Source organism: Vanessa cardui, chromosome 19, assembly GCF_905220365.1.
Source record: "Vanessa cardui chromosome 19, ilVanCard2.1, whole genome shotgun sequence".
NCBI classification, from domain to species: Eukaryota; Metazoa; Arthropoda; class Insecta; order Lepidoptera; family Nymphalidae; genus Vanessa; species Vanessa cardui.
In genome coordinates this window covers 6,222,640-6,346,597 of record NC_061141.1, presented here as the reverse complement: position 1 = coordinate 6,346,597, position 123,958 = coordinate 6,222,640, and the positions used below count along the sequence as shown (strand labels likewise).

General features: G+C 32.0%; 8 protein-coding genes across 11 annotated transcripts; 6 read left to right on the top strand and 2 right to left on the bottom strand.

Moving 5' to 3' along the window:
* Positions 1-3,271: 3,271 nt before the first annotated feature.
* Positions 3,272-16,236, top strand: LOC124537799 (SWI/SNF-related matrix-associated actin-dependent regulator of chromatin subfamily E member 1-like). The gene is made up of 15 exons (XM_047114708.1): positions 3,272-3,414; positions 4,306-4,385; positions 4,777-4,821; positions 5,075-5,325; positions 5,849-6,052; positions 8,173-8,260; positions 8,691-8,795; positions 9,151-9,284; positions 9,908-10,048; positions 11,071-11,181; positions 12,607-12,781; positions 13,766-13,873; positions 14,516-14,593; positions 15,077-15,211; positions 16,095-16,236. Exons 2-15 carry the CDS (start codon positions 4,319-4,321, stop codon positions 16,127-16,129), a joined length of 1,677 nt encoding a protein of 558 aa, XP_046970664.1. The 5' UTR covers positions 3,272-3,414; positions 4,306-4,318; the 3' UTR covers positions 16,130-16,236.
* A 267-nt stretch (positions 16,237-16,503) lies between these two features.
* On the bottom strand, positions 16,504-19,412 carry LOC124537798 (RNA-binding protein 41-like). 2 transcript variants are annotated; one of them, XM_047114706.1, is made up of 5 exons: positions 19,210-19,412; positions 18,851-19,126; positions 18,058-18,637; positions 17,613-17,760; positions 16,504-16,995 (listed from the first exon to the last, which is right to left on the bottom strand). In XM_047114706.1, the coding sequence occupies exons 1-5, from the start codon at positions 19,212-19,214 to the stop codon at positions 16,877-16,879; spliced, it is 1,128 nt and encodes a 375-aa protein (XP_046970662.1). In that variant the 5' UTR covers positions 19,215-19,412; the 3' UTR covers positions 16,504-16,876. The 2 variants fall into 2 exon arrangements, with proteins under 2 accessions (XP_046970662.1, XP_046970663.1); XM_047114707.1 differs by having other exon boundaries at positions 18,058-18,634.
* Positions 19,413-19,959: 547 nt separating this feature from the next.
* On the top strand, positions 19,960-29,324 carry LOC124537822 (ecto-NOX disulfide-thiol exchanger 2-like). The gene is made up of 11 exons (XM_047114744.1): positions 19,960-20,233; positions 20,399-20,646; positions 20,959-21,168; positions 21,693-21,890; positions 22,733-23,229; positions 23,574-23,717; positions 23,997-24,180; positions 25,542-25,648; positions 27,544-27,648; positions 28,211-28,345; positions 28,908-29,324. Exons 1-11 carry the CDS (start codon positions 20,127-20,129, stop codon positions 29,271-29,273), a joined length of 2,301 nt encoding a protein of 766 aa, XP_046970700.1. The 5' UTR covers positions 19,960-20,126; the 3' UTR covers positions 29,274-29,324.
* A 548-nt stretch (positions 29,325-29,872) lies between these two features.
* Positions 29,873-52,515, top strand: LOC124537823 (cathepsin O-like). The gene is made up of 6 exons (XM_047114745.1): positions 29,873-30,149; positions 30,344-30,645; positions 42,681-42,813; positions 47,267-47,460; positions 48,849-48,968; positions 50,819-52,515. Exons 1-6 carry the CDS (start codon positions 29,958-29,960, stop codon positions 51,006-51,008), a joined length of 1,131 nt encoding a protein of 376 aa, XP_046970701.1. The 5' UTR covers positions 29,873-29,957; the 3' UTR covers positions 51,009-52,515.
* Positions 52,516-52,983: 468 nt separating this feature from the next.
* LOC124537995 (galactose mutarotase-like) lies at positions 52,984-57,837 on the top strand. Its single transcript, XM_047114997.1, has 6 exons — positions 52,984-53,107; positions 53,569-53,700; positions 54,765-54,980; positions 55,757-56,019; positions 56,840-56,999; positions 57,439-57,837. The coding sequence occupies exons 2-6, from the start codon at positions 53,572-53,574 to the stop codon at positions 57,751-57,753; spliced, it is 1,083 nt and encodes a 360-aa protein (XP_046970953.1). The 5' UTR covers positions 52,984-53,107; positions 53,569-53,571; the 3' UTR covers positions 57,754-57,837.
* Positions 57,838-58,882: 1,045 nt separating this feature from the next.
* On the bottom strand, positions 58,883-73,618 carry LOC124538008 (tryptophan 2,3-dioxygenase). The gene is made up of 10 exons (XM_047115011.1): positions 73,467-73,618; positions 69,474-69,643; positions 67,756-67,889; positions 64,960-65,082; positions 63,816-63,907; positions 63,170-63,314; positions 62,509-62,630; positions 60,818-60,945; positions 59,961-60,054; positions 58,883-59,121 (listed from the first exon to the last, which is right to left on the bottom strand). The coding sequence occupies exons 1-10, from the start codon at positions 73,481-73,483 to the stop codon at positions 58,914-58,916; spliced, it is 1,233 nt and encodes a 410-aa protein (XP_046970967.1). The 5' UTR covers positions 73,484-73,618; the 3' UTR covers positions 58,883-58,913.
* Positions 73,619-81,551: 7,933 nt separating this feature from the next.
* Positions 81,552-89,288, top strand: LOC124537955 (probable protein phosphatase 2C T23F11.1). Of its 3 annotated transcripts, none has more exons than XM_047114949.1 (8): positions 81,552-81,683; positions 82,466-82,656; positions 82,931-83,028; positions 83,670-83,819; positions 84,300-84,480; positions 85,199-85,290; positions 85,962-86,135; positions 88,881-89,287. In XM_047114949.1, the coding sequence occupies exons 2-8, from the start codon at positions 82,470-82,472 to the stop codon at positions 88,971-88,973; spliced, it is 975 nt and encodes a 324-aa protein (XP_046970905.1). In that variant the 5' UTR covers positions 81,552-81,683; positions 82,466-82,469; the 3' UTR covers positions 88,974-89,287. The 3 variants fall into 3 exon arrangements, with proteins under 3 accessions (XP_046970905.1, XP_046970906.1, XP_046970904.1); XM_047114950.1 differs by lacking the exons at positions 81,552-81,683; positions 88,881-89,287 and adding exons at positions 81,831-82,104; positions 86,496-87,552; XM_047114948.1 differs by lacking the exon at positions 81,552-81,683 and adding an exon at positions 81,834-82,104 and having other exon boundaries at positions 88,881-89,288.
* A 5,100-nt stretch (positions 89,289-94,388) lies between these two features.
* Positions 94,389-118,958, top strand: LOC124538056 (transient-receptor-potential-like protein). Its single transcript, XM_047115065.1, has 24 exons — positions 94,389-94,414; positions 96,942-97,026; positions 99,457-99,578; positions 103,048-103,285; positions 103,514-103,656; positions 104,493-104,673; positions 105,075-105,266; positions 105,660-105,894; positions 106,466-106,618; positions 106,817-107,072; positions 107,853-107,986; positions 108,274-108,397; positions 110,674-110,869; positions 111,386-111,547; positions 112,406-112,622; positions 113,387-113,582; positions 114,024-114,130; positions 114,346-114,489; positions 114,704-114,807; positions 114,888-114,975; positions 115,063-115,163; positions 115,811-115,936; positions 116,732-116,824; positions 118,600-118,958. Exons 2-24 carry the CDS (start codon positions 97,000-97,002, stop codon positions 118,738-118,740), a joined length of 3,480 nt encoding a protein of 1,159 aa, XP_046971021.1. The 5' UTR covers positions 94,389-94,414; positions 96,942-96,999; the 3' UTR covers positions 118,741-118,958.
* Positions 118,959-123,958: the final 5,000 nt, after the last annotated feature.

The window sequence follows — 123,958 nt, the reverse complement described above, 5'->3', positions numbered from 1 at the left end:
TGAGAAAAGCCAAATAAGCAATATTCGACAACAGAGTGACGTGATCCATGATATTTACGGGATTTGCTAGAAAAAGGCGTTTTGAACATCGTCGAAATATCGGTATTTTGCAAGTAAAATTAAAGTATAATTACTTCACTAGTTAAACTTAAATGTATTGTAATATAAATACAGATATATTCATCATAAACTCTTAATAGTGCTCGATGTAACTGAGTTGTAAGTAAATCACATGAAATACGTAAATCTATGGTTAGGACATAGGTTATATTTATTCCTACTTCATTATAATAAGCAGTTATAGGTTAAGCTTCTGCTAAAATCTATGTTTGTGTCACTGTCACATTTAAACATTTTTAAAATTTGACGGCGCATGGTATGTCATCCTGTTTTTCGTACTGGCTGGAAAAGAGTGTCAATAGAAGTCGAAAAAGTGAAGCGTCGCGGCGAGGGTAGCGAGGCAGCCATCTTGAATGCAGCTACATTCAAGATTTCCCGCGCACCACGTATGCGACGAATCGCTAACTTCCAATAGTTTCTGTATTATTTTGTAATAAATAGTGTTCTATATATTACGATACGATATTTATAAATACTGTGAAATTATCTGTGTAATTGATTTGCTTAATAAGACTTTACTGAATTTGTGAACAATACCTTGAATATACACCCACTTATAATTAATTATTCTGATATTGGCAGTAAAATGTCTACAAACTTAGCATTTTTAACAGTCAATTTTAAACTTGGTTATTATTTTCATCAAGTTTACAAATCATACAGTTGTTTAATGTAAAGCTGTTAATGCTGAAGGCAACCAGAGCACGATGGCATCAAATCATCGATCCTCAAAAGCAAACGGTCTGAAGCGAGCAAGAAAAACTAAGTGCAAAAGAATAATCGTAGATCATAAAGTCACTCATGAACCATTATGGAGCTACAATAATGGAAAGCACTAAAAAGATACCAAGAACACGCCAAATCACTGCTACTCACGCAAAGGAACCTGTCGAATCGGAACGTTGATTCTTCCGAATATAATCTGCAAGAAACTCGAAATCGGACAACTTATTTACGAATTACTCAAAAGAGCCGACGAAGAAACTACTTTTCCTTACTACACATACATTTTAAATTTTTTTACGAAGAAAATCGATATTACTAATCGATATTTTCAGTTCTCTCTTGAACATCGATAATTGTTGATACTTGGAAGTATATCGTTAGATCTTGCACGGAAAACAAAAGAATAATTATTTCACAATTGTTATTTATTTCCTGTTTTAAAGAACCTGTTAAAATCTGTTAATCTTTTGTATGCATACAAATACGGCATCCGTGTGAAACCGGACATGGCGTTAAGGTTGAAAGAATGAACAATAGGTCAGAAAATCATCAACAATATACCTGAGTACACGGGGCAGTGACCTAAGTGCTCTAATCCCATTTCATTCAACCGTGTCAAATGTCAGTCGGTCAATATGCGTTGGCTAGCTAGCGAGTGCTAATTGCAGCCTAAGTTGCCAGATATGTGAAGTTTACCACAATTCTTACTTTTTTTAATGATACCTTTACACTTTTTTATATTAAAAAAAAGTAAATCGTATATTATAATGTACAATACGATTGTCATCACTAAGGCAAAATATTTTGATCAAGAACTGAGCAATGTTGTTAAAAAATATGAATTTGTGAACAATACCTTGAATATACATCCACTTATAATTAATTATTCTGATATTCGCAGTAAAATGTCTATAAACTTTAGTAATTTTAACAGTCTATTTTAAACTTGGTTATTAATGAATGCGTTCAACGCATAGTATAAAAACGTATATTACGTACACCTAAAAGTAAATTTTCGAAGTTTCATTGATGTGTATTCATTCATATAAATGTATTAAACAATTTGAAATTCTGTTGCTAAATCTTATTAGTTTATTGGTTTTACTTTTGTTGCCTGTTTTTAGTCTGATAAGAAAAAGTTTTGTAAATATATGTAATATTAACACATATATTATTGACTCCTTACAACTAACGTTTTGATTTAACACATTTTATGTAGTTGATTAATCACAACATACCTATTCTACATTGTTATTTTTTTTTCACTCAGTCTCATATAGTAACGCACAAAAACTAAATGAAAAGTTCCCAAGTAAATAACCTGGCATATAAATAAGAAAGGAAATAAATACTTCATTAAAGTATTTGCTTTATTCTAAAATACGTAGGTAATCTTTAGGCCATCTCACTCCAAAATAAAGTAACCAAACAGACGCTTCATTAAGAAAACATATATTTACAAAAATAAAAAATAAAGGCCAATAAACAGCAACAAAATGGTACATCTGGTATCTAAAACCTACTGTTCTGATGGCTACGAAAATAATAAACTCATAACAAAAAAAAATCCTGTGGGTCATCAACTTTAAATCTTCGCGAAATAACGATTTTGTCAGTTCCGTAATTATGAGATATTTTTATTTTTACGATAGAATGGTACAGGTATTATAGCAGAAAGATAATAACTTATTAATTTTCTTAATTTCGCGGGTAAATGTCGAATAGGGTTGTACCCCCAGAAAAACCGATGTCATGGCATCTGACAATCATCATAATATATTTTTAACATATAAATTAATGTATATTCCACAAGGCCCCCTGGCACCCCTTGCCCCTTCGGCAATAAATTAGATAGAGTTGATGTAAATTAAAACGAATACTATTTAAAAAAAATACTGTCTTTTGTTTTATTTACACATATATCAATTATTTTTAATGTTTTACGCCATGAGATTCTACAAATCGTAAAATATGTAATGGAAGTTTTAAAAACAGCTTGCAAATAAATTGACATAACAGATTATCTTAAATATTTGAGGAAAAAGTTACTATTTTCCTTGTAACACTATGACAGACATTTAAAAAAGTTACCTTCCTAATTGCCAATTTGGCTCAAGATGGTACATCGCATAGCCAACTTCCGTGCGATTTATGCCAATCTAGCTATTTATTTATTTATTATAGTATTATTACATTAACGACATTACACATCTATAAAGCTATTATAAGTACACTAGCACATTTTAGAAAAACACTTATTAATGCGCTTTGATAATTAAAAAGTATCTTTAGAACGACTTACTTTAAATTTTATATATTATTTGTAATTATGTTATTTTCCGATAAAAATATATTTAACAATTACCGTTTTATATGTACATCACGAAATATAACTTCAACTGTCAATGTCACAATTTTGCCAGATACCAATATGTCGAATAAAATGGCGTCTAGCGAATAGCAAGTGACGCTATGTTTGTGATGATTTAAAAGTGAATTTTTACAAAATATTAATTGTTTACAAGGGTACCATATAAAACAGTAAAAACATAAAAAGTTTATTTTCAGGTAATTTAAATTATTTTCAATGTATATTAATCACTTAGTAGTATTAATAAAATAGAAACGCATCTTGAATCAACATTTATCAATTTGAATATAAATATATCTTAATATAACAACGTGACGAAGTGTTCTTAATAACTATTCTATAAAGAGTATTTGTGTATTAAAGTTAACCATGTATATAGAAATGGTCTAAAACCATTCACTTTGTTTCTCATACATACAACTTCTACATGACTACACAACATACATAAAATACTGTATCTTCGTATTTATTACTTTAGTAACATATTAGTAAGGTTAAAAGAGTATTATAATACATTTGCAATTATCAATAAGTATCATATTATATTACAGTTTATTATAATAAAACATACCAAACTCAATTAGGTAACCTATAAATCCCTATTCACATAAAATGTTACTTATCTAGAAATACATATTCAATAGTTACCAGTGACCACAATATTTCACATTTAGTTTTATTACCATATATAAATGGTCATCATTTATGTCAGTATTATTTTACTATTGAAATAAAACCTTATTTTTAGGAACAAAACTTAGAAAGTATTTAAGTAAAGTGTTAGTGTTTTGATATTATAAAGCCACACAGAAGATATTATAATGTACAAGGTGTGAACAGACATAGGTCTGCACTCTGACTCATTATCCTCTCTAATGTCAATCAGACACATGAATGGAGGTTTTTGGAATGAAATAAGCTTTTACCTCCTTCCCATGACAAAAAAAACACCACATTTACACACAAATGTCCGGATGCTGACCCAAAAATTGGAATCTTAAGCCTTGCTTACCTCTTATACCTCATAATTATACCAATGATACAGTTAAAGTGCTTTGATTAAAGTGATGCTTACAATACTGTTTCAGGTATCCACGTGTTATGGCTACACCAAACAGCTATAAACAAAACACATCAATGTCTATGCCAAGCCCTCAGAATAATCCGCGTTCGTATCCCTCCTTTTAATTTGAATATAATTAATTTAGTAAAGTATACAATTATAAAATTGTTCTAGAAATAGATTCATTAGAATAAGGCAATAGTGCTGCCTTTTTTGCATCTAGTAATTGTTATGAGTTATGATTAATGTTTAGAATGTTAGATACTAACATACTTAACGTGCAAAGTACAAGACCTGATGTGCGAGCTTGGTTGAAGTACTTAGTAATGCTGGTATCTAACCGCTCTGTCCCTCGGACAAGCATGACGCATTCTCTCCGCTTTTATTTCGAACGAAATTGCATCTGCAACAATACTTTATTTTCTCTTTTATTCTTTATGCATTAGACTTACATTCTTATGTTGGATTTGTTTCATGTTTTGTTATGTCGAAACAGACTACATGATTGCGGGGCCCCCAATGAGTTTCGGTATGATGAAAGGTAAACACAAAGTGATTTATTTTATCTAATTTTCAAAATTTCACACATTCGTTTAGGTTCTGGGGTATCTAATAATTGATAAAGATTTCATCTCGCAATCACATCTGTTTATTTCTTAGAGCTTACTAAACTCGCTAGTGCCGCTCAGACTAATTTTTTTTTTTTTAGTATTATTTGCCCGTTCCGTTCCCGTCCCGTCCCTTACGCTTTTTGTTTTTTCTTTCATTGTATTGCCGCGCTGCTTGGCTTGAAGGCGGTATGAATGCACCGCCGCCTAACCAATACCAGTACCACCCTCAATACCAGGGCGGGCCGGGCATGGGCCCGCCGGGGGGGTACGGGTGGCAACATCAGGCGCGTTTCGGTGCAGAGAGTGCGCGGCGCTCCGGCGGCTCCACGCAGAGCTCGCAGGCCGCCAAGGACGATAAGACCAGCCCCTTCGTATCCACCATACACTCGCACCCTGGCTTCCAGCCGCAGAAGATTGGGAAGGGCGCTGGTGGTGTGAGTACCATTCGCTCTCTATTTAACTTCTTTAAAATATGGCAGTCAATTTATTTGTTAATATAGAATGTTGTGTTGTCTTAAATTTTCGCGATTATTACACATTTAAATAAAACTAGTTATAACGGATTTGAATCGCGTATATTAATTATTTTTGACATCCCGACGTTTCGAGCACTTTACAGCGTTCGTGGTCACGGGTAGACTAAGGTGGCATTTGTCTGTTTGAGGAACAAAAAAATATTATTTACAACTACCGCCAACGATTTCTCAAGAGAGATTTCTCGCTGTAAAGTGCTCGAAACGTCGGGATGCCAAAAATAATTAATATACGCGATTCAAATCCGTTATAACTAGTTTTATTTAAAATATAGAATGTTTCTTTTTCAACATTTTAACATGAAAAACAAGCAACATTCATACGAGTTCTTCCAAGTACATTTATAAATGGAAAATATATTATTGATTGAATTTTAAAATTTATTTTAAGCATGTCATTCTATCTAATGCCATTGTGTCACAGGGTGCGGGTCTCCCAAAGCCACCGAAGCCTCCAGAGAAGCCCCTTATGCCATACATGCGTTATTCTCGACGAGTCTGGGACAGTGTAAAAGCGGCCAACCCAGATCTAAAGCTATGGGAGATTGGGCGGATTATTGGTGGCATGTGGAGAGATCTACCTCAGGCGGAAAAGTACGCTTTTGTTGATGAATATGAAGCTGAGAAGGTATGACCATATTATATAAATATTAGTTCTTAAATATATAAAAAAATTGTATCAAAATAAAAAAAAAAATCATTTTTTAGCAAATATTTATAGATGAAAATGTTAATAATGCTTTTGTAATTTTTTTTATTATAAATATTTCGTATATACTGAGAATGTAATGATTGTTCTCATGTTTAGGTAAAAATGTTATCAAATTTCAATGAAATAATTATAAATATAATTTTCTATCATTTAATATTTGGGTGTAGGCGCAGTACACAGAAATGTTAAAAGCTTACCAATCCTCGCCTGCGTATATACAGTGGCTGGCACACAAAAACAGAGGTACAAATTAATATAGACCCTGTTGCCACAGTACAGGGGTCAAATTTGTGTAACACTCCATGTCACTGGCTTGATTTAACGTGGGCATAGGTCTTGATCTGTCCATTCTTTCATATCGGCGAGTATTTATAACCAGTAATTCGTATTTTTTATTAATTACATAAAGAGCATTATATTCAACCTTTTTTATGCTATTTAAGACGATGTCAGTTAACTTATAGAATATACTAATCGAAATAAATAAATTTTGGACATCATTTAACTAATTCGAATTTGACACAATATTTAAAGAAAAAAATATTAATTTTACTGGCAATACTGTTCGCGAGTTATATCATCCAATAGCCAGTTTGTTTCGTGCACCTAAACCATAACATCATAGAGAAAGCACAATCTTAAATTTATATTTTGAATTAATACAAATTTTGGTGAAAGAGTTACAAGTTTAAAAAACTCGCCGATAGAAATTATGACATCAGTGTTACTAGTGGTGGGTTTAAAGTACAAATTATAATGTTTGTATGCGTTGGTATGTACGTGAAGCGCATTCAAAAGTTATATACCGCGACTTCGCCTAGTGCTTGCCTTACTCGTTTTCTTTTTCTCTCTGACGCACATATATAAATATCATAATTATAAAATTATAAAGGCCGTGTAATATTCAAATGTTAATATTAATTTTATAAAATGGTAATATCATAATACTGTTGGATAATATAACATGAATAATTAATAATAATCTAGCTAATCTAAGCCTTGGAAAAGTCGTTTTTTTCAATTTGGTCTGATTATCTGTCTGGACCAGAGTCGGATTTAAAGTTCTAAAGGCCCTGGGGCCACAAAGCAGTGGAGGCCCTAGACCAACAGGAGCGTGGAGAACCCAATAATTATATTATGGATAATTAAACGTTTTTATTTCAAACAGTAGAAATGATTTATTCACATGTGTAGGTAACTTTTAAAACATTTAGTAGTAAGATTATTATAATTTGACTATATCTCGGTATTTGTTAACTCGCTGAAAAGTGTGGCCCCCACTCATGTGGAGGCCCCAGGGCAGTTGCCCAGGTTGCCCTCCCCTAAATACGGCCCTGTGTCTGATGCTCTTGAATGTGCATACAAACCGCAAACGCCCACGTAAAATGCAGTGTAACGTGTAACTCCCCTGGTGGGTTATTTATGAATATATAAATATTTATTTTTTCCGCAAATGTGATTCTTTGTACTTAAAACTTAACCCATGTTCGCTAGATGTTTTCCTGTTTTTAATCAATGTTGATAATTTTCATCCACGAAACATTTAGGCACATGTCAGTAAAAGCTATTGAGGTTTTTTATATTCACAGTAATATCTGCACAATATGTTTTGAAAATATATCAATCATATCATTAAATCTGAATACATTTATCATTATACGATCATGAGTGTTTCATTGGACATAATTAATTGATATATCCAAACCATTGAAATAAAAATTTAATGTATGTAGGATTATTTGATTTCATTTTGGGGATGTAGTTTTTTTGCTATAAATTGACTAAATAAATATTATGTCTGATCGCTATTATATTATGGTATAGCTTGCGAGTTAGAATAATTGAATAAGCTATAAAATACGTCATTAAAACGAAAATATCATATTGTGTGAAGTATATAGTAGATTTTTTGTTTCACATTTTCGATACATACCGAATCACTATGAATTGTGACTAACACACAAATTGCTAATTTTCCTCCACATGCACCATCACCCCATATATATAATGCACACGGGATCACATGTACGCTATAGTCGGAGTACGAAAAGAGTCTGAAGACGTACCACAATTCGCCGGCGTACCTGGCGTACATAGCCGCGAAGAACAAGGCTGTCGGTAAGGGTATGGAACTATTTGCATGTATTTTTTTAAATAGTTTAAGTTTAATTCATACAATGAATTTTTTTTGACATTGCAACACTGATTAAGGAGGTTATATATGACAGTTTCTTCATTCTGTACTACACCTACCCGTATTGTAGGTTTGTGGACTTACGTTTTTATTAATTGAATAATATTTATTCTGTAATAAAATTAAAAATATTAACCTAGTACCACCTGATTTATGTAAAAGTCTACATGAAATTGCAGTAATTTTTGTGCATAGTTTTATGAGAAGCAAAATAAAATAAAATAGCCTGCTTAATATTTAGTAGTAATGAGTATTTAATTAAGTCAGGTCTTCTCGAAACTAGAAATAAATCACATTTTAAATAAATGTTGAGAAGATACAATTTAGATAGCAATAATGTTAAATCTTTCAATCAAACAGTTGGTAATCTGGAAGAAGAAAGTTCGAGTAAGAAGGGGGGATCCCAGAAGGAACAGCAACAGCAAGATCGAAGAATTGACATTCAACCAGCAGAGGATGAGGAAGGTGAATATTGTATAAATAAATTGTACATATAATTAATTAAAAAGGCAATTGTTGTAAAAGCGGCAACATTTACGATTACTAGGGACCCGACCCGGTTTCGTACGTAAATATTCTACAGAATTTGTTTATTTACAACATCACTATAGAATCTTCTATAGTTATCAGTGTTTCTTAAGTATGCTGTCTATAGTAACTAAGCTAACTATAGTATCTATTAAAAAAAAACCGCAATCAAAATCTGTTGCATAACTTTTAAGATATAAGCATACATAGGGACAAACAGTGGTAAGCGACTTTGTTTTATAATATGTAATGAAGACAAGAAATACAAAACTAAACCTTTATTCGTTTTCAGATCAAGACGAAGGCTTGTCAGTGAAGCACGTGGCATACGCCCGCTATCTCCGCAACCATCGACTCATCAATGAGATATTCTCGGACACCGTGGTGCCCGATGTTCGCTCAGTGGTCACCACCGCTAGGATGCAGGTACTTATTAGTGTGTTACACAGTATGTGGTGTATAGTACGACACAACTTAGATGTCGCATCGGCAAAATTCGTAAAACCGATCACATCCGAATTGAGTACGCTTTCCCAAATTATCAATATTTATTTCTCATACAAATATGATCTTTGCACAAACGTAATAACTTGTAATATCATATGATCTAATATATTCGTCAATTTGACGCGTTGATTTACATGCACTTGCTTTCTCTGACGCGTGAATCTATAGCGACGAATAGCGTCGAATGGCGCGATAGGGAGCTATTTCTATTGGTTGTGTAAATCGGCAGTAATCGGTTTTATTTTCATTCCATTGCATTTTCCGATGCTACATCTAATTTGTGTCATACTATACCTTATAAAGAAATGAATTGTCTTCATTCGAAACTGTAGTTAGTTTTAGGTCGTCTGTATCACCCATACTCTACCATCGAAAAGCAAAACGGTAACATTTTATTTTATAAAGGGTAGTGTCCCATTATAAATACAGGCAAAAGGAATATAACAGAGTTCCCATTGCCATTTGTGAATTGCTCGGCTATATTTTGAAAAATAATTCGTTCTTTATTGGATATTTATTACATTATTTATGATCTTTTTTAGATATTAAAAAAACAAGTGCAATCGTTGACGATGCACCAAAAGAAGCTTGAAGACGAGCTGCAACAGATCGAAGAGAAGTTCGAGGCCAAGAAGCGCAAGTTTATCGAGAGCAGCGAAGCGTTCCAGGAGGAATTGAAAAAGGTATACTACAAATCAAAAAAATTAAAATCAAAATAACAATCTTTATTAACATAAGAATTAACAACATTAAATGCTTAAATATATATATACAAATATGAACTAAAACTAGTTACTGTATAAATCTTGACCGCGTGGAATGGTGGCAAGAATGCTAGCAGCATTTCCCCGTTGAATCGCTATTCCGATCCTCTGGGCAAAAAACGAACCAGCCCTCCTGGCAACAGTGGAGGCAATGAGGCGAGGTGTTATACTTTTGATGAAGCTTTTTGCACCACTACTCCAAGGGCCAAGCGTTTCGACAGCCAATGGAACAAAAAAAATCAAAATATACTTTATTCCAGTAGGCTTTTACAAGGACTTTTGAATCGTTATTTAACAACTATTTTAAGCGAAGCTACCACCGGTTCGGAATGTAGGTTCTACCGAAAAGGACCGGCAAGAAACTCAGTTTATACTTTTTCACCATATAAAAATACAGTTATGTTAGTTAATTACAACATGTATGTAATTCATCCAGACTGGTAGTCCACAGGTATTAATACCACGTTTTTTATCGTCTGCATAATCTTGTACTGAATAATATGCGTTCTTTACCTATGTATTCTTTACAAATGATTTAAATTTATGAAGGCGAGTTAAAAAAATATCAGACATATATTGGCAAATATTTTATATGGCTGAAAGAATTGAGATGGCCCAGTGGTTAGAACGCGTGCATCTTAGCCGATGATTGCGGGTTCAAACCCAGGCAAGCACCGCTGATTCATGTGCTTAATTTTTCTTTATAATTCATCTCGTGCTCAGTGGTGAAGGAAAACATCGTGAGGAAACCTGCATGTGACAAATTTCATAGAAATTCTGCTACATGTGTATTCCACAAACAGCGTGGTGGAATATGTTCCAAACCTTCTCCTCAAAGGTAGAGGAGGCCTTTAGCCCAGCAGTGGGAATTTACAGGCTGTTGTTGTTGTTGAAAGAGTTGTTACAAAAATGTCCGGTGCACTAAAGGTGTGTGTTTGCAGCACTGCAAGCCGGCGGTGGACGAGGACACGTTCGGGCGCATGGTGGAGCGCGCACTGGAGCAGTTGCGCCGCGGCGCCGCGCCGCCGCACGCGCGCGACCGCCCGCACGAGGTACGCTACGCACTATACACCACAGCTACTCAAACGAAATTAGCCATATTATACTAGCGGCAACTCCCCCTCCGATTTCGTTCTGAGCCGAGGTGCGATCTCATAGGAGACACCCTCAGGACGAACTTTAGTTTTAATTTAGAGCCCCGCGCTCAACCTCAGGGCAGGGGACATTAGTTCTCGCCCGAAAGTCAGGTGACGCTGTGAAGGCCAGTAGGGCCAACAGCAATACACAACACACAAAAAAAAAAACTAGCGGCAAGATACGATGGCCGTTTTGACACATTAAAAAAGTGATGTGAAATGTAAATTTATTATCGATATAATATATTCAAATCGTTGTTTTTTTTTTTTTTTTGCAAGTAATTTAATTCAAGTTTTTGTTGCGAGTAGTATCCGATTAAAAAGGTTTAATAAAAAAAATATAAAATAAGCTTAAGTTAATATTCGAACGAAATCAATTTAAGTCAAAAATTGGAATTAGAATGAATAACTTTATAAACAAATTACATACAAGAAATAAATTGATACAAGAAAGAAACCAAAAACACTAGTGGCTATATTTAATCGGAGTCGTCCAAACTGCTGCTTTCACTCTCACTGCTATCGTCACTCTCATTAATTATAAGTGAATTTTCTAAAATATTATCTATTTTCACATTTATTTCATAAAAAAAGTTATCTTCGCGGTACCCTAATATTTGTAGTTTAGAAATCACATTCGATAATTTTTATGACTAACTGCACGTCACTATTGACAATAAAGAACAACAATTTGCTCCTTTGATGTAATTATTTATGAAATACGAAACTTCATGAGCGGGCAAACGTCAAAACGGCCATCATAGCGTGCCGCTACTATAGTTAGCACAAATTATAATGACCTTGAAAACTTCGACTAAGACTGGGGGGAGGGGTATCGAAAATATATTGAGACTGATGGCTGTTAAATGTTTGTTTTATGTACAAAATTCTTGTGAAAGTTAAATAAAATTTAGCTCTTAAATATCTTTAAACGCCTACAAGAAGTGTTTCCGATATACTCAGTAATATTAATGTATTTTACGTGTCTGTTAACTAAAGTAAAGTAAAAGTAAAGTAACAGCCTGTAAATTTCCCACTGCTGGGATAAGGCCTCCTCTTCCATTAAGGAGAGGGTGTGGAACATATTACACCACACTGTTCCAATCCGGGTTGGTGGAATGCACATGTGGCAGAATTTCAATGAAATTGGACACATGCAGGTTTCCTCGCGATGTTTTCCTTCACCGCCGAGCACGAGATGAATTATAAACACAAATTAAGCACATATATATAGAGGTGCTTGCCTGGGTTCGAACCCGCAATCATCGGTTAAGATGCACGCGTTCTAACCACTGGGCCATCTCGGCTCTTAACTAACTTTAATGATATATTAAATGGCAGCCAATGGATCAGAACGCGATCAAAGCCGAGTCCGGTCCGAACGCACCGACGCAAGTTGACAAGGTTTCGACGACGGAAGTGAAGCCTGACGCCAACGTCACCACGGAACTAAACATACCGGAGGGCGAAACGAAAGAAGCGGCACCCGAGAACAACGCTACACAAGAAACCGAAGGTGCGATCATAACCTTTTTTGTAAATAATAATTCAACTTTGCCCCAATAGGCTATTTGACAATGCGAAAAATAAATTGTGAATTATCGTAATCAGTGTATATTATGAGTTTAAAAATGGTTATTTAGTAACGAAACTTGAAAATAATACTTAATTTATTCAAAAATCAATGAATAAAAATGCATTTTTTTAAAACGTTTGTCACGTGACACAAAACGCTCCTGATTGGCCGAGTTTATGATGAAGCCACTTTCTTGTAAACCTTGCTTTTCTACTATATGTACCATAGATTAAAATACAGCAAAGTGACGCCACCGACCCCATTGCGGCTCCATATTGTCCAAGTAGCGTTTACGCGCGTTATTTAAATATGGAATTTTTAATATGATATTTTTCGGCAAATATGTACTAGAACTAAAAAAAACAACTTTTACTGGGTTCCTTAACATCTACTAAATAATATAAAATGGATTTTAAAAACCAGTCAAATGGACTATTGTTCCTCGGTACAGCATGATATTTTCAACAAAACCATGAAAGATATTGCCGAAGTTTTGTTCAGAATACTCTTGAAATTGGAGGAGGGCATTGGAGGACAAGAGTCGCATTGGGTTCTAAAAACGAAGTTTGCAACTGTGATCTTAAAATTACTTAACAACAGCAGCCTGTAAATTCCCACTGCTGGGCTAAAGACCTCCTCTCCCTTTGAGGAGAAGGTTTGGAACATATTCCACCACGCTGTTCCAATGCTGGTTGATGGAATACACATGTGGCAGAATTTCTATGAAATTTGTCACATGCAGGTTTCCACACGATGTTTTCCTTCACCGATGAGCACAAGATGAATTATAAAGACAAATTAAGCACATGAAACAGCGGTGCTTGCCTGGGTTTGAACCCGCAATCATCGGTTAAGATGCACGCGTTCTAACATCTGGGCCATCTCGACTACATTACATTAAAATTACTTAATTTGTGTTTAAAGGTGAACGCAAAGAAGACAAACCAGTCGAGATGAAAGTTGAGAACAGGGAAGTTCCAGGGCCGGCAACTTTGCCACCACAGTCACAAATAACTTCACCCACACCCCCTGGTAACAACATTATATTATACTCTCTCATATTAAGCTTAATTTTTCATATAATTTTTTTTGTTAACATTTATTTATAAACATACATTATATGAATATAAGATTTTAAATTAACTACAAATGTCTCGTGAACAAGACATTCGTAGATAATGTCGAAATGTCGAGCTCCAACAGATAAAAATAAAAGACATGGTAAATATCCCATAATCAATAACTGTAATAATAACATGTCATAAGAGAATTCAATCAATCATTACTTTGTTGAATTCTATTCCATATGATAAATAGTAATTGTAAGTAATTTGTTCAAAAACTTGAAGCAAAAGCAAACACATAAGTGTACCAATATTGATTTACAACAATTCAACAAAAGTTAGTTACAAGTGAACCGACAAATATAATTTGTCCCTTAAATAGGTGAGAGAATGAGACTTAAAAGAGAAAGAAGCATATCCAATAAGATTCTGATTTGATTAAACATTAAACTTACTTTAGATTCCTGGCTCATAGTCTTTGAACCTATAAATCTTCTTAATATCATCCAAGCTCCAACAGATAAAAATAAAAGACATGGTAAATACCCCATAATCAATAACTGTAATAATAATATGAGTATGTGCTATAGTCAGTTGATGGTTGTTCCAGTGACCATGATGATGCCTCCTAACCCTAATGCTCCAGCTCACCCAACACCTCCTCACGGAGGACCACCTCCTCCACCAGGTAAATAAACCATGACAATTTTTTTTTTTTCATGAAACATATTCTTCACGTACCATTTCTCAACATGTGGCATGTTAATTCTACATCAAACATAATGATAAATTGTTGGTTTTTTAACTCTTAAATGAACTATGGTGCCGGGGTAAAACCACAGATTACAAATTAAACTAAATTTGCACAGCCATTTTGTTGCTTTCAAAAAGTACTAACACCAAATTCATTCATTTCTGGACCATTTTAAAACCGTGAAATAGCGTTTAATATTACGGTATAACAAAAAAATAGGACTTTCTAGAGCTTTCATGATGATAGATGATTCTTATCTTGTTTAAAGCGATCCACATAAGTTACCCCCGGACTTTGATATTTTATACGAAAATGAATATTACTATTTTGAACGGTTATAATGAAGTATTACTTAGCGCGTGTACGAAAGTCAGTAGTTAGCTTGAAATATTATAAGTTACAATTTTATTATCTTAGGCGGTTATGGCGCGGCAGGATACGGTGGCCGCTACTACCCGGGATATGCGGGCGGTTTCCCCGCCTACCCGCACTACTACCCGCCCGACCACTACCCGCCGCACCACGCGCCTCACCCCCACCATGAACTTAAGCGTGAGTGATCGTAATGTGCTAGAAACGCAATGATCGTATTTATTCCATTGATAGAAAATATTAAGACACACGTTACTTAGAATTTAATATCCTGATTGACTACGTAGCCTCATTAGTAACCCTTTTTAATACTTGTTGTATTTATAATTTCGCGTTGAAAGTTTCGATTTTAATTCATAGTGTTCGAGATAATTTGGTACCTCATTAATCATATTCGTCAGCGATTTCATATAAGCATTTACTAATAGCTAACAAAATGGAACTTGGAACCTTATTTCTTGTCAATTTAAAGAAAAACAAGCATGATTTTCTCATAAGACTCATAACCACAAATAACTTATCATTATCACGTCTCCTATATATTATATTAAAACTATAATATAAATTATTGTTTTATATTTAGAAGGTGATTAACTAAACATACTTATTTATTTCTACCACAGTACTTATACAATATATTCTTGTGCATTGAAATAAAAATCCCTTAATCACTAACATAGATAAATGAATTTTAAGAGGACATGTATCCAGGGCCGTATTTAGGGGAGGGCAACCGGGGCAACTGCCCAGGGGCCTCCACATGAGAGGGGGCCACAGTTTTCAGCAAGTTAACAAATACTGAGATATAGTCAAATTATAATAATGTTACTATTTAATATTTTAAAAGTTACCTATACAAATACGAAACAATTCATAGCTTACTGATTGAAATAAAAAAAAAACGAATTAATTAATAATAATATAATTATTAGGGTGTTCACGCTTCTGTTTGTCTAGGGCCCTCACTGCTTTGTGGCCCCGGGGCCTCCACACCTTTAAATCCGACTCTGAATGTATCGCACTGAAAACACTCTTAAATATACAAAACAATACTCTATTACAGCCGAGGAGCCACCAGCTAAGAAAGAGGCCGAATGATTGTCACCGAAACGCGTCGTGAAACGGCGCAGAAAATCTTCATCTAAGGAGACTCAGTAAAGTACTTCGAGGATTTTCAGTGATTTTAAATCGGACAATTTATGAATCATAAGACACACCCGTGAAATATCAGTAACGAGACTTGATTAGTGATGAAAAGTGAATAAAGAAAATTTCATCTAAATATTTTAAAATTTCAACTAAACAAGAACTATAGGAAGAATCTCCTTCGGAATTTCATTCTTCCAATTTTCGTTACAAATTGTTAAGTGACTGTTGTTTATATTAAAACATTTAATGTGAATTACAAATTTATAATCAATTTTCTAAAATTGTGATTGTATAAGGAAAGGTTCTCAATAAAATAGAAGTAAGGCATTTATGACTGTGTACTTTAGTTAGTGCGCACATTATTTAAGAAATATATTCAATAAATCTTAGTGATACAATAATCTGATAAAACATTTATAGCAACATCATTCCTCTATACTGCAAAACATTTAACTAAAAAATAATAATTAGCAGATGATATTCTTACACACATCTTAATTTAACATCAATGATTTTGCAGATACAGTGTGAATATAACAATTGTTTAAAATTAGGATAAAATTATATTGATAATACTTTATTTACATTTAGTATGCTTAGAACCTAGGTATATATTAGTTACGTAATAATAAATTAGTTACTTAAAGTAAAACTTAGATGTCAAAAGCGTGTAAAAACTACAAATTGCAAGTGTGTTTATCTGTTCTCTTCCATCTGAATTCTGTTGCTGTTTCGCCCAAATTGCGCAATTATTGGGCGACCATCCAAAATCGTTCCGTTTACTTCTTCCAAAGCCTGTATAGCTAAGTCCTCACCTGTGGAATAAAATTTGTATGAAAATAAATTTGTTTTATTTTATCTGAAATTCACTTTATACAAAAACATTGGCAGTTTGTAGCTAGTGCTAAAGCATAAATGATACCTCTTTTTTTTCAAAAAAAAAAAAGTTATGAAGAATTACCCTATTCCATGGCTAAATACCCTATTGCTAGTCTAAATGTAAAGTTGGATCTTTTTGAATCCATTATGGTAAGATATGGTAAAATAAATAAAAAATTAAATCTATAAAATGTAATGTGGACTCAATAAATATGGCATTTTGAATGTCGCTAACTTTAGAAGTAAAGTGGATAAAAATATTGAAGTAGAATTGTATTATAATAATATGTATATTGTGAAACATATGTATATATATAATAATGTGAATTGTATTAAACAAGGACTGTTTTTAAAGCATAATATAGCAGAGCTTAAAAAATCTGGCAAGCAAGGAACTTGGTAATCAAAGGTTAGCTCAGCTCATCTTTATTAATTCAATTGGAATAGTAGAATAATTATTAAAAAAAAATCACAATCATTGCCATTATTTTTGTACAGTTTATTATAATTAAAAAGTGATATCGAATAATATAGTAATGAAAAAAATAATTACTTTGAAATGTGACAAAGGCTTGCCCCCTCATCCGTCCTGTCATCAGCCGTAAATCAACCGGACCTCCATTCTCCAAGTGAAACTGGTTGAAGAGCAACATCAATTGTTCTTGTGGTACAGATGGTGAAATATTTTTGAGGAACAGCACCTTAAATAATATAGTCAATGTCATAAGAGAATTCAATCAATCGTTACTTTGTTGAATTCTATTCCATATAATAAATAGTAATTGTAAGTAATTTGTTCAAAAACTTGAAGCAAAGGCAAACACATAAGTGTACCAATATTGATTTACAACAATTCAGCAAAAGTTAGTTAGTTACAAGTGAACGGACAAATATAATTTGTGTAATTTTAAAGTCCCTTAAATAGGTGAGAGAATGAGACTTAAAAGAGAAAGAAGCATATCCAATAAGATTCTGATTTGATTAAACATTAAACTTACTTTAGATGGTATTCCTGGCTCATAGTCTTTGAACCTTTCAATCTTCTTAATATCATCCAAGCACATCTTTGTCCCTTCTAGAAGTTGTTCTTCAGCTGCATTAATTGGTACCACAATGTCGACAGCTCGGTACTCATCTGCTTCCTCATGCTGTACTGGCTCCAACCTTACTATTTTGTTCTCCTTCACAGTGTACATGGTCTGCCGCTTAGGTCCGATTATATCTTGATGTGACTTTGGACGTTGAACTTTTCCAGGCATATCTTTTACATCCCACAAGCTTCCTGGCTTAACTTTCGATGGACCTGCAATGGGATCCTTGGAATGTATTCCTGGATCTTTTTGCTGCAAAAGTATTTTTTCCTTCTTCCTTTCAAGACGTCTCAATATTTTACGTCGTTTTGTTATTGGTAAAAGATTGTCATTCTTTAAGTGACCAAAAAGTTCTTCTTCGATTTCTTTTAATTCATTCATAGGATGTCCTTCTGGATAGAATTTCATTGGGTGTTTATGTATTCTGTTAATGATATCTTCAGCTGCAGCATTAGAAGTAGTGGGAGTATCCTTGTCTTCTTGACTACTAAAATTTACGATTTTATATACTATTACAAACAAATAGTACAGTATTCAGCATGTTAAATTGAGTAAAGATGTAGATGAAAAAATGTTTTATGAGATTTCTGATCTATCAAAGCATATCACCCTACAATTATCTTATGAATATAAAACCTTAAAATTAGTGCTTTTATTACTCATATTTTAATGGCTCGTAATTTAAATGCTACTGACTTACCTCCCTGAAGCATTCTGAAAATCATTAATTTTATTGTAAAGTCCCTCTAATTTTGACTTCAAAACATTCGATTCAATCTTTTTTCGCTGATCTAAGAGGCCTGCCTCGTTTTCCTGATACAACTTTATCTCGTCATTGGTTAAACCAATCTTCTTCAGGCATTCCAAATGCTGAATATCTTTTTCAACCTTTCTGAATTCTTCAGCTGTTGATATTCCATATTTCGTAAAAGGTAACACTTCGGACGTCTTTTGAAATTCTTTTGGCATTTCAGAACTAAAACAACATGAGAAAACTATAAAATATATTCAAAAAATTCTGATTTAAATGATAATAAATATTGCCGTATAGTATCATACCACATTTTGAGGATATTAATGCGACATCAGAAGTATATAACACGATTTATTTTTACACATTTAGGTATATTAATTTTAAGCTATATATTTTTAAGCAAATATCCCATTATTACGCTTAAATTGAATTGCTCTCTGCTAATTCAATTTTATTAATTCACAAACAAAATCGTCTGTCAAATCCGCTTCAGGCTATAGACAAAATCTAAGATAAAGTAAATACGATATTTTTATTAAATAGAGTAAACGATCCATCTATGGTTACTTAATAACTATTTTAATATTATAAAAATATAGTAAAAAGATCTGTATTTGATTCCAGTTTACAGACAATTAAGTATAATATACTGTGTATATTTTTATCACGTCTATTTTTTTTTAAATTAATACGAAACGATAATACTGAGACCGAAAATTTTAGACACAATTTATACAGTATTAAAATGAATAGCAAATAATATGGTAATTTACAATTTTTTTACAGAATATTCTGTGGAACAATATTATATATTTTACAATTAAATAATAAATTGAATATTAGAAAGAAAAGAAACAAAATTTATCACGTAGTAATTAAATATCACCAATACAAAGAAATATATTTTTTAAATTTTTTTAAGCCTTCATTTCAATGGCATCTTAATTGTTAGATGCACGTATAATTTGTGACTCCAGCTAGCTGGTTGTTGATACGGAATGCTAAATTATGGTTTACCGTTTATGTTCCTTACAAATTACAATAATCAGTTGTCAACTTGTCACACCGTTTCAGTTGTTTTACTCAGTGAAATTCACTGTCGTCTCTCATTCTCATTTGTCAAAATTAAACCAACGGAAATCTAAATCAATCAAATTACAGGAAAGAAATAGAAATCATACATGTTTGACTCACGCTTGGCCGCTACTATAATTGTATTGTAATGGAGAATATACGACAGTACAATTATAGGAAGTGTGCTATTTGTGGTGTGCGAAAGTTACCCAAGTCTAACACGCTCTTTTCAAGTTTTCCTTTAGACCCAGATCAGTAAGTTAAATACCATATTTATTTTAACATTTTAATGTTTATAATTTTACAAGTTTACAACATAAAAACTTAAGTATCTGATCGTATATTTGAATCGAACCAACTTATGAAAAGTAAACTTAGAAGCATGCTACCCTTACTTTAACGTATAAATGCCGCTTTCAGATGCCGATTATGGGTGAAAGCAACTGGTGATGAAGATTTAATTCATTTGCCGATTGAGAAGTTGCATGAGCTAAAGTATTTATGTGGTTCTCATTTTGTGCCTGAGTTTTTCAATATCAAAGGAAATCGTTTACTTAAAACTGCAGTGCCAACTGAGAAGCTTACTAGACCACCTTTATCTGATGATACTTTAAATGAGTTTCCTTTACATGTTAAGTCCTTTTATGAAATGAGGAAAAAGGATTCAGGTATGTAAATTAAAGTTAAAACGAAGTATGTGTTTATTTAAATTATAGTAATTAAATTCTTTACTGTTTGTGTTCCTCCAATTACTTTAAAAAGCACTTTATATACTCTTTGACTCATGCCAAATAGAATATAAGACAAATAATAATAAATTCTTTGGTGTAAGATTGTATTTACAAAAATTGTTTGTTATTTTATAATTATTGAAATGAATTCCTAGAATCATGAAAGTTATAACATGGATATGAATCAAATGGTATCTCTTTTAGTACCTCCAATGTGTTTAATGCCTCATAATATGAATTTGCCTCCAGTGAACCCGTCACCGAATGCACATGTGACTCTCATAGGTCCTGAAGATATGAACATCGACGCCGAAGAATCGTCAAGTGACCCTAATATTCAAGGTCAAGATGTTCAAACAAGTCAACCAGACGATGTATCTAGTACACAGAATCAAAGGAGACGGTCTCGAGAACGTTCTACTCATAACAGTCGTCGTGATAAGGATAGAAGTACTTCTGGTAAAAGAACTTTAACCTGTTATGGTCTTATAAACATTGTTTAAAGTAAAAGTAATGTAACAGCTCGTAAATTTCCCACTAAGTTGGGCTAAGGCCTCCTCTCCTATTGAGGAGAGAGTTTGGAACATATTCCACCACGCTAATCCAATGTGGGTTGGTGGAATTTTCTAATTTTCTTTTATGAATTTTGATGAAACTAGACACATACAGGTTTACTCACGATGTTTTTCTTCACCGCCGAACACAAGCTGAATTATAAACACAATTAAGCATGGTGCAACTCGAAATCATCAGTTGAGATGCACGCATTTTAACAACTGGGCCGTCTCAGCTCGTTCTTTATCTAGTATTTAATTAAAATTTAGCAAGTATTTTTCTATTAACAATAGTTTTATGTACGAAAGAAGAAAATTAATTATTGATTAATTTACAACCCTCTCAACAGCATTTATAATTCATGTTATTCATTTAAAAATTTACGTTTTCTAGACCAAGTTAGTTATGTGCTTCTACATTTATTCCAGATCGGAGGTGGCGTTCACGATCACGCGATCGTCGTGACAGATATTCCAGAAATGATAGGAATGACAGAAATAGACATGATAGACAAAGAAATGATGATAGAGACAGGCGCACGAAATGGGAAAATGCTGATGCTGGCACTGGTCAAGGAGTTCTCCTTGGAAATAACATGGGAAATATGAATATGGGAATTATGCCAGGTATCCGGAATCTTGATTTATTTTTATCTTATCTGAACAATAGGCTATTTGACAATATGAAAAATAAATTGTGACTTATTGTAATCAGTGTATATTATGAGTTTAAAAATGGTTATTAACTAACGAAAGTTGGAAATAATACTTAATTCATTCAAAAATCCATAAATAAAATTGAAAATTTTCAAATGTTTGTCACGTGACACAAAACGCTCCTTATGATGAGGTCACTTTCTGGTAAACTTTGCTTTTCTACTATATGTACCACAGATTAAAATATAAGAAAGTGACGTCACCGACCCCATCGCTGCGCCATATTGTCCAAGTAGCGTTTTTGCGCGCTATTTAAACATGGAATTTTTAATATGATATTTTTCGGCAAATATGTTCTAGAAATAAAAAATCTACTTTTACTGGGTTCCTTAACTAAATGATATAAAATGGATTTTAAAAACCAGTCAAATAGCCTTTTATTCCATGTCCATTCCGCAGATATAATAATGAAGGACCAGATCAAGGGACAGGGAAAGTGTAATTTATATCATAATCAGAAAAGCATTTATAAATTAATTAAGTTTGAACCTAACCATAATTTTAAATGCGTTTTCTTTATTACTTTTGTTGAAACTTGAAATTTTCAAATTATGTAAGTCACAAAGTATCTGAAACAAATGCACATATGTTATGGTGTTTTAACTTCTGATATTTAATCTCACTAGTCTTCTATTTACTCCCATATTAAATGCACTTGTCACAGTATTTATATTATGAATATAATATTTCAGTTTAACATGTGTTTAATTTAAGAGTTTTATTTTTATTAACAAGTATTTTATAATCTGTAGGTATGAATATGATGCAGTATCCTAATATGATGAATATGATGGGACAGCAATCGATAGATGGATCTCAGGTGCAAATGCTCCCAAATATGAACATGATTGGCAACATAATGCCTAACATGATGGACCAGAATATGATGATGATGAATCAGCAGATGATGCCTGCGATGATGGCTAATCAACACATATTTTTTAGCAATAGTGCTCTTTTGCCCCCTATACATGGTGTTTCATTACGTAAGAGACGAGATAAGCCTAAAGGATGTCGTACAATTATTGTGGGAGGTCTCCCATCGAATGTCACACATGATACGTTGAATGAAATGTTTCAAAGGTTTGGTATAATACAAGATATAAAGTCGCCAAGAACTGGAGTATATTATATTCGCTTTGAACGACAAGAGAGTGTGGAGCCATCATTCTTTCTTTCTGGCTTTAGATTTAAATATCACAATCAAACTGATAATGAAGCTACCACAATATTTATTGATTATGCAATGGTAAGTGTATATAACATTTGATTATTTATTATAGCTAGATATAAAATTTTATGTTTATTATTTATAATGCCTCACTACTAGCAGCTAAGTATGCTCGCACCTATCTGTTGTATTGACTATTGTATTTTGTATGTATGTATATTTACTTTTAATTTGTTAATGCACTAGCTTACTATGTTTTCTCTTGTAAGTCTCTTTCAGTAGGGTTGCCTGGAAGAGACAATACTTAGTGATAAGGCCGCCCTTTGCATACTTTTGTAGTGATTTTGATTTTAAGCTTTTTTCTTGTTTTTTGTTTATTTTCTGTGTGCAATAAAGCTGTTATTATTATTATGCTTATGCAGAACCGTGACGATCAAAATGAATTTGAAAAACAACAACGTGAAAGAGAGCCGACCCCTCCACGTGTCGAACCCTTTACGGCGACTGCATTGTCGAATATAACAGAGAAGATTAAAAGTGAGACAGACTTTGCAACTGCGGCACATGTGAGTATTTACATAATTGTAATGTAATTACAACAACAACAACAGCCTGTAAATTCCCACTGCTGGGCTAAAGGCCTCCTCTCCCTTAGAGGAGAAGGAGAAAGAACATATTCCACCATGCTGTTCCAATGCGGGTTGGTATAACCCGCATTGGGAAGTTACAGGCTGTTGTTGTTGTTGTTGCGATTCAAATCCGTTATATTTAAATGAGTAATTATATTTAAATAAGTAACTAGTTTTATTTAAATGACTAAAATAAGTTAATCTATATCATTTCAGACGTTAGCGGTTTGGTTGGAACGTGGCGAGTGCAACAAGAAGTATGCGAATTCATTCTACTCACTCATTCAAGCGAGCAACAATCAAATCCGAAGGTTATTTAATGAGAAAATGCAACTCGACGACGAGTTTCTGAACATGAAGAATACTATCAAAGACAAGTTTTCACACGTCGTGATGCAATGTGAGTAGATTTCATATATGTGACATCAACATTTGACGACCTCCATGGTCGAGTGGTGTGAACACCGGTTTCCATGGGTACGCCACTCTGAGGTCCCGGGTTCGATTCCCGGCCGAGTCGACGTAGATTACCATTAGTTTTCTATGCTGTCTTGGGTCTGGGTGTTTGTGGCACCGTCGTTACTTATGATTTCCATAACACAAGTGCTTCAGCTACTTACATTGGGATCAGAGTAATGTATGTAAATCACAGTGGCTTTTACTCCACCAAACTACACATCATCAGGATCAGAAGTAATGGATGCGGAGTGAATACTGGGTAACATCAGGTTTTTATTTTAAAAGATTTCACAGTAAAGTTCCGGCGCCATGTATATTTATGTAGGTAATGATAATATTCGAAAACTTACTTTGGTTCGCGTCATATTAATTTGCCTGTATCATCATATGTGTAAATAAATTGACAATGTCTGTGTGTTTAATTATGCTTTAAAATGTTTCTGTATAATTCTCCTTAAGCGTTACTTCTATAATAAACTCAAAATAACCACTGCTTAACTGCTTGTGTTGAACTTTGTGCAAGCTATGACTACTGCACTCACAATTGTTACATAACACAGAGCGGCAAAGAAATATGACGCTAGCTATAATGTAGCTGAGGGGAGGGGTCCCCATAAGATGGGATTGTTTTAAATATTTCTAAAATGGTATGTTTCTTGTATCTACGGACTGGAACTTAATCTGTACCCAGCATAATTGCAAGTTTACTCTAGAAATAAAAAGGTAATGTCGAGTATATGGCGAAATGGAAAACTGCTATCGTTCAGTTAGTTACTTCCATCATTCAACTTTTATATACGTCAAATACCATCGGAAGAAGACAAGGGAAACTTATTTCAACTCCGCTGACCAAGATTGTTAGCATATGTACTTTCGTGAACAAATAAAGTAAGTATAAAGCACTTTCTCAGAGAGCATTTCACAGCTTCAGAATCCAGTGCATCAATATGAAGACAGCAGCATTCTTCTTCAACATTTTTACTTATGAAACCTTGTATTTCAAGGTGATTTTTATTAAGATCTCCATAATGCTATTTCTTTTCTACTGTCAATGTTAAAAATGTAAATATATTGTCGGATCCAAAATATTATCAATATTCCGACTACATTCAATATTACATATTTCAAACATTTTATATTCTATTTATCCTATTTGCCTTACATATGGTAAAGTATTATTTGGGCACACAGTCCAGTCTTCATCCCATTTACTTCAGCTTTGGCCTTATGCCATCAGTACTAACTTCTAACGATAGGATAAATATCAATCAACTGTTAACACTATAGTTTTCCTCATAACAGTCGAGCAGGTAGCAAAAATATTGTCGGCGGCAAAGCATCAACGCGTGTCGGACCATTTCACGAAACAGCAGCGTCGGAACATCGACATGTGGCTCAAAATGACCGAGGTACAGTTATTTGTGGTTGGAGAACTGTCGAGCATATCCCATATATAATTTGCTCATGTTTATAAGTCCAAATCAATGCAAATCCATATGGATGCTGCTGTAGATCAAAATTAAATCGAAAACAAAGTCTATGAGGTAAACAAAATGCCCTTTAGTCTATTCCAACCATAATGCCTAAATAAGAAATATTTGACGTTAAAGTGCCTAATATCATATGTTGAGAATTTAATCGATTAATTCAAAATTGTAAGGTATTATATTTATCTTATGTGTTTTTTAAAACAAAAACTTTCATAAAAAATTACGAAACTCTTCGTACTATTGGTAGTGTGGGATAGGGATGTCCTTCCTACATACATCTATTTTTAATCATTTTCAGGAATCGTAATATTAATCTTAGAGATATACTTGAGCTAATCATATATAACCTTAAAATAATTTGCTCTATGAGAAAATAATTTTGAAACTGTGGTCGACAGCTCCCTAACCGTTCTTAAAATAAATCCATATGAACCGTGCTGTGATTATGTTATTAAACTGTTACAATATATCTCAACAACTTCACTATTAAATGGAGAACAATATTTGTTAGACGAAGCAGGTTACAAATATTTTTCTGTGGTTTTGTCATAGCTCGGTTGATCTCATGATATTTCCTTTGTTTATCTATACTCTATTCGTTCATAAATTATGCCTCTTGAGCCAAAAATGAAGGTAAGTTAGTCATAAGTATAATATGCGTAATTTACGTTGGCTAGATAGAACCTTTCAGAGACCTCTTATTTAAGATACTTGGCTCGCACTTTACATCGCACGGGTTAAACGAAAGGTGGACTCACGAAACTCAAAGGCGACACCAGATCTACGAAGCCCCTTTCACAGTAAAAAATGTTAAATCAAGGCCGACGGAAGTCGCCCTCATTGCTTATATAAATTAACATATGTGTAAACTATATCGGTGAAACACAAGACAAATATTTGACTGGCCAACTTAGATTGCGTATATTTGTAATAAACGACAGGCCCATCCAGATGACTGTTCTAAATGGCTACCGTGGATGTTTAGGCTTGAGTATCGCCTAGATCTGATCTTCAAATTCGTGGGAAAATCAACAAGACATCAAATGCTGAACACACGGTTCAGAATTGGTAAGAATAAATGTGGCAAGTGGATTAGTTAACTTTCATGCTCTCCACAACAAAGAAGTTCTACAATGTACTTATTTTATCTTTTATTCTTTTTATCTCAAAATTATTCATTAAGGTATAAAGGTTCAATTAATAGCAATCCACTTGGTACATACAGTTATCAAAGGAGTTTCTGTATGGCACTTTTGACCCAAAAAAGTGTACGATGTAAGCAAGAAGAAATAAACTACTGCGACTTCTATAATCCACGATATCGTGTAAGTATAACGAAATAATCAAGAAAAGCTTTTTGTTCGCGATCTCAAATGCAACTCTGTCGTCAATTCATCTCGTGGATGATAAGGTAATTGGTATACCGATTTGTCAAAATGTTATTGACTTATAGTTTGATTGAAACATGCCTCGTAGTTTGATATAAAAACGATAGAACGAACTCTTAATTATCTGTGTCGCCGAACTGCTACATCGTGCAATCTTCTGGGACATCAGGCAGAGCCACATATTCTCCAAGTCTTCATCAGCGTCAGCAGGGAGCAGTGACTTCATTTCAGCATTCGAGGACATGGATAATGAACATTTTGACAGATTGTGGATTAATTTAACTTTATTTGTAAACTATGTTATGAAAAAGTGCTTGAAAAAGAATGTTATAATTCAAAAAAAGGAACTACATATATATTATATTTATAGTTTGTGGCAAGCCTATTTTCATGTTTAATTGATACTAATAAAGAAGCGATTTACAGGAGGTAGAGAATATAAAGGAAGAATTTAATGCAAACTTTGAAGATGAAGAAATAGAGAAATTAGGCAAGAATGTAGTGGCTTTGGAGCGATATGAAGAGTTAAAGGTATTATTTGTTGTATTAAGTTTCCAGTGACTTAGGCGATTTATTGACAATTGCATTTATTGTTTAGAATAGATGAAGCTGAATGTACATGGTGAAATTTATTTTAATTTTTAAATACTTTGACACATATTGACTTATATCTGCTGAGTCGAGATGGCCCAGTGGTTAGAACGCGTGCATCTTAACCGATGATTGCGGGTTCAAACCCAGGCAAGCACCGCTGATTCATGTTCTTAATTTGTCTTTATAATTCATCTCGTGCTTAGCGGTGAAGGAAAACATCGCGAGGAAACCTGCATGTGACAAATTTCATAGAAATTCTTCCACATGTGTATTCCACCAATCGCATTGGAACAGCGTGGTGGGAATATGTTCCAAACCTTCTCCTCAAAGGGAGAAGAGGCTTTTAGCCCAGCAGTGGGAATTTACAGACTGTTGTTGTTGACCTATATCTATTATTTATCAGATCTCTAATTAATAATAATATCGAGGTGACAAAATGTAATAAACTAAATGCTTCAAAAATTTGTTGTAATTATCACATTTGATGATTTAATTTTAGAGAGAAAACGAAAACTTAACATACGAATTAGAAGGTTACAAGAATGAAGCGCATCTAGCAAAAGACGAAGCAGAGAGGAAGTTTGAAAAGTTCAAGGCACATTTTATTGCTCAACAAGCCTTACAGAACAAACAGGTAATACATTTTCTTGTATCTAAGTACAGTCTCGGTAAGAAAAGGTGTCACCTTAAGATCTATTTTCGTGTGCTCAGTATGAGCGATAATCTGCTTTGCCGATCGAGAATGACATATTGCGACGCAATGATTTGATGTTTAGATTCAATAGGTTACTTGGTGGTAAGGCTTTGTGCAAGCCCATCTAGGTAGGTACCAGCCACTCATCAGTTATCCTACCGCCAAATAACAGTACTCAGTATTGTTGTGTTCCGGTTTGAAGGGTGAGTGAGCCAGTGTAACTACAGGCACAAGGGACATAACATCTTAGTTCCCAAGGTTGGTGGCACATTGACGATTTAAGGAATAGTTAATATTTCTTACAGCGTCATTGTCTATAGGCGATGGTGGCAACTTACCATCAGATGGCCCATATGCTCGTCCGCCAACCTATTCCATAAAAAAAAACTAAGAGTTTAAGAGTTGATAAAGGAATAAATTTGAAGAATGACTAGTTATTCTGACTGTACAAAATGTATTTGGACTGTGAAACAAATAAACCAATTAATAATTATAATTGTAGGTCTATCCGCCGTTACCATCTCATCACAAGGTGGAGCCAACATTAACAACACCTGTGAAGCCGTTACCACCACCACCAACGCCGGATGACGATAAAGTTGTCGTCACTGGTCCATCAGTGCCACCGTCGGAGGCTAAACTCATAAGCATATTGACGGCATTTTTGATGGTCCATCCTTTAGGAGCATCATTAGATTATCTCGTTTCCTATGTAAGGTCTATGACCCCAAATGTAACACAAGCAACTGTACTGGCAACATTACAAAAATATGTAGATATTTTTTATTGTAAAACAACTGGTGTTGGTGCTTGTATTGAACATAGATGGTTGTTTATAACATTTGAAACAATTAAAAAAGAAATGTAATATTTATTTTAATTGTATAGTTCTTAAGAGTAAGAAGATTTATAATAAATAATTAAGACTAATTTTTGATTAAAATTTTTGTCCTAAACTTTAACCTTTAAGGTTAGCTTGTAAATCATGCTCAAAAGCCTAAAAGAGTGAATGTAACACTGATTCCCCATGTATTTTATGGAACGTAAAGCAGAAAACCTAAATATTTTTTTCCCGATGAGTATTTTGTGTTCTTCATACCATTTCTATATATCCCATATTCTATATTTATCTAAATAAAATTAAAATGTCACTTTCAATATTTTAAGAACCTAACTAAATTATAATTATAAACTATTACAAACAAATGACGAAATAAAACCTTCGTAAAATTACGTCAATTTCATAGTCCGACACTACGTATTGGTGGTACGAATTTATTAATTTTAGATTATTCAAGTATCAATACATCATGAATACATTGGACACTTAATGAACTGCGAACATAAAAAAATATATTTATAAGGAGGCAGAGCTTTATATAAATGTGTTATCTGTCATCGCATGACTAAAGTTTAACGCACTCTGTGACTACTACCTGTCAGATCATATCGAAACAAGATGTCAATGTCATTCAAATTAAATAAAACATTACTGATAATGGGAGCCCGTTGAGTGGTCGGTGTTTTCTGAATTTTATTTAAATCAGTAATAATGAAAAAATGGTGGAATTGGATTCTTGTGTTGGCTTTAGTGGGTTTGTTGTTCATTGTTATACCACTCACTTATCCTCAGACCAAAACGAAAGACGAACTCCGACCAATGTTCGACAATTATATAAAAAGTTTCAATAAAACATATAAAAATAATTTAACCGAATATGAAACAAGACTCGATCATTTTTGTGTAAGTACCTACGAATCTAATAAATTTAAAAATAAAAAGGGAAAAAAAAAATTACGACTTCAAACTTAACTAAGACATATCATTAGGGGTCAATAACACTAAATTATAACAAAGTTAAAGAAATCAACAACTTTAACATGTCTAAAAATAAATATTTATCTTTAAACACATTATTATATTATGAATTGTTTTAGGTTTCCGTTAAAGAAATAGAAACATTAAATTCAGCATCCAAAGGTCCTGAACACTTAAGAGCTAAGTATGGCCTTACAAAGTTATCTGACATGTCCAAAGCCGAGTTTAAAGAAATTCATCTATCAGACGAGAAACCACACCATAACAGAAATTCCAGGAGGAATAGGCATAGAGGAAAATCTGATAAAGTTGATAGGGATGCATATACTATATCACATCATGATGATAATGAAATTCACAATGGAAATAAGAATATTCTTATGAGAAAACGACGGGCTGCCATTCCACTGCGTGTTGACTGGTGAGTAAACTGGAATACATTATTTCAAAAATCTTATTTAATTAATTCTAACTTAAAAAAAAGAATAATAAAAATAGTAAGTAGTAAAGTATTTAAATCTTATTTAAATAAAATTTCATTTAATTAATTTTAACTTTAAAAAAAAAGAATAATAAAAACAAATTTTTTTTTGTGAGTGGCCAGTACCTCCAGGCTAGTGATTGCATAAATTGTGGGACAATATCTTATTTAAATTGGTACAAGCTATGTTGTTGTTGTTATGCTATGTTGTTAAGAGAACTGATCTAATTCCACATATATGAAACCACAATGTTACACTCAACTATATATCCCAAGTGTAGAACATAATCAAAGAGGTTTCAACTATATATAATAAAATATAAGTATTACATTTTGAATAGATTAGTTTAATTACTAAACTTTTGTTAGGGGTTTCATACATTATCTGTAGTAATACAAGTTAGGTCACATCATTAAATTAAGTGATATTGTGAAACAATTAGAATTTTAAACCTACTAGTTATTCAAGATAATTATCGAATAGAGTTGCAGTCATAATTATTGTTAAATAATAATTTAATATAAAAAGAAAAATCAAAGTACCACAGTAGTTTGTGCTGGCTCTGTAGTTTGTGTGTAATGAAAAACAAAATGGTCTTACAATATGTATGTTAAAAGTTCTTCTAATAAGCAATGAAATAGATATATCACTCATAATTATAGTTGTGGTGTAACATAATGATCAATAACATAATAAGGTTTTATTAAATGTTATGTATTATCAACTAGTGCCTAATATTTTATTTAATCGTTTAAATTCGTCACTTAATCTTGAGAAGGATTTTGGAATATTCTACAGTACTTTTTTTCACTCGAAAAAATATGCGCGTTTTTCACATGAAGCGAAGGTATGTGGGACTCATCCGCGCTAAGTGTAGAGTGTCCCACAAAATGCGGGATCGATAGAAATTATTAAAAACGGGTCGGCATTAGAAATTCGCATCCCGAATTTGATGATAATAGGGGTTGTTTCTTAAAGGGTTTGTTCCCCTCTCTCGAAATTTACCACTCTCAACCCGCGGAAACCCATAGTTTTTTTTTTTTATGTGCGTTTAAAGTTACGTGTAACGGATCGATATTTTACATTATAATTAACCTTAAATCATTATTTTTATGTTTGTTATCATTTTTCTGTATTATATTTTAACAAATACTATATTAATTTATAGTAAAAATAAACGTGTAAAAATTTAAAATATGTAATTTTGTAGTGTAGTGATTCTTTTGTAAAGAAAATAATAATCACCCAGAAGATTTTACGAACATGATAATAGAATACAATATAACATAAAATATAAAAAAGATCCATTTATCGCATTATTAAATGTAGTCAAGTATATATACAGAAAAATGGTTCTTATAAATTTCTAAAATATATCTATTGTTGTTTCTATTTTTCACCCAAGATTAACCCACACCCACACCCACAGGAGTGGCGAAGCCACTCCGGCAACAAAAATAGTAGATAGTTATAGTAGCTAAGGATAGGTTAGGTTAGGTTAGATTTTATGACCAAACGCTGCGCAAGCCGAGCGAGCGAAGCGAGCGTGCCGCGGCAGCGGCCGGCGCAGCGCCAGATATCACATTGAATACCAATAATTGGAATTTTATATCTCTCCCCTCCCAAATTTAACTAACAGTACGAATTTTGATGATTTTAGTATTGAAATTTAAAAATTGAAAAAAAAAATTCTAATGATTTCCGCGCGGGGGGAGTGGTGGTGTAGGTACTATAACCACCCCCCCTTACCCCCCACCCCTTCCCCAATCTTAAATTCGGGATGCGAATTTCTAATGCAATCCCAAAAACTGAAAATAGGTGTCCATTGCTCCATGCATAAAATCGTCATTAGTAAGGTTGCGGGCTATCATTCGTAGATCCAGAGCAGCATAGGTTTTCCACATACGTAAAAAATTTAATCCGCGATAAATGGCTCGTTAGAAACCTAACAAAAAAATTGATAAAATACAAGTGACGTCGCAATAATAATCTCTCAGAATCATGGAAAATAACCATGAACATATTTACAGATGTCATGGAACTTACACAACTGTATTTATTTATGATATATGATATTTCAAATACATTTTTCAATGTTAAGTACACCTTGACGGTAAATGTCATTATTGCCGATGCAAATCCTTAAGACGAGAATCGATGAACTCTTTAGAGGCGCTTTCCACCGCCTCATAGGATGATATTTTTTTACTATAGGATATTATTCGAATGACGAATTATTTCGATGAGTCTACTGTTTATTGTGTTTTGTGATTGATGTTTAAGAGGCGGTCCGTTCGGTTTTAATTTATCACCTCTGTAATAATTGTTGTCCCTGGCTTTAACAAATTGCAAAGAACAATACCAGTACCAAACCACCATACACTTACAGGCAGTTTCTTATAGATCCCCAGTGTTTTCTTTTTAACAATGACTATTTTATTGCATAACCTTTTAGTAATGTCTTTATCAATATATTCGTAATTAAAGTAATATAAACGACGCGAAAAATATACGATAAATATTAAGAAGCTATTAAATGTGAAAGAGCTTACTTTGTGAATAGAGCAACATTGTATTGGTTACTTACGGCTAAGAAAACAAAACGTTTTTTACGAACAAATAGACAGAACTATAAGTTAAGTTCTATAAATATAAAAAAACATGCAGTTCTAATGAAAACTATTTAAACCTTATTCAATGATTTTTGAGGTTGCTTTTTTTTTCAAACATATTTAATATACATTTTTATAACGATTGACTTTATAACGTTATTTATGAGTGTAAGATAAACTTTAAATGACTGGTATGCATTACAATAACATCATTGTGTATTTATGTGATGTCTTTATGTTTCGTGTGCGTCTTTTCGATTACTTATAAATAAAAAAAAAATATATATATGACTGTACAGACTCTTCTAGATGAGACATGTTTTTCGCTGTAAAGAGTGAGAAGAGCGAGTGCAAACTAGTGTTTGTAGGTATTAAGGTCTACATGGCACTGGTTACGTATTGCAATTAAAAAAAAAACGTAAGGTTATAAGGTATAAAGATATGAAGCTATAATGCCTAATATAATTATTTCGGATATGTCTAACATATAGGGGATAAGCTATTTATGACACATTGTATGCAATTAACTACCAGAAAAGTATCTTTAATTCCAAAAATATGTAGTTGCCACGCCGAGTTTTATAAAAATACACTTAAAGGTCAAGTAGTGCGTATGTTGACGGACATGTGTGGACATGCTAGCCTTCTCAATCCCACGCGTGAAACTGATCTCGAGTCTCGACAATTATTATAAAGTGACGTGTCATTTAAAAAAAAAAACAGACGTTCTGTTCTAGACAAATCCTTTAACACTGAGCTTTATTTTACCAAATTTTCCAGAATGAAATTGATTTCTAGAATATTCGGACAAAACGCTTGGTATTTACTCTTTTTTCAAAAATTAGTAAATAAATTTTGATATTAAATTGTAAGATTGACGAAAATCTTTTATACTTACATTAAATCGGTGATTGAATTTTTTATTTCTTCTTTCTAATTATACAAGGCAAAAAACATTTTACTTTCTATTTTAAAGCCATACGAATGACTTTCTGAAATCGGATACAATAGCAAAATATAAATTTTGTCAATGTATAATTATAATGTAACTGCGTAAATAAGTATTTCGTTTTACAAAATAATTGGTCAAACATTTCATCTCGCTTCAGAGCCCGAGATCTTAGGTTTTATCATTCGAGTTTGAGATTAATTGCCATTGTTAAAATTCGGTCTAGAAGACTGAATTATTTTACATATAATACACATATTTTACTTTGTTGTGTTGTATCCAGAAAATTCTAGATTTTTTTAAACAATAATCAAAGATTTTCTTTATTCAATTAATTCTTCATTATAATATCATTACATTAATGAAAGTGAATTCATATCAGCTTAAATATAAAAATATAGAAGTAAACGTTTATTAATTATTTTACATAAAAGTCGTGTTGGAAATAAATCAGCAGTGCTATTATCATATAAAGAGTCACATTTAATTCGACGGTGATTTCAAAATTTCATTAATAATAATTATTGTATAAATATTAAAATATACGATCGTCGTTGGCGCTTATTACCCGACCCGCTTAAATATTTAATAAGGCACTAGGTATATAATTTTTTTTTATATAAAAAATTTAATTAAAAAGTTGTCCTCTGTCCTATTCTACGAGGTCACCGACTTTTATACGTGATAATTCGTCCCGTTCTTCGGCCGAGTAACAATTAATATACAAATTATCAAATTATGCATTATACGTAACCTTGATAAAAGCCCTTTACGTCTAGTTGATTTTTTCTTTACCTTTATTTAAAACAAAAAAGTTTTTAATGTATATTTTTTTATAAAGTCTTATAACATAGTCACTATCAAGTCGCCTGCATCGCCTTGTGTCTCTTTTTTTTTCATTTAAATATCTTATTCTATATAAAAGTTGGCTCTTATAAAAAAATACTAAATTTTTTTTGTAAATTTTAACATATAAATAGCTATTTTTGTTATTAAGATAATTTTAACCATCACTTTATCAAGTAAAAACTTAGTGCCTTTTACTGTTTCTATAAATGGAAGCGCCGAGGCGCTATAGAACCTTCTCATACTTTTCATACTTCACACAACTTTTATTATGTTAATATATTATTATTATTATACACATACATATAATACAACACATAATGCTTACACAATAAACGCCATGATAGTCTAATATTTAATATTGCGAGACCATTCTATCAAATATTTCATTTAAATATTCAGTCTTAATAATTCTTAGTGCACGCGCCACGTTCACGAGTGTTGGGCCTTAATATATATTTATAAATAGAGAAACTGGTTCCGTTTGTATGGCGAGAATATTGAAGACGCGGGCAACGTCCTCGTGTCGACTCCAATGCATTTTTAAAAATAAAAATTCATCCTTCGATTTTTTGTAATGTTTGGATTAGTGAATTATGATAATCTTATACAAATTTATGTGGCCCGATTAAGATATGAATGAATTTCCTTCATTGATAATTATTTTTTTGAATATTCGTTCTACTACATATCCGTTCTGGAATCGCAACCAAAATGAATGTTTTAAAACAAGTTTTTTATTTTTGTATATTATGATAAATACAATCCAGCGACTATCGAGTCTAGTGGTCGATAGGAATTTGTTGTGTTATATAACAATGTAGGTATTGTAGTTTAATTTTCAAGAAACTAAGGGTGAAAAGTAGGGTTACCAATTTTTTTACTTTTTTCGAGAAATTATGACTTATTTTCAAAGCGATTTTTGGCAATAGAACATTAATCCTTATCCAATAAAGTACTTTAAATGCATTGGGCATTTAATATAGATCAATATGGCCCTTTGCAGCATGATATTTAAATGATTTTTTTTTAATATATTTATATATAAGACAGATTTAAAATATAGGGGCTTAGCGATTTATAGTGACAAAAAAGCTTGTGATAGTTTTAAGACAATTTGTAGGTATAGTATATTTAGTATCAGCCTTGCAGCCGAGCGACGCCGAGGCGGGTCGCTAGTATTTATATAATATATAATAATATAATAATACTGGCCGTATACTCGATGGAGTATTCCATTACAATGCATTCCGTTACTATTTTAATTATAACAACAACAGCCTGTAAATTCCCACTGCTAGGCTAATGGGCTCCTCTCCCTTTGAGGAGAAGGTTTGGAACATATTCCACCACGCTGTTCCAATGCGGGAATACACATGTGACAGAATTTCTATGAGATTTGTCACATGCAGGTTTCCTCACGATGTTTTCCTTCACCGCTGAGCACGAGATGAATTATAAAGACAAATTAAGCACATGAATCAACGGTGCTTGCCTGGGTTTGAAGTTTTGAACCCGCAATCATCGATTAAGATGCACGCGTTCTTACCACTGGGCCATCTCGACTCATAAATAGAAGTACTAACGAAGACTTTCATCCCCAAGTACACACTTTTGGGTATTTAATTTTCAAAAATGTTTTAACAGCTGTCTGGATCTTCTAAACATTAGCCTAAACACATTTTCAGTTTCTATAATTTAAAAAATGACAACATTTCTCACGCTGTGGTAGATTATTCCTAAGTTTCACCCTCTCAGGTGATGTTTGTATCCGTTTGCATAAGTGACGTATAAATTATGCAGTCAGACATTGGAGTTGTTAGACAAGATCGTACCAGCGAGAATATTGACTATGCCTCATGCCGGTTAATATGAAAGTATACTTTATTCAAGTAGGGTTTTACAAGCACTTTTAAATCGTAATTATACACCATACTTCCACCACACTACCACCAGTTCGGAATGTAGATTCTACCGAAAGGAAACGGTACTTCTTTCAAATATTAAAAATACATAATAATGTTTGTTATTATTTAAGTATATAATATATCCTGTCAAGTCAGCGAGTAACAAGTCCCCTTTGAAGCACTTTTTAATATATTTAGAAAGTAGATTACACCAAGGAGAACCGCTATGAAATTAACTAGTTACTCTTTTTTACCAATTAAATAACATACAACTGAATTTATATCCTGATTGAGAATCAAACCCTCCCCTTCATCTTTTATCATTTAAAAATATAACAATTCAGTATCTTTTTTCTTTGATTCTGCTTGTTAACCGATTTTGTTTTAACTTTTTTTTTTTGTTTCTAGCATTAGTGTTATCGATAAAAATGGAAATAAAAGTAAGGTTCGAAATTCGAAAATGAAGCTTATATCAAACTAAGATTGAAATGCTTTTTTTTACTTTATTAAAAAGCAAAGAAAACAATCTATATTTAAGGAGTGTAGAGTCGAGATGGCCCAGTGGTTAGGACGCGTGCATCTTAACCGATGATTGCTGGTTCAAACCCCCAGGCAAGCACCGCTGATTCATGTGCTTAATTTGTCTTTATAATTCGTTTCGTGCTCAGCGGTGAAGGAAAACATCGTGAGGAAACCTGCATGTGACGAATTTCATAGAAATTCTGCCACATGTGTATTCCACCAACCCGCATTGGAACAGCGTGGTGGAATATGTTCCAAACCTTCTTCTCAAAGGAGAGGAGGCTTTTAGCCCAGCTGTGGGAATTTACAGGCTGTTGTTGTTGTTGTTGTTGAGTGTAGACTATCTAACGTAAAGCTATTTTGTAAATAATCATCATAATATATAAGATTTCTTCGCAACAGCGTATACTACATCTAATTAATATGCACTGTTATCAGAAAATGGATTTTATTTTTCGAAATATTCGATGTTTCGAAACAGGTTTCGTTTTGAAATAAACGTCTGCTTTGTATCCTTTTCTCGAATAATCAAATTTGAATTTGATATTTTAAAATTATAATTAGCGACACGTGCCGGCTGCATGCCTAGAATAACAGTCTACATAAATTGATTATAAAGTAAAACATATATTTTTTAATTTTTTTGCAACAAAAAAGGAGTTCTAATCAAAATCAATCAAAATCAAAATAAACTTTATTCAAGTGGGCTTTTACAAGCACTTTTGAATCGTCATTTAACAATTAAGTGAATTTACCACCGGTTCGGAAAGTAGATTCTACCGAGAAGAACCGGCAAGAAACTCAGTAGTTACTCTTTTTCAACATTTAAAAAATACAATCATATTAGTTAAATACAATTATATATGTATGTAATGTATCCTGCCTGGAAGTCAACAGGTATTAATGCCAAGCTTTTTTATCATCTACTATTATATATCTATATATAATCTAGTATTATATATTTCATAAGCTATAACGATGCAACTTTCTAATTTATAAATAAATGTGATTATTTTTGCTTAATTAATAAGTTATTTTTAAAACAGTTTATAAATACATATTTATTTAGAGTCGTTAATCTACATATTAAATACCCCGTAGTTTCTTAACAACTTTACGAATTAAGGTCACATTCGGATATTATATTTTGTTTTGTCGAGTTATTTGTAAATTTTATTAATTTTATTGCTTTGGGCTAAGCTGCGATGTAGTGAACTTGTATCCTATAAATAGTTTTTGATGTTTGTTATTTTTTATACTATGTTTTGATAACCTTTAAACAGTAAATCTATATTAATATTATCAATGTGGAAGGATTCTATCTATCTGTCCATCTTTTAAGACCATACCGCTGAACCGAATTTTATGAAATTGTTTTGAAGGTGATCAGAAATGAGGTGATCCGTCAATGAACCGAAGTCATCGAGATAGCCCACCGGATTAGTAAGCTGAAGTGGCTTGTCGTAGAACCGACAACCGTTGGGGAAAACGTGTTCTAGAGTGGAGACCGCGTCTCGGCAAACGTAGTGTAGGACGTCCTCAGGCACGGTGGAGTGACGATATACGCAAGGCGGCAGGCAGGAGCTGGATGCGAGTACCTGGAGAAATACCACAGTGGCGTGCACTGGGAGAGGCCTATGTCCAGCAGTGGACAAAAACGGGTTGATGATGTGGTTTAAATCGAAATAAGATTATTAACTACATCTATATTGGAGGGAATAATGTTTTTATGAGGGCTGTTCTTGATTGGGAAGTTCTCGGGGCTTTCCACATTACCTGGTCAATTCTTTCCCAGTAATATTTATTGTCGCTTTAAAACTTGTCGCTTGATAAGTAAGGGTCAATTATGACCCAGACGCTTGACGAAATCTCACCAGGTGAGCGGGTCCGTTTGTTGTCTACCCTACGTCACGAAGGTTTTAATGCGTTTATTATTCAGTATCCACGTGTGTGTAACGTAACTCATGGCCTTCGTCGCATCTACTTCCATAACGTTCGACCCATCGCTATGAAGATTCGTATATATTATACAATTTTAGTAGGGCTTTGTGCAAGGCCGTCTAGCTAGGTACATACATCTTATATTGTACTACTAATAAGGAATATTATTAGTATTGATGTGTCCAGATTTAAGAGTAACTAGTTAATTTAGTAACTAATTAAGTAGGGTTTAATTTGGATATCAATAAGTAAGATTAATGCTTCTATATTGAATAATGGAATTTGAGTTTGAGTTTGAGCCATAAGCTCGTCCGCCAACCTATACCATAAAAAATCTATAGGCACAAGACATTTTATATCTCAGTTCCAAAGGTTGGTTGCGCATTGGTGATGTAAGGTATGGTTATTTTTTAAGGACCAACACCTACCAATACAATATAAATACAAAAACAGGACAATTTTTCACTGGTTCTTGTTGTTGAATATAGTATTAATTTGGAATCATTAATTGTGATCCAAGATTTGCTCACTTAGGCCAATGTGTCTGATAAATACTGTGTACCAGTTTTTGCTAGCATGGTACTTTTCCTACGCAATACCTGAATAAATTGCGAATGTGTAATTAATTATATTTCTATAACAAACCAGTTACGATTTTGGTTTGATTTTCGGATCTGCATAACGTGCTTTTCAACTTTTACAAAGCATTATATGAAAGAGGATAATTACAAATAGTTATGTCGTCCACTCTGAAGGATCATATAGCTTGAAGCTGATTTTTATTAAATAACGGTGATAGTGTAGTCTCACTTAAAAAAATTGCGAGTCTCTTTAGAGAAACACTAAATTATTTTTGAAAAACAAGGTTTTTTTTAAATCAATTTTCCCTATTCTCGAAGTTTTAAGATTTAACGGGTAACATCAGCTCATCCTAAGTTTTTCAAATATTTAGCATTGTCGTTTTCTAGTTTGAAGGACGAGTAAGCCAGTGTACCTACCTATAGCCACAAGGGATTTAAAATGTTTCTGTCTATGATTGGTCGCTCATTAGTGATATGAGGAATTATTTGTGTTTCTTAAATGCATTAATGTCCATAGACATTGATACCGATGATGGACATCATATGCCATGACAATAGCTTAATTAGTCTGCGTACCTATAGTACACACACACACACCTCAATATTGTATGGGCTATCCTAGAGATCGCTATGTAGCGATAAGGTCGCCGAAATTGTATGCACCTTTTTTATTTAAGCTGGATCCATGTTGTATTATACTCTGTGTGAGGTACAACAAGGTACAATAATGTATAAAGTATATGACAAAAATTAATTCGGTCTTTTGGTGAATGGGTTAAATGTCCAAGCAGATGACCTATTCGTCTGATTTGGAAACTTGAAAACTTTATTTAGGTTTAGATAGCGTGCCTATAAAATGTTCTACCCATGTTCAAAAACATATATACATAATATATATGTAACTATATGTACATATTTATCATTTCGTTTATATTTAGAATAAAAATGGTATTAAAGTTTAGTTTCGAAGATGCGTATTTGTTGCAACATTGCGAATTACCTGCAAAGTCGGTTTTAGTGTGTAATTACATATGGACTTACTATTAAGTCTATGCGATGTATCGTATCGCTTTTTAGTCCAGGAATTTTAGCACTAAAAATCGGTCCGCTCTGCATAAAATCCTTCTACTTGATTTTTCGATTAGATTATGTCGGAGGGTGCCCCCCAAGTATAAAACCGAGTTTCTGTCGCCAGAAACCGCGAGCGTTAGCCGCCATCTTGGAAAACGTTTTTTTGCATATTTCTCGGAAACGGTAAGTTTTACGTTAAAAACCGAAGATATCTTTTTTGTAGCGAACAAAATTTCCCACCTTTTTTATACCAAACTTTTCCCCCTATTGTTGATACTTTAATCATATATAAAATGATATAATCCAATCGAAAAATCACGTAGAAGGATTTTATGCAGAGCGGATATCTAAAAATCTTGGACTATTTATGTGAATTAAATAAAGATGTTCACCTGTCATGGAAAAAACGCCTTTGTTGAATCGTTGTTATTTCTGTATGTATTTCGTTTAATGTTTTGAATAAGTATCTTTATAGGAGGTTTACTTATATTAGATAATTATGACGTTTCTTTCCGAGTGATAGTTGTGTGTGTATGTGTGTTTACAAATAAAAAATAATTATTAAATAATAAAGAGTAATAAGTTAATTATTAGTAATCTTCCGTTTGTCCTGTACTGATTTATAAACTCACGAAAAGCTAAATTGACTGTAGATTCTGAAATTTGGAGCAAAGATGTATTTTAGTTGAAATTTTTATTTGAAAACATAATAATTACATCAAAATAGTGGTAACGGTATGCAACTTTTTTTACCCGATTTTACACATACGAAGTCGGGACGGGCAGCTTGGCCAGCTTGTAACACAAATAACAAAACAATGATTATTTTCGTTTTAAGATAAATTTTTCATTCGATTCCATTGTATGATCAATCAATGCAGCGGTGATCAAAATATAGAATGATGATTCTCGTCTTAATAAAAAAAAAATCCAAATTTATTTCTATATTCAAATAAGTGGTCAGAATGTTTTTTAGAACGGCAACATTAAATGCCCGATGACATTTGCATTTATTATATTTTTTTAAATAAACCCATTTCATGTTAATGTATTATATTAATTGTGTGTCGTATACCGTTTATATACCTAATATTTATTTATGTATTTTATCGTATTTATATATTCTATGTTACATTAAGGTATTGTTATTATTGGTAAATAAATACACCTCTCATCAGTATCTCAATGTCCTAAAGGTTGTTTAAAAGAAATCGCTATTAATCGATAAGGCATAAACTACAATTTTTTTTCTTTTAGGTAGCTGTAGCTGTAGTGGTAGCTGTAGTGGTAGCTTTTAGAACCTGTGTTCAGTAAAGAATTTTACAACTGGTTCTGTTTCTTTTTTTGGTTTTGTTGCCAACAATAAAATAAAAAGGTCTTATTGTTGAGATCGTTTACTAAAAGATCTTAGTTACTTAAATAGCCATGAATACCTTTGTATAGATGCTCTTTCTTTTATTACTCGTGGTATTTATTATTCTAGTATTGTTAACAAAACAATGATATTTACAAAGATATATAAAACGATCAATATTTATTTTGCAGGAGAGAAAAGGGTGTAATAGGTCCAGTTAGGGACCAAGGGTTATGCGGCGCCTGCTGGGCCTTCAGCACCGTTGGTACCATGGAGGCTATGGCTGCAATAAATACGGGAAAGCTGAGCTCTCTCAGTGTACAGGTAAGACATTTATAAAAAAAAGTAGAATTGAAGTACACACTCACGCTCAATCATGCACACATACACATGCACACTACATGTATAGTACGACACAACTTAGATGTAGCATCGGCAATATTCGTAAAACCGATCGCATCCGATTTAGAACGCTATCCCAAATTATCAATATTTATTTGTTATGTGAATATGATCTTTACACAAACGTAATAACTTGTAATATCATACGACCAAATATATTCGTCTATATGACACGTCGATTTACATGCACTTGCTTTCTCGGGTTGAACTGATGCGAGAATTTTTAGCGACGAATAGCGTCGTATGGCTCGATAGGGAGCTATTTCTGTTGGTTGTGTAAATCGGCAGTAATCGGTTATGTTCAATTTGCCGATGCTACATATAAGTTGTGGTGTACTATAAGTATATATAATTGTTTTATTTGAATTAAATGTATTATATGTTTTATATGGGACTTGATATTAATAATATAAAGCGGTCGATAGTTGACTTCTGTATTTCCTTACAAGAATATTCATGTTTAAATTGAATAATAAATTAAAAAGTAAAAGTTTAATATTTTTGAAATTGGAAAAATAAGTCATTGTTAAAAGGATATAGGAAACAATCGTTTAGTCAAAATATACATAAGTTGTTAGCTTTGCGTATTGATATTTACGAAATTTTGTTTCAATTTATGATCTCATTTCAATAGAAATACAAATACAATCTTTATTTTTCTTGAAGTAGGTTTTCACAATTAAATTGATGTTATATATGTATATATTGAATTCAATAAACAATTTTAATACATTGTCTTTTGAAGTCTTCATGGACATATGTATGATTTCGAATCATTCGAAATATATCCCATTTGCCATCGAAAACGAAATTTGGACCTTAAACAGGCTTCAGAATTATTTTTGAAACAGGTTTATGTTGTCGTATGGGCTTGCAAAATTCTTGTTTTCATAATGATTGAATGCACTGGTTCTTACGATGTTTTTTTTAACTTTATCTGAATATTATTACTATATTGAATAACAATAGTATTTTGTCTAGACTGACTTAAGTAATTCGAATGTATAATTAAGTAGGTATTTAAATGAAATAAAAAAGAGGCGTTTTTTGCGTATGTCGTTTTTTTTGCTAAATTAAAACTAAAATAAAGTTAATATAGTTAATTTGAATTTTTAATACAGTTATATTTGAATAATGTTTGCCATATGGGATGCATCATACAAAAGTAAAACATTGTTGAGTTATCACGTTCTTTTAGTTTTTTTTTAATTTGTTAATAATACTCTGCGTACTTCAAAAATTTATTTAGCAAAAAGTATCAAAAAAAAAATCTATTTTTTTCTTCTCATTTATAAAAACGAATAAACACTGGATATTTGTCAATATTTAAAAATTCATTATCGTCCCAAATTTAAAAATGGGATTCGGAAACCGATATTATTTCAATATCTTTTTAATTTTTTCTACAACAATGCCATAATGTCGTAAATCGTATTAAACTATGAAAATTGGTAGTCATTTGACGTTTTGTAATCAAGTTTTTGAAATGTTCTTTAATGTCTTAACCATATGTCAATACTGGTCAAATTCACGTGTATATTGTATGATATCATAAAAGAAGTTGGTTTCGATGTTTTCGAACTCGTCTTTATTTTTGTCGATGGAATTATGCATTATGCGTTTCCTCTACTCGAGTCATATATACCCTTACGGTACCAAAGAGTTCTAGATAGATTGTCGAAGATAAGAACGCGTCGAAAAAAGTAGCGGCTACTAGTCAGCAGCTTAGTACACGCTCACTAGTAAAGTAGTATCGCGTTTGGCGAGTATCAAGCGAGTCTGCCACGCATGCCAAGTTAATGAATTTGGTCCATTTGTTTTAGTGCGAACTTTTCTTGCGAACCTCTATATAGATATACAATAAATGATCTAAGATTTCTAACTGACTGAAGTATAAAATATATATGGATGTACAATTAATGATTCTATTAATTTAAATATCGAATTGTAGATCTTGAAACTTTCTTCTGACATGCCTGTAACGGTACCACCTAACTTCTTCTCGTATAAATAAGTAATCGTAACGGTGTTTTTTTTTAAATAAATAGGAATGATCTGCAGTAATCTTATTGTTTATGTGGCATATAACACTTATCCTTATTGAAATAAGTAACATATTAATTTCCTTTGACAAGACAAAAACGTGTCCTTCCTTGGAGTTTGCTTCATATAAAATTTCATCAAAATCTTTTCATTGGTTTAGTAGTGAAAGAGCGACAGACAGACAGACTGACAAGTTACTTTCATATTTATAATATTAGTATACACTAGCTGCGACCATGTACGCGCTTGATCTTATCAAAAAAAATATTGTAGCCTAAGTTATTCCTTATTATATCAGTTATCTGCCAGTGGAAGTCCCATCAAAATCGGTCCAGCCGTTCCAGAGATTAGCTGGAACAAACAGACAGACAGACAAAAATATTCAAAAATGTAATTTTGGTATATGTCATATGTATGTAACATACGCATTGAGTAAAAAAGGGCTATTTTAATATTACAAACAGACACTCCAATTTTATTTTATGTATACATTAATAGCACTATGTCAAAGGTTGTAAGTGCCTGTAGAGGTGTATGCAAAGCATGTTTTGTAAAGTAGTTAGCCCTACGCAATGATATTATAGTAAACAGATATGTTATATCCATACTAAACAACAGAAAAAAGTGTGCCGCGCCGGGGACCGTTTATTTTAGTTTATTTTTACATTTCGTTAAAAGTAAAAACGATAGCTTAATAAAAACAATAAGTAAAAGGGATAACTAGATGTTTTAATTACGCAAAACGTATTACTACGTAATTATGATGTATTACAACGTATTACTACGTAAAACAACTAAGGCAAACGTCCCAATTAGGACGTTTTCTTGTGTTCACTTTTTGCGCGTTAATAACATATCTGTTTACTACAACATCATTGGCCCTACGCCTGAACTGTTTGCGGTCGTGTCGGATTTGTAACCCATTGGATTACAAACGTGTTGGAATTGAGTTTGTACTTGTGTTTGTCCACTATTATATGTCTAGCTCAATTGACCAGTCAATTCCAATCTAAGTAGGAATATTATAAACGAGTTTTAGATTTTTGTATTTTAGGTTTGCTAATAACGCAGACATTGAGCACCAATAATAATATTGGTATATCTTTATTTATAATATATTATCGTTATATTAGAGCCGAGATGGCCCTGTGGTTGGAACGCGTGCATCTTAACCGATTATTGCTGGTTCAAACCCAGGCAAGCACCGCTGTTTCATGTGCTTAATTTGTCTTTATAATTCATCTCGTGCTCAGCGGTGAAGGAAAACATCGTGAGGAAACCTGCATGTGACAAATTTAATAGAAATTCTGCCACATGTGTATTCCACCAACCCGCATTGGAACAGCGTGGTGGAATATGTTCCAAACCTTCTCCTCAAAGGGAGAGGAGGCCTTTAGCCCAGCAGTGGGAATTTACAGGCTGTTGTTGTATTTAACTTTTTAAGTATAACTACTTCAATTTTACTTCAAAAATACCGATAAGAGTTTCGTCGATATTCAACGATGTTACCGTTAATCCATTAATAAAGCTCTCGACCAATTATGTAGCATCCATTTGTTGACAAAGTCTGTTTCTTTGATTGTAAAATTATAAGTTACGATGAAAAGGGTCACCAAAAGGAAGTCCCGTCAAAATCGGTCCAGCCGTTTCATTGATTAGCCCGAACAAACAGATAGACATACATAAAATTGTAGAAAAATATATTTTGGTGTTTCTAACGTACATATGCATTTAGTAATAGTCGGTTATTTTAATATTAGAAACAGACACACAAAATTTACTATATTTATATGTGTATCTATTGCATACAAACTTACTATATGTTTAAATAGGCTATTTGACTGGTTTTTAAAATCCATTTAATATTATTTAGTAGAAGTAAAGGAACCCAGTGAAGGTTGATTTTTTGATATCTAGTACATATTTGCCGAAAAATATCATATTAAAAAATCTATACTTAAATAGCGCGCAAAAACGCTACTTGGACAATATGGCGCTGCAATGGGGTCGGTGACGTCACTTTCCTGTATTTTAATCTGTGGTGCATATAGTAGAAAAGCAAGGTTTACAAGAAAGTGACTTCATCATAAGCCCGGCCAATCAGGATCGTTTTGTGTCACTTGAAAAACGTTTGAAAAAAATTCATTTTTATTTATGGATTTTTGAATAAATTAAATATTATTTTCAACTTTTGTTATTAGATAACCATTTTTATACTCATAATATACACTGATTACAATAATTCACAATTTATTTTTCGCATTGTCAAATAGCCTATTGTCAACTATTGTGAGAGTATGATGCTTATGTAATATTTGATGATTGTTTGCAGGAAGTGATCGATTGCGCCGGTCTCGGCAACAGCGGCTGCTTGGGTGGCGACATCTGCCTCCTGCTCGACTGGCTGATGTTGACCGATACCGCAATTCAACCGGAGAATGAATATCCTCTCAAGTTGACCAATGGCGTCTGCCACAAGAAAGACAACGCGACCGGCGTCCGTGTCAAGTCGTTCACTTGTGATGAGTGAGTTCTTTACATCTTAATTTGACGGTTTTAAAGGTTCCCACTGAGTCCCTGTGTCTTAGGGTGGTGTTAAATATAATGACATATATTCTAGGCTGATTGTTTAAAACTAAATGTATATAATAAAATATATATCAAAATATACTTATAGTGTAAGTAATAGGCATCGTAGCCGTTGCGTTTTCATCGCATTTTAACTTTCGGATGTCGCATTGGCAAAATTCGTAAAACCGATCACATCCGAATTGAGTACGCTAGCCTAACATATTCGTCAATTTGACACGTCGATTTACACGCACTTGCTTTCTCGGGTTGAACTGACGCGAGAATCTGTAGCGACGAATGGCGCGATAGGTAGCTATTTCTATTAGTTGTATAAATCGTCAGTAATCTGTTATATTGAATTTGCCGATGCTACATCTAAGTTGTGTCGTACTACACTTATATTATTCTGGCACGTCAAAGCATCTAAAGTAAAACGTTTTAACTCATGAAATACTCGCACTGTCTCTCTTTGATTTTATATCACATTCGATTTCGATATCACATTCGTTTCATCTCTTTCTTACAGATGGGTTACTCTAAAGTTAAATAAAGACAGGGTGACATCTGAAATAGAATGTCAACACCAATATTTAGTCCAAATATCCGTTACATAATCGGATGTTACAAAAATTGGATGTTTGATATACGAGTATAACTTAATTTTGTGTTACGATTTGCCCGAATTAGTAACTATCTTGTGGCACAAATTTTAGCCTTTTCTACAATACAATCAAGAGATTCATCTAAGTTCTTAGTTTGGTATTAAATAATGATTTATTAATAGTTATTATTGACTCGTCTGTTCGAAAATCGTACTTGAACTGATAATATTTAGTCTTAACGGTTTTCTTAGGTAGACTACTCTCCGAACCGATAATAGCTTTTCATTTAATTCAACACTGTTACGATACAAAAGTGCTTTTATGTGTCAATTTGAATAAAGAATATTTTGGTTTTTATTTTTCTGATTATATTATCAATAGTTCACTTGCCAGACTTATTGACTTCCAGGCAAGATATATTATACACATTGTATTGAACTATCAACTTTTTATTTCAAATGTTAGAAAAGAGTAACTACTTATTTTGTTGCAATTTCTTATCGGTACAATTTACATTTCGAACCAATTGTAGCTTCACTTGATATAGTTTTGTAAAATGACGATTCAAAAGTGCTTACAAAAGCCTACTTGCATAAAGTATATTTTAATTTTAAAAATATTCGTAAATTATTACACTGATCACGTTCACTGTCTTCCGCTGATTATTCTAAGATCTGAATGATTCGCTCAGACTCATTAATGAATGAATGAATGAAAATGAATGATTATTATTCTTTACAGCTTGATCGGGGAAGAGGAGACGATTCTGCAACTAATAGCGACCCATGGCCCGGTGTCGGTCGCCGTTAACGCCCTCACCTGGCAGAATTATCTCGGCGGAGTTATTCAATTCCACTGCAGGTAGATTGTTATCTATGTATTTTTTAAGTGCCGAGATGGCCTAGTGGTTAGAAAGCGTACATTTTAAGCGATCGAAGCGCCACAGAATTGTCATGATTTTAATTTGTGTTTATGATTCATCTCATTTCTTGGTGGTAGGGCTAGCCCGTCTGGGTACCACCCACTCACCAGTTATTCTACCACCAAATAACAGTACTCAGTATTGTTGTGTTCCGGTTTGAAGGGTGAGTGAGCCAGTGTAACTACAGACACAAGGGACATAACATCTTAGTTCCCAAGGCTGGTGGCACATTGACGATGTAAGGAATAGTTAATATTTCTTACAGCGTCATTGTCTATGGGTGATGGTGACCACTTACCATCAGGTGGCCCATATGCTCGTCCGCCAACCTATACCATAAAAAAAATAAAAAAATGCTCGGTGGTGAAGTAAAGCATCGTGAGGAATCTTGCATGTGTTTGATTTTAACACAATAAAGCAGTATAGTGGATTGTGCTCCTAATCTTCTCCTCTAAGCGACAGGAGGCCTTCGCAATAGCGGGAAGTTTATAGGCTATACATGTTATGTTCTTTATTTTTTAGGACTTGCAAATTGTAAAAAAAAAAACACATAATGTGCAAAACATTTATAAAAGCACGTACCTACAGCATGTTTTCCAAGACTAGGTACAATTTAATTTACATGATAGTAATAGTTAATATATTTCTAACTCAACTGTATACTTGTAACTAAACGAAGTAAAAACAGGTCGATTAACAGGGAAACAAAATAAAAAGATACAGAACTACAAAGTATAATTAAACCTTATTTTATGATACTCTGTTTTTATTGAAATGGTCTTGGAAATGGAAATTGTGTCGCATATGTTTCGTACCATTGCGAGTTCTCGGACCTACGACAAAGGTATATTCAAGAAATGTTGATTATATGTTTTGTTCCCACGCCCACGTCTGCCTTGGGCGTATTCCCCATGGCCGATATCGGTCAGGAAGACATTTTATTAGACGCAATTAAGATGTTAATTTGATAGATACGTATTTAAACGATAGCATGTCTTATGACACCCGCAAGTTGAAACAGACTGATACCTACTACTTTACTCCGCTCTAAATACAAATTTAATCCCTGCTAATACTTTAAATGAGAAAATATTCTTTACACTTGCATTGATTTATATGGAATTTGTTGAGAGTCGAGATGGCCCAGTGGTGAGAACACGTGCATCTTAACCGATGATTGCGGGTTCAAACCCAGGCAAGCACCGCTGATTCATGTGCTTAATTTGTGTTTATAATTCATCTCGTGCTCGGGGGTGAAGGAAAACATCATGAGGAAACCTGCATGTGTCTAATTTTATTGAAATTCTGATACGTGTGCATTCCACCAACCCGCATTGGAACAGCGTGGTGGAATATGTTCCAAACCCTCTCCTTAATGGGAGAGGAGCTATTAGCCCAGCAGTGGGAATTTACAGGCTGTGGTTGTTGTTGTTGTTGGTATTGTATAGTTGAAGTATATCAGGTAAACCATACTTTAAGGAAGTGAAATGGGGATTGAAGTTTGTATAGGGAATCAATCGTTCTTTAATAAGGAATTGAAAATTCACTATAATACATAATATTTGTGCATTTTTGACCACTCAGCTTAATTTAATAAAGAGTTTTATAAATTTTATGTTTGTACTGTTCATCCTCTGATAAATAAAAGTGAATATTAGTATGTTCTGTATGAATTCTTGGGTGCATTTGAAGCATATATGAATGAGGAATGTATGTTTTCACCTTTAATATAAACATTTTATGTGAGCATTTTCGAAAATAATTTAAAAAAAAAAATTATTATTTTTAGTGGCAACCCCATGGATCTCAATCATGCCGTGGAGCTGGTGGGCTACGATATAAGTGCCGATGTTCCATATTACATCGCGAAGAATTCTTGGGGTAAAATGTTCGGTACCGACGGTTATATTCTATTGGCAATTGGTAACAATATCTGCGGGCTCGCGAACGAAGTTGCCAGTATCGATATTAAACCGTAACTTATGATTGGTGTTCGTAATTGTGTTGCCAGTTAAAACGTGCCTTTATATATGATAATCAAATGATATTTTTATACTTAAATGAGATGTGGGACCAATTTACCTCGAAAGTGAATTTTGTTTGAAGTCCTTAGTATGTAATGAAAATATTCCAATAGTTTTGAAGTTTTGTAGATTTTAGTCGGATCATATCGCAGTGCATGATCGATCTGTTGTATATATCTATCTATATACAAAATTATTTAGCTTCAAAGTTTGTTCACAAATTATTTTTTGGAAAATTTAGATCATTATACAGACCCAAAATTCAATTTTATACATATTAATAATATATTATATATATATTAATACAAATACTGATAATTTGTTGACTCTCTAATTTATATATCTTTTGGGGTTTTTTATCAAGTCGTAATAAACAATTCTCAGATTAAGACAATTTCTGTCCAACGACAAAAGTTGTCACAGGCTCAAACCATTGTAGTTGAGAAATCGAATATAATTATATATTTGCCGTCCTTTTATATACAATATGTTGTTAATGCTTAATTATAAGTTTTCTAGGATATATAAACAAAAAGACTCATTAACAATGTTGTTATATTTAGATATATATTAATTAAGTAAACAGCTCATTTTAGTTTAAGCTACATATTGAAGTACTTTTTAAAAAGTCTTGCCATTATATAGTTTAATTTTTGTTAAATCTTTATTTTATGTATAATTCGATAACTTTTTTTATACCTTATATACAGCTGAATCATATAATTAGAATGAATAGACAGTTAGATTGTACAAGTTGAGTGGCACGATATAAATTATGCAAAAAGTTAACTTAAGCTGGGAATATATGTATATATTGGTTTATAATCTGAAATTATAAAAGTTGTGACCCCTGTCGTTTATTATGGCATGCCAATCAAATTGCCATTGCATTTAATATATGTACATATATGTCACCGTAAAATTGTCAATACTGTTAGATTATTATCAATCTTGTGAAATTGTGAAACATACTAGTTTTTACAAATAAGTAAATTTCAGTTAAATTATGAAAACTTTGACGTAATAAAAACCTTAAAACTCGAAGCCGACATATTATGAAATTTTGATATTTTATTTTAAATTAAATAAACGGTATTTACAATTTTATGGTGATATATACACGTGATTATGTGTAAGTGACTAGAATGTCATTGTGCTAGCTATTGGTTATGTGTATTCCCTGCTTAATGTTGGGTGATTTATTTGAGACTGTTTTGATTCTAATTGTATTATTTTGTTAACATTTCATTTTGTTGTTATGTTTAATCAATGATTTGTATAATAGTTTGATTGAAACACAAACGTATTTAATTGTATTTCGTTTTTTTTTTTAATTTACTTTTTTGTAATTAATGAAAGTGCTCGAATAAGTACACGTGCCTTGTTTACACTATTTAATTAAGAATAAGTCAATGAAATTTTTTTTGTAAGAATATTACTTTTATACTCGAATAAATTTTTTTATAAACATTTTCATTTATTTATTTCATCTATTTTCATATTTCCTTTCCGGCTGACAAAAAAGTTGTAAACAGATTTTTGGTATCACAGAAAAATTTAGCTGAATCTTCAATATATTAGTTATTCATGTATTTGAATACATTAAAAATATATTTGAATGCATTTAAAAAAAAACATATAAGTTAAATATTTATATGAAGATAAAAATTGAAATACCTATTTTAATCTTACTTAAGATTAACATTTAATTACTAACCTATTCATAACATTGTATTATTCAACAACGTATCATTTCTTACATATCTGGTCAATATCTTATTTATTCATAATTACATATAATTTAATTTCTTTACTGCACTTATTAATGATAATAATTTTCCCACAAAAAAGACATGTTTTATAATTAGCCGCAACCACGAGCGTAGGTGTTCTTTTTGATTTTATTTGACATCTGTATGAACTTCAGTGACACTTGTAACTAACTTAACTCCGTAACGAATTGCTCGGCACTTGTCTGATAAGTAACCACTATAAAATATACTCTGAGCACAAAATAGTCATATTCAAACTGAAGTGAGGAGCGCGCGTATTTAGTGAGTTTTTTTTTTAATCTCTTACTTTTCTTTTATAAATTAAGACATTTATGTATTATGACAAAGGAGTAAATTTATAGAGCATTGTTATATAAATTTGAAATATCTTATAAATGAATAAGAAAATAAAATCGAATGACTGTTAATTTAAGTTCGGTTACCGGCATTTTTATTAGATAATCGGGTCTCGAATTATTTGAATGACAATATAAGATAGCCTTTGTTTTTATGATTTTTTATTGAAGATAGGTAAATTTTGATACGAAATATTACTGTTTTAACTATATATGTAATTGTTATTTTTTTTTAAATGAACTAATAGATCAAATTGCTAACGACAGGTAACATACAAACACTTGCTGTTTTCTATAAATAATAGATTATTTGCAAAATTTTATAACGAAGAGCATAGAGTTCGCATAATATTTAAATTTATCTCATTGTTTATTTAATGTTATTAGAAAATGGTGCAATTACACGAGGAAGATTTCGGTACGTTTAGAAATGAGCCTGTTCGGAAATTCATATGGACTACGGACAGCGGTTTCTCGGTATCCGTAATATCTTATGGTGCTATTATCCAATCCATTGAGGTAATTATAATATGCACAAACAAATCCGTCGACAGACGTCTATCATATATTATATACTTACTAACACTTCCGAAACGCGCTACATATCCTGGTATATATTTTATGTACATACAAAATAACATCTCCAAATGTATGTATATTGATAGTACCTATGTATAATATGATATAAGGTATGTATATACATGTCATATACACTTTAAACATTAAGTACACTAGGTTTACTTTACATTAGATATATTTGAACACAAAAATCTTTAAAAATCTATTGCTGTTTTGCGGTACAAATGATGTAGTGAACACTATGCAGCTACATTGTATGTTTTGACATAGAATCGTGAGACAGTAATAACAGGATACAAACAATTTACTTGGAAATTGATTTGGCTAAATTGTCATTTGTTTAAATACATTTATGTAAAGATGTGAACTTCTATCTTTAAAAATACATTCCGTTAAATGGTAATGACTTAGGTAATTAGGGAGAAACAAGAAAAAAATAAAGCAGAGATATCTAGCATGTTGATTGTGTGAGAAGTTTCTGCCTCAGACTTTTTTTTTATTTTGCGTCTCTGCATTTAGTGAGTTTAAACAAACTCTTCAACACTATCACTACATATTATAAAACAAAGTCGCTTTCTCTGTCCCTATATCCCTGTATATTTAAATCTTTAAAACTACGCAATGGATTTTGGTGCGGTTTATTTAATAGATAGAGTGATTCGAGAGGAAGGTTTTTGTATGTATGTAGGAATGAAACATGCATAATTTTAGAAGTTTCTAATGTGATGTCGTAAGTAAACAAATTCTTTAGTATCAATTTTGCACCCGAGCGAAGCGGGGGGGGGGGGGTCGCTAGTTTTAAAATATATCACGAAAGATTACAAAAACAGCACAACCAGCAGTGGTTACAAAGAGATTATGTATTTATATTTACTTTATGATCATGTATATATACTTAATCACAAATTATTTTGATATTTTTTAGTGTCAAACTTACTAAAGTAATTTGGATGAATGTTAATAAAACTATGAGTATCATTTAAAAATCTTACGTTTCCTCGTAGGTTCCAGACAAAAACGGCATAAATAGTGATGTGGTGTTGGGCTTTGACGACATCGATGGTTACGTGAATCGAAATACGCCATATTTGGGCGCAACTGTTGGGAGGTGCGCGAACAGGATTGGTGGAGCATTTTTTGAAATTGACGGAAAAACTTATTCATTGGCGAAGAACATTGGTGAGGATCACTTGCATGGAGGTTTAATTGGGTTTGACAAGGTAAGTCATTGGCTACCTGAATATTCTTCTTGCTTATATATTACATTCTTAGAACTCTACCTACCTAATCATCATCATCAAAAACAGCCGATAAATTTCCCACTGCTGAAATATGCTTTAATGGTTGTTGGTTGATAGTAAACCTAATAATTAGTTAAATTCAAAATTATCTTTGTTTGTATCTTATCGTCTTTGGCTATGTTAAAGACTATACTAATTAGAAGATAGTGTAATTAGAAATTAAACAAGACCTCATTAAAATGATAATTATACAACTCAAATGTGACCAAACTGCATTTCTGATTTCAACATAAAACTATCTGGCTTTTGCCACAAGTGGAGGTTACAATACAAAATCAGTTCTTTACATGAGCATATTTTTATCTATCAGCCGAAAAAAATCGCAAGAGTCGAGCCCACTAGTCAGAACAGTTGAATGTTAAACATAGATTGAACCTCAAAATCTGGGTAAATACAACGAGTTTTTATACATGTGCTTAATTTGTATTTATTATTTATTACGTGCTCAACAATTAGGGAAGCAACATCGAGAAAAGCTGATGAACTATACCGCTACTAAATCTTCCACATAACATATTTATGTGTGTTCCACTCCTACACCAAAGACCACAGGAACAGTAGTTTAATTAGCATCAAACTTATTCAAAAGGAGACTTCTGCTGTAAAGTGGAATAATTACTTACTCACCTACTTTGTATACTTACCTTCTTTTTGAAAGAATAATTATATTTACAACGATATTCTTCTGTTTCCAGGTCAACTGGAAGTCAACCGTTAACGGTAACAAAGTTGTTTTCAGCTACTTGTCCAAAGATGGCGAAGAAGGATACCCTGGTGATTTACTTACCAATGTTATTTACGAAGTCAATGACGACGATGTACTGTACGTGGAATTTATGGCAACCACCACCAAGAAGACCGTGGTCAACTTAACCAACCACTCGTATTTTAACCTGGCCGGTCACAATGCTGGTTCAGCCGAGGTTTACAACCACGTTATCAACATAAACGCTGATAGGTCAGTTCTTAAATTATATTAAGAGACTCGCTATAATAAAGTTACTAAGTCAGACCGAGTGTCTGATGCGGTTTGTCGCTCTTACGCAACGCCATAAGATACATAGAGTTCTAATCAAGATATTTTATGGTAAAGAAGGAAACAATGCAAAAGAATTATCAATTTTAAAATATGTAATAAACTTTAATTAATTAGCATAGTCAAGCGATCGGCTTCGCCTTGGTATGGTCTGGCGATAATTCTTCAAGAAATTATCAAACATAAGTACTCAGTCTGTTCTTGGGTTCCAAGCTTGCTTGATTATTAATTTCATAAAAAAAATAACTTAGTTTTATATTTGTGAGGAATAGTTGAAATTGGATCGGAAACGTATTACAGTCGTTATGAGTATTGTAGAATAGATCCCTTAACTGATTTTATAGACGTTTAAGTATATAGCAAACAAGTATAAGAACTTAAAATTACACTTCGATAAAGACTTTAGTCTCATTTCGACGGATCCCAAGAACAAAATCTTATGGAAAAATAAGAGAAAATCGACTTTATTGTTAATTATTAACCTGTATAACATTAACTACACGGTAGTGTGTTTTTCTTTTAAATTAAGTGTTTACTTTTTGAGATAACCAGTAGAACAATACCGTATATGAAATAACGTATATGAAAAACATCACAAAACTTTAAGCCATCACACTGTAAAGTAGGAATTTTGCAGCTACGATTTTGTTCTTGAGACCCGTCGATTTGTCCTTAAAATAAAACAAAGCTGAGATCTGATATACAAAAGATATATATGTGTTAATCAAGATTGTTCTTACAGAATTACTGAAACCACATCCGAGTCGATTCCAACCGGCCGTTTTATTAAAGTGGGAGGTACACCTTACGATCTCCGTGTGCCAACACGACTGGGTGACGCCATGAGGAGAGCGACTGGCCTATATGACGACAACTTTTGTGTTACTTCAACTGGCAAACAGGTAATTTGTAACCAATTTCGAATTCTAAAATGTGTTATAAATATCTAGTTAAGTGTTAAAATTCTCAAACACATAGACGAACATACGCAGCGTGCGCCAGTTTCTAATTTTACAGAATTGTGAGTTCACTTGATCTATATGCAATATATAAAAACACGCTATCAACAAAATGTCCAAAACAGTGTAATAGTTCGTAATTGTCGTTAATGGTACCTTCTGGGAGCGCTATATGTTCCAAATTTAAATTATACCTACATTAAAAAAATATTTTAATTGTGTATTTTACGTTTTCTGTTTGTTTAAGAAAAAGTTTTAATTTTAATATTGGAGAAAAAATATTTTACAAACAAGTTTTGTCTAGCAACAAACCTTACGATGATGTATTCGAAATATAATTATAAAAAAATTAACATTTAAAGACATTCATTCACCTTAATAGGATATCAACTTCGTCTCAAGAGTCACCCATCCAGCCTCTGGGAGATACCTGGAAGTTTACAGCAACCAGCCTGGAGTCCAGTTGTACACCAGCGATTTCTTGCCATCACCAAACGAAGCGGCTCTGGTAGGGAAAGGGGGCGTTGGATACAGACGCCATGGAGCCTTCTGTCTCGAGACCCAAGTATATCCTGACGCGGTTCATCATGCTGGCTTCCCAAGTGCAATACTGACACCAGGAGAAGTTTACAGGCATAAAGTAAATTATCATTTTGGATCCGTTTCAGTGGATGGGCCGCAAGTAGTTCTAAACTGATTCAGCCTAAAATTTGATGAAAATACTGAATGATCCTTTGCAAATTAAAGTTGGATTTGATTTAATTATGTCAGCGTAAATAATATATTTTTTATTAAATTTTAAAACTTATTTTTACTTTTCGTGCTTTCATTGGTCAGTTTATTGTATGTGATGTTGTCTCATATTTATTTATTATTTATTCATTTATGGAAGGTCTGAAGGTCATCTTGAACGCTCTTTAAATGTGGCATATGTTCGCAAGTGATGGTATCATCATGCTCATTTGACATATATTATACTAATTAATGTTAGTTAATCCTGACTGACCATAGCTAATTCGGATACAGGGTTTTTGAACCAATACGTGTCTTGCATTGTTTTCTAATACAGGCAGGAGCAAATAGGCCACCTGATGGTATGGTTACCACAGCCTTTAAAAAATATTAACAGTCTCCGACATCGGGAAATAAGATGTTAAGTACAGTCAGAGTAAGAAAACCTTCGTCAGTTTTAAAACTCATTCCTTTATCAAGTCTTAAGCTCTTAGTACCTTTTAAATCTAAACATCAAATTATTGCGACGCAATATGTCATTCTCGATCGCTAAAGCAGATTATCACTCATACTGAGCACACGAAAATAGATTTTAAGGTGAAGAACCTTTTCTTACCCCGACTGTACTTTAAAATCAGATCACAGCAATACTATGTACCGCTGCTCTGTGGTTGAATATATGATGAGTAAATCCCCTATACAGACAACTCACACACACAAAGCATGTATAAGTGTGTAAATTATTTAAAAAAAGAACATCATATTATCCAAACAAATTTATTATCATTTAATTATCAACCAAAGCCACTGGTATACTTATAGTTTACATTTGAAGAATTTATTAATTAATTTACACATGCAATAATTACATTTTAAATGCACCCAAAGTGCAAGACGATGGCTTAAAATGTACATTCTAAACTTATATAACATCTCCATATATATCAGCACAAATATATTCCACAGAGTAAAAATATTACAGCTTATAAAATACGTTTTTATTAATCTTGAGCAATATTTGTAAATTAATTATTAAAGAATGTTCTCTTTGTTGCACAAATTCTTAATATTTATCAATTATTTAAACAGCAATCAAATCTTAAAATGCAAATATAGCTAAATAAATTATGACGAAGAATTGATCGATAGTTTTGATAAAGAATCGTCTAATCCATTTTGTTGGTGATCTCCGTTCTGGCCGTTCTCCTTGATTTGTTCACCCCATGTTAAGTTAAGGTCTTTCTTCATCCCGTCATCAAGAGGGGGGATGAGGGAGCGAGGTAGCAGGAACGTCGATAGGTTAAAAAGGTCCAAGAACACCTTGTACCGGTCACTGGTAAAAAAAAGTTATAATTAGTTACATCTATATTTACTAACTCTGACCTACTCTTCTACTTAATTAATGTCTGACAAGTATAATAATAATTCCGAATACCCTATAAGAGTATTTTTAAAATACTGTAATAACCGTACACTTAATCAACTAAGCTTTAATGTTTGTACATTGAAATTAAACTCAGTTAAACACCAGTAAGAGTTTCAGTATTTACGCGAATAGGCTATTTGACAATGCGAATAATAGTGTCAATTATTGTAATCAGTATATGAGTCTAAAAACAGTTATTTATTAACGGTGAAAATAATACTTGAATAATTAAAAAATCCATAAATGAAATTGTATTATTTTAAACGTTTGTCACGTGACACAAAACGCTCCTGATTAGTCGGGCTTATATTGAAGTCACTTTCTTGTAAACCTTGCTTTTCTACAATATATACCAAATGTTAAAATACAGGCAAGTGACATCACCGACGCCATTGCAGCGCCATATTGTTAAACTAGCGTTTTCGCGCGCTATTTAAATATGGAATTTTTAATATGATATTTTTCGGCAAATATGTACTAGAAATAAAAAAAGCAACTTTAACTGGGTTCCTTAACTACTAAATTATATAAAATGGATTTTAAAAACCAGTCAAATAGCCTATTGATCGATAAAAAAAGGTATCTGATGAGTGTATAATCTTAGCCAACGAGGCTTGCATAAATCCCCTTAAACATGAATTGTAATACTTTGCTAAACGTATAAGCAAATAGATAGGTACAGAGAACTAAAAAATATTCGATTTTGAAATATACTCTTTGATATACTCAGATAATTTATTTCTTACCTAAGCGTGGATCGTAGATACTGGTATCCAGAGGAACCGCCTGTTCCGAGCTGCTGGGAGCCGATCATGCGTTGAACCATTATCACGTGATTATCTGTATCACGAATAGAATTAATTAAAAATAAACTGTTTCATGAAAAAAAAGACAAAGAAACATTGCATTTGCTTATTGTAGTTGAACTAAAAACTACTGGTACGTAAAAGAAAATATTCTGAGCTGAATATAGTAAACGGTAAAATTTTGCTGGTTTTTTGTTCCAACGAAAATATTCTTTGGCATTTATGCATTAAACATATAACCATAAATTTTATGTGACCATACAATTTGTAAGGCTATATCTTTTGCGTTCATTTTTAATTACTTTAATATCGATTTATCGGTTATCGATAAAATATTAGTTCTTGTTAGGAACATGTCAAATTAGTTAAAAAGTAAAATTGTCTATGGGATCATCTTGATATCTATGCTTCGTATCAATATAATTTGACAATCTATCAAAATGTATAGGCTGTATGCTGGATATCTTCATACTAATCGTGTATGTAAGAGATAATCCCACCAAAAACATTAAATGTAAAAAAACGCCAAGTCTCTCGATTCAGTCTTTCCATCGTAAAAAGTTTTGAGATCTCATAGAAGCCAAGTCCTATTCAAATTATTTTGTAGTTATAAATCAACATTTAGTAATTGTATCAATAGTTTTCTTTAAATAATAATTATAGCGACTTGGCAATGAGCAAAAATTAAAAGCTGCTTGCTGCCTGGAATTATGTGGAAATGTTACAGACGAGACCTGGGATCAGATTATTTGTTTATGTGTGAATCATTTTGGTAATATTGATAATAAAACACTTACAACGCCATTTCGTTATCAGGCTGTCAATGTCCATCAGCAGAGTCAGCAGTTGATGCGGCTGAGAGAAGCGTGGCTCATCGCGGTAGAACGTAATCATGATAGCGCCTTGTAGTGCGCGGTGGGAAAGCCTGGATATGTTAAATTATAAACACAATTACAGCTGGTATTCTTGGGTGCCATTCTTCTATTTGATTATTTCTAACAAATATATACCTCAGATGAATCGTAATGGGGGTAATTCTACTACTAAATTTATAATGATTACATATAATACTGAATCTATTTTGATGCAACTTCGATCTAATCGTAACACGATTACGAAACACACGAGTGATTACGTTTCGATTCGAAGTGACAATTTGTTAGTAGAATCGTTGATCGTTTGCGATGCTGGCTCGAAATAAAATGCAAGTAGGTAAAGCAATTCCTTAATTTAATTAGAATCATATAAAAATGACACCAAAAGATTTATTCACAAGGCAGTAGAATTGACGAAATAATGAAAGTAGCTTGAGATCTATAACCTAATAAAAAATTTACCTGTCTCGATGGTCAAGCGTCAAACGCATGTTATAATATTGTAGTGATAACTTCTTATGGGAGGCTAAACCGCTTGGTTACGTAATGCGTTACGGCGCCAGTCTGTTTGGCTTCCCTTTCGTTCGGTAGGCAGGCAAGAATTATACTAATAATGTGTATTCACAACACTGTAATGTACGTATTCAATAATTGTCACAATATTAAATAGTTCAATTCAGCTTTTGTATTGTTAATACGTATTCTGGGTAAATTAATCAATAATTCTGGTGAAATTGGTAAAATTTCGATAACTAAAGATAATGCGTAAACACGATCGATTATATCAATGGTTTCATGCAACATAGTTATAATACTCGTATATCGTTTTTTAATTATATAATCGTTAGTAGAGCAAATCAATTTTAGTAATATTTTAAATCTAATATACAGTGCCGTAAATAGCCTTTTCTGCGCCCTGTGCGAGCTTTATAACTGCGCCCTATTTAAGCAGACCCTTTGCCAATTTTACTGTCTCACTCACTAAAACTTAAACGCAGGTTCACTACTGAAAATGTGTTGCCCATTATAAACACCAAACACAAATACGCTCATGCGGTGCCAAAAAAATGTTTTTAATGATACTAGCACGTAAGTACGTTTGTATTGGAATCGAGTACTGGGGGCTCAGCGGAATCTTAACAAGAGCAAAACGAATAAAAAATAGTCCTGCCCAGTCAGTCTGTTCTTGCGCCCCCGAGAGTCTACGTCCTGTGCCTGGGCACCGGTGTCACCGCCCTATTTACGCCACTGGTAATATATGTAATAATGCGCATTAAAATGTAGTTTTTCGAAAACTGAGGCATTTTTGTATTGATTTTAGATTTAGATTATAAAAAGATTATTGATTAGATATATTATTATAAAAAAATCAAAACATGATCATGATTTGTGCTCACAAAGCTTGAAAGACTGAATTGAATCTCAATTTCTGTACTTTTTTTAAAAAAAGTTAAATTTTTCTAAAGTATTTATAAATATATTTTTTTTCTTATTTGTCTGATAACTTCCATCAATTGCCCTATCGCCCATTTCGCCGATTTTTGGGACACGCTATATACTAAATAATTATTGCTTGGTATTTTTGTACCGCATATATATCTGAGGTATCTTACCTTCTTTCTCCCCTTGAGCGCAGCGCGTCGTGAACAGCCGGGTCGAAGATGGATCGGTATATTTCCCGCCTGTTTTCAGCGTCCTGCAGACGATGGCGACGCACCACTTCGTTGGGTTCACGCTTAAATGCAATCATTTAATGGATTAATATTTAAAAAATATTATTACGTATTAGCAAAGCATCTGCTATAGAAACAACTGTTTTTTCAAAATAATCCGCTAGAATTAAAATCGACGATCATTTAAATATTGTATTTTTAATGAGGCGCTGTTCAGTGTCTTTCCTGTCTTTAACAGTCATTTGAAATTTTTATATCAATAGTATGATGTAAATATATATTTTTATACATTTACATCATACTATTTATTTATATTGATGGATGTATCTAACGTAATCCTTAACGGATTGTAAATCATTTGTTCGCAATTAGTCAATTATAAGAAATCACTAATTACATTTTTTGTTTGCAAAACATGGTTTTGGATATAATTTTGTCAAATCAAATGATAGTTGTATAAAAAAACTCTTTCCAATGCTATGTAATGAGCGTTTTGTAAAAGTATTTTACATTTAAAATAAATGACTACTGTATCCTCACAATAATTATTTTTTTAGACCTATTTGAGAAATATCGGTAAAAAGATTTTTTTTAAACCTACCATTGCTTCTTCGATATCGCCTTTGATCAGCTTGTCTACAGCCGCCTGGAATTTGCCCCAGAAGTTGAACCCGTAGGTATTAAGACCAGGCGTCCGTTCCAACCATCGTTCTATAAGTGCAAGAAGCGCGGGCTCCTCTTCAGACCTGATAAAAGAAAATAAAAGTGTAATATGTTACTTTGATGGTCTACCCCCAATTATTAATTACATTATGTCCTATCGAAAATCTGTGATACGCTGTTTTACAATACTTTTATTATTTTAATGTTTTCTATTACTTTATAAGTAGGTACATGACTTTACTCCACCTCTGGTATGGTAGGTAAATGGTAGTCAAGTTCAAAAGTGAAACTGGCCAGTTCAGTTAGGAAAAATGAAGTGCCAGCCCGGAATATACCTCCTCACGCCTCGTTGACAGGAAAAAGGGAACACGAGTGCTGGTCGAGAATTAAATTTTTTTGCGGTGGGGCAAAGAAAAGCGTTGCTAAATATTTTTTATGTGCGATTTAATTAATGTTCTACTTAGGCAGTTATTGTTCTACTTATTACAAACTTATACTGGCCCAACCTAGGACTAGAAGCGAGAGCACCTGCATACTTATAAACTAGCTAATAGACCAACGAGACAGTTGAAGATATTTCATACTTATGTAATGATTCTATGGCTTCCGGGTCATCTCCGAACACAGTTTGGTAATTTTGATTGTATTTAACACGCAGAGCTTGCTTTAGACCCAACTGAAACAAATGAAGTTAGATTAGAGGCGAGAAAACGAAATATGTACATTGATAATATAATTTCACAAACATAAAAAGTACAGTATCATCTACATTATTTGTTTAAGTTGTTTTTGATAACACAAGTATCATATTTGTGTTAATAAAACACCGATTTTTTTTTTAAATTATTAAGTGTCATTGTTTTGTACGTTTTAATAATACTGCTCGCAAAGTATTCATTTGTGCTAAGCGCATCAATCACATTAACGTGCTTCAACCACTTGTTTTTATGTCGAGACTTGTTTCATCCAGAATTTAATACCAGTATACCACTGCCTTTTGTCATATCGTGACATGACCACATAGCGCTTCTATTCCGATAACTTCACAAGCATTGTCATAGCAGATAGTTTTAAGACGTTCGAGTTAGCTGTATCGGCCTCGGTACTCACTATCAACGACGCTGTTATAGCAAGTAAGGATAACAACAGTACAAATTTTGGAAAAAAAAAAGGATCTATATATGTGTATCTAGCTTGCGGCTTCGCTCGCGTTTAGCACGTTTCTTGTTATGTGTTAGGTAAAAAAGTAGTCTATGTCCTTTCTTGGAATTCAAATTTGCTTCATACCAAATTTCATCAAATTCGGTTCAGCGATTTGTTCGTGAAACAGCGACAGACAGACAGACAGACAGACTTACTTTCACATTTATAATATTAATACATTATAAGGAGAATTAGTGTGACTTTCCGAACGTCATGCGTCAAGCTGACAGATGGCTTTTAAAATTCTTTCTCTTTTTGGCGGGAGGTGGCTCGAAATACGGTCAGGCGTATCATTGTTTTACTGTTTTTGTAATATTATTAGAAAACCAGAAATTGATTGAAGTATTTTGTTGTCAATGATTATTATTTTATATCCTTGCAATAAATTTGTTATAAAAGTAATTTTGTTTTGTTAATAATATAATATAGATTAAATGAATCCCATTACATGAGATATGACCAAGCCAATGATTGTGTCTCGTCTTTAACGTACAATGTTAAATAATTGTTACTCAGTCCACTTACTTTATTTTCCAGCAGTCGAAACTGAAGACTTTGGAATCCAGACGCCGGTCGTAAATAATTCCTGAAGTCCATAAAGTCTAATGGCGTCATGGTCTCTAAGATCATCACTTGGTCGACTAAAAGCTGCAACAATATAATGTAATATTTAATGTTGACAATGATTCCAATCCAATCCAATCCATCGGCCCATTTCCGTCCACTGCTGGACATAGGCCTCTCCAATTGCACGCCACTGAGATCGTTCTTGGGCTACTCGCATCCAGCTCCTGCCAGCCGTCTTGCGTAAGTCGTCACACCACCGTGCCCGAGGACGTCCTACACTACGTTTGCCTGACAATGATTAGACGCCCTAAAACTTTGTGTAATTAGGGACCTATATTATACTACATTTTTACACAAATAAAATGACAGTCGATAATAATATTCATTGAGGAACGTTTAGTTGCTATCTATATATGTACATCACTTAAATTACTCATAAAAACGTTAAACTCATGTATTGCTTATAAAGTAAAAAAAAATGAAGTAAAGTAACAGCCTGTAAATTTCCCACTGCTTGGTTAAGCCCTCCTCTCCATTAAGGAGAGGGTTTGGAACATATTCCACCACGATGTTCCAATGTGGGTTGGTGGAATGCACATGTGGCAGAATTTCAATGAAATTAGACACATGCAGGTTTCTTCACGATGTTATCCTTCACCGCCGAGCACGAGATGAATTATAAACACAAATTAAGCACACATATATATAGTGGTGCTTGAGTGGGTTTTAACCCGAAATCATCGGTTAAGATGCTCGCGTTCTAACCACTGGGCCATCTCAGCTCGTTACTATTGCTCATGTATATGTTAAATTCAGAAAATCTTAAACTAGCTACCCGACTCAGTTTCGAATGCGTAGAAAAACATTTATGTCGAAAACATATGACGCAAAAACTCTTATTATTTGGGCATGAAATTTTTCCAAGGTTTCGCGGATCAACTTACCTACTAAATTTTCATCACAAACATCAATGGTCTAAGAAAGCATTGACGAAAAGTATAAGATATACAATATATTTACTTGTAAACGAATATAAATATATGGTTTATATCTATAGTGAAAGTAAAAAGTATTTATAGCAATTAGAAATCAAATCCAATGTCAGTCTATAATCGAACTTGAATTCGTATTTTTAGAATGCCTCTTACTAGTCGCTCTGGTAACTGGTTCAAGTTTCAAACAAGTGAAACTTGAAATATTAATATGTTTTCTATACTTTATAACAAAATAACAATAATTAATTTCATCATCGTCACGATAATCATCGATAATATCAGCACGTCACTAGTTCCGACTGGTTTATCAATAAAAAGTGATGCGACTCTAAGTGCCGGGTCGGATGTCACGGCAAGCGTTGTATTATCAGGCCTATGCGTAATTTAATACGTAAACAATATAATAATTTATAAAGGAATGCGTGAAATACGAATGTACAATCACTTTATGTGATAGGTGATATTTTTAACTTTAATAATAACTGTATTAATAATTTTGTTATTAACAAGACAATTTTTTTTTATAAATATTATCAGCATTTTTAATGCTGATAATATTTTGATTAGACGGAATAATCAGAAGCTTCTATACAATTTTAGAAAATATATGTATTTGAATTTAATGATTATTTTTCACGCTTCTCAATATAGGTATAATATGTAGTTTTTTTTTATTATAATTGTATGTATTTTAGGCACAGATCTATGCATCTGTTATATTGTGGTCTTTCAAAATTCGATTTGCTATTTCGCTGAGATACGTTATATCTACATGTACAAATATACATTACACATAACTTGTTACTGCCTGTGGCTTTGTGTGTGTGGGGACAGGTTTTGGGTACCCTTTGTCCATTATTGCACTACTGACAGTGTGTACGTATGCATAATGACACGAAGATCGGTTGAGTAGTTAACCCGTACAAAATATAACATATAGAAACACACTTCTTCGTTTATCTTTATAATAATAGTTAAAATACTTTTTTATCATTTTACATTTCGTTTTTGGGATACAGACGTGAATTCCGTGAAGATAAATCTACCTCTTGGATAAATATATACTTATATATTTTTTTTTAATTCTTTATTTAAGTAAGGGACTTTTATTTATAAAAAATGCGTGGATATTAAAACTATTCTTTTTTTAAATCTTCAACTGTCCAAGCTTATTGCTCAGTAGAAGAACAAATACATTTGATTGAATGTGTGAATGAAATTGAATTGATAGTCTAAATGTCGGACAGAATGATTTATATAAAATCTTTAATAAAATGTACTCTGGTAAGAACGATAATAAACACTCGTTTATCAGTCATTCGGAAGTTGAATGTTAATTATGTTATGAAGAAAACATCTAATAAATACATAAGATATTCTGTTACTGATAAGTAGGTATGTGTACATAACATGTTCGATAGTTCGGTAGTTGTTAGTTGTACAGTCGGGGTAAGAAAAGGTTCGTCATCTTAAGATCTATTTTCATGTATACTAATCGAGAATGACATATTGCGTCGCAATTATTTGATGTTTAGATTCAAAAGGTACTAAGAGTTTAAGACTTGATAAAGGAATGAATTTGATTTTACTCTGGCTGTACATATGAGAACGACGAGTTTACCAATTGATTTAATGAAATTTCATATACATAGGTAACAGTTTTTATACGAAAGTAAAAAAATAAACATCCGAACTGTCATCCCCTATTTGTCAACAAAATACGAATCGACGTCAAAATTAATGAGCTAAATTATGTTACCTTTAATATTAACACTATTCTGTTTAGACGTTTCAAAATCTCCATGGTGTGGCTCTCGTCTAATCCTTCTACATCGAGTAACGATCTCACGGAGTCCACTTCAAATATTATCTGCTTAAACCACAACTCGTACGCTGAAACACAGAATACAAAATCATTTAGTTTATGCTACAAAAATACTCTATTTTTTTATTTCATCAGTTCAATATTATTATTAAATCATAGTAAAGTAAGAGGTCGCTCTGCTGCCCTTATAAGTAGAAAAATTGAATGTTTCACCACGCTATACCAGTATGGGTTACTGAATGGATAGTAAATATATTCGTATGTATAGTCTATTCCAATGGGAAGAGGAGAAAAGGTAAATAAACAACTTTGACCTTGAATTGATATGTCATTTGCGTTCGACTAGTGAGGTGAAAATAATTGAATGAATGGGTAATTAATGCTAAAGAACGATATATTTATTTTGATTTTAAAAGTAATTTTCCGTTTAAACAAAGTCAGGTCGTAATAAAAAACTTCAGAGAATTCCGAATATGCATCCGTGAACATGATACGAAAGATGAGAGACGAATGTCTTTCTTAACGTTGTATTATTTTCAAAACTATAAAATTGCTAGGCACAAAACTGATCTACATTTCGAGATAAGAGATTATTTTTAAGTAAAATAATTATTTTAACATTTTTGGTAAAAATATTATTAATATGTAAAAACCTTACTGTATAAAAATAACTTGTTTATCTATCGTTAGGTAAATTTTTACGTTTGTAATAAATAATTCATATTATATATTACAACCAATTAAATAAATATATTTAAAAAAAATATCTATAATGAATTTTAAAACTGAAATTATATATTTTTTATCTGTATAAATTCATTCGCCTACATTCGTTTAGCGAACATGCCTAGTTGAGGCCTCTATTTTTAATGTTCGTCATCGAGAAATGGCGTCTTGAATGTCGACAAAACTGTTTTCGTTACTTTGGAAGTAAAATTAAAGTGGATCTTTGTAGTTTAGTGAAATATTGTTGTATTACAAATGAAGATATATTAATCAAGAACTGTTTGTAGTTAAAGTTATAGTTGAATTATCAACAAAACACTTGTGATATTGAAAAATACGGTATGTTTTGAATGTTTCCTTTTGTCATTGGAATGGACTATAGAATAGAATTGAATAGACATCATCTCCTTTCGAGGAGAAGGTTAGAAAGACGCTGTTTCAATGCGGGTATGTGTATTCACATGTGAGAGAATTTCGTTGAAATTAGACTCATCAGGTTGTCTCACGCTGTTTTCCTTTAGGTCGAGATGAATTATGAACACATGCAAATCTAGTGGTGCTTGCCTGGGTTTGAACCCGCAAACTGGGCTGTTTCGATTATACTCGTATACATGTGGCACATTATACATCGGTTTATTTGACAAATGCTTATAAAAATAAAAGGCACTAATTGTCGCCCGCAGCTTTGCACGAATTCAAGGGATCGGTCGTCAGGTGTTACGCATGAGTAATTCCTATGTTCTTCGGATTCTAGATTGCATCACTCGAAATTTCATCAAATTTAGTTTAGTGATTTTGTCGATAAAGACCAACGGACAGACAGAGATAAGTACGATGGCATTTATAATATTAGTATAGATGAAATAATTGAATAGATATTTTCACTTTGATTTAGAGTCTAATTTCAAATAATTTGAGCAATTTACCTTGATGTGTCACAATAAACAGATGTTCATCATGCACAGGTTTCGATGATTCGGCGCTGAGCATTCTCTGAGCGCTGAGCAATTTATCGAGCATCAAATATTCCCCGTAGAGCATTCCCGCCTCATTACCGAGGTGGTTACCTTCTTGCCCTGCTTCATCTATTATTGATCTAGAAAATAAATCATAACATTAATATATAATATAATAATCGTAATAACTTTTAATTTTCACAGCTTCATATACTTTATGTACAGTCAGAGTAAGAAAGCCTTCGTCAGTTTTCGAATTCATTCCTTTATCAAATCTTAAGCTCTAGTACCTTTTGAATGTAAAAATCAAATCATTGCGACGCAATATGTCATTCTCAATCGGTAAAGCAGATTATCGCTCATACTGTGCACACGAAAATAGATCTTAAGGTGACGAACCTTTTCTTATCCTGACTGTACACCGTTATACACAAGAAATAAATATGTAATTTTAAAAACTTTCATAAGTAATCGGTATTACATGATTATTGACAGCTGTTGAAAATTAAGCGATATTCATAAAATACTAGAATGTATCTCACTAAGCATCGCTGAAGTAAAGTAACTGTAATAAGTAATGGTGCGTCACAATTTCGTTTTCGGAGTACTCTTAGTCTTTCGTATATACTTTACTTTTATTAGCAGATATTATTAATATTATAAGCGATGCGCAAATTTAAACGAAAAAAATATTCAAGAATCTTAGCCTGATAATTAATTATACACATATTTTTCCTTAAATTATTAAAAATAGTGTTACGATCTTGATTTATGACGTAGTAATTAAAAGCGCTTATTCATGTTGTGATAAAAAATTTACTAAATTATAACTGCTACTATTGAATTGTATTAAAATTTAAGTTTTTTATGTATAAGTCTTCAATTTTAAATTGGCAAACATAAAAAAAATAAGTTACTAAGTATATTTATAGGCTTGTCAACCTTAACTATCATCTCAAAAAAAAAGTGTTGGTCTTAGTTTTTATAGACAAATAAAAATTATGAATTGTATTCCTTATAAAAGAAAAGACAGTCGTACGCAACTGGTTTAAGAACTCGTATTTATTATAGTAATCCATCTGTTCTTCGGATTAAAATCTAATTAACATGTGTCAAGACAAATTATTCATGGTACGAATATAAAAACAAGTAAGCATTAAAATACATTACTTCAAAAATAATCATCTTTAGGATTCCGATATTAATCCTACGTTTTACTGTCTAAATAATAAAATTTTAAAATCATAATATAATATATACAGCATATAATTAAAATAATGTAATTGTGTATGTTATTATGTAACTAAAATTTGAGCGCTTTCCGTATGGATAAAAATTTAAATGAGAAAATAATATAATAGAGAGGTTCCTTTTTTTGCACATTTAAAGGGGCTATAATGTTGAATTGACAGGAACAAATTGTTTCGTATTCATTTAAAATTTAATGAAGAGAGTAGACGCTTGAATACCGACGACTTTTTTTATTCTTTTTAATCTTTACAATCCATAACGTGTATTTATTTTGCGGTTGGTCTTGTGTCTGAATCCTTTTAAGACATCTTATTTGCTCATAAATCGGATTATAAGAGTGTACTTGCGTACGTTATATTATTATAAGTATATTTGTGCAAACACTTATGCTCTATGACATAGCCTGCCTAGTAAGATAGAAAAGGGAGATTCACTCGAGAATTGCTGTGATGGACGAAAGCGATTTCGAAGACATCTATTAATTAGATAACTAAAGACGTAAAAAAAACTTTATATATACATTGTTATTCATATTTAATTTGAATATTTTTTTAATTATCAACAAAATTTAAATACATATTTAATTTTCGGTTCATCTGCAAACTCGTTACATCCTTATCGAAATCAACTTTAACCGAAACGTTTAACAAAAACGCTATTGAAACTCGTTCGATCGCTTCACGTAAACTGGTTTGAATACTATCTGAAGTAACAAGTGTATGATAATTGAATAATGTTACAAATAAACACGATTGGAACAATTAACTATTTATCTTTGCCATTAGTATTCTTTAGTTGAACTTAAGGGTAGAAAATGAAAAGAAATTGATGTGAACTACAGGCTTTCGACCAGAATTATTCGAGTAATACATTACAATTTTTTTATGGAAACCATGTGTTCATATCAAATAGATGTTGTTTTCGATGCCTTATTAAATTGGTGACACAGAAAAGATTGTCACTACAATATTAGGGCGTATAATCCGTGCAAATGTGAAAGGTATGTTATAGAGTGTTATAGTTCAAAGGAGCCTTTGTAAACAATTTCTGTAAGATATTCCAATGGAAAAAAGAGAAAAAATAAACAAATCTCAGATCTACGTATTTTATGCGATTTGTTAATAACTCTAAATATTGTGCACTGTTAAGAATTTATGATCAATATATCTTTATTTATAACAAAACACTGTTATTTTCACTTTAATTACTAAGTACTTATTTTCACTTTTATTTTACTTTGAAAATTTCGATAACAGTTTTGCCTACGTTTGAAACGCCATTTTTTGGCAAATTCAGTGAGTATCATAGATTAATCAAGCTCCCGACCATTTCTAATTAATGTAAAATAAATAAAAAATTAATCGTTGAATGGTATCGTTGAAACTTTCTTACAACATGGTGTTTGTTTTATATCTGTATTTTAATATAGTATTTCGGACTTGATTCTGAATTAATTATGTTTATTTTATGCATTTATTACGATACAAGTATGTTATGTTTTTCCTCGAAGAATATTGATTTTTTATAATTTTGGAATAAAGACATTATATACGTTTGGATGGATTTTATTTATATTAATTTCAGACGTACGTTTTATGGAAGTATTTTAGATATAGTCTTGAAAAAATAATATATTTCAAATCAAATCAATTTTATTCAAGTAAACTTCACAGTGAAGCGTTCTTGAATCGTTGATTTTAAATAGATACTACTATGACTTCGGAAAGCGTGACTCCTGGGAGAAGAAACGGTAAGAAACTCGTATTTACTATTTTCTCTTTTACAACCTATAAATTTGTAACTGCTGGTCGAAGGCTATCTATTCTCATAAGAGACAGGTTTGCAGTCAAGTGCTCTAATGTGTGAATTGTGGCTGAAAGTCACACAACACATGCAGGTTTCCTCTCGAATATTTTTTTTGGACTTCATCGTAAAATTCGGTTTCGGGATTTTCTGCGAGTCTATCTGGGCAGGTATTACAGGAATGCGAATACAATATGACACTTCAATGGTGCTCGCTTGAGTTTGAATCCGCACTTATCGGCTGAGGTTCACACTTCTGAAGACTAGGTCATTTCAGCTTTTTATGTTTTAAAGTTAAACACAATAAATAATGTAATCGCTCTTCACCATTAGTATATTTTATTTTAAGAATAAACATTACTTATCTAGCTAGAACCTCAAATATTAGGATGTCACTTTTTTAAACTATTTAATCTTGTGAAAAATTATAAAAATAGTGAGATGCTATTCTACCCTTTGTGGGTACTACTTCTGACAATAATGGTTACAAATGATAGCGAGTATCATTATTTGTAAAGTTAAAAAAGGTTCCAGTAATATTGGGTTTATTATATTATCTTAGGGTTTTCCTTTTTTTATATAGGTTACAATTTGTATTTTGTATTTTTTTATTTAATTCTGAAACCGTCGGTTGTATTAATTGATGTAAAAACTTTTATTATTTTATACCGCTAGTAATAAATATAATTAATAAAAAAATGTAGAACACAGATATAATAATCCAAAGTTATTTTAAAACTGATTTAATTTAATTGTGGTCGAAATGGCTTTTATATATTTTTTATTTTCATTATATCTTGTTTTTTGTTTTAAATTAAAATAACTTTTCACTTATATTCTGATAAGAGACTTTGGCATAAATATTTACATCACTGACAAAAAAATAACAATTTAAAAAAAATCACTAACCTCATAGGACAGGCCATTATTAAAAATCAATAATTTCCAAAAAGTTATGTCAAATAAATAAAATGTTCCAAATTTAAAATCACGTGGCACAACACAACGCTGCACACGCGCAATCCCTGCGCGATTACACTCGAAACTAAAGTGTAAGCATTTAATACTCGATTCTCGAATGTCCAAAAGTGATGGATGTTTGTACATGCATCAACGGCGATTTCATCAGTCTGCAATACCAGCACTAGTAAATTAGTTCACTGTTAAGATTATTTTTTATCCGAAACGAGTTTTTCATCGAAGATGTTAATTATAATATGTGTAGAGAGTAAACACCTTAGGATGTTTAGAACTGTTCTATAACCTGTGAAACCTCATCGACGAAAGAAAAAAAATACGCAAAAAATATATGTATCGTTACTTATTAAAAATGTATGTATCGTTACTTGGACAAATTAAATTTGTAATAAGATTTATAATCATGTAAAATTATCATAGACTAGTAGTTACCCGCGGCTTCGCTCGCCTTTTTGGGGTGTTGGTTGTCATGTGGCGAATGGCATGGCAATAAAGTAGCCTATATGTATGTCCTTTCTTGGAATTCAAGTTTGCTTCCTACCAAATTTTACCAAATTCGGTTCCGTGGTTTGGTTGTGAAAGAGCGACAGACAGAATTACTTTCACTTTATAACATTAATATAGATAATATAAATTAGGATTAGATATTTTAATTCCGTTCAAGATTTTTATCTTTGCTTATTTTCGATTAAGACTATTAAAAAGTTTGTTAAAAAAAAACAATAAACTACTTAACACAACGCTCACATTCCGCTGACATCAGGAGAACACAAACAATGAACAATCGAATTATTATCGGAAGTTAATTTAATGTAATTTTTATCAGTCTTTTATTAACCTGCTTAGTAAAAAGTTATTTTAAATATAAATATATATAAAAAAAAATAAAATTTTACAAAGACTTTCATCGGTATAATAACTCGTATGGGTATAAAATATTTAAATATATAAATAATGCAATATGTAATGATAAAGAATCATTTAATTGTAAATATTATTACCCTATTAACAAAACATTAGAATGTAAAGGAATTAAAAAGGTCCCATAAAAATCGTTCATTCTCAGAACTTGCAGGTATTTTTTTTTTGTAACAGAATATATAACAGTTATGAGAAAGCAACTATATTTATGCTTTCGCCTTTACATTTTTTTTAATGAACAAAGCAAGGTAAGCTTTATAAAAGAGATGAGAGAGATTTTAGCCTTGAAAATAGTCACTTAAAATTTCCTCAACAAATTATAAATTTATATTCTTGGTTTTAACTATTTTCTTCATTAACATAAGAATTATTATCATTAAGTCCTTAAATGTATACCTACAAATATTAATTAAAAATTGTAACTGTATAAATAAAGTATCTAACATTACATCGTTGAAACGCAATTCTGATCCTCTGGGCAAAAAGCTCTTCTTCTTCATTCATGTAGCAATGACAGTCTTTCACATATAATTTGGGGTTTCTAGATAACAAATATCGAGCACGTGTATACCATTTACGAATGTGAACCATTATGTATTTAAAATTAAATACTTATGTTATTTATAGATGATAATTGATAACAAATATTAGCAGTTATTCTCCCGCCAAACATCCGTTGTGAATACTAATATTAAGCAATACAACCATTAAGTAATTTCCTTAGGTAATTGGTGATCATAAAAAATGCCTTATTTCAAACATTCACCACCATTTGGTCCATTCCGACCAGTACATAAACAATACTATATAGACTTACTACATCCTAATACTTATCTTATCCTATACAAGGGTTATTGGTAATTCGACGTATATCCGTTGGAAGGTGATAGGGATAAACAACATAACTATTTGCAATAATTTTAACCCTTATATGCACAATCCAAATGTGAACCATAATTGAGTTATCACGTTTTTAGCTTTTTCAAAATTTGTCAAAAATACAACTTCAAAAATGTATTTAAAAAAAAGTATCAATTAAAATCTTTTTTTTTCTTTGTTTTATAAAAAACAATTAAATACTGGATATTTGTCAATATTTAAACATTAGTTATCGGTCCAAATTTTCAAAATTATTAAAAGGGGCCTTTGGATGGAAGTCTTATAGTATAAAAGTAAAGATGTGTGCTAAAATTCGTGACGAAATTTGATTTCCGCATACCATAATATACTTGACCTTGATGACGTAAAATTCAAATTTTCGAAATAAAAATCTTCCTCACAGATAGTCTGATGGAAAATTTGAATCAGATTTTATGAAGCTATTTGGCTTTTGCTGATCGGAAGATAGCCAAATTATATAAATATTTAGTTAGGTTGTATGTAGAAGTAATGAAATAAACTAACATTAACATAAATTACTTTATTACAAATCGATAAAATATCACTTTATTCAAGTAACCTCTTAGCAATGCTTAAGCATTTAAACCCCATTCAAATTTTAAGTCTACCGAGAGAAACTTTCAATGAATTAACACTTTTGCACCAACAATAATTAATTGCCTGCGATTACTTGAATGTAATTATATCCAAGAAAACAACTTAAGGATTTTTTTTTCTAAATTTAAATATAATTATGCAATTAGTAATATTCCTTTTTATATTTTTTGTTTTAACACACCGTTAAGATATCTTTTAATTGATAATTTAATTTTTTGCAGATATTTTATACTTATTTTAAAAGAGTTTGCGTCGTCCGTAAGGAACGTTTATATTTACTTGTCATATGTAAAGAATGTTTTTCACTTTTTTCTGTTAATATCAGTAAATATCCTACTAGCAGCAGCTAGCAGAAGGTTTGCAAAAGTTCAAACGGATAATTATTAGCAGTCATAAACGTCCACAGACATTGGTGATTAAAGAAATGGCTAACAATTATTAGAGACCAATATTTCATAATTGGCCACCAACCTTGGGAACTAAGATGTTATGACCCTTGTGCCTGTATTTACACTGGCTTCAAAACTGAACATAACAATGAAAACACCGCCAATTTCACCGCCAAGTGCGAAACATAAAATACAATAAACTAATATTATGAATATATGACTAACATTGGAAAATAAAATATATTTTTTTAAGATTTATGTTCTATATCTATAAGAAAAGCAAGTGAAAGCTCGTTCAATATTTTTAGTATAGAATTTCAACTCAGAATACGGCATCTGATTGAATATATACCGATTGATTGTCGTAAATATTTATAAGAATACATTAAAATAAGCTTCGTAGAAGAATAATTAATGTTGTATCTGTATATGATGATAACTGGCCTGATTTGCATTATACACAATAACATGTAAATAAGTCTAATAATATCTTACGCATATCTTATTAATGAAAGTCTGATGTCGACGCAAAAGCTTGGATTGACTTGATTCTTTTCGTGGTCTTTCAAGCGATCTTCTACAACATAATCCAAAAGGAAACCCTTTCCGAATTGTCTCTCGGCGCCAAAAGGGATCATACTTCCTAGCGAAAACCTAAGTCTTAGTGGGGCTCCTTTTATGATGTAAGATATCTTTCGTTTTTGAAAATGTCTCTTTAATTTGTTAATTTTGTCTTTGGTTATTTGAATTTGCACAAATCGCAAATGCACAAACTTCAAATTTTAAAGGAAAGACTAATTGTATCGATCGCCCCCTTCACTTGTTTTTTTACTTGTTAATGCTAAGTTTAGTATGGTTATTCTTTAACTTAAATAAATCAATACAACGCTTCATTGTGTATTTTCCACAGTTTTTTCCAAGAACAGTAGGTAGTGAAGCAAACATTCACAACAACAAATAACCGACTTCTTGTCTTACCTTAATTTATTTTCCGCCTTTAATTGTCCGGAGGTGACGTAAGTTACTCAGTTCTTGACGAGCCTTCTCAGATCAAGACAATGAGATTTTGAAGCATACCCATTTATCTGATGTATGGATCATTATTCTCTTGTTGAATATACTTTTTGACACCAGATTTCGTTGATCTTTTCTTCGAATCATTGATGCTGACCAGTGTATTGATCAACGATTTTACTTTGTCGTGCATTATGACAAAATAAAATCGATATCAGTAGGATATTTTTTTCAGAAAATGTATTGAAATTATAGAAAAAAAAGAGAAGCTTAAGGAAGTAAAAATATTAGTTCACGATTATCGATGACTTTATATTTCTTTATTAATGTGATGTGTATTCGAACAAAAATAAAAGAAAAAAAACTGAAAATATTATTGCAGGCACATGCTAATACAAGGAACTAACATAAACTTGTTACCCCCGTTATCAGCCTCCACAGGGCTAGTAATAATTTTGTGAACAATAACGCTTTAAGTTGTCAAAGGATCCCAGAGAACACCAATAAAAGTAAACATAACGGTATATTCTTAAAAAAAAAATCAAACCTGTATTGCAAATAAAAAATTATGTTAAGCAAAAAGTATTGATAAAAAATGAGTTTCATCAATTTTACTCAGCTCTGTGGTCAATCAGTCAGTGTAATCTTTATACACATCAATCTTCTGTTTGGACCGGTTTCGACGATTTTTTTGTGTGTATTTCAATGGGTCCCGTGATTTTTAATATTGAACGGAGAAGATTGCACTGCGATAAGGAACCGGACAAAGTCAGAATAATTTAATTCACAGTCAGATAATGCTTCTTTATAATGATGAGATGATGAGAGAGAGATGATGATCCTGGCCGATTTCGGTCACGGCGACTGTCTTCAACTCCGGTTTTGACGTTGATGTGCTCGCATGTGGCTTACGTAGCCAATTTTATTCGTAAAAAACCTCGCACATTGCGTGCATGAGAGCACACCATTCACATAATTATAGCTGATGGCCGCAGGTGGTCGCGCCTTCTTTATAATATAAGTAAAACAAAGTAGCAGGCTTCAAAGTTCCAGTGCTGAGTTAGGGCCTCTTCTTGCTATGAGGAGATAAGGAGCTTCATTTCCAACGAGGGTTGGATATAAATATGACATACACATTCCTGAACTTACACTGATGCAGGTTTCCTCACGAAGCTTTACTTCAGAGCTGAGCACAAATTTAATAATATACATAAAGTTTTTCTTGCTGGTTTCGAATCCACCACTATGGTTCAGCGGTTAGACGCGTATTTAATACTTAACTAATATTTAATCGTCGTTCGCACGATAAGAACTTTTTACTTTTTTTTTTGCATTTTTATGTGGCAGGATGTGGTTGTTAAACTAGTTAAAATGAAATGTGATTTTTGTTTTTACGGAGTTTTTTGTATAGGACTAAGAATTTATAGTAAATTAATGTTACAATACAATACATAACACAAAAGTATTGACTTTATATTATTAAATAAATTGTTACGTAATATTATTAGCGTTTATTATTATTCGCGATCATTGATTATGATAAAGTTAGCATAGCATAGCGAAATACATGGTGATATCCTATATAGAATCCATTATAAAAAATGAAAGTCATTATTCAATTTAAGTAATAAACAAAGTATCTATTGATCGTAAAAATATATCACTGGTTCGGAAATTAATACATCGGGCCCAACAAGAACCGGCAAAAGGTATATCAAGTAAAGAGTCATTCGTTTTGTAATATTCTTTTAGCAAATGAATGGTATATACTTTTGAACATTTTTTTTAACCCTTTCGTATACATTATCCCATTAATCAAAATCAAAATAAACTTTATTCAAGTGGGCTTTTACAAGCACTTTTGAATCGTCATTTAACAATTAAGTGAAGCTACCACCGGTTCGGAAAGTAGATTCTACCGAGAAGAACCGGCAAGAAACTCAGTAGTTATTCTTTTTCATCATTTAAAAAATACAATCATATTAGTTAAATATATATATACGTTTATGCTATAGTGTTAACATTAGATATGTACGTCATATTTTTTGGAGGAAATCGTTTATGTTTTTGCGTATTATGATGTCGCCATACGTAAAGATAATAAAAAGAAAATCGTAGGCAAAGTTGCTTATGTAATGAACGCAATGAAAATACACAGCAAAAATTATGCTTATTTCAATCAATAAATTATGACATCATACACAAGGCTGAGGCAATTCTCGTTTATTTTGCGTTAGGCGGTGATAGATTTAAATAACAACCAGAACTAACATCCAAATTATTTAAGTAAAATTTAAGTATTTACTTCTAGTTATTCAAAGATTTTCATCTCATATAATATCTCTTATATACAGGGTCATTGGTAACTCGACGTATATCCGTTAGGAGGTGATAGGGGTGACTATTTGCAATAATTTTAACCCCCATATGAACCAAAAGTGAACTATTTTTGAGTTATTACGTTTCTTAGTTTTTTCAAAATTTGTCAAAAATGCAACTTCAAAAATTTATTTAAAAAGAAGTTTCAATTAAAATCTACTTTTTTTTCTTTTGTTTTATTAAAACAATTAAACACTGGATATTTGTCAATATTTAAATGGGGGTATGCATGATCTTATATAATGAAAATATAATAAACAGTAAACAAACAGTAAATGTTCCATTGCAAAGCTATATCTTCTGTGAGAGATGGTTTAGAGCTTATTCCACGCTGCGTCAATCTGTGGATAGACATGTGGTAGTTTTCTTAACGATTTTCTTTACCAAAAAATATATTGCTGGGGTTCATAGATGAAATTTTATTTGATTAGTATTTTATGACTATAAAAAAGCGTGGAATTAATACTTGTCGACTTCCAGGCAGGATAAATTACATACATGTATAATTGTAATTAACTAACATGACTTTATTTTGTAAATGTAGAAAAAGTAACTACTGAGTTTCTTGCCGGTTCTTCTCGGTAGAACCTACTTTCTGAACCGGTGTTAGCTTAACTTAAAATAGTTGTTAAATGACGATTCAAAAGTGCTTTTAAAAGCCTACTTGAATAAAGTATATTTTGATTTGATTTGATTGATCATCGGCCATCGGGATATTTCGCCCAAGTAGGAAAAATTGCAGTCATACATAGTGGAGGTGATTCAAAGTGTTATTTTTTTCCTACCAGTTTTAAATGATAGTATAACTTATCAACATTTCAATACGTTGTGAGGAATTAAACACGCGTACTATTGTGATGATTAGATATACCGTAATCACATAGGTCGTTAGATTTTACAATATTAACGGAACTATTAAATACTTTTATAACGTTTAATGCAATAACTGGTTCAAACGAAAATACTATGTCACCTTTATCATGAAAATTTGGCTGAATTTAGTAAAATTACTCTTCTAATCTATTATTTGGCTAATTATTGCAAATACAAATTCTAATACAGTCTTGTAATTCAGTTTTTATTATATGTACTTACTACATACAACATTAATTACATTATTAAAATTGGCAACATTTGCTTTTATTTGATGTATCTTTTTTGCTATATTATTTTAGTGAAACTGTATGTATGCGACTGTGGTTAGGTAACCTACCGAATAATTAATGTCACCCAATGGTAGATAAGTTTGAGGCTACATTTCTATTTAGCAGAACAAAATCATTATTTTTATGGAAATACATTGCTTAGAAATAGATATATTTATGCAATACATTAACTTAATATTATACTAAGATGCTAAGGCAGAAACATTTTACATAGGTAATAAAAACAAAAAGTTTTAATTATACAAAATATACTATTAAATACTTACACGACTAGCAGACGATAAAATTTACATTGTCAAAAATTAAAAAAAAAGGGCTTGTCGTTATCAATGAAATTTTAGTAGTAGTTTTTAATGTCGTTGACTTTATATTTCGGGTTAAAATAATTTGTTTATTAAAGTGTAAATCAATTTAGAGGGTATCTTCTTCTTATTTTGAAAATATTAATTATGTTCGCAGCATCAAGAATATTAAGGTTGGCCATTTTGCTTTTACCCTGAAGTTATTATCATAAAATATTTTATAAATACAACGGATCTGTTAAGATCTGTTGTTTTCATTTTAAATAAGATGTAACTAGGGTTAATAGGTACAATCTAAAGGTTATAAAAGTTGTCTATGATCATATGTTTTTGATTCATTAATTCTGACGTTTCTGTATCATAGACACATTAGTTGATATTTACCTACGCACTTTGCGATACTTATTTTTCGGAATTTGTACAGTATTAAATAACAAATCACTTCCAAATTAGTGTTTTAGTTACAGTTTTAAAAACATTGTAAGTATAGTTATCAGTAATTTAGTCAAGTTGTTCGGTAAATATATAACATATTTATATTTTTAAACCGATATTGCAATAATTATCTTGTGTTTTGTTATTTCTGTATTATCAGTAAGTAGTCCGCTATCTTATTATGTACTTGTCTTAAATACTTAAACATACTTTTATTTAATTTAAATTCAATAGTGATCTTTTGGAGAAGACGTATTAATCTCGATTTCGAAGTCTTATGCAGTGACATCAGATCTTAGTCATGTATGACGATGGAAGACTTAGTTAGGTGTTCTATTTCATAGAAAGTATGACCGGCTTTCTATAATATAAGTCATTTTTTTAAAGTGCTATTTGACTTGCACTCAACGACAAGTTATCAGTTTCGTAGTCGTATTTGTTTTAGAAGTATCCTTTACTAATCAAGGTAAAGAAAAATATTGTATTTATAATTTTCTTTTATATGTTATACCGTGTTGTGTTCAGTGAAAGAAATCAGTATAAGCATCCTCTTTATATTTATACCTAAGTCACAAATATATCAATGAATTTAGGAAAAAGTATGTTGGTTTATGTGTGTATTGTATGAGTGTGTGTCAGATCACTTATTTACACTAATTTCAAAATAAAATTCCCCATATTCATTACAATGTATGTATGGAGTTTGTCTGTTTGGGATATTATTCCATCCATAATATCAGCCTTAAATAAAAATTAAGTTTTACAAGAAACATTCATAAATTGTTATATCATGTTGTCTAAATTATTATTCATTATTGCTTCTATAGAGTTATGGGGCAAACCCTCTCTGAGCCTGTGACAGAGAAGCAGTCGTCAACATGCCAGGATTCCAGATATCTTGTGGGATCCTCATGTATGCAAGGATGGCGTGTGTCAATGGATGATTCACACACACAGATATTATCTCTGCCTGATGACCCTGGTACAGCATACTTTGCTGTATATGATGGACATGGAGGTATATATTAACTATTTTAAATCTTAAATCTTATATATAGTATCAGTATTATTGAAAAATTGTAGCAATAGTGCCTGTTTAAGTATAACTTATATAAAAAAAGTATCATAAAAGCTTTTGATCAGATATTAAATTTAAAGAGTTCAAAATAATCATGCAATAATATACAATACTATTTACATTAAATTTAAGAGATATGCACATAATTTATTGTCTTACAATACATATATTTACATGAGCAGAGCTCGTAATCAGTTAAATATTATAATTTCAGGGTCAAACATAGCTGAATATGCGGGGAAACATCTGCACAAGTTTATAATGGCAAGACCTGAGTATCACCTTGGAAATATTGAGGAAGCAATGAAACAGGTTATTAGAATATTAATAATTGTCATTTCGATCAAAATCAAATTGTATGATGATTAACTTTATTGCAGTAGATGAGTAGATTTAATTTATATTATACTAAGTCAAGTATTTAAGTAAAATAAATAAATCACACTTTCTTCTATTCACTGATGCACTTTTGCTGCTTCATATATTTAGGCCAATGATGTAAATTGATCAGATTGACTAAAATGCGTTAAGTTTACATATTAGATATTATCAAAACCCAAATGTGTCTTAAATATCTATTTTGTTTTTTTGCAAGATTTGACTCAAAAAATATAAGCTGTGATATTACACAACATATTTATTCATTATCTACCTTAGGTTTTCTTGTGTTAATCAATCATTAGTTGAAAAATTTTAATGGAATTCTTATCTACTATTATATTTTGTTCCTAGAGACAATTAATGTCCATTTTGATATATTTTTATATTTTGTACTGAGTGGTATTATAAGTTTTTGAACATCTTGTATGGAATCAAAGTAAAAAACTTTAGTTATAGTCACCAACTCTTGCAGTTGTAAGAGAATAATCTACAGATACTGCTGTAGACTGGATTGAGTAGAATTACAATTATATATGAAGCAATTAAATCATTATATGTGGTTATGTTTTCAGGGTTTTCTTGATCTAGATCAGGCTATGTTGGAAGAGAACATGCAAGAGAAGGTAGCGGGTAGCACAGCAGTTGCGGTGCTTATAAAAGACAATACATTATATTGTGCTAATGTTGGCGACTCCCGAGCTATAGCCAGTGTCAGGGGTGCGGTAAGTGATATTAGTTAATCTTTATAATCTTAGTTATTGCCCTACCAGAGGCTATCTTTCTATAAAATGTTTATTACATATTATCTAATAGCATCTAAAAACTTTATTGGTGGCAATAAAGAATTATAGTGACAATATTTTATCATTACATAGTCTTCAAACTTTTCTGTTCCTGTTATTTTTGTATGCATATCACCCTAACAAAAATTAAATAATGGCATTGGTTTGAGTATAGAATTAATTGTTATACAACAATCAGTTATAAGATGCTAAAAATAATGAAGCGTGCAGTTGTGCAAATACCAAGTTCATGATCATTTGTATTTTTAACTATAATTTCCTTATATTTTATGATATTTATACCTCAACAATATCTACCAATCTTGGTTCAAAATAACAAACGTTTTTTTGTTATTTATTTATTATGTCTTGTTAATTAATATAATTCATTTAATTTAACAACGATTAACATTATTGTAGGTCGAGGTACTGTCATATGATCATAAACCATATCATAAAGAGGAACTCCGCAGAATAACAGCAGGCGGGGGCTGGGTGCAATTGAATCGTGTTAATGGAAATCTAGCTCTCTCACGTGCTTTGGGCGATTACATTTTTAAGCGTAATTATCGCATGTCACCCAGGGATCAAATAGTAACAGGTTAGTTGTATATCTTTTTTTTTCAAGGGTTTTGTTCGTATATTGTATACATTGTTGAGGTGAATGATGAATGTTTAATAGACAATGTACAAAATAGTGACTTGAATATATGATATGTATGATCTATATCTATATGACTATTGTGGCTTACAGTTTACAGTATGAGCATTTCTTTATGTGGAGTTTACTTTGCTTCTTTAAGTAGATTAAAGAACTTTAGTAGTTGATTAGACCGCTACTACTTTTAAAGTTTGAGCTTCATCCAATTGATCAGTTCAGTGTCTTTTAATTACATTAATGCCAATTAATATGTATTTTTTCTATGCTATGCTATGAGTAGTGATACTATGGTGTTACTTTATTTCTTATTCACTTATTATGTGTAATGGTTAGACCGTTTTATTTTGTTGTAAGTTAAATTCGAGTTGAGATGGCCCAGTGGTTAGAACGCGTGCATCTTAACCCACGATTTCGGATTCAAACCCAGACAAGCACCACTATATTTATGTGCTTAATGTGTGTTTATAATTCATGTGAGGAAACCGGCATGTGTCTAATTTCATCGAAATTCCGCCACACGTGCATTCCACCAACCCGCATTGGAACAGCGTGGTGGACTATTCCAAACCCTCTCCTTAGTGGGAAAGGAGGCCTTAATCCGGCTGTGGTAAATTTACAGGCTGTTACTCTAAGTTAAATTATTTTTTTTAACTTTTAGCATATCCAGATGTACAAGTAAGGCAACTCAATGATGACTGGGAGTTTATTGTGATTGCATGCGATGGTATTTGGGAAGTGTTGTCTAATGAGGTATGTATATATGTTATATACTCTACTATTACTTATATTGTCTAGTGTTTATAGCTTTCTTCAGTACAGGTCTTTATTTGTTTACTTTTATAGTCCAATGGAATGGATACCCCATAAACTAAAATTTGCAATAGTACAAGTTAGCTGTTTGACCAACAAGACATATATAAGTTGAATATAAATATATATTTTATCTTAGGAACTGAAGTCATTCTACGAATAAACAATATAATAGGCATTATTTAGTAAAGTCTTTTACTAAATACAACAAACAACAAACACACACTAAACACACACATACACTTGAATAAATAACTGTAGAATATATAATATTGTATAATTTTTCTCTTTGTTTTTTTTTTTTTTGTAAATCTTTATAACGTGTTTGCATGTTATACAAAATGTTTAAGAAACACTCAAAGAAGGGAAAGGGACTGTTACTCCTTATTACAGATTTTATAACCTAGAGAGAAGTATAGTACTACACCCAACTGATTGAAATTAATAAGATACAATTGTACAAATCAATTATAAAACTAAACCGCTCTGTTCAATCTCTTTTTAATGAATAAAGATTTATTATTATTAAAAATCAGTTGTCAATATTATATTTCATTTAAAATCCTTTGTGTATATAGTAACGATGACCATATTAATGTAATACTTTTTAGGAGGTCTTGTCATTCTGTCGCGTGAGGTTGTTAAGTGGTTGGGAACCAGCTGCCGTCTGCGAGGCTCTGATGCAAGTATGTCTGGCTCCCAACTGCGCGACCGGAGGTCTAGGATGTGACAATATGACGGTTCTGATTGTATGCCTGTCACCGTTCCCTAGAGCTGATATGGTGGTAAGTTGATTTAAATATAATCAATTTTTAAATTTTTAATGTAAAGTAACTTGGACCTTTCATAGAAAATAAAAGGCTTAGGAAGGATTTTTAATTGAAAAAATAATGAATGATGGTAAGTTTGTATGTTTGAAGTTGTGGTTGTTTTTCGGTTTTGTTGTGCATGTCTGCATGTTGTGTGTCGGTGGTGTGTTTATTTATGCATGTTTTATTGACAAGGACAAGCTCAATGACTTAAAATTCCGATGTATATATATTATATAAACATACTCATAAAAAGTATCGTTCTACATATTATTCTTTTAAGTAAAAAAAATATATACAGTATCCTGTATCTTAAGTGATTTTCTTTTTTCACAGTCACCATACCAATATCTCGATAACTCACGTCCGAACCAGTATTGGACGATGCCTCCGAGACGGTTTTCATAATTTTCTTTCTAATTACACCAGCACAAGCTTTAATCTGAAAACTTCGTTTTAAAATAATGAAATTTTTAAAATCTTTCATACATCACTATCAAATTTAATGCATGAATAATACTTTTTTAACGACAGCCAAGATTATGACGAAGTTTTCTTACGTTTTGATACCAAATAGTGTATGTGTTTCATTAAAATATACTTAATGATATGATTAAATTCATAAGGAAAACCTCAATAAATAGGTTATCAATTAAAAGTTTAGATGTTTTTTGCATGATGTATAAATTTTGAGAGAATTTGTGACGTAATAAACACAATACAACAGACCTAAATTATAAAAATGAAAAAAATCTCGAAAGTTTTTTCTGAGTAATGAAATATAACTTAAAAAAAATTGCATATTTTTGAACTAATTGCATGTAAGTTGACTAAATTCTATTTTGTAATGTAAAATAATGTGTGTTTCGCTTATAGTGTTATGCATGTTCGTTTTATTTTTTTGCAATATTTTGAACTTGACCTAACACTGCCGTGCACGTTTATATTTTAATTATTTCTTTTATTGCATGTTACATTTTATTTGAATTTGATTGTGTTACTAATTATCGCTTAATTTTAAAGTAGATAACAAATACATCCATAATTTACTTTATGGCCTCACAATAAAGTTACATTCACAGATAACATAATTTCTTTGTGTACAAATTATTACTTCTACTACTGAATTTAAAAGTTAATTAATTGTTTATGGTATTTTTTTATAAAACTATAAGAAGTATTTATGGTTAGTACAAAGAACAGTACTATATATACTATACTGCATCGATAAGCCAAAAGTTATATAAGCAACAATCATGATTTTTTTTTACAGTTTTTGTATATGAGTAAGTTTAGTTTTTAAATTTTGTTTGCTGTGACATTTTTTATAACGTTTCACAATTATTTTGTCTGATATATTCACATTGTTTTAATAAATATACCTTAATAATGATGTGGTTTTTTTGTAGTAATGAATTGGGTAATTTGAATACCTTTAGTAATTTAGTTAATTTAATAAATGACTACATTTTTAATTAGCAACAGACATCTTCAAAGTGAGGTATTAAAAAAACAAAGGTTGTTCTACAAATAAAAATAAATGATGCATTTCGAATTTTATTCTAATTTCTAAGTTTATGCACACATTGCATGCTGTAAATAATTTATGCAAGTAATACTGACATGAATCACAGCTACGGTAAGTAGATTTTTTATTAAACATGAGAAGTGAAAATTTATTGCTTTTAATGTAGCACTGCATGAACTTGAAAGTATGGAAATTTCTTCGGTGTGTCACACATGACCTTGTTTTACAAATGTTTATCGATTTTTATACCTTTCTTTCTTATTTGTGTTATTTTGCTTATGTACAGTCAGAGTAAGAAAACCTTCGTCAGTTTAAATTCATTCCTTTATCAAGTTTTAAACTCTTAGTATCTTTCGAATCTAAACATCAAATCATTGCGACGCAATATGTCATTCTCAATCGCTAAAGCAGATTATCGCTCATACTGAGTGCACGGAAATAGAGCTGAGGGCGACGATCCTTTTCTTACCTCGAATGTACATCAACTATATGTTTATTTTCCAGATTATAATTTAATATCTATTAGTGTTTTATAAGTAGAAAATAGTGTACGGAATTATATGAAATGCGACAAACTTATATAGTCGTTTTTCGTCAAAAATCAAACTTTGGAAAATATCAAATCCGAGGATATTCTTTAATAAATTACCAAATGCTGTGAATAAAAATACAAAGTCATTGGTCGGTTTCAAACGACCATAAAACGTTTTCTGACTTCAGTTATCACAAAATGTACTATACTTTGAATTTACATGCACTCATATCTCTGTTTCTTTTGATATAATTATATCATATGAATTGTAAAGAATCTTAAGAAATTAAATAGTTATTTATATCCCTTGTGTAGTAAGTAATACGGACTCATTTTTCAAATCGATGCACAACAATATTAAGTAGTTTATTTAGCTGTTTGGCGGTAGAGAATGTGATATGTACTGCTGCCATAGTAATATGGTACTGGTATGATTCAGAAAAAAGAGTAACTACTGAGTTTCGTGCCGGTTCTTCTCGGTAGAATCTACATTTCGAATCGATTATAGCTTCACTTAATTTAGTTTGTTAAATGACGATTTAAAAGTGCTTGTATACTAATTCAATAAAGTGTATTTTGATTGGATTGCACTGAATGCTTAAGACGTTTTCTGTATGTTTTATATCGAAATTACTATAAATGGATTATTTTTGTATTCCAGAAGCCTTTACCAGAAGAACAGGTGTTAAATAACAAATTTATGACTAAAATGGAGGATTTGCTCTACGTCGAGGAAGAGGAAGATTTAAAGTGAAGAGTCTTAGGATATATAATAGACGTTTGTAAATAGTCTTTAGACTGTGTGTTTATTATAAGGAGCTTCGTATACAATTATTATTTCTTAGTATACTAACTGATAAAAAAGTGAGGTTATCAAAGAGTTTAAGGAAAACCAACCTGTCAAAAATGGCGGGCAAAAGGGGGTTTATTAAAAATTGAAGTTAGTTAAATTTTTAACCTGTACCTAAACATATTCTATTGTAATTGCTTTATATTGACGCTACATCGAAACAAATTTTAGCTAATATTCACATTTTAGAATAAAGAATCTGATAGACCATTAAATTAGCAGCTAATTTTTTAATTTCTCAGTATTTTTCAAGGCGGCGAATCAAAAAAAAAAAAATTTTTCATGTTAAAAAATCATAATAGATGGTAATATTTTTAATAAGTCCTTGATATTTATTGTTTTTATTTTTATATTTTTAGTAATATTTTATATAGCTGTTTAAATATCTTTAAAATATTTAGTCTTTTGAAAGATGAAGCAGAGTTAAATTTATTTTTATTAAACTTTTAGTTATTGGATATTTTGAGTTTATATTGTTTGAAAAAGTTTAAAATATAATATTACAAGTTTAATCATTAAAAATGTTATTGTAATTTTAAATCTAAAAGAATAAAAGGCATGCTTAGTATGATTATTTTATAAATTGGAATTGATATAGGATGTTGTCAAACAACATTTTTTGTAGGATCCGTCCATATTATTTGCAAAAAAAAAAATATTTATCCTTATGGCCCAATACAATTGCCTTAATAAGAAGAAAGAAAGTAATACACACGCGATTAGTCTGACATTGTTAATTTTAATTTTCATTAAATTTAAATATTTATGAAATTTAGCAATGTTTCAAGCATTACACGCCATAGACAGAAATATATATATTTGCATTTAATTAATAATTTTATATAAATAAAATAAGTTAGTTTAGAGTTATATATATATATTTTTACATATAATTAATGTGTGGCCATTTTTTATTTATTTAATATTTATAGCAGTTACTATTCATAGCTTATTAGGTATTTAAAGTGCAATAGCATCTGTGAAAAGCTTTGTTAATACATAAATCAATCAATCAACCACTGTATCAGAGTTGTGGAATCATTTTAAAATCTTGTTATGACGAGATAAATCAGCTTTGAGTATTTACGGGCTAATACTTTAATGCCAATAAAGTATACAACTCTCAGTAATGTATAAAATTATGAAAAATGTAATTTCTATAGAAATTATTCATACATAATACAAACCATGAAACGGCACTGAAAATATTAATTAATTAAAAAAAAAACAAACTAATAAATACTTAAGGACGTAGTACGCTGAAAGTTTAATAAGTATGAAACATCACACATCTTGAGAATTAGTATTTGTGATATAACAAGAGGCCATCATAAACTAATTTTTAAAATCAATTCGAGTTTTATGGAATGCAGTGCCATATTTTATTAGTGTATGTATTGTTTGATATTATATAGTGATTGTTATGACGTTATTTTAAATGGAGTATTAATTGGATTTTCTTTTTATTTGGAATGTACACTAAATAGTTAACTTGTTTCTATTTTTTTTTATTAATTCATATATTTAATGTATTTCTGTTATAAAAATCTGATTTACCTAAATTTATGTACAAAAAATTTTGTTTATGTCGTTGAAAGTTATTTTATTTCAATTATTTGACGTCACTGTTTTTAATTTATGTTTTTTTAGTATATTATTTAATGTATGATTCGTTATCTTTAATTTTAAACTTATTATTTCTGTATATATTGGTGAGCAACTAGAGTGTGTGTTATCTTTATTATAAACTGTTTTTTTTACTTTAAATGAGAAAAATATTTTTTAAGGTAACCTGGTATTCCTAAAATATATATGAGTAAATGTTATGTCATAACAATTGATCATGATTGTCGATTTGTGCAAACGCGTTTGCACAGTTAAACGCCGAGCGCACCTAACGTATTATGTTCATTATCCCTACTATTGACATTTCAAATTTCAAATCAATAATAATATTATGATATAAGCATAACGATTGTACAAAGTAATCGATTTGCGCAAGTCTGTTTGCACATTTAAGCGCTACTTATGCACTCCTAATGTTGGATTAATTTAATCGTGTCTTCTATTGAAATTCAAAAAATATTGGATTTTGTGTCAAGACTTTACAGTTAACTGCCAAATTTCCAGTAGCAATAGTTTGTGTTATAAATTGTTTAGTTTATTTCCTAACGAGTGTCAAATTTTGATGATAGTTTTGATACCAGCGGGCATAGACAAGACATCGGTTGATGATACAAATTAAAATAAAAAACATAAAAAAAAAACAAAAGTAATGGAGTGAAAAAAAAAATTGTTTTGAAAATGGATGGATGGATTTGTCTAAACCCGCTGTACAGTTTACCTCAAATACAACGATTTTAGTAGATTTTTATATCTGGACTTTTAAGAATTAACTCAATAACAACTGACTTAAGGTAGAGATTACATCACCAAAGTAATATTTGATTAAAGGAAGTGATTGAAATACATTTATGATTCAGTTGCAATATTTTTTTTACAATTCATTAGTGATTAAGTAAATTAAGAAATAAGAAATGTATTTAATTTGTACTAATATGATATTAGTTCATCGAAGGTAAAAAAAAAAATATTTATTTTTTTCCCATTTTTAATATATTCAATATAGCCATACAAAAGTGTTACGGTTTTTGGAAAGGATGTGTCATTGCACAACGACTAATTTTGACAGATATACAACAATAAGAGACAAGTGTCACATATAGTCGAGTCTTTGGTAAATAATTCCACGTGTTTTTGTATGATACAAAGTAAACATAAATAGCAATTTTTAATTTTACGTATGTTTTAATATTACTATAGACATTTGGTTCCACAAACTTTTGACATAAAATATCTTTGTATAGTTTATTATACTGTCATTATTTGACTCAATAGAACATACTCGTTACTTTATTTTTACTTAGGTATTAGAAAGAGAAAGCACTATAAAGTGTAATAATATTTAAACAAATTTCAGGCATTCATCCGTAATTTATTAAGAACATTTTTGAATTCAACTCATGTTTTATTATTAAAACAGTGCTTAAGAAATTCAAATTTAATTGGCAGCTGATTGAACCGTTAAAATAAGTTGTGGTATAACCTTTTGGAAATTGGGCGTTTCATTTTTTTTTTCAGGCCATACTAGAATAATATTCACAATAAAACAAAACTATAAATGATAATTGTAAACTTAATTTTTACATTTGTGCTTAAGTTTAAAAAAAATTAAATAAATACAATTGGCATATAACAACTGCATTGCCATAAGACAAAATATTGTTTTTAATGATCATGCGTGTTAAATAAAATAAATATAGGATTAATATATAAACTAATATAGATATTAAGAAAATATTATTAATCATAAAATTTATTGGTGTATAATTAATAATTACATGAGAATAGTAATTAAAAATGGAGTTTAGGGTCTACTATTATATAAAATGAATAATGTATGTTTGACGTAAAGGTCTTGTAGTAAAAATTAGATTATTTTTGGTTAAAATTTGGTAGAAAAGTGTCCAGTAAATAATAAGTGTTATTTTATATGGTGTAGCTAAACCATAACTTATATGATGAATTTGGTTACAATGTCATCATAAGTTCTTGAAAGAGCACCAAGAGATTAAAATTATTATTGGATTTAAATATTCCTGTTTCAACAATTTATAAAATTATTTTTATCTGCATTCATAAAATAGTGTCCTGGTTTCTCAAGCATGATGCAATTTTTATGCCAAATATTAGGATCTTAGCTTAAACTGTAGAGTCATACAAATGTATACATATTTGGTTCATATATTTTAGTCTGCAATTTATTTTCAGTCTGTGGTAATAGAACATATCTTTGAAACACTAGTCATGTTAAGTGGAGTAGCCTGGTGTGTACAGTAACTAATATTGATGATGTTGAAATAAAGTTTTACATTTTGAACGTTTTTTTTATTTACTGCTATATGGCATAAAGTTAAAAAAAAACGAAAGTACCTGATTATAATTGTTAATATTGTAATAAATATAAAAAATAAAATATAAATCATAAAAATATAAATGTTTGCTGTTTAGTTGATCTAGTGACTAGTCGTTTTTTCCTTTGAAACTAAAAGGGTACTCGATACAACGGGGTAAATTCGTCCTTCCGAGATGGGTGTGTTGTTTTACATCACGCTTAAGAGGCAGGATTTTCAGGAGGCAGCCTGTTATCACGTAAAATGTTCGGACTCACTCCTCGTGTGTGCTTTCCTCGGGGTCCACCCCATGGTGACTGTAATATCCCCCAGGGACTGGTGATCCGCAGGCAGACCCAGATAAGGTCTTTATAAAAGACATAGACAACAACACACAACTGTTTTACAACAGACTAAAACATATTCAAGACGGTGAAACATTTTTTGTTTGTTTAGTTTTATGTTGTTAAATTCACACTAGTAGTAGTTAGTCCTATGAATTCCTTTCAAATTTGAAATAAATTATACGTCAGTGCTCTTTTATCGATATATTTTGTCATCGGCAGGGCGAGTATTTACAGTGACATATGCATTGATCAATATTATAGATGTACACCACCAAATATAACATCGGTCCCGGATGGGAACCTTGGGGGACACCAGATTTTTTATTTTTGTTGATTGATCTGTATATTCATATAACTGACTCATACTAATGGACACCGTGGCTCATATTAATGAATACCGTGTGAGGGCGATTTATCGAGTCACCAAACCAATGACTTGATCTATTCAAATTTATTGGTTTATGCGTGGTGATCTACTTTGTCAAAAGCACTGCAAAAGTTCGTGTAAATAGAGTCTCCAACATTTCCTGCATCTGATATAAAGGAGAATAAATAAGACTCAATTATTTTAGAAAAACAGGACAGAATAATAGTTTATAGCTATTGATAACAACTGAGCAATTTTTTTATAAATTGTCAAATTCTAAGCCTAAAAAAATTCAATTCTGTTTCTATGGTTGAGCAAATTTACTGTTATTGAACGATCGATGACTACTCATAGTCCTGATAAAAAAGCAGCACAATATTTCACGAACAAATTTGGAATACTATCAGGTGCAGTATCCTTAACAGAATTTAAATGATATAATTTATGGAAGATTAAAAATAAATGTTTTTGTTTTGATTACAATAATTTTTCACCCCTGAAATAAAACGTGATTTTCTCAGCATCACGTTTATTGCAAAGCTGTAATATACGTCAAGGAACGTGAATAAAGAGTGAACTACAATCCGATGTGACCCCTAATGGGATTACTCGGGGTTGTATATAAGTGGAGGGTATGTCGTGGCGCGCTGGAGTGTGTCTCGTCAGCCGCAGCGCATTGTAAGTATTAACGATACTTACTTTACAATTTTGTACTACGTTTTCGGAAATCATTATTGATTATTTTAAAATATAAATGTGATGGTTAATTTTGATTATGTTAATGAAAATATTTTCAAAATTGTTTATTTAAATTTAACGTCTATATTTTAGCTCAAGACCGGGATGTTTTAATTTGTATTGTACTTACATATCTGTTTGATACACATTATAAAGTAGTGGCAAAACCAGATGTATCTCTTCAATCAGCAATGGTTCCACTCAGCTCCATAGATTTATTTTTTATTTATTTATGATTTAGTCTTAAGATTCAACGTTTGTACGCTTCATTTACATGTTACAAAAACATGATGTTTGTATTTGTATTGGGATCATCTTAATGTACTTGATATGATAGTATCGCAGTGTACTATTTGATAGTACACAAGAACGCTCTGAGTAGAGTCTATGATGTTTTATATAACTTCTTAAGGATATAGTGTTAAGCTTATTCATACAATCAAGTATGCAGGCAACAATAGAAATAAAAAAAAAATTTCTGTGATTAGCGCATGCAGCAGTGCTAAAATCTCTAGTTTTATAATGTAAATTAGATTCGATTAGATTGACTACTTCTTTGGTCTGTGCGACTACCGTTCCCGAGTTTTTGAATTCAGATGCTCCGCTAGGGTCGATAAAAGTTATTTGGATTTTGAGTCGAAAAATACTCGCTCACAGCCCGGATTATGGAACACAAAACTAAAACTAAGTTTGAACTAAGTAGTACATATAGCATAGCCTTCTGTCAAATATAGTAGATACTTATGAGATTTAGAGATAGACTATTTTACTACTTTTTAATGTTTTGATATATTCCTAACAAAAACATCATAATATTACTTTCTGATACAGTATTCATCTATTTTTTATTTATTATTACGAATGTTAATCGTAATAATTTTATGACTGAGATCAAATGGGATATATGGGTTTTCTTGTAATAAATAAAATAATTGGTAAACATCTAAAACCTGCACTTCTGCTTTTACATTTTTACTAAAATTTTTACGTACTGAAAATATGCATTTGATGAAATTTTCTTAAAGTGGAAATAATTAATTATAAAAGAATGTACCTCTAATATATATTAAATGTGTAGAACAGTTTTATTTCAATTCGATATTAATCGCAATGTTTTTATGTTGTCAGGAATATGAATAGTAAAAAGTAATTGGATGTCTATGGGAAAATCTTATTGTCTTTGATTAGTTACACAAGTCCAAATACTTAATAGTTATAATCATTTAACATTAATAATGTATTCTATTATTTCATATTTTAAATATTGGAGCTCAAGTGTTGGGTTATAAATATGGTTAGTTTAAATCCCCATCGCAATAATCGGTATAGCCATAACGTGCACTAAGTATACATATATAAAAGAGCTATATTGAACTGGGATTATCCAGCGATTAAAAGATTTAGATTATTTTCAGATTAGTTTAGCTATTCTTTTGGTTTTTGGGCTTTATGTAATGCTCACTAGGTAGCTAACATCTACACATAATGTAGGTATTTTTTTGTGTTTTTGTTGGCAAGGTGAGTGAGTCAATGTAACTACAAGCCTAATGGACGTAAAATCTTAGTTATTCCCTTTTTTATATTGATTGATTATTGATCTACCAAGTTTGGTAGTTTCGTTTGGAATGCTTTTATTAGCCGTTTGGGGTCCTGGATATTATCATCGTTTTAGTCGCGTTCGTTTATGACATAGATATGATTAGACAAACTTATAAAAAATATCTTAGGCGGTTTTAACGACATCCACAGTCACCTACACTCACCTGGATTATAATAAAATACAATTTGAAAGTATATTATATATGCCATCAAAATGCAACAATATTTATTCGAATTAAATTAAGGTGGAGTTTGTTTTGGTACAAGTACTTATGATATAACTACCATGACTTCTTAACCCTAAATTAGGTCATCAACATTAGTAATGCTAGAAGTTCTACAATAGCTTGTGTAGGCATTTTGACTGAATACTTGTAATCTAATTATAACATGTGGGCGATGCTTATGATAGGGGATTAACGGAATGTTATTGTATCAATGTGGCTTCGAACTACGTACAAATTCGAAAATGGAATACTGGGATACATTTATTTTTATTTTAAATATATTCATAATTTAAAATATTGAATGACGGTTATTTTTTTAAATTTTAAGCCGATATTAATGCTTTAAGCGCAAAATATTCTGCCACTACCGACTATAAACTATATGTATTTGATCTCGCTACGATCGTTAAGCCTGGGATGATGGAATAAAGATGGCTTACCTAACCAACTAAAACACTTATAAAGTACACAATATGCTTTCTTTATTTTTACCTTTTTTTATAATTACTTCAAAAAAAAAACCCTTTGTTTTGATAACAGTGGGATTTGTTTATCTATCATGTTAGTTTATTTTCAAGTAAGGGTGTCGATTTGTTTGTTTGTATTTTATAGTAAATTAAATAAATATTTTTCTCATACAGATTTAGCCTGCGGGGACGGATAGCTCTTCATCACATCTTTAAAAAGCTGATAATCAAAATGGGCGAAGGAAAGGATTTAGAATGCGTAAGTTTAAATATTTCTTAAGTTTTATTTATTTTTAAGGAATATTGTGTACGATGTACGATGTGCTTAAAATAATGAGTTTTAATCTACTTGGTGGTATGGCTTTGTGCAAGCCCACCTGGGTAGGTAACACCCACTCATCAGATATTACCGCTAAACAATAGTACACAGTATTGTTGTGTTCCGGTTTGAATGGTGAGTGAGCCAGTGTAACTACAGGCACAAGGGACATAGCATCTCAGTTCACAAGGTTGGTGGCGCATTGACGATATAAGGAATAGTTAATATTTCTTACAGCGTCATTGTCTATGGGTGATGGTGACCACTTACCATCAGTTGGCCCATATGCTCGTCCGCCAACCTATTCTTTAAAAAAAGTTTTAATCATCGTTTTAGTATTAAACAATTTAAGTAGATTTATTTTGATCAAGGTAGTAATTAATTTTGAGTACATAATTTTGGCAATAGAATTTAATATATGCATACAGTTCAGTGTAATTATATTGAATATTTTAATTAGGTACATTTTAAGTATCGACTAATTAAATGTTATAGAATTAAACTGAGGTTGTTGAAATTGCCAAAAATAATTTCATATTGGATTATGGATTATTTGTTAATATATTTCATTATTATAAAATTAAACTGACCTTTAATTAGTTTGTAAACTTCCGTCAATTTCACAGAATATAGGTACTAAAGTGTATTTCTTAGAGTTTCTCCTAAAATTAACGTACTGAATAGGAGATAAGACATGTGTTTTAACAGAACTAGTTATTATTTATACTTATTCTATTGTGGAAATCACTTAATTTAATTATTATTTCAAGCTTTGGATATTATAACTCAAACTTCGATGATTTATTTAAATAGAAATATAGTCCAGTATATTAAAATAATTACGATGATATTCAAATAAAAGAATACTAAACAATTTCGCCCTTCAAACTAAATTACAAGTACATCATAATAATATTAATCGTCACGTGTTGTTTGTAATCGCAATGGCTTCATAATTTAATAAATACGTATGTATGTAGTATGCCGAGATGGCTCAGTGGTAAGAACTCGTACATCTTAATCGATAATTGCGGGTTCAAACCCAGTACCAGTGAATATTCATATGCATAATTTGTGTTTATAATTCATCTCTTGCTCAGCGGTGAAGGAAAACATCGTGAGGAAAGCTGCATGTCTCAAATTTCATAGAAATTTTGCCACATGTGTATTTCACCAAACTGCATTGGAACAGCGTGGAGTAATGTGTTCCAAACTTTCTCCTCAAAGGGAGAGTAGGCTTTAGTCCAGCTGTGAGAAATTTACAGACTGTTGCTGCTTGGTGCTATGAAGTCTGTTAGTTTTAAAACCTCAAATGTAAATTCATTCAAATGCATGTGACTTAGAGGTTGATAATAATAGTATACTCTGTTCTTATAAATACGCAACTTTTTATATTGTAATTTGATTTTAACAGCTTATCCTGTTAAGTTCATAAGATTTTAAGATAAAAGATTACTTAAATAGTTGTACATGTTTTTTTTTCATGATTTATTGACAAATTTTTGTTTAAGGAATGAAATATACAGCCATAATTTTAAATTAATTAATAATTGGATCATTTGTGTTTATTTAACGTGTCCAATAAATATCAAACGAAGTAAAATATTAAAACGTGATGGCTCGCTTCAATTGTGCACTATCTCGTTAGTTGATTGAATCGCGATTTTGCTTTATATTGAATGGACCACCACGCGGTTTCGATTTCGAGGTGTTCAATATACTAGACTCGGTTAAAAAGATACAAAAGTATTTGTGAAAGGAAAATTTGATGCCAGAGTTTCACCTAGCTATAATGAAATTAGTTTTTTTTTTTATAAAACTTGTAAAGCCAGTCTAGCTATCTCAATGGACACTTAGAGTCGAATTAGTTAGAGCTGTTTCCGAAACACACGAAATAAATTGATATACATGATTTAACTAATCTTTAAGCTCCTTTACCTGTATGTAATTTGATAAAACAAATGATAAATGGTCATTTTACAGGCTTTCTGGGAAGTTTTGTATGTAATTAAAAAGTATTATTCAGACAAATATACATTTTATAAAATATTGTTATAAAATGACTTAAAAAGGAACATGAGAAAAATGTAAATCTTTCACATTTGCAAAGTAAAACAGTTGACAAGTGTTTGTTAAGTCACTTTTTATAAAACGATATGTTGGCAGAATTACAAAGACGTTTGCCACATACTCATCTCAAACATTTTATAAAAAAAAATATCATATTAATACTTGTAAGAGGATTTTGTCATATGGAATCGTTATATAGTTACTTGTACTTATTTTTTCAATAGCTTATCTAATCTCTTGAAACAAAGGACGATTATTTGATAATTTTATTACCAATGGTTGACCAATTTTCTGCATCAGGGTGATCCTGGTGCCACAAGGCGGCAGTCGGTCCAGTTACCGACGCTGCCCAAAGCCTTAACGCTTGAGGAGAAGAAGTATCTTCTAGCCGTCGAAAGGGGTGACTTGGCGAATGTTAGAAGGTACGTTGGTTATATTGAAACTAGATAACAATAAAGAAATATTAATGAATTATTAAATGAAAATCTTTGGCAAAAATACCTATTTAGATTGAGACAAGATTGATGGAAATAATGTATAATGAGAATTTGTAAAGAAATATTCATCGTTATAGACACCTTCAAATTTATATGAAGGGTATGATTTAGTATTTATTGATTTCCAGGATAGATATATATTTATATCAATTTATTAATTTGACATACCCCGTAATTAAAGTGGAAAAGTTTTGGTGAACTAAACTTCTAAAGGATAGGATGATACTTGATGGCAAGGCTTTGCAAATTGGATAGCAACAAATCACACATTAGATATTTTACTATTCAGTACTGTTGTCTTCCGGTTTGTCTCAGGTACCCAGATATAAATAAAGATCTGTCTCAGTTATAGGGATGCGATCATTAAAAAAATAACATGTTATGAAAACATAGACAACGAATAAGTTTGCAAACAAATAAAACGTGTTATCTCAGTTACAGAGGTTTATGTACATAAAAATCACTTGCTGTCATTTATAGAGGTAACTGTGATGATAAACAAAATAGCTAATTCCAGTAATAGAAGTTTACTTCGTACTAACAGAGGTAATTCAATGCCCAAGTGATGGGACCACAGCATGAGTATCAGTTATATATTTTACTTATTCTTACCAAGTTTCACTGTAAAATAATTGATTATTGTGACTATTATGTGACTATATATGTGAAATACCCTCAATATTTTTTCGTATTAAAATTTATATAACACTGACGTAAAAAATTGGATTAGCTGGATCGCGTAGCCTTATGAGATTAATTGATGCATCGCATCATTGCCTTTAACTAACTAGTTTTAGAATCTATGTCACGCCCACAGCATATTCAGAATCACTGCTGCGTGATATTATTTAAAATAAAAATACAATACTAGTTCGAATAAAACTATATATACGATAGGAGTAGTACAAGAGTGGTCGTGTATGTTATTTTATAAATCCAATATATTTTTAAGTGAGTTATTACTAATATTTATATATATTTTTAAATAAGATTCTTGGTGGGAGGGCTTTGTGCAAGCCCGTCTGGGTAGGTACCACCCACTCGTCAGTTATTCTACCGCCAAATAACAGTACTCAGTATTGTTGTGTTCCGGTTTGAAGGGTGAGTGAGCCAGTGTAACTACGGACACAAAAGACATAACATCTTAGTTCCCAAGGTTGGTGGCATATTGACGATATAAGGAATAGTTAATATTTCTTACAGCGTCATTGTCTATGGGTGATGGTGACCACTCACCAACAGATGGCCCATATGCTCGTCCGCCAACCTATACCACAAAAAAAAATAAGAGTCAAGTTTTACAAGTAGGACGACAGTAGTCCAAGTTGTCAGTACCGGGTCTCAGACTTTATGACCTTGGACTATAACGACCTTGGACTGATATTTAACCTTGAACATTTAGGCCAAAAAGAAAATAAACCTTCGTTCCTTATCCAGATGAAATTGGGATTGACATATTTGGGCCTCAGCTTGATCCAATTTAAAAATCGTTTTCTAACTCTTCTTTTTTATCGTCCTTTATTTTCTTATCTTTCTTAGACAAACTAATGGCTAAAGTATGAGCCTGATAGTATAGTCTGTCGCCGCCTCAAATCCGGTCTAATAAATAAGAAATAAATGGATAATTAAATACAAAAAATACTAACATTTTGCCTATATGTAGTATCCATTTTATTAATATAGTAATTGATAATATTAAATGCTTAAATATAGACAAATATGAACTAAAACTAGTTACTTCATAAACCTTGACGGCGAGGAATGGTGGCAAGAATACTAGCATAATTTCTCCGTTAAATCGCTCAGATCTTCTGCCAAAAAACGTTTCGTTTCGATTTCATTTAACTTACTTAAAATTAGGCAGATTATCAAACGGGTCATGCAAAGTAAGCAAAATAAACTAGGACTTCACATTGTCAATGTGCCATTTACTTCGAGAACTAACAAGCAACTTGGGCCATTGTCATACTCACTCCTTACATAAGCGATAAGCTTAAAAGGGTAAATGGAAATATTAGTCATTTCTTAATAAAGTACTGCTAGTATTCTTTAAAAGAATATACTTGACTGTGGGACGTACCCAGAAGGTCTTATGTTTACATACGTAAAATAAAAAGGATTATTTTCATTCAATTTTCGACCTATTTATTGAATTGAATGTACATTTACAGATAAATTAAGCATTTTCAAGGTTTAATTTTTAATGTCCCGATTGAATACCAAATGTTGATTAGATGCAAATTGCATTCGCAGCGAGAGATAATGCTTGCAAATGTAATTGTAACAAATTCACTAATCCGATTGTATCGAGAGCTCGTATCGAAAACAATTGTTAATTATTTGATTATTCAGGTGGAGGCTGTTGTTTTAGGATTATTTTTGTATTATCAACATTTTTTAGGAATTATATAGTTATGTTACGCTACGTGCGTAAATGTTAATGATGCCATGGTATAAATTTTTCTAAAATATTATTGTAAAAATTGTTGAATCTTATGCTACATATAATTCATAAAAATGCACATTTTAATTCGATCGAGTTCCATTGAGTTGTATGACCTTAATTTGTTTATACTTCATTTGTGATCTAACTGATGTGATATCTAACTATTCTCAGTCTTATTATAAGGAGAGAAGACCACGGCGCAATATTCAACGACCGTTACTGTAGTATATCATATAATATAGTATAGTATATATATTATAGTATATCATTTACCATCACGTATTATATCGCCAAGCAGTTATACTTATCCGGATTGAAAAGTCATCATTTTTTCATTGTTTTTATTTATCTTCTTTGGGTCAATGTCGATATGTACTGCCGCGGATTATACCACAAAAAACAAACTTTGTATATAAGATAAAATCATCAAAAAAATATCAAAAAGTCAACGTTCATGTCTATTGACAGCGGTGGCCACTTAGCATCAGACTGTATATTAGTTCATAAGCCTACCAATGTTATAAAAAATAATTAAGGAAATAGTACGGTACGAGCATGCAATGCATTTATTAACTGTGGTCTCGTCATTATTTCGAGATCAAACCCATTGAATTACAACTATAGTAATATACATTACTTTTGAAATTGTATATGTATATATGTATATTACCATAATAGTGTAATATAAATAACGACCTCCATGGTCGAGTGGTGTGTACACCGGTTTTCATGGGTACGCCACTCCGAGGCCCGGGTTTGATTCCCGGCCAAGTCAATGTAGATTATCATTAGTTTTCTATGTTGTCTTGGGTCTGAGTGTTTGTGGTACCGTCGTTACTTACTTACTCCATAACACAAGTGCTTTAGCTACTTACATTGGGATCAAAGTAATGTATGTGATGTTGTCTCATATTTATAAAGCGTCTGAGTTGATTTTTTTATTTTTAGAATGATTCAAAAAGCGCATCGCAAGAAGCACATAGATATTAACTGCGTGGATGCTCTGGGCCGTGGCGCTTTGACCCTGGCCATCGATGGCGAGAATTTGGAGATGGTGGAACTGTTGATAGTTATGGGCGTGGCAACGAGGGATGCTCTATTACAGGCCATCAATGCTGAATTTGTTGAGGCTGTGGAACTGTTGCTTGAACATGAGGAGTTGATACATAAACATCCCGAGCCTTATGTAAGATATTATAAGACATTTTTATATTGATTAGCACGATACCAATACATGTATAATAGGAACTATATTTCTTTATTACGTCTTGAAATTTAAATAAGCAATTGTAAAAACTTTCATCAAATATATAAATTAAATATTTAAACATAAATATCAGTGTCAAGGATGTAGCTATGAATCAACGTGGAATTTTTTTATTTAGATTTGTAATTATTACGTTTTTCTAATTAGAGTTGGCAAAAAGTAGATTCGAACACAGCCACGTTTACGCCGGATATTACGCCTCTGATGTTGGCGGCTCATAAGAACAATTATGAAATCATTAAGATTCTACTCGATCGAGGCGCTACGTTGCCTGATCCTCATGACATAAGGTAATTATTGCTTAAATGTCTAATTAAAGACAGAGATTAAGATAGAGACGGCGTGCCTTGTTAAGAGAGAATAGACTATGGTAGAACATACTTTAGTGCAAATATATGTAGGTGATATGGTTTCTTTCTTTGTCCTCGTTTTCAATATTCGATGGGATCGCAAATCTGATACTGAGAGCGTAGATCAATCAAAATCGAAATAGTTTATTTAATTAAGTGGGCTTTTACAAGCACTTTTGAATCGTCATTTAACAATCAAGTGAAGCTACCAACTGCTGCAAGCTGTGTGACCAACGCCTTTTCGTGCTCTAAAGCACGTGTGATTCTATTTCCAAATTTTGGACTGACTGATATTTAATTGACATAAACACACAATGGAATAAACAGTTTTCGTCCATGTAAGACATAGGGATAATTTGAAACCGTTTTTTTTAATTTAATTTGAGGTTAATCATTTTTATTATTTTTTATATGGCTTCAGGTAATTAGATACACATAATTAAAATAAGAAATGGTTCTAGAATTACAATTGATTATTATATATAGTTATTTAAAAAAATATAAGAAAATTATTGCTCAGTTATTTTATTTAATTTAATAATATTTAAATAATTAAACAGTTACGTTATTAGAGATAGTGCTGTGTTAGTTGGATTGAACTCTAGTTTTAAAATGATAGATTTCGTGTATTTGTTTATAAGTCATTAATTAAAAATAAACCCTATAATTCTATTCTGTATTATAATTAGGGTGGACTGCGAATCTACTAGTTAACTATCAAATATATAGATGTTCAGTCCCGCTGGAATGGAAGTAATGGAAAAGAATGTTTGCAGATGTGGCTGTGACGAGTGTATTCGAGAAACAAATGAGGATTCTCTGCGTCACTCTATGGCTCGCCTGAACGCGTACAGAGCGCTGGCATCGCCATCTCTTATTGCACTGTCTGCTACAGACCCCATACTAACCGCTTTCCAACTGTCTTGGGAGTTAAGAAATTTGGCATTTACTGAACAGGTAATTGAAGACCCATTTTAATTTTAAACACATAGTAATAATAGCCTGTAAAATTTTCCAATGCTGGCCAAAGGCCTCCTCTTGAGGTGAAGGATAGGAGCATATTTTACCAAACTGCTCCAAAGCGGTTTGGTGGATTCTAATGCGGCAGAATTTCGTTGAAATTAGATACATTCAAGATTCCTCACTATGTTTTCCTTCACCTACAAGCTCGATACGAATTATAATTATTTTTGTCACACACAAAACGTCAGTAGTGCTTGCCTTTGGTTTGAATACATCGGTTAAGATGCACGAGTTCTAACATCTCAGCTCTTTTTAAACACATGATCTTAGAAAATTAAATTAATATAAACAATGTGATATAATTACAAAATAATTTATGTAATGACTTTATATAGGAAAGTAAGGCCGAATATCTAGAACTACGTCGCAAAGCGCAAAAGTTTGCCGTTGATCTACTGGACCAGTCCCGCAGCTCGCAGGAACTGGCCATAATCTTGAACCATGACCCAGAAGAGCCGCCTTTCGAGGAGGGTGAACCTATGAAATTAGCCAGATTGGAGTTGGCTATTGACTTTAAGCAGAAAAAGGTATGGACATTTTTGTGAATAAATTTAAATGTTATGTTAATATCATTGTTATTTATAGTTTACTAGCTGTTCCCGCGACCTTATACGCCTCTGAATATAAAAAAAAATATATGATTATAGCTTAAGTTACTCCCTATTATATCACTTATTTGCCAGTGAAAGTCCCGTCAAAATCGGTTCAGCCGTTCCAGAGATCAGCCGTAACAGACAGACAGACTGACAGACACACACACAGACAGACCGTCAAAAATTGTAAAAAATATTTTTGGTATATGTACCGTGTATAAATCCATTTAGTAAAAAAGGGCTATTATAATATTACAAACAGACACTCCCATTTTATTACACGTATAGATAAACATTAAACTAATTCAATAAAATGCTATTCAACAGTTTGTCGCTCATCCGAACATTCAACAGCTGTTAGCCACCATCTGGTACGACGGTGTACCAGGTTTCCGCAGGAAGAGTACCCTAGAGAAGATTATGATCATAATACGAGTGGCATTATTATTTCCCTTCTATTGTTGCACGTACATGATTGCCCCGAACTGTTCTACTGGAAAATTGATGCGAAAACCTTTCATGAAATTCTTGATCCATGCCTCGAGTTATTTATTCTTTTTGTGTAAGTTTTCATTAAATCAATTTTGATAGAAGTTGCAATATGAAGCTGACATGTTAACTAGATCCATCATGCATTAGGAGTTGATTTCTTCTGGACGATTCCAGCGACGACTTTTGATTCCAGACCAGTAAATTGGGCAAGAAGCCGTGGATAATTGTATATATATAAGTGTACACGTCCCTCTTGTAATCCGATGGGATGGCAATCCGACTTTAGAGAGTTTAGGTGCAAAACAAACGACATTACGTACTCTCCAAAAAATTGAAGCGTGTAATATAAAGACCAATGCCCATAATTGCTATGGATAGTTTATTGAAAGAACAAAAAGTTTTTGCTGGTTTCGATGTAGCTACTATTTAAATAATATTAATGTATGTACCTTATATATGTGGATCCATAGTTCTGTTAAAGTTGATTGTAGATATTTTAAAGCAATTGGAAAAATATGTCTATGCTAAGGATCCTTAAACCCAAAAAAATATACGGCTTCATATTAAACTATCTTACATAATTATTGTAAGCAAATATAATAAAAGTTTTGATGTCTTATCAATATTATTTTTGTTCATAGTGATTTTGATTCTCGTATCACAAAGAGCAGAAGTTAAGATAATACAGATGTTTGGTCCGGATTGGATGGTTAATAACTTGGAGAAAGAACTGTTAAAGCAGAGGGGCAATGGACCAACTTATTTGGAGATTCTCATTTGCATTTACGTTTTGGGTCAGTATTTAGTAAGCTTGGCTAAACAGTGTTCTAATTAAGGATTTATCGTGTAAAACAAAATAAAACACCGAGGCATTTGTACCGCCGGTCTCTTTAATGAATGATGATACTGTAATTTTTGGGCATGATAATATTTGGTAGTAAGCGTATCAAAAGTAGGACGTTTTTAATTTAGCAGTGTTTTATTTTTATCAGGTTTTATTTGGGAAGAGACCCACGAGATATATGTCCAAGGTATACGTTGCTACCTCCGAAACATGTGGAACTTTATCGACTTCACCCGGAATTCCCTTTACGTAGCTGTCGCCGTATTACGTTTCGCTGCATACATACAGCAAAGCGCCGAAATACAAAGAGATCCTCAAACAAAGTACATACCGAGAGAGGACTGGGATGCCTTCGACCCGCAGCTGATCGCGGAGGGGCTGTTTGCGGCGGCGAATATCTTTAGGTTCGATCCTATTAAACGACTAGTATATCAAAGATATAATAATATAATGCGTAGATACATATGTATTGTACGACACAAATTAGATGTAGCATCGGAAAATCCAATAAAATGAAAAAAATCGATTACCGATTTACACGACCAATAGAAATAGATCCCTATCGCGCCATTCGACGCTATTCGTCGCTATAGATTCTCACGTCAGAGAAAGCAATTGCATGTTAATCGACGTGGCAAATTGACGAGTATATTAGGTCATATGATATTACGAGTTATGTCGTTTGTGTAAAGATCATATTCACATAAGAAATAAATATTGATAATTTGGATGAGCGTACTCAATTCGGATGTGATCGGTTTTACGAATTTTGCCAATGCTACATCTAATTTGTGTCGTACTATACATTCCTGTAGTAAAGAAAATCTCCAACCAAGTTCTTTGGACCTTCAAATCTCCTTTGGGCTAGATGTTCACTTCTATAATAAAACTCTGCAAATATTTTTAGCGTTGCCTATTAATAAATTTAAGCCGTTAAATGAAAAATATTTTGTTGAGTAATATTCCTTTTACTCCATAAAATATTTTATAAGTAGATGATAAAAAATAAACTGCGTTGTTTCATACGATACGATTCTTTTTTTGGTAATGACGAATGATTTTCTCTATTCGATTATTACTACAAACTTAATATACCTAATATTTTTAATTTGTAATTTAAAACTATTCGTAGGAGCCGACTCGAATAAAGTATATTTTGATTCGATTATTTTGTTTTGTTTCAGTGCCCTTAAGCTGGTCCATCTGTTCTCCATCAACCCACACTTGGGACCGCTGCAAATATCTTTAGGACGCATGGTTATAGACATCGTCAAATTCTTCTTTATATACAGTTTGGTTCTCTTCGCATTTGCTTGTGGTAAGCCATTTTTAATATAAAATATTAATTTTGAATAATTTATTTGATCGAATAAGATTATCGGGAATATATTTCTGTTATATTTACTTGAAGTAGAATACGAACTCATTATATTTTTATGCAATTTTTATTATTAACTCGTAATATATTGAATACTACTTGATTTATTAGGTGCTGTCTTGGATGTTAAATTTAGTATTTTATTCAAAATCGTTAACAATTTTAATAATAACATTATTTAGGTAAGTTTAGTTTGTATAAATCTCTTCATGTCATACAATTATCAGGTCTGAACCAATTACTTTGGTACTTTGCTGATTTGGAAAAGCGCAAGTGTTATGTCTTACCCGGTGGCCTACCTGACTGGGATAATGCGGGTGATTCGTGTATGAAGTGGCGAAGCTTCGGGAAGTGAGTTCAATGACGAAATTGAAGTTAGCTGTTGACATAGTTAATTATCAATTGAACATTCATACAGACTTGCTTGAACGAGTGTTTGTAAATTGTAATGAAATTGATTGATACTAAAATGACATTTCAAAATGGACAAATATTATTTTAAGTTATTCCATTCATACATCACCAGTGAGCTATCAACCATGGAAGTACACTGCTATGTAAGGAAGTACCTTGTGCCTATGGTCATACTGTCTCACTCACCCTTCAAACTTTGCTTTAAACCGGATCATAAGAATACTTTTTGAATAACATTTAATTAGTAAACATAAATAGTAGTATTAGCAAAGTTTGACAATCTTTATTTTTATTCATAATAAAATTTAATTTATCCTCTATTATTTCTCATTATTTTTGTGTATTTATATAATTTTGCTTGGATATGGATTCATAAACAATCTGGGAAACCATAATGTCTAATTTGTTTGATCGAACATACGTTGCCACGGTGATATACTATTTTGTCAATTTCGAAGTCTTATTTTTGTACCAGATTTTAATCTGATTTCTTTAGTGAAATTATATAAGTTTTGTTAAATATTAATCAAAATGGGTGAATCTCAATTTGGTGTGCGTCATGTAATAGGAGCGCCGGTGGCAACAACAAGATTGGCAGAGCAAGCCCTTGTCTGTATGCCACCAAGAGCTGCTAAGTTTACTCTTAACGAATGGAAAATGAGCAATGAACAACGATGTAGAAACACTGAGGATCAGCAGCAATTAGCAGATCGTATTTTAGGAGAATGTGAGAGAATTCGAGAAGAAACAGCGGAGAGAGCTGTCATCATGAAAGCTACATCTGATAGAAGAATTGAAGAAAGAATTGGTGATATTGAATTCAACAAACAAGAACTACAATTGCAAAGAAAAGAAATCTGCCTCGAACTCGAGTCTTTAGGTGTATATAAAACTCGAGTGCTAGACTGTCTTGCATCTTTACAAACAAATGCTTTAAATATTTGCCGAAAGTGTTTAATGCTAAGAGATGGAAGAATTGGTATTGATTTGGTCGTCGATGAAGTTGAACACGCGTTGCAACAAGAGATTACAACAATACTAGGAGGTCAGAGTCTATTGAAACGGGCTTTGGAACAGTTGAATGAACAAATGCGACGTCTTCGTTCTACTCGATATCTTTTAGATCGTGATCTTCAATACAAGCAAGCAGCAATAGATATCGATAAAGGTTCTCTTTCCCTTAAACCGACTGATTTGTGTTTAGCTGTTTATGAAGGTTATACAAATCTTGACCCAGCAAATATATCTGCCGAGGAATATAATGCTTACTCTGCTAAAAATATTCAGTCCGCCGCTAGAGAGGTAACCAGTGCGCGTCCTATACGTATATTTATCGACACTTTGCTAAAGCAAGTTATAGATGATCTATGGTGTGCATATAACAAATGCAATCACGAGTTTAAAGAGCGCATTGAAGACACGAAGCGAGCTAAAGCAAAACTTGAAGATATGCATCGCGAAACAACGGAAAAGATTGCTGATATGCAAAATAATATATTGGAATTGCAAAAAGCTTTATCAGCTAAAGAAGGCAATGTTGGACTAGCACATACGAGGCTCGGAAGACGAGCCCAAAGAATTGGTGCGGAATTGGTTAAGGATCCTCCCGGACAGGCATTGTACTACGAATGTGAAATGCTACGCCATAGCACTGAGCAACTGCAACAGATGTTGCATGAGGCGAATGCTGGTTTACGTTTTTTACTCCAGACTCAAATTCAATTGGAAGAAGATATAAATGTGAAAATGAATACATTGAAAATAGATGAAGTAGATTGTATGACGTTGCGGGCTACCATGGACTACCACTCATACTGAAACCTTAAACTCTTACCTCGTAGATATTGTCTGTGTAGAACTGTAGTTGTGTGTGCTTAGAAAATGTACCGTTACTGTTTGCTATATAATATTCAGCTAACATTTAGGCTCCCACTTTTAAATACATTCGTTTTTATATTTGGTATTTAGTACTCTATAAATTGACAATATTTTTGTCGATCACTAACATTTAAAATTTCATGCAGGTATTTATTAAATTAATAAACTTAAGATTATAACCTATAATTTTTTTTATTCCTCTTCCTCTATTCAGTTTTATTGTTCTTAGTACGTTTTTAAGTGAAGATTTATCTTTTCTAGTTTGTTTTCCTTTTTTACTTTTTTACACATTACGTCGAAATGTCTTTTTTATTATTTACATTTTATTTTCCTAGTGTTTTCGAAGCATCTCAGTCACTCTTTTGGGCGTCCTTCGGAATGGTTGGTCTTGAAAACTTCGAGTTGGCGGGCATCAAGAGTTACACTCGTTTCTGGGGTCTCCTCATGTTCGGATCGTACTCCGTGATCAATGTTATCGTTTTACTAAACTTACTCATCGCCATGATGTCTAATTCCTATGCGATGATCGATGTAAGTGTGTTTATCACTTTGCAATCAAAACAAAGTAATGATTATCTAAATTTAATTAAGGATATATGACAGTCACTTGGTCGTATCCATAGACTTTATAAATGTAATAACATCTATAGCCTATTCTAACGGAAGTAGGAAAAAAGATGAACAAACCTTAGATAAACGTACTCCATGCGATTTGCTTAAGTAAATATAGTACATTATTTATAACATAAAACTAAATCATTTAACCAATTATTTCCTCTTTAATTTTACTCCCAAAATAACAATATAAGTTTCATCGACATTCAAAATGGCATTTTTCGCAAATTCATAGTGAAATTATAGATTAATCAAGCTCTCGACCAATGGTATCGCGTCAATTTGCTGTAAACTTTTGTTGTTTTGGCTTTTTCCTATTAAAGTTAGAATAGAGTATGAGCAGAGTTCTATTGAGAGAGAAAAAAAATTGACTTGAATACTGACTTTTCATTTATGCTGTTTGAAATTAACATATTCTTTAATTATTTGTAGCAACATTCGGATGTTGAATGGAAATTCGCACGAACCCGTCTCTGGATGAGCTACTTTGAAGAGGGATCCACTTTGCCACCTCCATTTAACATTTTCCCGACACCGAAAATTATTATGAAGCTGTTTGGCAAGAACAAAAAGGACGAGTCAAATAAATTGGAGGTAAATGAGTTATTAAAAAAATAATAAATGAAAATTAATAGGTATACATGATAAGCGCAAACTATAAACATTTCGGAAAGCGAATGAGCAAATGCGCAACTTGATAGTGAGTGTGCATCACTGCTCGTAGTTAAAAATTAACCATTTTTTAAATCATGTGTGCGCCATCGACCTTTGGAACTAAGATATTATATCCCTTGTACCTATAGTTACACTATAACCATTTAAACGAGAACACAGTAACTTATATAATTTACACGGTTTCTGGAATGTACTGTACTGTACTATATGGTTTATTATTATAATTATGTGGAAATACCTATTATTTTTCTAAAGTAGAAAATCTTTTACAATTCTTAACTTTTTATAGGTTTATTAAAATGATAATGTAACCGCGTGATATTGCTTAATTCATTTACATCTCAGCATGTGGACAGATTTTATTAAAAGCCTTTGAAATATTAAGCGATTCAATTTGAATAATAAATTATGCTTGTATATAAAATCTAATTATGACTTTAAATTTATAATAATCAAAAAACAGTATAATGGAAAGAGTTTTAACAATTTTAAAAATGAGTGCAACTATATTTATTCTTAAAAAGGCGGTAGAAAAATTCCAATTATTTAGAAAAAAATTATGGAATTTGAAGATAAAACATATGAATATTGATTAAAATTCGATATTATTGGCTTATCTTATGGCAACCAGTCTTCACTTGATTTCAGGGGCACAAGATTATATTGTTAACTTCCTTACTCCAAGCTTTGCTGATAGATAAATCCAACAACTCTTTAGTAGATTTATTTAGAGTGTTTCGCGTAATATTTGATGAAGTTTTACTACTTATTAAATAGGAACAGAAAGAAAAAGATGATGTGCGATACACTGCAGTAATGCGTGCTCTCGTGTGGCGTTATGTCTCAGCCATGCATAGGCGAATGGACGACGATCCAGTAACAGAAGATGACATCAATGAGCTGAAAGGAGACGTATCCGCTTTGAGATATGAACTTCTAGAAGTGTTCGAGAAGAATGGAATGGATGTTTCGTTCACTGACAGGAAAGAGAAGAGTGAGTATTTAGTTTTAAAATTGATTGAATTGTCACAATTTGCTAATCAAAAGACGTGCTTGCTTGACGGGCTTGCTTGACATTAATAGATTGCGTATGAATAGAACACTTCTATTTTAACTAAATAATATAAAATAAGATAAGGGAAATCTCGTTAATATTTTTTGCCTTAAATGTCTTGTGGATGATGTAATGAAAGGCAATTGAGTATAAATATATGTATTGTAACATAATTTACAATATTTAATTGTTATGACGATATTACAGTGCGATGTTAGAATGGCGACTCCTCGACAGAACATATAATAATGTAATAATTGACAACGTAGAATGTCGAATATCGACTTGTTTCTAGGTGCCATTATGGACAGTGATTTTTGCTTACATTAATAAAAGATAATACGTAGGCACAATTTAATGAATTTTCTTAAACTATCTAATATAGTGTAAGAAATAATCCGTATGAATTGAGGTGAGCAGTGTTTGGGCAAAAGTTCCAAAGCCAATATATAATAAACCATTCTTTAGCTGAATAGGGCCCTACTGTTAAGCGACGGTCCTCGTTCTATTACGGTGCATAAGTAACACTATTTGAGTAAGTAGCAGTACTTATAGATGATTTTAAGAATTTCCAATCAGTTCATAGTAACATCGTTCTTCCTAATAATTATTATATATATTTATAATCACTAGTAGTTTCATTAATAATTTAAGTTTCATCAAATATGTATAAGTGATAAAATATTTTCTTGTTTTTTATGCAGCCGTTCTTGCAAAACGCATGAAAGTCTGGGAACGTCGATTAATGAAAGACTTCCAAGTGACTCCGGTGTCAGTGGAGGATGATGGGAAGCCTGTGCACGAGGACAGCCTCGCCAGGTTCAGGAGGATCGCCAAGATGGCTGCAGCTGCTGCTTCTGGCTCCAAGTGGGATCAGACACTGGCCGCGACTGGGATATCGTAAGCATTTTGTTACAAAAATATATTAGAATATAATTTCCTATTCTAAATACTTTTAGATAATACATGGAATACAGTAACAGCCTATAAATTTCTCACTGCTGGGCTAAGGCCTCCTCTCCCACTAAAGAGAGGTTATGGAACATATTCCGCCACGCTTTTCCAATGCGGGTTGGTGGAATGCACACGTGGCAGAATTTCGATGAAATGTGCAGGTATCCTCACGATGTTTTCCGTCACTGCCGAGCATAAGATGAATTATAAAAACAAATTAAGCACATATGTATATATATATAGTGGTGCTTGCCTGGCTTTGAACCCGAAATCTTAAGAAAATTGAACTGAGATGGCCCAGTGGTTATGGAATCTTATAAAATAATATACTTTGACTGGTAAAATAAACATTTATATGTCGTATCATTTGTATTGTGTTTTCAAAAGGTCTCAAATTGGTCGCTGCCGTACTCGACAATCGGTCAAGAAACAGCAAAACTTGCAGCGCGCGATCGAAGAAGCTAGGAAGTTGGTCATGCATTCACCCATGCCCGGTATGGTTACTTCAAACCTCGTTCTTTAAACATTTGAAGGAAATCTATAATGAGAAATTATTATATTAGAATAACTAAAAGATAAAGAAATTGTTGCTTAGGTTTTGATGACACGTGGATGTATTTCAATCAATACACTACTTGAAATTTTTGGTCACATTTTCTGTTCATATGTATATTGTTGACATTCACGGTCTTTCTTGATCTATGTTCAGGTTCAAGGGCAGCGTCTCCAGTAGAAATGCCAGTGACTCCTGGTCACACCATCTTAGAGCTGATCAAGGACATCTCCACAGAAATTAAGGAACAGAATTATTCCGGTGCAAGTATACCCAGATCTCCGTGGAGAGGAGAACCGGGTAATTAATCTTAACAGTGGTATTAGGAATGCTTTAAATATTTATTTATTCTTACATATATTCGGGATACGACTTAAATGTTCCACATTAGCAAGCCTTTACAATTAAATCATAATGTTCGGTGGTCCGTCTTGTACCATCATTAATATCTTGATTTTTATTTGCATTAAGAACTTTATTCTATAAATATACATGTATATATTTTTAATTTTAGGTCCAAGTGGTGTGCTACCTAAAGTAAGACTTCTGACTCCGAATGGCATTCAAAGCAGGTCTCTCTCTCCCATTCCTAGAGGATCCAGCCCAACTCCTTCCAAGGTACCGTAAAGTATGAGTTGTTGCCAATTCGATAACACTTAGAATATGAACTTATGAAAAATGTTTTTATTATTATTCAGATGTCAGCTACAAGTGTGTCTCAAGACCGAAGCCTGAGTCCAGTGCCAAGGCCTGTCAGCCCCAGTGGAAGTGACAGATGTCAACCAGGTATAATCGAAGAAATAATCCTATTTTCCCACTTGCTAATTTGCCAATTATAAAACTGATAATTAATTATTTTTATTAAAACTTTAGAGCCAAGTCCTCTGAAAGCTCAGCGTGTTTCTCGTAGCGGGTCACCACCACGGGTTGTAAAGAAGAAGTCCCCCGCGCCGCCTCAGCAACCAACAGACAATGTGAGATGACCATTATTTTGATGGCTACAAGTAAAACTGATTGAATTTAAAAATGAGCCTTATATTGTCAGCCAAACAAAGAAACAAAAAATTAGTTATTGACAAAGTCCAGAAATTTTGGCTTGCGATCATAATTGAAATACATAAATTGTTCTAATTGAAATCCTCGCTTACAGTCCACAACACGAAAAACATTTTTGCACCGCCTGACACTACGTCAATCAGGCATGTCAATCAGGCATAGTGTCAGAAATATTCAACAAATATAAAACATTACTTGTTTATTGATTGTCTTCTTGTCTTGCGAAGACCGGAATCAGTAATTCGACTGTTTTTATTAATTTTTTTATTATAATCGGAATGCTATTCCATTTTACAAATGTATGGACTTCGCTGTATATGAAAATGATATATTAATATACATATGGATATACATATGGATAGAAAATCGAGTGCGGCCGTTCAGATCGACTGTTTTCAGAGCGTTCACGCTACATAATAGTATGAACTATCAGACCATGTATCAGACATGATCTTTGTTAAAACTTTCCAAATCTGAAGCTTTTAATTTCTCAAACGAGTTATCTATCCTATTTTACCCCTCTCAGATCCAGGTCTCTGTTGAGATGATGATACTTATTTGACAGATAAGAGATGCGAGATGCAACAATGACAGAACATCTGATGTCATAGCAGTCGCTCGACCGGTAGCTCTCGACATCAAGCCCACTAAAGACGCTTTACCGCCTCCACCGCCGTATACCAAGTCTAAGGTTAGTTATACTACACGACAGTAAAAACATTTGTAATATAAAACCTAATATTAGACAGTCATGTATACTTATATAGCTTATTTCAATCGAGAAATTAACTACGTGTTTCATGCGATTTGCTTATAGAAGAGCTATGTTGAATGCTACTAACAGACTTGATTTTTTTTTATGTCAATGTGGATGAGCATATGCGTCACCCTGATGGTAAGTGGTCATCACCGCCCATAGATAATGATGCTGTAAGAAATAAAATGTTATGCACATGTGTCTTTAGTTACACTGCCTCACTCACTATTCTAAAGGGGGCACAAAAATACTGGGTACTACTGTTTTGCGTTTGAATATCTGATGAGCTACAGAGCCGTACTAGCAAAATCTTGATTATATCTTTATTTATAATAGAATATTCCCATAATAGTATTCCCTTTTTATCCCAAAATTCCATTAACAGCTTCGTCGACTAACAAAACAACACTATTTTTCGAAAATCTGTAATGAATATAATAGCAAATTTAAGCTCTCGACTAGTAATTTGGATTTTGTCCTCTAGCAGTTGAAGTATATAATATATTAGTAGTATAGTATATAGTATATTCTTATATAAGAATACTTCAACTGCTAGATTTCTTATATTCTAATATAGTATTATCTTTTTTTTGCCGTATGCAAAGCTGTCCGTACAATTTCAGAGAGCAAAAATATGAATATGTACAAGAAATAACGCCATTTCTGAAAAAAGTCTTTATATATTTTTGGTAGATATTATGCATCTTAATTATATTTCTGATATCTCAGCCTACAACAGAAGTAGGGCCGGGTGCTTCAAGCAAGCATCCAGTTACAAAGCCAAGGTCCAGATCACCGTCTCCAGGACCGACAAAGATGGAGGTAAGACAATCTAAATGGTATATCTATGTCATGCATAAAGCTGAAGATTTTGTGCACCTTATTATAAATCTATTTAATCACAGAAACGTTCGGAACTTTTCGTTACATAGCTAACGCGGATAATTATTAAGTAATTTTGGTATTATTCGGTTTACTATTAGTCACTTTAATATAGTGATTTAAAAAAGTACATTCAAACAAAAAATAAATAAAACATTATTTAATTGATAAAATAAATGGCGGGATAATATCTGATGAGTGGGTTACCCTACCCAGAGAGGTTTGCAAAGCCCTATCACCAAATTAATTTCTATTTGGATAAATGCTACAATGTCGTTAAATATTTAGTCTATTATCAAATATATAGCATTATATTTTCGATTAAAGAAAATTACTATTAATATTATACCAATACCTGTTTAAAAATATTTGTGTAGGTTATTTGACAGGACTTATGTTTTATAATTTGCCGTCTATTATTAAAATACTCCGGCGACGAATAGATCCTAAAATAGTGAAATGTCAGTATTTTATAAGGAAATTAAACATTTTATTTATTTTTTATTAACCATTCCGCTTCTTAAGGTCGTAAAAAACCTCCTTGCGTTAGCTCAAATGTAAATAATCTTTTTATACCCGAGATCAGAAGCCACTTTGTAAATACTAAGAACCGTTATTCCGGATTAAAAATTACCCCTTACACATAAACCTTTGCTGGAAATATGATGAAAGATCATTTGATTTAATAAAGAACGACAACAGCCTATATCTATAGCCTTTTTAACTTCGCACATAAAAATTGTTTCTAAAAAAAGCATTGAGATTCAAATGGATTTTCGAGACACCGATTCGAAAATGATCAATCTTTAATGAGTAAAAGTAAAAAAAGTAAAGTAACATCCTGTTAATTTCCCACTGCTGAGATAAGGCCTCCTTTTACATTAAGGAGAGGGTTTTCCGCTGTTCCAATGCGGGTAGGTTGAATGCACATGTGGCAAAATTTCGATGAAACACACATGACACATGCAGGTTTCCTCACGATGTTTTCCTTCACCGCCGAGCACGAGATGAATTATAAACACAAATTAAGCACATATATATATCGGTGCTTGCCTGAGTTTGAACCCGCAATCATCGGTCAAGATGCACGCGTTCTAACCACTGAGCCATTTCAGCTCTTCTTCTTCTTCTCTTAATCTTTAATGAGATTTTCCAATAATTATATCTCCCCGTGTTTACCCGTTTAATGCGAAAAGTGTAATTCAGAGAAAAAAATAAGCAAGAAACTAAATTTGAGAATCGAATTAGGATTAACTTTCATTATGATTTTTCTCGATAATAGAATAATAGCTAAGTTATTAACGTTTACTCCCTAAAAACTAAGATGGACGGATGAACTCGGGTGTTGATGTTGATCAATATAGACTATAACTGGTTTAGTGATCATTTTGGTACAGAGGTCGGATAGTGATCCCTTCACCTCTTCGAAAAACTGATGCAATAGTATTCGGGATGTTTATTAATGCAATTTGAAATTCTAAACCCATTGGGCTAGCAGGGTTAATTATATCTATTATAAGATATTTTGTCTGTGAACATATTTAAAAATGGTATTATATATAGGTTGTGTTTATTATATGTATTTATTAACAGTGATTTGAATATAAAATGAATACGTGTACAATTCGATACGATTTATTTATTTATTAGTTATTTCTTGTTAAATAAAATCTTAAAACTTAAATAATGATAAGGTTTTTAATTTTGTTTTACAGAAAACTCCTAATACTTTACGTCTGCTTACTTCGACTAGCACGGAACTGCTCATCCCTCCATCCCCAGACGTTCTCCCTCCAGGAAAGAAGATTAATGACGTCAATACAATCAAGCGGCAACCAAAAACTGGTTGGCTCTAGAATATTCTAGAAGATTGTGATTCTTCTAAAATGTACAACAATATTATTTTTGCTGCCATAATATTGAATTTGATATGTCTTGTTTAGAAGTATTTATATTGTTTTATTTTTTGTTTGTCAAAATACCGTAAATTAAAAGACCATGGCTGTATATTTTTTTATAACTTATAAGGCATGCATAATTATTTTGCTCTATAGTCAATTATTTTATAATAAAGTTATTTAAAATAACATCCGCCAGTCACGTAGTTTTTTGGAAATAGCCGTTAAATTAAAGAGAAAAAACCTTCATCAAAGATGTAAACAAAAATATTATTTTGATTTTTAAGCTGTTTAGATAATGCACTATTTATTTTTTAATCTATGACGCAGTCGTGCGATTGAAAATATTTGTAATCACTTTTATTTTATAACTTATATCAATTTATTTTATAATAATAAACAAAAAAATGAAATGACACAGATAAAAATATTATTATGATAAAAGTAAAGCAGATGGGATAGTTTCGAGGCCATATATGTATATCGATAGATTTCTTGGCTTTGCGTAAAAAAAAATCTCACCCTATGAATATTTAATTGTAATACATTAAATTCCCAATGAAAGTTGTATATAAAAAATACAAATGATGTTTTCGTGCTGTGTTTTTACTTGTATCTACTTATTAAGCTTTGTAATTATTAGTGAACTTTACCTTTACTTTCAGAAACGTCTATCAAAGAAAAAATTAATTAATTTGATTTTAATCTGAACGCTCATTGGTCAATTATTACGTCATCATGCCACTGACCAATGAGAATTAAGATCGCTAATTTACTAATACAATCTTGACTGACGTTTCAGTATGTAAAGGTTAATTTTGTTTTAAGTCGTAAGTATATTAAAAACAAAAATGTGTGTTCTATTTGCAATTTATTTTTATTTGTTTTCTTTTTATTATTTATAAATAGTTTTATTTTTTATGTATTATCTGTATTGTATGAAATAATAAACATGAAAAGAATAGAATGAAATTCGAAACATGCTCAGAAGAGGTTGACGAGGTCGAATACGATCTGTGGCCGATAAATTGCTACGAGATATAGGTAAGGCTTCATGGTCATCGTTATTTTTAATATAATTGAATATATAGCAGTTGTTTGTTTGTCTGTTATTGCAAATAACGTTATAAATTCATTTACCGATGTACAGTCAGGGTAAGAAAAGTTTCGTCACCCTAAGATCTATTTTCGTGTGCACAGTATGAGCGGTAATCTGCTTTACCGATTGACAATGACATATTGCGTCGCAATGATTTGATTTGATTTGAAAAGGTACTAAGAGTTTGAAACTTGATAAAGGAATTAATTGACGAAGGTTTTCTTACTCTGACTGTACATGATTGTACACTGTAATCGCTGTTTCAGATTCGATAATGATATGTTTATAACTTTGACCATATAATGTTAATATATATCGTAATTTTGATTATATTTATTATTAAGGTACTTGAAAATGTATTGTATTTTATGGTAATGTAGAGTGCAATTTTGTATTTATAATTAGTAAAGTTATACAAACGAAAAGGCATTTCATTTCTTTAGAATTTAAAATGGTATTATTGAGGTTGAAAGAAGTAACTCCTGCACAGCGATTCTGTAAGTAATTACTTCGTATTTCACTCGTGAGACGCACTCAACACAGAGATTGGTCATTTTGATAGGGGTATCTCATAATTGTTTTTATAGTTATATATCACACTCGTTTTCTATGGTGAGATTCGAGTTTCTTGTTACAGAATAGCGCTATTGTAGTTCGATTCTCCAAGTATTCACATCGTATCTCACTTGTGAAATATAACATTTCACACTCGTTTTCTCCAGTGAGGTTTGAGTTGCTTGTTTGAGAAAAGCCCTACTGATCCAATGTCTAAATAAGTCAGGGAAAGGTGTAGTTTATGTGTAAGTATGCTAAGTTAACATTACTCTAAAATTAGAACACTAAGAGTACCCTAAGAGTTAACTCTATCTAAGAGAGAACAGGTTCAAGCGTTACGCCCTTTTCAAGTTGGTGTACTCTCATGCTACTTAAAAATGCTATAAAAACACCTCTATTTTTACTTAATTTACTCTGTAGTCATGAAACTTTTTTTGCTAAATACTGTTATTTTTGTACTTATTTTGATGTCTTTAGAAATAAATTTCGTATGTGGGTAAAATAATTTTTCACACCGACCTAACAGCAAAAAAATAATCTACAAAGTGCATAGTCAGAATAGGTTTGTTTAAAGATGATTATTAACATTAAGTTCTGAAATGTATGGAAATATTAATTAAATCTTGACCGTGGAATGATGGCAAGAACGCAAGCTTATTTCTTAGCTTTTCACCGTTAAATTGCAATTCCGATCTTCTAGGCCAAAACGAAACAAGCCTCCTGTCCAGAGATGACAATGTCGCGCGGTGTTATATTTCATATTTTTAATTTTTGAAGCTTTTTGCACTATTACTACAATGCCCAAGTATATCAATTGCAACTTAGTTTTCCTGATATAATATTGTTGAAAAAGTCTATTGGGCACACTTTTTTTTCTTTTTTTTTTTTTTCTCGCTGGAAAAACGCTTTACGCGCTTCCCCCACGTGATGGAAAGTGGGGGGGTGTGTGGGACTCCCCGGAGCCCTGGACGTCATGCGCCCAAGTACGCCGGGTTTACCCACTAAAAAACCAGCGGTACCCTCTCCGTCTTTCGGCGGACGCCACGGGATGGCTTACGCATGCTACCGTGACGCCCTGACGGTCGGCCCGCCTATGCGGGCCTCCAACTCCTACGGGGAATTCCCGGGGTACTGGGACCCCCCCTGGTCCCTGCGGCGCCTATTGAGGCGGGGGAAGAAGGTGCGCGTAGCGCCTTTTCCTCCTCCCCGGTCGTCTTCTGCGGAGCGAGTCGGCGGCGGCATTATTTTCCCGCTCCCGCTCCGCGGCTTCCTTCTGCGACATGACACTTTCGCAGAAGGAGCGCATCTCTGACCAGCACATCTCGCTACTGAGCATGGCGTTGATAACGCTAGGTAGCGAGAGGTCTCCACCCATAGTCGCCGCAAGGATGTGCCTCTGGGGTCCCCACGCAGCACACTCGTACAGGGTGTGGTACGCCGTGTCCACTGGCGCACCACACTCGTGGCAGGAGGGTGTTTCCTCCCGCCGCGCTACCGCGTGCAGGTACTTACCGAAGCATCCGTGCCCGGTAAGTACCTCTATTGGGCACACTGCTTATAATAGTTATATGAGGATATTGTTTTAAATTTATTTTCAATTATAAATTTATCTCTTATAGAGTCGAGATGGCCCAGTGGTTAGAACGCGTGCATCTTAATCGATGATTGCGGGTTCAAACCCAGGCAAGCACCGCTGATTCATATACTTAATTTGTCTTTATAATTCATCTCGTGCTCAGCGGTGAAGGAAAACCCGGTGAAGGAAAAAAAGGAGAGGAGGCCTTTAGCCCAGCAGTGGGAATTTACAGGCTGTTGTTGTTGTTGTTGTTGTATAAATTTATCTATGATACACACAAGATCAAATCTTTACGCGTGCAGTCCTAGTATACTAATCGCCTAAATTAAGAGAAGAAGAAGATTTTTATGTGCATTAAATTGTACTCAGTAGGTTCCAGGTAAAGTTCTCAGACAAATCCGGGACGGAAACTATTGTAATATGAAATTTAAAACAACATCAAATTATTTAAGGTACACCATATAAAACAAATGATACTTCTTTATACTATCAGTTATATAATACAAGATTATTTCTTTCTAAATTATAACATAAAATAGCACGTCCTTGATGTATCATCGTATGTTAAACCTTCTAAGGTTGAAAAACAGTCCCAAAGGTGAAACACGCGGAATCATAAACTACAACCTTGAGGTAACATTTTTCCTCTGATCATATAAAAGTGATTTTTTTTCCTCAATGTGAAATTACTTCCAATATGATACTACCGCTGAGGTACTTTCAAGTTAAAATATTCCTTAGAATACTTCGTAAGAAGATCCTTTGGGCTTTAAATGATGACGGGTAGATAGTTTTGTTAGGTACTGAAAGACTTCAAAAAGGAGGAGGTTATCAATTCGCCTTTTTTATGTGTGTTACCTCATTACTTTACTTTATTTACTTTTCACTGGTTGAACCGATTTTGATTTTTTTTTTGTTTTAGAGATAGTGCTTCCCATGCGATTCCATTTTAATTTGGTACAGTTCTGGTGATGGTATCTATGTGAAAACCATATTATAAGTCTTAAATTTGCATTATGTATGTGCGCGTCAGATGGATGAATGACTCAAAATAACGAAAACCAATTTTGATGATTCTTTTCTTATAGTAAAGAATATGGATATGAGGTATGAGGATATAAGGGTACTTTGATGAAAGTTTGGTTAATTGATTAATTTTGATTGCAACTGCATTGTATAATCGTATATCGAATTTTAAATAGTCGAATATTTTTAATTTCATTTTACTTAGGAGAACTCTGAATTTATTTAAAGTTATATGATAAATTTACACTTCTAACGCAGACAGGGTAAGTACAAAGCTGTTTGTCTGTATGCTTACCCGAAAGTATGTTGCATCTGAGCCTGTTGTAAAACCTACTTTGACTATATATATGCTTCGATAAATTATCAAATCTGAGAATGCATTGATAAAAATAGTGCCCAACATTGGGTCAATGACCCCCGTGGTCGGGCAGTGTGTACACCGATTTTCATGGGTTCGCCAACCCGGGTTCCTTTCTCGTCCGAGTCGAAGGAGAAAAATTCATTAGTTTTCTATGTTGTCGTGGGTTTGGGTGTTTGTGGTACTTCTGACATTCCATAACACAAGCGCTTTTACTACATACATTGCAACCAGACTAATAAATATTATGTGATGTCCAATATTTATTAAAAAAAACAATATTTACAAAAATTATAAACAAAATTATTAACAAAAATTTTAAACAAAAGTAGGTTATCACATTCCATTACACTTTTATGTTATACATGAGTTTATACTATTGCACTTGATTCATTAGTCAATATATGTACAAATAAATCAATATATCAATTTGTGCATAAAGGAATGGAAACGTTAAATAAATAGGCATTTATAGAACGAACATTTATTTAACTTTATTTGAAATAATTTATCCTAAACTAAAACAATTGTTAAAATATATCAATAACAGCCACGGGGAACT

Excerpts from the sequence above, each read along its gene's own strand:
- LOC124537799 (XM_047114708.1), top strand. The coding sequence starts at position 4,319 with ATGGCTACACCAAACAGCTATAAACAAAACACATCAATGTCTATGCCA. Across the intron at positions 6,053-8,172 it reads ATGAATATGAAGCTGAGAAG|TCGGAGTACGAAAAGAGTCT; the intron begins GTATGACCATAT and ends TGTACGCTATAG. Across the intron at positions 15,212-16,094 it reads CCCCCACCATGAACTTAAGC|CCGAGGAGCCACCAGCTAAG; the intron begins GTGAGTGATCGT and ends ACTCTATTACAG.
- LOC124537798 (XM_047114706.1), bottom strand. Across the intron at positions 18,638-18,850 it reads TTTCAGAATGCTTCAGGGAG|TAGTCAAGAAGACAAGGATA; the intron begins GTAAGTCAGTAG and ends CGTAAATTTTAG. Across the intron at positions 16,996-17,612 it reads AGCCTTTGTCACATTTCAAA|GTGAGGACTTAGCTATACAG; the intron begins GTAATTATTTTT and ends TTTATTCCACAG.
- LOC124537822 (XM_047114744.1), top strand. The coding sequence starts at position 20,127 with ATGGAGAATATACGACAGTACAATTATAGGAAGTGTGCTATTTGTGGT. Across the intron at positions 23,718-23,996 it reads ACTTTGCAACTGCGGCACAT|ACGTTAGCGGTTTGGTTGGA; the intron begins GTGAGTATTTAC and ends ATATCATTTCAG. Across the intron at positions 28,346-28,907 it reads AAGCCTTACAGAACAAACAG|GTCTATCCGCCGTTACCATC; the intron begins GTAATACATTTT and ends TTATAATTGTAG.
- LOC124537823 (XM_047114745.1), top strand. The coding sequence starts at position 29,958 with ATGAAAAAATGGTGGAATTGGATTCTTGTGTTGGCTTTAGTGGGTTTG. Across the intron at positions 30,646-42,680 it reads ATTCCACTGCGTGTTGACTG|GAGAGAAAAGGGTGTAATAG; the intron begins GTGAGTAAACTG and ends TTTATTTTGCAG. Across the intron at positions 48,969-50,818 it reads GTTATTCAATTCCACTGCAG|TGGCAACCCCATGGATCTCA; the intron begins GTAGATTGTTAT and ends TATTATTTTTAG.
- LOC124537995 (XM_047114997.1), top strand. The coding sequence starts at position 53,572 with ATGGTGCAATTACACGAGGAAGATTTCGGTACGTTTAGAAATGAGCCT. Across the intron at positions 53,701-54,764 it reads CTATTATCCAATCCATTGAG|GTTCCAGACAAAAACGGCAT; the intron begins GTAATTATAATA and ends GTTTCCTCGTAG. Across the intron at positions 54,981-55,756 it reads GTTTAATTGGGTTTGACAAG|GTCAACTGGAAGTCAACCGT; the intron begins GTAAGTCATTGG and ends TTCTGTTTCCAG.
- LOC124538008 (XM_047115011.1), bottom strand. Across the intron at positions 63,908-64,959 it reads TTCGACTGCTGGAAAATAAA|TTGGGTCTAAAGCAAGCTCT; the intron begins GTAAGTGGACTG and ends CATTTGTTTCAG. Across the intron at positions 62,631-63,169 it reads GCGATATCGAAGAAGCAATG|CGTGAACCCAACGAAGTGGT; the intron begins GTAGGTTTAAAA and ends ATTGCATTTAAG.
- LOC124537955 (XM_047114948.1), top strand. The coding sequence starts at position 82,470 with ATGGGGCAAACCCTCTCTGAGCCTGTGACAGAGAAGCAGTCGTCAACA. Across the intron at positions 83,820-84,299 it reads TAGCCAGTGTCAGGGGTGCG|GTCGAGGTACTGTCATATGA; the intron begins GTAAGTGATATT and ends ACATTATTGTAG. Across the intron at positions 86,136-88,880 it reads TCCCTAGAGCTGATATGGTG|AAGCCTTTACCAGAAGAACA; the intron begins GTAAGTTGATTT and ends TTTGTATTCCAG.
- LOC124538056 (XM_047115065.1), top strand. The coding sequence starts at position 97,000 with ATGGGCGAAGGAAAGGATTTAGAATGC. Across the intron at positions 103,657-104,492 it reads CCTGATCCTCATGACATAAG|ATGTGGCTGTGACGAGTGTA; the intron begins GTAATTATTGCT and ends GAATGTTTGCAG. Across the intron at positions 114,131-114,345 it reads CATGCATTCACCCATGCCCG|GTTCAAGGGCAGCGTCTCCA; the intron begins GTATGGTTACTT and ends ATCTATGTTCAG.